This window comes from Tursiops truncatus, chromosome 10 (genome assembly GCF_011762595.2).
Source record: "Tursiops truncatus isolate mTurTru1 chromosome 10, mTurTru1.mat.Y, whole genome shotgun sequence".
NCBI lineage: Eukaryota > Metazoa > Chordata > Mammalia > Artiodactyla > Delphinidae > Tursiops > Tursiops truncatus.
The window spans coordinates 100131044-100271045 of NC_047043.1; the positions used below are offsets into that span (position 1 = coordinate 100131044).

Consider the following 140002-nt stretch of genomic DNA (forward strand, 5'->3'; position numbering starts at 1 on the left):
AAAATGTATGCTTTACACACAATGTACTGTACATGGATGTTAATTCTGAAAACTCTTAGTTACACAGTAGGCCCCATACATATGGATTCGTGTTTGTTTCCAGAGTAACTTTTGGAATCCTGTGAATGTGCCTCAGACACAGTTGTCTCCAGCCCCCACCACGGTACACATTTCTGTGCCTAAACAGTAGATCCGAAATGATCAATGATGGCACCGTGATTGTCAAGACAGAGAAAACGACTCGTGTTATTGTTATTCAGCCATCCTATGAGCCCACTTATGATTCTTACCTGGTTTAAATTTTAAGACAGTGAAACAGAGTGCAAACTGTAAGGGGTAATATTTTTGTTGCTTAAGTGCAAATCTTACCTTCTACTTGAACTATTTTACTGAATTTTCATATTAGATTAAGAATAAAGATTTCTTCTTCGTTGCTATTCTCATTTATTAAATGGACCAGTACACTCTGGTATGATTTATTATTGCAACAGGCCAATATGTCAGTATACGTTTTTAAAAAATGCATTAATGTCATTAAAAGTTATTAATCTATTACCTTTCCCTTTTTGGCTATTAAGTAATATTTATTTTATTTTTTTAATTAAAAACTTGCTTTTGCTGGCTTGCTTGTATATACAAAGCTCAATCAAACAAGTTTTAAAAAGTTATTTTTTCCCAGCCATTATTATGTTGCATTTAATGTTTTTTTGTTTTTGTTTTTGTTTTGCCACGCCACATGGCTTGTGGGATCTTAGTTCCCCCACCAGGGATTGAACATTGAACCCAGGCCCATGGCAGTGAAAGCACCCCAGTCCTGACCACTGGACCGCCAGGGAACTCCCTCATTTAATGTTTATTACAGAAAATAATTTTTTCTTATAAAGGAGTATTAAAAGAAATCTTCCTTCCTAAGAGGTTTGATGAGCTAGGTGCGACACTGGAGGTATGAAATAGCCATTTGGGGAGCCAGGGGTAGGACGTACCCTCCTCCAGTTCTGGTGGCCTAGTGATGTCTAAGGACTCCTGTGTGTCCCTCCAGGGCTGCTGGTGTCAGACTTAGCCGGCTGGGATAACACCCGTGCCAGAACTTCTAAGGGGGCCTGACGGTATGAAGCTGCAATCAGCTTATCCTGCAGCCACTGTCCCATAGCGATGCCTTTGGGGACGAAGGGAGTCGGTGGGCGAGGATGAGGTGTTCAGTGGTCCGGGGGCAGCTAACTGGCCGAAGCAGTCCCCGACTCCGGCAGAGAATGGATGTGGCAGGTGGAAGAAAGCCGTCCTGAGTGAGAGTAGAAGCACAGATAGAAACTGGATCCTGTGAGCAGGCAGCATGTCTGCGCATTGAAGAAAAGCAGCGATTTCTGTAATTAAATGGCGCCATTATCTTACACAGGATGAAGTTCGGGAAAGCATTCTGCCAAGGCTGAAACTGTTCCCGTGCTCCCAGACGTTTTCTTATTTTTTATTTCCCCAAACGTTGAGGTTTCCAGCCCAGAGACAGTGCTAAAGGCCTACAGTGGGACCCCCCTTTCCTCAGTCCCCAGGGACCGTGACCAGAAGGTAGCTGCGGCCTTGTGCGGCAGGGAAACCACTGCTGCTGGGCTGGGTCCTGCATATGGGGTGTGCTGGGTGTGAGTGAGGGTGCTCTAAAGAAAAACTTTTACTCCAGCAGAAAGGGGCAACACAGACAATGCCAGGAGGGAAAGAGTGCTGAAGGGGGAACCTGGACATTAAAAGCTCATTTCAAGCCATTGCCGTGTGAACCTTACGTGGATCCTGATTCTGAAAATACAACCTGTGAAAAAAAAGCTACGATGTTTATGAGACACTTGGAAGTTTGAACTCTGCATATTTTATGACTGAGGAATTATTGTTCATATTTTAGATGTGATAATAGTATTGTGGTTAGAGTGTACCTCTAAAACGGTCCTTATCTTTTAGAGGTAGGATGCCTCAGATTTGTTGCAAAATGATACGGGTGAGGGCTGGGGTTGGCTGCAGGCGCATGGTCACGGGACTGGACGGTCATGCCTGGGGCTTCAGTATACTATTCTCTCAACTCTTGTGAATGCTTGAGCTTCTCCACTGCACAATTTAAAAAATCTATTTGTTGCAAAAAGATGGTAGGGCTTCCCTGGTGGCGCAGTGGTTGAGAGTCCGCCTGCCGATGCAGGGGACGCGGGTTTGTGCCCCGGTCCGGGAGGATCCCACGTGCCGCGGAGCGGCTGGGCCCGTGAGCCATGGCTGCTGGGCCCGCGCGTCCGGAGCCTGTGCTCCGCAACGGGAGAGGCCGCAGCGGTGAGAGGCCCGCGTACCGCAAAAAAAAAAAAAAAAAAAAAAAAAAAAAAAAAAGATGGTAGATAGGTTCTAATATGACAACATACCACTAGGAGTAGTTCCTTGCCTTTGAAATTCCTTCTCAACCCTTATTCGCTCAAGAAGAAAGGCCCCTATCGTCCAGTGCTTGGTCCTCTCCCTCTGAATGGTGAGAACAGGCCTGGGGCTCTGAGCCTTTGACAGGAAACAGTGTCTCGTGTAACTTAACGGCATCCCTTTGTTTCGTTGTATTTATTTTGTGGCTACTTCTATTTTGGCAACAGATACTGTTTTTCTACTTACTGGAGTGACAAAGTTTCCTTTTTAAATATATGTAAACACTTTGATTTAAAGACAAATAGGAAATAACAGCACAGATGGTATTCAGATACTGTAAGGTTTCTCCAAGCGTGGAAGTCACCGATACAAGTCATTTTCCTATCTCATTTTATTTATCAGGTAGACAAATCTGGGGTCTCTTCATCCCTGAGGGTCTCTGTGCCTGGGGCAGCGTGGCCTGCTCAGGCCATGCCCACTGTCTCCCTGACTCTCAGATATAGCACTTGATACCCAGAGAAGGCGCCCAAAGGCAGAGAAGGAGGGTGCTGCATGGACCCCGGGGCCCCGACATGGTCCCTTACCAGGCTCACTGGCAAGTGAAAATGGGGGGGGGGGCAGAGTTAAGGACAATATAAAGAAAGGGAAACATCTCAAATGGGAAAATGTTCTATCCATCATTTTGTTGCTTCCCATTCGTAGTGTTTTGCTGGGGAAATTTCCTGACCGCCTTAAATTAAAGCATACAGGTGGCCAGCAAGCCGTGTCCACCCAGATTATTTTGTTAGGCCTGTTTGTATGTTTGCTTTTTTGTTTGTGTAAGTAAACTTTTTTCGTTTTAGATAACTGTAGATTCACATGCAGTTTTAAGACATAGAGAGAGGGCTTCCCTGGTGGTTAAGAATCGCCTGCCAATGCAGGGGACATGGGTTCGAGCCCTGGTCCGGGAAGACCCCACGCAACTAAGCCCGTGCACCACAACTACTGAGCCTGAGAAGCCCGCGCACCGCAACGAAGAGTAGCCCCCGCTCTCCGCAACTAGAGAAAGCCAGTGCGCTGCAACGAAGACCCGACGCAGCCAAATACAAATAAATAAATAAAATTGATTCTTTAAAAAAAAAAAGACATAGAGAGAGACATATTTAAGACGTACAGAGAGACTCATGCACCCTTTTCCCAGTTTCCCCCAATGGTGACTGCTTGCAAAACTATAGGACACACAGGGAACTATATTCAATATCTTGTAATAACCTACAATGGAATAGAACCTGAAAAAAAATATATATAAATGAACCACTTTGCCGTACACCTGAAATGAACACAACATTGTAAATCAACTATACTTCAATTAAACAACAATAAAAACCCATAGGACATTGCAACCAGGATTTACCATAGACACAGTCAAGACAGAACATTTCCAGCCGCACAAAGATTCCACATGTTGTCCTTTTATGGCCACATCACCCCCCACCCCTATCCCGTCTGGCCCTCACCCACTGTCAGTCACTCACCTGTTCTCCAGTTCTATAACGTTGCTTTTCAAGAACGTTATATGAATGGAATTATGCCGTACGTAACCTTTTGCGATTGGCTTTTTTTCCACTCAGCATAATTTCCTGCAGATTTGAGTTGTCCAGTGTGTCAACAGTTTGTTCCTTTATTGCCGAGAAGCATTCCATGGTGTGGATGCACCCAGTCTGTTTAACCACCACCTGTGGAAGGACCTCTATGCTGTTTTCAGTTTTGGGTTATTGTTTGTTTGTTTGTTTTGCGGTACGCGGGCCTCTCACCGCTGCGGCCTCTCCCGTCGCGGAGCACTGGCTCCGGACGCGCAGGCTCAGTGGCCATGGCCCACGGGCCCAGCCGCTCCGCGGCATGTGGGATCTTCCCGGACCAGGGCACGAACCCGTGTCCCCTGCATCGGCAGGTGGACTCCCAACCCCTGCGCCACCAGGGAAGCCCCAGTTTTGGGCTATTATGAATAAAGCTGCTTTGAACATTTTATGTATGGGCTTTTGTGTAAACATACGTTTTCATTTTCCTGGGATAAATGGCCAAGAGTGTGCATGTTTGTTTTTAATAAATCAATTGCATTCATTTACAGTTGAGCTGTTTCATCTACAAATCCACATTACTGATTTCTTCTCAATAATCAGAAGATCTGGAAAGATGGGGCCATAGGGACTCATGATCCTAACAGGCCAGATGGGCTTAAGATCCCTGATACTCCGCCTAGTCCTTTGTATTTATTTACCTGCTGGGCAAGGCTCTTGGTTTGCCAATTTAAGTGGGCATAATTGGAACATGATAAGTTATATCATGAATTTTTTTTTTTATATATCATGAATTTTAACTGTATACACACAGGTATTTGCTTGTATATGCATAAAATCTGTCTGGAAGTATACACAAGCAGAAAATACTGGTTGCCTCTGGGAGGGGTACTGGGTGAGGGGTAGTAAGGGGGAGTCACTTTTCCTATGAGCCCTTTTGAGTCTTTTTTAGCTTAAAGTCATCTGTTATTTACTAAAAAATGAATCAATAAAACATGCAAACAAGAACACTAAAAATTCCTCACAGATACCTGCTCTGAGGCTGCTTTGTCCATACAACTCTTGTTTCTTTAGACAAGAGAACCCATTGGAATTTCCCCACCCAGGGAAGAGCCCAGCTCCAAGAGATCTCTGGTCTGGGGCCTTTAGGCTTTGAGGGTGATCCCCAAACAGCCCTCCTCACCATCCAAAATCTGGATGACCCCTGAGGGGCACGCTCAGACCATCTGGGCCTCTCTGAAGGCTAGTGAGGTGTCTATGCCCAGCCCAGGGGCCACCTCCTCCAAGAAGCCTTTCCCAGCCTGATTGAAATTCAGCTTCTCCCTCCCTCATCAGGCAGGGGCATCCACGTGCGTATCCGGTTACAAGCCAGGGCACACTTCCTGGACCCTTCACACAGGCTGGGCCCCAGTGCACTTACCCCGCCTCTTCCTGACCTCCCACTAGGCTGGGCCCTCCCCGCAGCAGATTAACATCTTAAAGGCACTGGTGCACAGGGTACCTGCAGAGCTCACCCCCTCCTGTAATTCGTGACAAAGACAACTACAAACCTAGGGCACAACCTGTAAAGTGAATTTAAGATTTAGGGTTTCTGCACGCACAATTCAGTGATGCTGAACGTTCTCTCTTTCTCTCTCTCTTTCTCTCTCTCTCTATGGTGCGTGCGGGGGAGGGGTAGGATATGCTCTGGCAGCGTTGGCGCCTTAAATCTGCCTTTTGGGTAACCTCCTCACGGCTTCCGGAAGACAGTGGGTGCAGCGCAAAGAAGGGCTTTGGGATCTGAGAGCCTCAGTGTTGCCCTTCGTAGCTGCGTGGTCTTCAGGCCAACTCACCCTGTTTCCTCCTGGAGAACTGGGGATCATGATGCCTCCCTGGCAAGGCCTGGAGGAGGTTGAAGGGGGAAGGAGCACCCACAGGGCCCCCAGGGCTTCAGCAGTTCGTTTGCCGTTGCGGAACTGGGCCCCTCTACTGGATGCCTGGGCCAGGATGCGCTCCGCATTCCAGATTTTCTGGGGGCCTTTGTGTGTTGATGGTCTGAGCTCAAGGTCTCAGGGGCCTGGCGGACTTGTTTGTTGGGCCCTGGCCAGGGTCATTGGCCAGAGGCGCTGAACTGGGCCGAATGAATGGCTGCGGGACGGCTCAGAGGCTCCACATCCGCGTGCAGTGTCGCCCGAGAGTTTGAAACCAAGAGTTTGAAACCAGGGATACGAGTGTGGAGGCCAGAAAACCGTGCAGTGCTTCCCGCGTGGTCGAGGGGCGCCACCGCCGCAGGGCGCCTCATCCCTTCTCCCCCGCCCACGGTGACTCGGGCGCGCGCCCCATCCCACTCACCCAGGCCCGCGTGGCCTCGGTTGCGCTTCCCAGCCCCTCCCTCCGCCCCGTAGGGCCGGGGGCCGGGGGTGGGAGCCCGGGCCCCTCAGTTCCAGCGCTCAGGGCCCGCCGGGGCCCAGGAAGGGGCCCGAGGCCTCGGCCCTCGCCCCGCCCCCTCCCTCCTCCCTCCCGCGCTTATCACCTGCTGGCCGGGCGCGCGCGGCCGGGGACGGAGGGCACGAGGGGAGCGCGCGCGCGTGCGCGCGCGACCGGGCTCCGGGTCCCGGGAGGTGAAGAGCGGCGAGGATGGTGACGCGGGGCCGGCGGCTGTGGCCGCTTCTGCTCGCGCTCTCGGGGCTGCTGGCGCTGGGCCCCAGCGCGCCGGCGGCCAAGCTCAACATCCCCAAGGTGCTGCTGCCCTTCACACGGGCCACGCGCGTGAACTTCACGCTGGAGGCCTCGGAGGGCTGCTACCGCTGGTGAGGCGCGGTCAGGCGTGGGGCCGGCTCGGGAGGCAGACCTCGGGCGCGGGCGGCCGGGCGGGCGCGCTGCAGGTGCGCGGGCGCGGGGGGGAGGCCGCGGCCTCGGGCGGGTCTGACGGGGCCTGCGGCGCGCGGCCTTCGGGCCCGGCCGGCGCCAGGAGGCCGGGAGCCGCGCGCCCCCAGCAGGCCCGCGCAGCAGGTGCGCCGGCGCGCGCTCCCGGGCGCCGGCTTGGTGGCCGGGCGGCCACTGGCCTGGCGGCTGGTCGCGCGTGATTCGGCGGCGTGCGCGTGGGTCGCCCCTACTGCGCATGGCGGCGCCGAGGCCTCCGCGCTCTCTGGCGGGAGGGGGCCCGCCCGGGAGGTGGTGCGGGCGGGAGCCTTGCTGTCGGCGGGACTCGCGGAGGGCGTGCGACGGGCGCGGCGAAGGGCCAGCGAAGCCCTGCCCGCCCCGGGGCTTCCGGAGGGACCTCCTGCCGGAGGGAGAGGGTCGCACTGGCGCAGCTGGTCCCGGGATGCGCGTCCACGTGGTCGCACGCCTTTCTCGTCCAGGCTCCGGGAGAGGTGGTCAGGGCCCTGCAGAGAGACCTAGGCTGGGGACGCCGCTTTCGGGAGTTTGGTGACCGGGACTCATCCCTGGCGCCGGACTGGTGTGGGAATTGGGCTTGTGGAGAAGTGGGGAAGGTGTGTGTGGGAGTCGAATCAGTCGTTCAGCGTCTTTGGGAGGAACGGAAACCTTTGATGAAAGGTCTTTCGGAGGAAACCCTAGGTGTTTAACAGATGATGCACCTGTTTTACAGATGAGAGATGCAAGGGCATGGTTGGTGGTTCACCCCAGGTTGCCCACAGAGCAGGGTTGCCTTGATCCCTAGCTTCCTGGGGGGACGCAGGAGTTCTGCACCTTTTGTGGGGGATGTGATCTGGGAACCCCAGGAACTAATGAAACTAGAGGTCCGCCGCACCTCACGGTAGCTGGGTGATGTGGTCCAGCCCTTCCATCCTTCAGATGGAGGAGCAGCAGCCTGAAGCGGCCTCTGGGTTCCACTCAGAGCAGGTTCATTCCTAGCAGGGTGCAGGCGGTGCTGGGTGTGACCAAGGCCCTACCACACCTCCCCGCCACCTTGCTGGAGATGAAAAGGAGGGGGTGATCCCCACGCGCTATGCCCTTGCTCCTCCCTTTGGTTCCCTGTTTCAAGGCTAGACAGTGTAACAGGGTGTGATCACAGTACAGAGAGTCCAACACGTGTTAAGTCTGTTGGGATAGTCATCCGTGCACATCCGCGAGCCTGGTGCTGGAGCTCAGACTACCTTCTAGCTTATGTGCATTACTAGTACCTATTTGTGTTCTGAAGGTCACCTCCTGAAATAAGGACACGCCACATCAGACAAATGCATTTTGGGTTTAGAGCCCGCCTCCTCTGGAGGGTCGTATTTCTGGCTTGATATCACATCTTCTCTTTAACTTTTCTTCATCCCTGTCCAGGGCCCTGTGTGGTGTGGGGAGGTCACCTGTTAGTCCACACTTCGCAGGTGACCGTGCTCATTCTCTGGTTGAAGTTGTTCTCTTGATATGGGGGGCAAGAAAGAGGAAGCTGGCTATTAAAAGCAGCTGGCTTCAAATGAATCCGTTTCGGTGTATTTGTATGCTGCTTCCTCTGAGATTCTAGAGCTGTGTTTTTCGTTTCTGAAGTAACAACTTTTTTTTTTTTTTTTGACTGCATTTTCTTTTCTGAGAAGAGCTGGTGGATTTTAATTTACTTGTATAGTTTCTGAGGAGGAAGGGAAAAAACATTCCTAATCACTGATGCATCAGAGGGTTGCTAAGTATCTTATAACTTGTTTTGAATCTGACCCATAGCTTTTATTGCAAATGTGTAACTACTTACCTTAACTGTCTTGGAGCTGTTTGGTGGTTGTGATTTTCCCCTTAACTTCACAGGAAAAGCTTCTGTCAGTCAAGCGTTAGAAATGTTTCCCTTATTTTTAGTGTGTGCTTCCTAGTTCAGTCAGGTATTGCTTTAGGGTTTGAAGAGTCCCCTCTGGAGTTTTAAGAGTGGGCCTAAAGGCAAGCTTTCTATCTGCATTCATCTATACCTGGGAGGAAAATAGCCTCTCCACCTAAGGAGTTCATTGTGAAGTCTGTGAGGTGAAGAACAGAGAAAATGAAAACCTTCCTGGACCTTGGGGGAATTTTTGCTCATCCCTGGACTTTTCGGCCAAGCTCCCACTTTACTGGAATCACTGCGTGCCTGAGCCCCAGGGGCTTTAAGTCTGCTTTTCCTGTTTCTTGATTTTATAGCATCAAATCATCAGGCAATTTTAAGGTCAGGGGAACTGTAGAGAGCATCAGGTTAAAACTGTTCACGTTTCAGTCGGAACCTCAGAGAGGGCAGTGCTCTGGGGGACGCGTGTAAGTAGTGACGGTCTTGAGTTTGGGACCGTGCCCCCGTACCACCTCTTTCAGGGGTTTGCAGCCTCTGGCGAATTGGCCAGACCTGACTGAACCCCTCCAGTCACAACGAGGGATTGCTGGTTATGTGGCAAACTCCTGATTCTTTTTTGATATTTCATGTTATTGAAAGGGCTCCAAAGCATCTTTCATTAGCTTCTTTTTAAGGCATCCTTTATATAAATGACACGAGAGAGAAAGTTGGGAAAAGGGAGAAAAAGAGAAGTATCCCATAATCTTTTTTTTTTTTTTTTTTTTGGCCGAGTGGCATGTGGGATCTTAGTTCCCGACCAGGGATCACACCCACGCCCCCTGCATTGGAAGCGCAGAATCTTGACCACTGGACCACCACGGAAGTCTCCCATAATCCTTTGACTGTAACACAGTCAGTCACCATTTTGTTTTCCTTTTGATCACTTATTCCACCCCCCCACCACCACGAAGCTCAAACCTGGTATTCAGGTCGCTTGGGAACTTCCTTCTCTACCAACCACCAGCAAGTGTTAAAGCCCAGCTGTTTTTCTGTGTTGCTTCACGATCTTAAGTTTTCAGTGCCTGGGCACCATGCTGCTGGGTAGATGTTCCATCCTGCTTCCGTGGGTGGTTTTCTTCCTGTTTCCCTTGTGGGTCCCCCCCCAGCCCAAGCCTGCTCTGCCCCTTGACGTGGCTTCCGCCCTGCAGGCCCTGCCTCTGTCATGGGGGGCAGGGAAGGGTGGACCTGCAGGTGGGTGGAGGGAGGGCTGTGTCTTCCTCTGGCCCCACTCACTGCTTCTTTGTACAACCGTCACTTCTCCTTTTTCCACTGTAGCTTTCTGGCCTGACCCTCCCTGTCCCCGGGTTCCCCTGTCCCATTAGACACCCTCAAGATAAAAAATTCATTTCTGGTGCCAACATGTTGTTTCCATTTTTTCTTTTTAAAAAAAATTTGGTAAAATATACATATCATAAAATTAACCATTTTTAAGTGTCCAGTTCAGTGGCATCAAGACATTCACACTGTTATATAACCATTACCCATCATCTCCAGAACTTTTTCAGCTTCCCAAACTGAAACTCTGTCCCCATTAAATGCTAACCCCTCCCCGGCCCCCGGCCCCTACAACCACCTTCTGCTTTTCCTAATACCCTGTAATATCTGCCTGTTTCTTTTTTGGGGGTGACAGTGTCCCCCCCCCCAAATGCAGTAACATTGTTTCGATTCTTGTTTGTTTTTATCGGTACCTCGGATGGCAAATGGTATAGGCTTTCTGTTTACACTAGTGATATAAAGTTTCCTTTTAAAGTATTGTTTCAGGACTTCCCTGGCCGGTCAGTGGTTAAGGCGGGGCACTTCCACTGCACGGAACGCAGGTTCAATCCCGGGGAACCAAGATGCCACATGCCGTGGGGCACGGCCAATAAATAAATAAAGTACGTTTTCATTAAGGAAGAATCAATTTAAAAGAAAAATGTAAGGGACTTCCCTGGTGGTCCAGTGGTTAAGGCTTCACCTTCCAATGCAGGGGGTGCGGGTTTGATCCCTGGTCAGGGAGCTGGGATCCCACATGCCTCGCAGCCAAAAAACCCAAACGGAAAACAGAAAACAGCAGTATGGTAACAAATTCAGTAAAGACTTTAAAAAGGTCCACATAAAAAAAGTCTTAAAAAAACAAATAAAAGAAAAAAGTAAGAAAAAGATACGAAGGTTACTTGGATGTAACCGGATGGGGGGCCGGGAAGGGCGGAAGGTGCAGGTGTCCAGGCAGCTGCCCCGGTGGGTGGCCAGAGACCCAAGTCCAGAGGCAGGGACTTTGAATGTTGCAGGTGGGGATGGCAGAGGGAACCAAATAGCAGAACCAGTTTTTCCGCTAATTCCTTTGCATACTTTGCATGTTATTCCCCACTCACCTGGCAGAACCACATTCAAAACCAGGTCACAGCCTCAGCTCAGTCCTGGGATGCACGGGAAGTGTGCCAGACCTTCTCATCAATGGCGGTTTTACCCAGGTTCAGTAGCATTTAAGGGAAGTTGATGACACATTAAGAAGCAGTATTAAGGCTGCATGTGGGGTAGGGGGTGATTGAGGAGATGGAGCCATTTTTCACTGAGGTCTGGCAGCCTGGGCCCTCGCATGGGCAGCCCCAGGTAGGTGGAGGCCATTAGCTCTGTTTTGAACAATCTGGGTGCATTCACCACAAGGCGGGAGGTGGTGTCTGGACCAGGAGTCTAGAGCCAGGCCCGGCTGAGGTGTTTTCCAGGAATGTAACCCTGGGCAGGTTACTTCACATCCGTGCAGGGGTTTCCTTGTGTATCAAATGGGGGGTTTCAATAGGGCTGTTGGGAGGCAAATAAAACACTTGTGATATGTTTTATTTCGAGCCTGACACATAGTAAGCACATAATAAATGACAATTTTTTTTTTCTTTTTAAAAAAATATAGTACCAGTAGTTTGAATGAAATAAGGCCACAAGTCTTGAAGAATTCAGTCAGGGGATTTCATTTGTCTCAACTCTCCTGACTTTCCTGCATGTGACAGGAAGCTCAAACCAAAATAGTTTAAATAAAGCAGGGATGTTGTTTTGGCAGATTTTGTTTCAGGCCACACACAGGGCTCAGTGATGTCAGCAGGACCTGGTCTCGGGCCTCAGCCGGGTGCCCCCTGGGGTAGCAAGAGGACGGGTCCAGCCCTGCAGCCCTTGTCAAGCCTTTCACGCCGGGTCTGAACACCTCCATCCAGGGGGATGCACAGCCGATCGGCCAGGCCCCAGCCACCTGCCTCCCAGGGTCCAAGGAGCATGGGTGCCCTGGAGCCTCATGGTCTGAGGGTGGAGGGGAGCAGCACCCCCAGAAAAGCTGGGTGCTGTTACTGAGGAGGGGGAATGGAGTCTGGGCAGCCAAAACCCAACACGGGTCCCCTGCAGGAATGACACTCATGTGTGCACGTTTGCCTTGCTTCCTGTTTGCCCAGCGTGTGTGTGTGGGGGGGGGGGGGGCAGGGCAGTATATATACCCTGGGTTTGCTCACCTGGGGCCCTTGTCGGGAGCTGCTGTGATCTGGGAGGGGGTCTCGCTGGGATGTGGGTGAGCAATTCGAGAGGAGAGGAAGCAACATGCCCACCAGAACTGAACCGCAGGCTCCCCACCTCCTGTGCAGGACTTGGGGAAGGGTTCTCAGGCATAGAGAGCCCTTGGTGCCTCTCGGTCCACTTAGGACATTTGGTAAAATTAAGTTTATAATTACAGACCTTCTCATAAAGAAGACTCCAGGGCTTCCCTGGTGGCGCAGTGGTTGAGAGTCCGCCTGCCGATGCAGGGGACACGGGTTCGTGCCCCAGTCCGGGAGGATCCCACATGCCACGGAGCGGCTGGGCCCGTGAGCCATGGCCGCTGAGCCTGTGCGTCCAGAGCCTGTGCTCCGCGACGGGAGAGGCCACAACACTGAGAGGCCCGCGTACCGCAAAAAAAAAAAAGAAAACTCCAAGCCCAGGTGGCCTCACTTGTAATTTCTATGAAACGTTTAAGGAGGAAATAGTACAAATCCTTCATAAACTCTTTCAGGAAAGGCAGGAAGAACAATCATTTCCTAGCTCCTTTTTATGAGGCCAACATTACACTGATTGCAAACCAGCCTCAAACATTATAAGCAAAAGAAATTCACAGACGCAGAGTACAAAATTCCTTAACAAAATAGCAGCACATCAAATCCAGAAACATAAAAAGGGTGTTGTGTTATGACCAACTGGAGTGGATCTCAGGAATGCAGGGTTGGTTTAACACAAACCAATCAATGTAATTGCTTGAGCAACAATAAACAATTCTTGTATCAACAAAATGAAGAAGAAAAGCCATATAATGGTCTCAATAGGTGCAGAACATTCAACAGTCATTCATGATAGAAATTTGCAGCAAGTTCGGATTAGAAGAGAATCCATAACCTGATAAGGGGCATCTACAAAAACTTGCACCGGGGCTTCCCTGGTGGCGCAGTGGTTGAGAGTCCGCCTGCCGATGCAGGGGACGCGGGTTCGTGCCCCGGCCTGGGAGGATCCCACGTGCCATGGAGCAGCTGGGCCCGTGAGCCATGGCCGCTGAGCTTGCGCGTCCGGAGCCTGTGCTCCGCAGCGGGAGAGGCCGCAACAGTGAGAGGTCCGCGTACCGCAAAAAACAAACAAACAAACAAACTTGCACCAGAGTCTTATGCTGGGTGCAGTGAGGGCAAGAAATGAGCACGCACGGGCGCTGTCCTCAGGCTCAGTCTCCGAGGGGGTCAGACAAGGAGAAGGATCACACCAGCCATGGTCTCGGGGCCTTTGCCCTCGCCCATGCTTTTGCCCGAACGCCCTTCTCCCAGATATCCAGGGATCCTGTGTCTGCCCCTCCTCCTCACATGTCGCCTCTGAGGGAGGCTCCCTTCACCATCCGGTTGGAAACTACAGCCTTTCCCTCCCCTGCCTTCTATTTGTCCAAAGCACTGTTGTCTGAGATCCCACCTCCACTCAGTTATTTTGTCTATCCTTGTTCTCCTCCCACTAAAACGTAAACTCCGTGAAGGTGGGGATTAATGTGTATTTTGTACCTTGTTGTGTCCCCGGCACCTAGAACGGTACCTGGAATCCTGCACATCACCCAATGAATATGGATTCAGTGAATGAATGAACGAATGGGTGCATTAGGGACCCCAAGAAGGACCAGCTGTGAGAGCTGAGTGGAGGTTGAGGAGGGTCAGGGATGGGTCCGTGGAAGAGTTACCATTTCCCATGAGCCCTCAAGGCCGGGCCGCACAAGAGCTGGTGGGAGGGACGCGAGAAGTGGAGGGGTCAGCATCAGTGGAGGGATGGGGGGAAGCTGGGGGAGGGAGAACTTCAGAGCAGAGGTTAGACTTGAAGTCAGAAGCTTCAGGCTCTTGCCAGTGGTGAACCCTACTTCGGGCCTGAATCTTTGCCTGTGGCTCTGAGGATGTCTGTGGTTGGGGGTAGGGCCCCACCAGGTCACACATGAACGATCACAATCTAGAAGGGCCCATGTTTTCTTACTTTCTTTAAAAAGCAAAGGTCTGTGGTCAGAATCTCGCCAAACACCTCAGGGCCCGAAGCCCTTCATTTAGGCACCTCCTGCTGGTGGCTGAGTTGGAGAGCTTACTATGTGCGACGCCCTGCAGTAAGAGCTTTACATCTGTCATCCTATCTAATCCGCCCCAACCCTTTGCAGCAGGTACCACTTTTATTGCCATTGTACAGCTGAGGAAACAGGCACAGAGAATTGAGGTGGAATTGTTTGCTCAATGTCACACAGCTGGCGAGTGGCAGCACCCTGCTGCCCTAGGCGTTCACCTTCTCAACAGAGTGAGGCCATGTCACCATCACTGCCTGCGCCAGGGGCCGGGGAGGCCCCTGAAGCTCCTCCCGTGGGCCTTAAGGCGAGTCCATGAGTGGGGAGGGTGGGCAGGCGTGCTGACCACCAGCTGAGGTGCACAGAACGACCAGGTGGGCAAGCTGGAGCAGCTCTCATCCGTTTTGAGCAGCGGCCGTTCGTTTAAACTGGAGACAGAGGAAGGCTCTTCCGGCAGAAAAGCCATTGAGCCCGGACCTGCTTCCTTGGCAGAACGTGATGCTGTGTCCAAGTGACCTGGCCTTCGGAGCTGGTTTCTGGGTGGGCCTCTCAGCTGTCAGCTCTGTGCAGACCCCGCCTTCTCTGAGCCCTGCTCGCTGGACCCGTCCTGCCGCCTGGGCCATGAGCCCAGAGCCCGCGAGGGTTAGGCTGAGGGAGCTGGCGCGGCCCACGTGCCTTCTCCCCCCTTCCCTCCGTGCCTCATGTGGGTCCTCCCCAACCAGTGTGGGGACAGACTGGTTCTGAGAGCTCCAGCTATCAGTGTGAGAGGCCGCTCTGTCCTTGTTTTATAGAAACACTGGAAAATGGCGGCTGATGGGCAGCCCCGCCCCTCACAGCTGTCCTGGGAACGCCACTGTCAGAGTGCTGCCTTTTTCGTGTACCACGTATACGAAAACTTACTGTTTGCTTCAAAATGACTGCTTTTTTGAACATCAGACATCCTCTTCAGTATTAACATGTAGGAGCTCATAAGTTTGATACATCTGTTTTTCCTGAAACAATTAACACTGAATGTGTAGTAATTAAATGACATAAAGAGTCAATTTAAAGACAGTTCATCGGTGCCTCACTGCCCTCTGGTGTTGTGTGCTCCGTACCCTGGGGGAAGCACTCGTGTGGTGGGAGGATTGTCTGATCTGGAGTCACACAGACCTGCCTCTGATCACTGGCCCCGCCACGTACAGCTGTGTGGCTTTGCGGAATTACTCAACCTCTCTGAGCCTCGGTTTGGTTTTCCCATATAGGCCTCCTGGAGGGTTAAGTAATCTGATGGACAGAAGTATTTGGCTCTGGGCTTAACACATGGTAGATAGTTTCTTTCGTTATCTTATTTGCTCTCCCTGTATTGGTCAGGGTTCTCCAGAGAAACAATATATGTGTGTGTGTGTGTGTGTGTGTGTGTGTGTGTGTGTGTGTATACACGCCTCTGAAGGCTTTCAGGCAGGAGGAACTCCCTCTCATTTGCAGATGGATCAGCATTTTTGTTCTATTCAGGCCTCAACTGATTGGGTGAGGCCCACCGACACTGGGGAAGGCAATCTCCTTTACCCAGTCTGCTGGTTTAAATGTTAACCTCATCCCAAAACACCCTCAGACACACCCAGAATAATGTCTGACCAAGTAGCTGGGCACCTCATGGCCTGGCCAGGTTGACACGTAAAATTAACCACCACACTCCCCCAGCACACTTCTGTATTTTAATAACAGTCTCTGGGTGTCTCTGCGTTTGCCAGACAGGACCTGCTTCTGCCTGTCATCCCCTCTCATGTCCGGCGCTCTCTGCCTGCCTCGGGGTGCAGGGTGATTAACCATCGCTTCTGTGAAGAATGACCCATCCTCCCTCTGTGGTGAAGGTGTTTACCTGCCCTTCCGCCCACCTTCCCTGTAACCTCGGCCCCGTGCGCTGGGCCTTGTGCCTGTTGCCAAGGTTCCCGTCGGTGAGCTCTGGGTTTGTAGGGCCTGTTGGGGATGGAGGTGACCGTCTGGGAGGCTGCCGTGTGCCAGGTCCTGCCTAGAGGTCAGCAGGTACCTGGCCTCTCCTCCTCCCCAGGGACCGTAGGCGCTTTTCCCACCAATAGTTATTTCCAGTTCCTTGGAATAGTCCTGTCAGGTGACTGTTGAACATGGAGATGTTTTCCAGTGTCCCGAGCAGTGACTCTCTGCCTGTGTGATATGTTCAGGGCTGGGGTGGGGGTGAGGTGGGAGGGGAGGTCCTCGCCCTCAGGATGTCCTGCTCCTACTAGAGGGGCCTCGGCTGCCTGTCTCCTCTGGGTTTGAAGCTGGTGGAGCCTGGCCTCTCTGTCCTGCGAGTCTGGGACAGATGGGGGGTGCTGCGGCTCTGGCTTCCGGTCCCAGCCCTGCCTCTCCGGTGGCTCCAGAGGGTGACTTCTCTTCTTCTCGCCGCAGGTCATCGACCCGGCCGGAGGTGGCCAGCATCGAGCCGCTGGGCCTGGACGAGCAGCAGTGCTCCCGGAAGGCAGTGGTGCAGGCCCGCCTGTCCCAGCCTGCCCGCCTCACAAGCATCATCTTCGCGGAGGACATCAGTAAGGCCTCCCAGTGCGCCGCGTGGCCCCTGGTGGGGATGGGGGCTGAGCGGCTGGAAACACCCCGCTGAGGCCTCGGGCCACAGGGACGGAAGAGCCCATGGCCACGCTTCCCCTTCTCTTGTTGGGTCTGAGGACGCCCATGGAGCTGGGGCTACACTGAGCAGGCAACATGAACCCTGGTCCCTCCTGCCACAACCTTGTCCTGCTTGCCCTCCCGTGGAGGCTGGCTTTCATTTCTAAGTTATTAGTTGTTACCAAAATAACTCTTAATGGGCGTTGATTCAAAATGAAGAAAGTTGTGCAATGTTTCACTTCCCCATATTTAATTTGCCATATTATGGTCATAAGATGCTTAGAAAACAATGAATTTTCTGTCATGCTTTTCCCCCACCTAACATGGTATGAAAAGTTTCCCATTTTATTATAGAATTTTTTTTAACATCTTTATTGGAGTATAATTGCTTTACAATGGTGTGCTAGTTTCTGCTTTATAACAAAGTGAATCAGTTATATATATACATATGTTCCCATATCTCTTGCATCTCCCTCCCTCCCACCCTCCCTATCCCACCCCTCTAGGTGGTCACAAAGCACCGAGCTGATCTCCCTGTGCTATGCGGCTGCTTCCCACTAGCTATCTACCTTACGTTTGGTAGTGTATATATGTCCATGCCACTCTCTCACTTTGTCACAGCTTTCCCTTCCCCCTCCCCATATCCTCAAGTCCGTTCTCTAGTAGGTCTGTGTCTTTATTCCCGTCTTACCCCTAGGTTCTTCATGACATTTTTTTCCTTAAATTCCATATATATGTGTTAGCATACGGTATTTGTCTTTCTCTTTCTGACTTACTTCACTCTGTATTTTTAATGGCCGAAGAATATTCTTAACCAGAGGTTGTGCTGTAAGCATTCCCGTGTATGAGGCATTCAGATCGTTTTCAGATGTTTGTTTCAGTGTCAAATAGGAAAATAAATAGTTTCATTCGGGGAACAGTTTTGGGTTCTTTTAGGTTATTTCCTGCCAAGGATAGATTCGCAGCTTTACTGGGTCACAGCCTATGAAAGTTTTAAGGTTTTTGATAAATGGGGCTGAATGGCTTTCTCACAAAGTTAAGGGTGTACAAGTAGTTATATGGTGCCTGGAGAATGGTCGGAATGATTTCGTGTCACAAGCTGTTACTTTTTACATTAGAGGGTTCTCCAGGTAATGCCATTTATGTGTCTTATTGATGGAGCAAGTAAGAAATCCGTGTAGACATGCACACTCTTTTTTTACACTATAGTGTAGTTGATAGTCCTATGCAAAAACTGCAGTGTAAACACAGACACACACAAACGCACAAATTCCGGGTGTAATTGCTAATCTCAGGGTAGGGACAGGCGTTCAGAACAGCATCGTCCTTTTGGAGGCTAACTTATCATACCAGAACCCTTGTCGTTTAGCTCAGTGGTTACACTCTGAACAAAACTAGGAATTCTAGGAAGAGTGTTCTGCACACAGCTTTAAACGCTGGCGCTCGCGGTGGAAAAGTACAAGATGGGCAGTGAAAGTGTCTGGAAGGCCGTTACTTCCTGGACGTCCGTGCTGACTCTCGGGCCTCGTGGAGGTCCTGAGGGTCGACTCGGTTCTTCCAGCCCTGTTTCTTGGGGGGGATTGTTGGTTTCCCTTGTCTTTGCCAAAGAATAAGACCACCCAACCTATGAGGCGCTGGAGGTGGGGTGGCCGCCCTCCGGCTGACCCTGTGTTCCCTCCCCTGCAGCCACCGGCCAGGTCCTGCGCTGTGACGCCATCGTGGACCTCATCCACGGCATTCAGATCGTCTCCACCACCCGCGAGCTCTACCTGGAGGACTCCCCGCTGGAGCTTAAGATCCAGGCCCTGGACTCCGAAGGTGAGGCCACTGGCCCGGCGGGCTCTGTTTCTTCCTCTCCTCGTGTGCGGCCTGCTCTCCCCCAAGGCGGGCTGCTCTGGCCAGGGGGGCAACGTGGAAGAGGTCAGGACCACCTCTAAGTGGACGCCAGGCCCGTGGTGGCAGCGAGGCCACGGCCACTTCTCCACAGGGCCTGGAGGCCAGCTCTGTGCCTGTGAACAGCTGGGAGGGGCTCACGGGGTCACTGCTGTGAACAACAGAGGCTCTGGGGTCTGGGGCTGGCTTCCTGATCCAGACTGCAGCCTACGCATGCGCGCGCACGCGTGTGTATGTGTGTGTGTAAGAGAGCACGTCTATGCTGCCGGCCCCACGTACCATCCTTCACTTCATAGCAGAACATTGGCTTGTTCTGGGCTGGGATTCTTTGTGGAAGGTCTGTTCTACTGGTTGGCAGACTGTCTTGGCTGTAACCTGACCTCTTGGTCAAGGAGCAAAGGGAAAATTTGTAGGTTAAGGTTCTTGTTGAAGAAAGTAGGTCAGGCAAAAGGCATCTTCCAGATGAAGGATCTTCTAAAACTTCACATCCAAGCCAGGACTCACCTTGTCTTTGAAATCTCCCCTGACCACTCTAGCCCCCGCTGCCCCGGCTTTTTCAAAACATTGTTATAGATCACGGTTTCTCAGTCTAGGCAGGATTGGCACTTGGGGTAGATAATTCTTTGTGGTGGGGACTACCCAGTCCATTTTAGGGTGTTTGGCAGCATCCCTGGCCTCTGTGCACTGGATGCCAGTAGCACCCACTGAGTTGTGACAACCAGAAATCTCTCCAGCCATCGCCAAATGTCCCTTGGGGGCAGAATCAGTGTTTCGAAGCATCTGTCCGAGCCTTCCTTCCGCTCTGTATTCATTCATCGGATAAGCTGCCCAGCTTCTCTGAACTCCCCTCTGATCTGTGAAGCTGACATAATGATGCTTACCTGGTCACGAGGACCTGGTGAGTGAGTGTGAAGGGTCAGCCCCGCCTGGTGTGTGGTGGGTGCTCAGTGCGCTGGGTGGCCATGGAGTGTGTTCTGCCTTCTGGGTCTGCCAGGTCCTGGGGTACTGCTGTGGTGGGGCGGGCGCACTGGGCCTCTGCCCCTAGCGTCTCAGGCCAGGGGGTCCGCGGGTAGATCAGGCCCCACATGCATCCCGGCAGGTGCGGTTTGTAATCACGTTGGGTGCAAAGTGTGAAGGGACCACTGGGTGGGAGAGCAACTCCAGGGGGCTTGGAGGCGGGGCGTGGAGGTCAGGGGTCAGAACAATTTCTTAGAAGGCAGGATGTTTGACTGAGCCTCGAGGGATGTGGGGTCTGCCAGGCGGGGACCCCGTTTCATCCTTGAGACTGAAATTGGAGAGGCCAAGGGACACAGGATATAAAGGGACCTTGTGTCAGGTGTGGGATTTGTGCCTGGTCTTGAGGCAGAGGGCGCCGAGGAGGAGTTTGTGCAGCGAGCTGATGCGAGCTCACCTGCCCGACGCGGTGGCGGGGGTCATATGCCGCTCACTGGAGCCAGGCGTCTCTGGGCGCCTCACCTGTCCTGACTCGTTTCACTTCCAGGAGCGGAGACTGAGAGAGAACACACAGTGCACACACAGACACACACAGACCAGGCACACACACATCCTAGTCCTTCATTCGCAGCAGAGCCAGAATCTGAGCTCCGGCCTGGTTGGGTCCTGGGTTCACTCTCAGCCAGGAGTCAGCACGTGGTTTCCGTGATGGGCTGGGTAGGAATTGTTTTAGGCTTTGCCGGCCCGATCGTCTCTGCAGCAACCGCTCAGTTGTGTCAGCGTGGCTCTAAAACACTCACAGACAGTGTGGAATGAAGGGGCGCAGCTGTTCTAATAAAACTTTATTCACAAGAACTGGTGGGCGCTGGATCTGGCCCAAGGGCCATAGTGTGCCAACCCCTGCTCTTAACCTCTCTGGTCTATTTCCTGTCTTGTCACTTAAAAAATAAAGTTTCGTTTATTTAAAATTTTTTTATTTTGTATTGGAGTATAGTTGACTTACAATGCTGTGTTGGTTTCAGGTGTACAGCAAAGTGGTTCAGTTATACATGTATGTATTCTTTCTGAAATTCTTGCCCCATGTAGGTTATTAGAGAGTATTGAGCAGAATTCCCTGTGCTCTACAGTAGGTCCTTGTTGATTATCTATTTTATGTATAGTAGTGTGTACATGTCATTCCCAAACTCCCAATCTATCCCTCCCCACGACCCGAGTTTTGTTTATTTTTATCGAGATTTATATACCATGAAATTTACCCATCAAAAGTGTACAGTTCAGTGGTTTGTTTTAAAAGTATATTCACAAAGTTGTACAGCCGTCACCACTGTCTAATTTTAGAACCTTTTCATCACTGCAAACTGCAACCCCACACCCATTAGCAGTCGGTTCTTGTGCTTTTCTCTTTCCGGCCCCTGGCAGCCACTCATCTACTGTCTGTGTGTATAGATTTGCCTCTTCTGGAGCTTTCATATGAATGAATCATACAGTGTGTGGTCTTTGGTGTCTGCCATCTTTCACTGAGCCTGTTGTCAAGGTTCACCCACGTTGTGTCCTGTGGCGGTGCTTTGTTCCTTTTCATGGCTGAGCGATGTTCCATTGTATGGATGGACCACATTTGTTTATCCCTCCGACAGTTGGTGGACAGTTGGGTTGCTGCCCCCTTTGGGCTGTTGTGAGTAGTGCTGCTGTGAACATGGATTCGAGTCTTTGTGTGGACATAGGCCTTCATTTCCCCTGGGTCTACACCCAGGAGTGGAATTGCTGAGTCAAAGGGCAACTCTATATGTACCTTTCTGAGGAACAGCCGGAGAGTGTTTCCACCGTGGCTGTGCTGTTTCACATCCCCACCAGTGATGCATGAGTGTTCCGGTTTCTCCAAATCCTCACCATCACTTGTTATTCTCCATCTTTTTTTTTTTTTTTTTAATAGTTTATTCATTTTTAAGTCACTTTGGTTTTTCCCCTTGGGCAGCTGGTGGATGTATCAGGAATGGAAGGTGGCTGCCTGGCCTTCCTGTGTGGGACAGGTGCCCCGTGGTCCTAGGGGATCACGTTTCACAGTCCTCCCACTCCTAAGGTTTTGGTGGTGCATGTGGCCAGTTCCGGGGGGAACCCTGGCTCACCCAGGCCTGCATACACTGGCCTTTCAGGAAGAGCCCAGGTCAAGGCCCACCTTTGTGGCACCAGGTGGTTCACTCCCTGCCTCCCTGTTCACTGTGAGGGTGTCCCCACCCAGAAGCGCTTGGACTAGTTCCTTAGAAATCCCCTCTTCCTTTGTCCTGAGCCTGTATCCTCCCTACTGGTCAGTCTCCTTTGTAAAGACAAACTTGACCTTCATAACCTTGGAGGGCCCCCCAGTCTCAGAAGGGATGTACCTTGTCTAGGTTGGTGCCTGTTTGGTTTTTAACCTGCTTGTGGCTCAGCAAACATTGTTAGGTGCCCAGCCCTAAGTGTCGTCTTTTACCCCACAAGGGTGGATGGTAATTATACATTAGCCCATTGTACAGACAAGGAAGCTGAGGCCTAGAGAGCTTCAGTGACTCACCCAGGGTCATGCAGCTCGTGGGCGGCAGAGCAGGGGCTGGAACTCTTGTCCACTAGGCCACACTGCCTGTCTCCAACTGCTGCATTTTTCCTGGGCACCGTGGTCTGCACCAGGGACTGGGGTCTGCTTTATTGGCCTGAGGCCATCTGCAGGGTTCCTGCCTCGAGTTAATGTTTTCAGAGTTCTCTCCCAGCCCGCATGTACCTGGTGCCCGGGCAGTGCTGGGGGCTCCGGTCCCCCAAATGCCACGTCTCACCTCCCACTCAGAGCACCGTCCACTCCCACTTCCGGATCTCTGCTTTCTGAAGCCCAGGCCCTCTGGGCATCCCCTCCAATATTTTCTCCTCTAGGGCTCTCCCAAGGTGGAGTTTGTCCCTCCTTGAAATCCCTCAGTGATTCGCAAGCCCAGCCTTGGGGCACGGGGCACTTTTTACTCGTTGTCAGGCTCCGCACTTGGGCAGAATTGGGATCACTTCATTCTTTGTTTGACACTGGACTTTGGGCCCAGCGGGCATCCAGCAAATGTTTGTTAAGTTGAATTGCTTAGTGTTTTCCGGCTGCCCTCCTGGGACCAGGACAGGGGGTGCAGCCTCCGGAGACTGGGCCCTGGGATTTCCTTGTTAATGTGAGCACTTGGCACATAGTAGGTCTAATAGCTGCTTTTTTAAAAAAAATTATTTTATATTGGAGTATAGTTGATTAACAATGTTGTGTTAGTTTCAGGAGTACATAATAGCTGCTTTTCAAAGAGACACGGCAAAACTCTAGGCAGAAGCTTCTTGAACCGCCCCTACCTCCAAGCCTGCAAATTCCTGCTGAATGTGTGGGTCTTGGAGCCTGTTTTGCTGGAAGGTGCCCTTGCCCACTGTCCACTCTGGGAAGTTGTAGTCAGGTCACGTGCCATCTCCTGTGGTTTTATTTTGTCATCCAGACGTCAGGGCTAGCTTCACACAGGCTCTCGTGCTACAAAGGTCCCCAGGCTTGGTTTAATGCTCCACCGTTGCCGTCTTGAAATTTTAATAGATTTATTTTTGTACTCGTGTTTTGTGAGTGGGGTCTGATGGGACTTGGAGCCTCCGTGATTTTGAGATCCTGCTTCCCTGCCACCTCCCTGCCTCCTGGGCTGGGTTCCTGGCCACCTGTGCCCTGTCCCCCGGTGTCCTGGGTCCTGCCTGTCCGCTCCCTCCCCAGCCTTGTCCTGTGACTACGGCCACCTTCCATCCCCAGCGGCCACCTTCCATCCCCAGCGGGGGCCTGGGATAGGCGCGTGTCCCCAGGGTATGCAGGGTGGAGCGTGGCAGAGGCCATCCCTGTCCCGGGGCACGTCCGTTCTAGAGGCTGCATTTTGGCCGGAGTGAGCCTCTCACCCACCCTCATCTGGTTTCCTAACATATCCATACACAGGCTACCGAGGGTTAGTGTGGGGATCAGCAGAGCGGGAAGGAGAGATGCCTGACTCAGTTTCCACAGAGCCTGCTCAGCTAGGACACAGTGTGTTGGTCCAGTGGCTGGCAGGAGGGGACCCCTGTAACTGACACATCCATGTGTACCTCTAAGGGTCTGACTCACCCTAGAGTGTCCCTACCCGCCCAAGGGAGCACCCCCTCAGCCAGCCCCATGCCTGGGGCTTTCTCTGTCTCCTTCCAACTCTCCCAAGTCTGACTTGCGTCCTTCTGGTGCTTTCCCTGCCTTTGGAATGAGGAGCCCCAGGTTTTCATTTGCATACAGCCCTGCAAATTAGGCAGCTGGTCCTGCATGCGCCCCTGCCCATGTGGGTGAAACTTCTGGAAGCCCCAGGATGCTTTCTGCTCCAGGAATGATCCCACATTCATCCCTCCCCTCACATCCGAACATGACAGAGATGCGGGGATTCTGACTGAAAAACCGAGCTCCAAGCGTAACCACTGAAATGGACGAACACAGGGTTTCCTGTCTCCATTTTCCAGGTTACGAGACCCAAGGAGGCCTCCCCCAGCCTCGGTCTTCTCGTCCTCAGAAGGCCGTGCTGGACCGCACTTGCCCCTGAGCTGGCTGGCACCCCCCAGGCACCTCGCTGGCGGCACTCTCTCCTGTCGATCTCAACAGCCCTGAGACCTCAGAGGTGGGGTGGGGCCTGACTCTAAATGCTTTGCGCTTCGCAGTGAAGAAAGAGCTTTCCTGGGCCCCACAGATGCTCTGTTTTGGGGGCTGGCCAGGCAGGAATGTAGATGATGGAGGTGGAGTGGGTGTGGGCGATAGGGTGTGGTGTGGGGAGTGGGACAGACCAGCTGGAGAGGCTGAGCCAGCCTCTCGTCACCAGAGGGAGCAGGGCCCAGGCAGCGGGGTCTTCAGACTTTTGAACTTGCAAGCTGGATATACAGTATACTGCATTTCTTAATTTGAAATGATGGGAGCCAATTAAGGAATGTAAAATCAACATCGCCTGGGGAAAAAGCAAACCATAGTTCCCAGCAGATCAGGCCTTTGAGCCCCCAGTTTTCATCCCCCGCCCTGTTCCCGGGTGTCTGCGTAGAACCAGGTCTTGCAGTTACCCTGACAAGGTGTTTACGGAGGGATTCAGACCCTCCCTGAGTCCTCCTCCGGCAGCGGTCGCCCAGTCACGTGCCGGGCTCCGCGTGTTCTGGCCTCTGGTCCAAGGCACGCGGACGGCAGCCAGGGCTTCAGAGCCAAGGCCGGCTGTGCGAGCGTCCACCTCCTCCACCCGGGACTTGGGGTCTCAGCATCTCGGCCGAGGGGCAAGGATGGGCACATGAAAGCTCACGGCCTGGGTTCCTTTCCCAGCACAGGGAGGTGGTGAGGGGGGAGTGAGTGACAGTCTCAGGAACCACTGTCTAAACCGTAAAGCACTTCCCCACGTGAGGGGTGATGGGTGCGCACAGGCAGGAGGTACAGCGGGAAGGACACGGCTCCCCCGAGAGGCCAGGGCTCACTCCTCACAGTCACGTGACCCTGGTTCTTTCAGCCTCGTTTCCTCTCCCTCCCTCCCTCCCTGCTGAATGGAGGCTGGAGGCTGCAGGCAGTGCTGCCTGCTCTGCAGGGGCTGGTGCATGTCCCCTGCCCCTGGCCCCGGGGGATAACTCGGGTGCGCCCCTCTGCTCCTACAGGAAACACGTTCAGCACCCTGGCCGGGCTGGTCTTTGACTGGATGATCGTGAAGGACACAGAGGCCGACGGGTACTCGGACACCCACAACGCGCTCCGGTAAGAGGCGCCTGCCTTGGAAGGGAGGCGGGAAGGGGGTTGTCGCCGGCTCCACGTGGGCTGGGGGCTTCCATCATCATCATCCCCCTCGGCTCACACGGTTGTGCAGGAACCTTGCTGCTTGTGCAGCCCACGGGGGTGTGTTCTGTGGGACATCGTCGAGGAGGCTGGGCTGTCCAGCTGCCGAAGAGAAAGCTTGTGCCAGACAATGGGAGCTGTCCCGGGGTGCAGGCGAGGGGCGGGGTGCGGCCCCGCTGGGGGTGAGCTAACGGGGAGACAGTTCCGGCTGGGGTGACCTTCCTGCAGTGACCTCTTCTAGGCGCAGGAGGCTGCCTTCCCCAGCACGGGGGTGGGAAGTGGGCCTGCAGGCGGACTCCTTGTGAGACAGACTCATTACGCATCTTGACTCATCCAGTCCCCCCAACGGCTGTGTGGCTTCCGTCCCACTGTCCACGTGCCTTAGGTTGGTAAGGGGCGGAGCTACAATTTGAACTCAGACGTGTATAGCTTCTCACAGTGCAGTGTGGTAGCCATGAACCCTATCCTGGCTGTTTAAATTTAAACTAGGTACAGTGGAAAATTCAGATCCTTGATTGCACTGGCCACACGTCAAGGGCTCGTTAGCTGTGTGGCTGGTGTTACCACACACTGGACAGGGTAGACGTGGAGCATTTCCATCCCAGAAGGTTCTGCTGGCCGGTGCTGGTGCAGACCCAAGGTCTGGGCTAATGTCCTCTGCTATGCTGCATTGCCTCGTGCTGTATTATAAAAATGTTAGAGTATAGTCCCTTTTGGGGGAGGAAGACTTATTTTTTTTAAAGACTTTGCAGCAATTTTTAGCCTACAGAAAAGTTGCAAGTGTAGTACAGAAAGTGGATTCCCCGAACCATCTGAGAGCAAGCTGCCACCCTGGTGCCCGTAACCCCCAGTTATTTTAATGTGTATTTACTACCTCTGAGGACGTTTTCCTGCACGTTGAGAAGACGGTCATCACAATTAGGGAATTAACACTGACGCCCGCAGTCACAAGACCTTGTTCAAGTTTTGCCAGTTTATCCCAATTGTATCCTTTGTAGCAGAACATGACCCCCGGGGTCACCTGCCGCATGTCGTCCTGTCTCTCCTAGTCTCCATCAGCGTGGAAGAGTTTCTCGGTCCTTCTTCGACGTTTGGGACGTTGCAGTCATGAAAACTGTAGTCCAGTCATCTTACAGACCCTCCCCCATTTCGGGTTTATCTGACGTTCCTCCTGATTAGACCCAGAGTTCTGCATCTTTGCAGGAACATCACAGAGGCGAGATTCCGTATTCTCGTTGCGTCGTATCGTGATTTTGTTGGTCCGTCAATGATTTTGTTCGCTGTCATCACTTGGGTAGGGTGGGGTCTGCCAGGTGCCCTGCTCTGAAGTCACTTTCTTACTCCCTTGCAATTGATAAGTATTTTGTGGGGAGTTACAAGTCTGGCCTTTTGTTTACACCTTCAAAAGTCCAGCTCAGGGTTCCAGGGCACATCCAGGCTCAGCTCACGGCCATTTCCATGACGGGCACCCTCATGCCCTGACGCTGTGCAAGCCAGTTTGCCCTCTTGGGTCAGAGCTCTTTGGGGGCTGGGCTGTCAGCCTCTGTCTGTGGTTGAGCTCTGGAATTTCTGGGGTCTCAGTAAGCCAGGAATGTGGGCTTTAGGTCCAAAAGACCTGCATTCCGGTCCCGGCCTTGTGATGTCCTGCCTGTGGCCGTCATCAAGGACTGTGACCACCTGAGCACCAGCTTCCTCCTGCAGCAGATGGAGGTGTCACTGTGCCCACCTCTGAGGGCGGCAGGGTGGGCGAGCACGCTGACGGGGGTGAGAGCCCCTCTCTGGGCCCGGCACGTACTAGATGTTCAGGGGATGCTGGTTACCTGCCCCGCTCGCACCACCAAGCTTGTTTCCTGCCCTGATGGCCCCCGGAGCTTCCAAGCACCCGGCATGTAAGTCGAATGCCGACCGAAGTCCAAGGTGCTAAGGGGTCCTGGAACCAGAGTGTCCTGGATTTTCATTAAATTCAGTGTGTGACACGTCGTAAAACTGGGCAAGGAAATAAATCACTGCGTAGTATAGCGCCCGGCAGATCTTGGGGAGAATGAAAGCGTGTCCGACTGACTGCTCTCATTCGGGTGGAACTGGAGGGCTTATCTGTAAATCACGGGCTGCCAGGGAGAGACTCAGGCTGGCCCCGCTTACCAGCCTGTGCTCTGGGGGTTCCACCCCATCCTGAATTCTCCCTCCCTTCTCCCCACAGCCTAACTCCAGGGAAGGTAGGATTTGATGTGATTCCCTGTTTCTAACACTGGAGGGCGTGGTCGTTGAACCATTTCCCAGATGCAGGAGCTGGCCAAGAAAGGGGGCTGGGACTCCTGGGGAGCCCTGAAGGGCCCTGGCTGGACCTGTGGTCCTGGGCCTGTTCTCAGCTTCCGTGAGCCTCACGTTTCACGTCTGTGAGACCAAAACATTTCGACTAAGTGGGCGGTCTTCAAATTTCAGTGCCTGCCTTTTATCATAATCACATTGGGAGTTTTATAAAATGCAGATCCCCAGGCTTCGTGCAGACCAAGGGCCGGGCCGGGGCCGAGAATCTGCATGTTTCACAGGGACGCTGACAATTCTGAGGTAGGACATTCCAGGGACAGGTTTCCAGGCAGCACCGTCTAGGTCAGCACCACTTACATGGGGTCTGGCACCACGCACAGGAGCTTTGGACAGTGAGTGCGTGAGGTTCCTGGGTTCCAGGCGTCAGGTCTGACCGCACGTTCCTTTTCCAGCATCCTGACCTTTTTGGAGTCCACGTACATCCCTCCCTCCTACATCTCAGAGATGGAGAAGGCGGCCAAGCAGGGGGACACCATCCTGGTGTCCGGGATGAAGACGGGGAGCTCCAAGCTGAAAGCGCGCATCCAGGAGGCCGTGTACAAGGTGGGCGCAGGCGGGCACCTGCGCTCCGGGGCGGGATCTGGACGACTGGTTCCCTCACATATTTAGTAGCAGAGAGGAGATGCCCTACCGGGAACGGTGTCTGGTGTGAGCCACGGCTTAGGAACAGGTGGCCGGGGCACCAGAGCCACCACCTCTGCAGTCACAAGGCATCTTCTTTCCTCAATTTCCAGGGAGGTCCGGGAGCAGTGGGGTTGGCATCAACCAGCTTATCTTCAGTGAGCTCCCCTGTCCCGCTGTAGAGACACATCCGAGCCTTTGGAACACCCAGCCATTTCACCCTGTGCCCCACCTTCAGCCCTGACACTGGTTGCCTGGTCCCACGTGTGGAGGGCTCGGACTCCGGACCCCCCCTCCCCCCATCGTCTAGCCTCACCAGCACCTGCTTCTCCATCAAAGCCCCATTTTGGGAGTGGAGGTGGGGCAGGGGCAGAAAGGACAGCGAGAAGTGGGTTTAGCCAAGGCCTGGTTCCTTCCTGGTTCTTGTGGGCTCAGGCCTGCCCTGCCTGGGCCTCCTTTTGAGCTGCAGACCTGGGGTCTTCCTCTTGTTTGCCTGGTTCCTGCAGCCCAAGCAGGAAGCTTGCGGTACACCTGCTGATTAATTTCTAAAGTGACAGATGAGAATTCACTCTCTTTAGCCATTTGGCTGTAGTTTGGGAATCCTGGAGGGTTTTGGAAACGTGAGGCAGCCACGTTCGGCACAGTCCTGCAGCGTGCCTGGGATTGCAGTTAGTGCTTGGGGAGTTTGTCTTCTTGTGTCCTGGGCCCCATGGGGGCACAGGGCTGGGCTGGGCCCGGGCTCCCGCTGAGCTGCAAAGGCGGCCTTGTCCTGCCTGTGGAAAGCACCCACCTCAGAGCCCGGCCCAAGGTGGGTGCTCTGTGTGGTTGTTTTTTCTTTTTAATGTATCAAAGATATTATTTAACTTATTGGTTTTTTCTGTTGAGGTATAGCTGACATACAACATTATAGTAGTTTCAGGTGTACAACATAATGATTCGATATTTGTATGTACTGCAAAATGATCATAAGTCTAGTTAACATTTGTCACCATATGTAGTTACGGAGTATATTTTTCTTGTGATAGCAACTTTTAAGATCTATGCTGTGAGCAACTTTCAGATGTGCAGTACAGTATTGTTAATTATAGTCGGCATGCTATACAGGACATCCCAGGGCTTATTTATTTTATAACTGGAAGTTGGTACTTTTTGACCCTCTTCACCCATTTTGCCCACCCCCTTTTTGCCAACCACTACTCTGTTCTCTGTGTCTGTGAGCTTGGGTGTTTTGTTGTGTTTTAGATTCCACATGTAAGTGAGACCATATGTTATTTGTCTTTCTCTGTCCCGAAGGGGAGGATCTCAGTCAGCACCTAGATCCAGACCCAGACTGGTTAGAAGCCAGGCCCTCAGACAACAGCTTTTTTTTTTTTCTAATTAATTTTTTTTTTTAGATTTTAACTTATTATTTATTTATCTATTTTGGGGCCGCTGTCGGGTCTTAGTTGCAGCGCACAGGCTTGTCTCTCGTTGTGGCGTGCGGGTTTTCTCTTCTCTAGTTGTGGCGCGTGGGTTCCAGAGCACGTGGGCTCTGTACTTTGGGCACACAGGCTCTCTAGTTGAGGCTCACGGGCTTCGTTGCCCTGCGGCACGTGGGATGTTAGTTCCCTGACCGGGGATCGAACCCGCGTCCCCTGCGTTGGAAGGCGGATTCTTTACCACTGGACCACCAGGGAAGTCCCCAGACAACAGCTTTTAAAGGACGCACATATGTACAGTCCTCTGGGGTTGTGAGCAGAGCCTCCCTGGCCCCCAGAGCCAGGGGATCTGGAGGTGTCTCCTGGGCGGCAGTCACAAGAATCGGGGCTCCAGACAAGGGTGCAGGCTCCCGTCTGGGAGATGCCACGAGCTGTAGTGAGGCAATGGGGGTACAAAGATAATGTCCCCAGCCTACGTTCCCCGAGAGCCCCTCTGTAGACCCTACACGTGACAGCCCTGAAGCCTGCCCTCCAGGCCAAAGCCTCTTTCCAGCAGGTAGGCCTCTTCCACCTAATGGCTGGGGGGTGTCAGTCAGCTGTGTGTGCAGTGTTGGGGTTCGTAGCCCAAGCACTGTCTCTGATGGATGGTCCTGTGGGGCCCAGGGGCCCCCAGGGCCAGGTGATCCAGGGGCATCCCCTGGGCGGCAGCCGCAAAACCCAGGGCACCAGGTGTAAGAGCTGGGGTCCTAGACATGTATAAGAGCCCCCCTCCTAGAGATGCCGGTGCTCTGGAGTGGGGCAGAGGGAGGGCGTGAAGGTATGTCCCTCCAACCCCCAAGGCCTCAGGAAGGGTTTACTGTCAGCCCTTAGATGTGTGTTTAATTAGAAGCCGCCCCTCAGGTGCAGCTGTGATGATTAGCTAATGGGCCTCTTTCCAGAAAGATCGGGTTTCTCTGCTGTGCCCTGGGGCTGGTAGCTGATTAAGAACTCTTTCTCCGTTGGTTCCGGTCCTGCGGGACCCAAGAGCCCACGGCTGGGCACCAGAGACGGGCATGGAGACACGTTCTCTGGCAGCAGCTTCCAGAGTCAGGGCGCCAGAGGCGGGTATATACTCCTTCTGTAAGAAACAGGCGCGCTCAAGTGAGGAGAGGGGCTGTGACGGTGCCCTCCCCGCCCCCGCTTCCTGAGAGCCTTCTGTGGGCCCCTCTGCGCAGGCAGATAAGCCTCTTTCTCAGAAAGCCCGGCGTGTGTCGGTCTGCTATCTGTGCAGTGCCCTAGGGGTGGTGTCCCGCCAAGAATAGTCTCTCCAATCGTCAGGCTCCTGTGGGCCGCAGGAGTACGGCCCCCAGCACGGGCCTTTGGGGCTTTTGTGGGTGGAGCCCCTGGGCCCCTAGTGGCCTCTGTATCCGTAGCCATCACTCCTGACTCGGTGTACTTTGGCAATGACCTCTAAATGGCTGCCTGCTGTACCACAGGGCTCCCCTGGGCTTCTGGGGTGTCCAGAGGTGCTGCCTTGTATTCTCACCCTACCCTCCCTGTGCCCACATGAGCAGACTGGAAAGTTCTAAACACGCTTTCTCTTGCTCACACTGACCCCTACTCCGGGCTCACCTCACCTCTCCTCTCTTCCTCGTGCTAAGAACGTCCGCCCCGCGGAGGTCAGGCTCCTGATTTTGGAGAACATCCTTCTGAACCCAGCTTACGACGTCTACCTCATGGTGGGGACATCCATCCGCTACAAGGTGCAGAAGATCAGGCAAGGGAAGATTACAGGTGGGTCACCAGCTCAGCTCGGTACTCATGGCGACGCCCCCCCTTTTTTATCGCGGTGAAATAGGCCTAACCTAAAATTTACCATTTTAACTATTTTTAAGTGTTAATTTTAGTGACGTTGATTACATTCACATTTTGTGCAACCATCACCACCATCCATCGCCAGAATTTTCTCATGTTCCCAGACTGAAACCCTGTGCCCATCGAACACTGACTCCCCATCCCCCTTCCCCAGACCCTGACAACCACCCTTGTACTTTCTGTTCCATGAATCTGACTGTTCTCGGGACCTCGTATAAGTGGAATCATGTAGTATTTGTCCTTCTGTGTCTGGCTTATTTCACTGAGCTGAATGTCCTCAAGGTTCCTCCATGTTGTAGCAGGTGTCAGAATCTCCTTCCTTTTCGTGGCCAAATAACATCCCATTGTCTGTAGAGACCAGGTTTTAGACACTCAGCCATCGATGGGCGCTCGGTTTGCTTCCGCCTCTTGGCTGTTGTAAATAGTGCTACTATGAACACAGGTGTACAAATATCTCTTCGAGACCCTGCTTTCCATCTTTTTGGGTTTATATCCCTTTGTTTTAAGAATGTCCGAAGCCATGAGCTTCACGTTGGACTGGGTTTTGCCAGTGGGTCTGCCACTGACTGCTGGGCAGCCTTGGCAAGACACTCCTCCCTTTTGGGCCTCAGTTTCTCTCTTGGAGCCCTCAAAGCCTTTCTGCCTGTGCTGAGGGCAGAATGAATTAATGGACGTGGATTTTTTCTGGAAATTCTAAAGTGCCGTGTGCATGTGATGCATCTTCAGTGCTGAGTGTTCTTAAGGCAGCACCAAGCCTCCTGAGAATTACTGTCGTTATCATCCTTTCGTTTAGTTTACACACAGTTCTTGGTCAGAGCACAGGTCATCTAGTGTCTCGGGTATAAGCGTGTCCCATTCTAGGCCCGAGCGCTTGGACGCGTGTCTGGGCAGGTGCTCCCCGGTTGCTGGCTGCTCTGTCTGTGCTACAGGGCATCAGTTAGGAAGCGTGTCCATGCTTTAGCATCCGAGCAGCCTGGGTTTCCTCCATAGTTGGGTCTGAAAGTCTGAGGGCAGCGGGTCTGGTCAGTGATTACTGTGTGGCAGGGCGCTGCAGCCCTGGGGAGGCCTCAGAACCGAGGACAGGCCCCTCCTGCCCCGAGGCCTGGTTCTCTCCCACACGGGGTGCCCTGCTGAAGGGCAGTAGACTGAGGGTTCCACGTGTCTCCGTGTGCTGGGCGTGCAGCGTCCCGCTCTTTAGCCCCTGTCACCATGCAGGCGGGCTGTGTACGTAGCTGGGCTGGGGGTCCTGGCCAGAGCCTGGCGTGCACCGGAGACTTTAGGGCTGCAGAGTCTAAAAGCAAAGGGACGAACCTGGGTGTGGCTTTCTGAGACCCTTAAAGGGGAGATGGCTCAGCGGTGGAGCTCTCAGGACCCTGCCCCTGCGTCCTCAGGGGGAACGCAGTGGAGACAAGTTGAAAGACCAGAGGGCACCCACAGGGGCTTCTCAGAAATACCATCTCCGCCAGAGCACTGTCTCGAACACATTGTGGCCTGATGGAGACAGTCTGGAACATCTGACCGTCATGAGAGTTTCCTAGGTGTTGTGCTTTTCACATTATGACTCAGCGACTCTGTGAGGTGGGTTGCATTAATACCCTGTTTTACGGACGAAGAAACCAAGGCACAGAATGCCTGATAGTCACAAAGCTGTCGGGTCCTTGGCCTTAATCAGTCCTGCAGGGTCGTGTGGTGCTGGGCCCCAGAGGAGCACAGGAAGGGCTTTCTGTTCTCCCAGGGCAGGGCCGGTGGCCCCTTTGTGAGGGCAGATGAGGGCGGGGAGCTGTGCCCCCACCAGGGAGGTTAGAGGGGATTTAATAAAGAGGGATTCTGAGCTTACCCTTTGGTGCATGGCCCAGATGGACAGCACATGCCAAGACACCCAGAGAACTTTGGGGTTTGCTCACTGACCTACGGTAGAAGTCAAAGAATGGGGCACATGAAAGATACCCCCGGACAGGAAGTAGTTAAGCTGCCTCTCTTGCATCTGTGTGGTAATGAGATGGAAAACGCCTCCAGAAATAAACACACCTACGTGACTCATGGTAACGGGTGCCACAGGGCTGGAGTGGATTCCAGACAGATGCTCTAGGGGAGCAGATGGGGGAGGAGCCTGCAAAGGTCCACCGGGAACACGACATCGGGTGGAAGCTCACTGTCCATTTGTTTTGATGGGTTGTGTTGTTTTGTTTTGTTTTTTAATTGAGATACAGTTCCCATCACTGTCATTTTTAACTGGCTGCTAGACAGGAAAGTCAGGGCATGACATCATTACAGGGAACATGAATTTTGGCAAGCCCCTGTCTTGCACGGCATCCCGCAGAAGGTTCAGAGAGTTACAGGTGAGAGGGCAGTTACCCCAAATTAGTTCTTCACATTTTCTTTCAGTCTTTCTTCCTTAAACATGTAATGTTCCTTCTTGCCTTCCATATTTTTATTTCCCGACGTCTGCCTGCCTTCTGTTAAGTAGGGGCTTCCTTTCTCTCGGGCCCGTTTACGGAGCCCCTACTCTGTACTGCGGGCACTGCTGGGGGGCTGCAGTGGTCAGGGGGCTGCCCGGGTTCCTCCCGCCTGGAGCTCCAGTGGTGACCTGCAGACACCCCCGCCAGTGGGGCAGGCAAGGGAAGAGAGGGGCCTGGAGCAGGGGTGTCTGTGAGGCCATGGGCAGCGTTCCCAGCGCAGAGGGGGCACAGCCTTCTGCCCTTGCTGCTCGCTGCCTGGTGCTGGCGCTGTAGATGTGCCCGGCCCAGTAACCAGCCTATTAGACCGAACAAGACGTGGGGAGGACGAGCTGGCTGAGGGAGTCGATGTCTGAAAAGAACTCGGGTGACGGGAATGCTGGAAATTACTGGGATAAATTGTGCTGAGGTTGGAAAAGGGACGGGTGTGGGACAGGGGTTCCTGCGTCCAAGCCTCAGCTGGTAAAGGACCCATCGCACCCTGAGCCGTGGCCTCCCAGGGCGAGTGCATGCTGGGCTGCCTGATGGGCTGGGCTCGGAGGCAGGGCAGTGGGCTCCTTGTCATTCTGGGCTCGGAGCCTCCGCCCCCGGAGCTCCATGGTCCTCCCTGGACCCTGCATGGGGTGGAAGTGGGGGTTCTGACAATCAGAAGCACATCTGGGGGGTCAGCCAGGGTCAGGAGGGGTCAGAGACCGGGTCTCCTAGGAGAACTTGGGCCTCCTGGCCATGGAAGGGCAGCCTACAGGATGACCCGTTACCCTCAGCGGGTGATAGCAGGGCTGGATTGGGGCCCCAGGAGCAGCCTTCCTCTGCCTGTGGACAGACGGGGACCTTTCACATCCACAAAGCCTTCCTTGTTCAGTGCCTCTGAGAAGTAGTGAGGTCCTGCAATACAAGAGGTGTTGAAGGGCTTCCCTGGTGGCGCAGTGGTTGAGAGTCCGCCTGCCGATGCAGGGGACACGGGTTCGTGCCCCGGTCCAGGAAGATCCCACATGCCGCGGAGCGGCTGGGCCCGTGAGCCATGGCCGCTGAGCCTGCGCGTCTGGAGCCTGTGCTCCGCAACGGGAGAGGCCACAATGGTGAGAGGCCCGCGTACCGCAAAAAACAAAAAAGAGGTGTTGAAGGGGTCCGCCAGACAGGCCCTTCTCTTTATCGCCTTCGGGCTTTGTACATAGGGTTACATCACGTGGTGCAAGGTGCGTCCAGAGTCGGTCTGTTTATTTCCTGAAAGGGCCTTTTTCATTTGCAGAATGTTACACAAGGGAGGACGCTAGTGCTTCCTGAAGCAGCACCGAGTAATGCTGCTCTCTGAGCAGTGCCATTACCTTATTATTTTATTATGACGTGTGTCCTTGATGCACTGCTGCTGTGTTTTGATCCCTGGGTACATCGTCTACAAGTCTCAACCCAGCATGGCTGGGCTTCCCCATTAGAGACCAGGAAGTGGGTTGTGTGGACTGGAAGGGCTTCTCAGTTCCAGCAAGTGCCTGTGGAAATGCAGAGTGCTGGCTGCCCCCCCCGACACCCCTCCTCCCCCATCCCCCGAGTTTGGTTCAGCATGGGGCCAGTTATTTGCAGTTTCCCAGGTGATGCTGGTGGCCCAGGGAACACACTTTGAGAACCCTCTGTTCCAGGGCACATTCTTGGGGACTTATTGGAACACACAACAGATACCCTGGGACAAGAGGTGGGCAAGTTGCCCCCCTTTCAGAATTCCTGGGAGTTTGGAAGGATGTTCTAGCTGAAACTCCTCCAGGATCCTTGTCCTGGGCGCCTCCCATGGCAGTCCCTGCCTGGCACCCCAGTGGTGAGCAGGGAAGCTGTCTGTGGTCCTGCATCCTGTCCCTGTCTCATGCAAGAGGGCTGGAACGGGGCCACATACGCAGGCACAGCGAGTGGGTTATTTGGAAACCCCCAAAGGACGCCTAGGTCCAGTGAGCCCCACCCTGGGCCCCTCGATGCAGAAGCCGACTTCACTTGCTTCCGTGATGAACAGGAAAGGGTCTGATGTCGGTATCCGGCCAGCAGCTGGCAGTTTGAGTCACAGGCTGTGCTTAATTTTAAAAAAGAAAGGTGCTCGTGGCATCCACAAAAAAGTGATTGCCTCTGAAAATTCATGGAGAGTGTCAGCTTTGTCCACAGCCATGGAGAATACTATTAAAATTTAAAGCACTGAAAAAAAATGAAGCGAAAAAATCAAGCAGCTGTACTGACAGCAGGGTCCAGGGATTGGGGTGGGGGAAGGAGGCGACACTGACTTTTAACATTTCCTGTTTTTGCTCTCTCTCCCCTCTCTGTTCTGCTTTGTTTCTGGGTGACCAGAACTCTCAATGCCCTCCGATCAGTACGAGCTACAGCTTCAGAACAACGTCTGGGGCCCCGAGGGAGACCCGGGCCGGCCCGTGGCGGTCTTGGCCCAGGACACATCGTTGGTCACCGCAGTGCAGCTGGGACAGAGCAACCTGGTCCTCGGCCACAGGAGTATCCTTTTCCCGGGCAGCGCGCACGCATCTGCGTGTCTTGCACAGGAGATGTGCTGTTTGGAAGTCAAGTCACTTTTCTCCCTGAAAGCTTGGCGAGGCTAAAAATAGCCCCGTTTTCCCTCAAGGTCTGAAAATCAGAAAGGACCAAAATCTCACCCCAGCTGAGCGGAATCGCTCACCTCTGGGGAGACTTGCTTTAGAGGTTTTGAGGTGAGGGGTGGTGGCCGGAGAGGAGCCCCAACCCCGCCTCTGGAACCTTCTCTGGTCTCATCTGAGGGGCCTGGCCGAGGCTGTTTCCGTGTGGGTTGTCATGTGTCCCCAACTTGTTTGCATGCCCCGGGTGGTCGCCAGGGTCCTTGCAGAGGTCCCCCTTTTGGAGTGGAGGAAGTGCCCTGTGGCCGCTGAGTCTGGAAACGGCCTGTGCTGTGCGTGGCCTCAGGCCGGGACCTTCCCATCCCCTCTTCTCCTCACGTGATGTTGATGATAACGAAGCTGTGGGAGCCAAACCGACGCCTGCCAGCTGGTTTATTTGTTCCTTAATTCAGAATCCAGGTATCCGCATGCAGGGCGCTTCCCGGTTACCCAATAGCACCATCTACGTGGTGGAACCCGGGTACCTGGGTGAGTGGGCATCCTGGCTCGTTTGTGATCACAGGAGTTAAAAAGTCACATAAAAGTAACAGCCCCCCAGGAAATGCTTCACTCTGGCCAGCTCTGCCAGCGGGGAGGCTGGGGACATCAGTGCCACCCTGCCCTTTCTGGGGCTGCCCCCCCCAGCCCTTCCCCTGTCTGTGCACAGAAGAAGCAGAGGGTAGACCAAGGTCGGCTGGTGGCCAGCTCTGCAGGGAGAGAAACAGGATAGGGTAGAGTGGGGGAGGGCTGTGTCTTCTGGTTTTATACCAGGGCTCTGCCCAGACCTCACCATGGCTATGGACGTTTGGAAGATGCCTTGGTGGAAGAGAGGGCGAGGCTTGAGGCCGAGACAGGAAGGGAGGAGTCCACAGCCCTGGAGGACCTGGACGGGCACAGCCAGGGCCCAGGAGCTGCCGTAGAGACGACCCCTGGAAAGATGTCTGGACACACGTGTTACCTGGGCCTGAGCCGCCTCTCCTGTTGGTGGTTCGGGTGAGAGAGCTGTTGGCTGATACCCAGCAGCCCCCTGGTCCTCTTGTTGGCTGCTGAGTGAGGCTGCTGTTGGGTGAGACCCATGCTGACACGTAGTGACCTTGGGCAGGGTGGCCCTGTGTGTCTTGGGAGTGCCATCTGCTCAGAACCCTTGGTACCTTCCGTCTGTCTGGCACGTGCGGGGCACTGGAGTCTGGAGGAGGGAAGTGGGGACCTTGTGCTTGGTTTTGCAGGGAGAGACCACTGCAAACAGATGGTGACAGGACAGTGGTAAAGAGTTAGTAAACGTGAGTGCAGCGGAAGGGCTTCTGGGAGATGGTGCTCGAGGCAGGCGTTTTCTCAGAAGCTGCTCTTGTGCGGGTTCACTATCCTGGCAGAGGCACAGCTCAGGCGATGGTGTGGAGGTGGGCAGCACGTGGCGTTGCAGGGGTCAGCCAGCAGCTGGCGGCATCGTGTGTGGGAACAGAGCTGGAGGCCTGGGAGGGCAGGGCCGGCTCACAGGGAGAGCGCGCAGAGTGTAGACCTACGGTGGATTCAGGGTGTAGACTCTGTGGATTCAGCGTGTGTGCCTACTGTGGATTCAGAGTGTAGACTCGCTATGGATTCAGGGTGTAGACCTACTGTGCACTCAGAGCGTAGACCTACTGTGGGTTCAGAGTGCAGACTCACTGTGGATTCAGAGCATAGATCTACTATAGATTCAGAGCACAGACTCACAATGGACTCAGAGTGTAGACCTACTGTGGATTCAGAGTGTAGTCTCACTGTGGGTCAGAGCCACCGTGGATAGGGTCAAGTGTGAATGGGCCCTGGGGCAGCCGGTGGGGAATGTTTGGTCCTGGTGCATCTGAGGTCAGCTCAGGTTCTGAGGGCTCAGGCCTGATATGGGCATTAGATCTCACCGTCACGCACAGCTGGTTCCTCCCCGGAGGAGTGCAGAGGAGCGGCCTTGGGGCCTCGGTGCTGACCAGGCCTAGTGCCATCCTCTCCCTCAGCCACAGGCCCCTGTGGCTTCAGCGCTGAGGCTCTGTGCGTGCCTGTTTTGTAGGGTTCACAGTCCACCCTGGTGGCAGGTGGGTGCTCGAGACCGGCCGCCTGTACGAAATCACCGTCGAAGTGCTTGACAAGTCCGGCAACAAGGTCTACCTGTCGGATGTGAGTCCCCCTTCGGGCCTGATGGGGTTGGGGGGTGGGGTGCGTCTCCTGGAGCAGCTGCCCAACGAGCAGCCCCCAAACACAGGGGGCCCTGAGCAGGCAGGCTGAGTTGCAGTGCTTCCTAGCGGTGCGGCTGGGTCCATGGAAGACAGTGTTGTGGGACCCCTCGGGCGTCTCAAGAGCCTGTCAGCCTGTGCGTCTGCACCAGGGGCCCCGCTTCCTACAGGGCTGGAGCTGGGAGAGGAGGCCCCTGGCAGCAGGGTCACAAAGGCAGTGCCGTGGAGGTGGCGTCTGCCCGCTGCCCTCCTGCCCCTCCTCATTAGCCCGGGGACCTCACAGCACTGCAGAGCCTCAGGGCCAGGAATACCCGCAACCTGTCCGGAAGGCCCCTTGACTGAGGCCAAGCTCAGTAGCTTCCTGGCTCTGCAAAGAGCATCACAAATGGGCAGGTGGAAAGCAGTCTCGGCCGTGTTTGGTCCTTTGTGAGAAATTCCCAGGATCATGAGAATCTCCGGACCTTCCTTGTGGGGTCTGAGGTTTCGAGGAGGGGGCGAGGTTCCCCTTCAGCCTCTCTGCCGAAGCCACTGCCTTCCTTGTGTTACTAGACAAAGACGCGGTCGATCACCATTTTGGGTGAAATTAGCTCTGAGGGCTTTTGATGTCCTTTTCTGTATTTGGTGGTTTCCTTGTTGGGACCGCAGGGTCTGAGAGCCAACAGTAGCCTTTGGGCTCGGAGCGCCAGGTCCTCGGGCCACGAGGGGAGGGCAGCCTGGGAGGGGTCAGAGGTCAGAGGCCAGAGCACTCAGAGCTCAGATCCAGGGCCTGGCTGCTGTTTTGGGGCCACACGGCTTCTTTCCTGCGTCCCAACGTCCCTGAGTTGTCCTTGGAAGCTCATCTCACCTTCCCGCCTCACCTTCCAGAACATCCACATCGAAACCACGCTCCCTGCAGAGTTCTTTGAGGTTCTGGCTTCTTCCCAGAACGGGTCGTACCATCACGTCAGGGCGACAAAGAGAGGCCAGACGGCCATCGAGGCCGCCCTCACCTCCGTGGTGGACCAGGCAAGTTGGCGCCTCCCTCGGCCCCCCCAGCCCCCCCAGAACCTACGCAGATGGAAATGTCAAACCAGGCTGGACATGAGCCCGGGGGAGTCGGGACCCCAAGTGTGCACTGCTGTCGTGGGCACCACGGGGGTCCCTCCTGCTCTGGGCTCACAGTGGTGTCTGGGGGTGGGGGGTTTGGCCTTTGCCTGTCCCCTGTCCCTGTGCTGGGCCAGAGCCCCTCTCCCTCTGCCCTTTGCTGGCCCCTGTAAAAGTGAGCCTGCACCTCTGGGCCTGGGGGTGGAATCCCTCGCCAGGAGCAGTGTTGGGCCCGTGTGTCCAGCCATGCACTGACCAGGACCCACGAGCATCTCTTTGGCTGTTTTGGGTGCTTGGATTCTTCAAAGTTTTAAAATTTCCCCCTGTATTTAAAAGGCCAGTCGGTTTCGGTGGGAGCAGATTTTACTGATTGGAAGCTTGGTGTGGGTGTTCTTATCTTCCTACCCCACACAAACCTCTCCCGGACCTGGCAGCGGCAGAAACGGCCTGTGAACCAGGCAGAGATTCCTACCAAAGGGAGACTCCTACCGCTTCCGTTCTGGAGGATTTGGGCGAGTTGCTGTCACGCCCCATGACTAGATTTCCCCATCCGTAAACTGGGGATAACCACGTCCATCCCGTCAGGGGTGCTGTGAGGATGCAGTCAAGCAGCATTTATTGGAATGGCTGTTGCAGAGCCACCAAACGCCGTCTCCATGGAGATGGAGAAGGCCGCAGGGTACCTGGCATCTTCCTTCCCACTCCCCCACAACTGAAAAATCTACCTGGGGACCAGTCCCCAGGGAGGGGCGGGGCCCTGCTTGAGTGCTGACCTGGTTGTCATGGTGGCATACGGCACCCTCCCCCCCTGCAGGATGGAGGTGTCCACACGTTGCGGGTGCCTGTGTGGAACCAGCAGGAGGTGGAAATCCATGTCCCCATCACCCTCTATCCAAGCATCTTGACGTTTCCCTGGCAACCAAAGACGGGCGCCTATCAGTACACGATAAAGGTAACCGTGAGACCCCAACTGGGTGCATTCCTTTGGGTGTCTCCATGGGGTTGGGGTTTTACGTCCATTCTGTTTCTACTATAATTACCTTCTAGTGGTCGGGAGAGAATTCAAAATCAGAGTCTTTATGCTTTCTGTTTTGTCTGAGGTTTCTATCACAGCAGTGTATTTTGGTAATTAGGAAAAAACCTTGAAAAATAGTAAAGAAAGCATGATAAAGAACGTCCTGAACGTGGATTTAACTTCCACACATGTTTCTTTTTGTAAAAAAGTTTTGTTTTCTGGAAACAGTGTAAAGATCTTTAGAGAAAAATTTGGAATTCGAGGGGAAAGCGTCTCCAACTCTGTCACATCTAAGGTGTTCTTGGTCTTTGTTGTTCACGTGCGCACCTGGCGTTAGTGGCAGGGACCGATGCCCGTCGGGGCTAGAGCCCATGTGGCCTGCCCCGTCCCATCAGTTTTTGCTGTCTCACGGCAGTGAGGACAGGTGTCCTGTGTCGGTACTGGGACCCACTGCCTCTTCACTCAGGTGTGTCACCTTCTTGGCCCCTCTAGGGTCCTGGGATGGTGGCCCCTGGTCTGGAAGCCTCTGGACTGTCCTTGACTTCATGGCAGATGACTCGAAGCGGGCAGGGGTCTATGTCAGGAGTGGGCTGGGAAGCCGAGTCCCGCACGCGGCTCTGGGGCGCGGGTCTTCCCATTCCAGCCTGAGCTCGGGAGGTGCCCCTGGGTCCTGGGGCCACCGTCATGGGCATTTGCATACGCACGTGTAAGCCACAAGGTCCCCAGAATATGAGGACCAGAAAGAGACAGGGTGGGGAGAGCGAGGGGCAGAGGCAGCGCCAGCCAGACGTTGGCTGATGCCACATGTCACCAGGTGGTGGCGCGATGCCGACTGCGTGTGAGAGAGAGAGGGACCAAGGGACGGGCAGGTGGGCTGACCTGATGATGGTTTCCCTCCCCAGGCCCACGGTGGGAGTGGGAACTTCAGCTGGTCTTCCTCGAGCTCTGTGGTTGCCACGGTCACCGTCAAGGGCGTGATGACCACAGGCAGTGACACTGGACTCAGTGTGATCCAGGCACATGATGTGCAGAACCCGCTACATTTCGGTGAGATGAAGGTAAGACCTTGGGCCAGGTCGGCCGCGGGGAGGCTCGGGTGGTGGTCTGCAGCCACCGTCTTAACCAGCCTCAGGCTTAATTCAGAAACACCCTTTCGCCCTCGGTCTTGCACTTGGCTTTGGTGGTGATGGTGAGGGCATCGGGTGTCAGGTCCAGCCCTGCCCCTGAGCTCATGGCCAATTCAGGGACATGGTCGTCCCATCCCACACCAGGCAGGGATGGAACCAGCCGGGTTTCTGGAAGGGAGACCAGAGGACACAGAGACACGAGGTATTCAAAGGAGTCATTCTAGAAGATACCCCCAACCTGAAGCTATGAATCTCCAAGTTGGAAGGGCCACTGGGCGTTGGGTTGTAAATTCACAGTGAAGGGAAAGCTCCCAGACCCCAAGAGACTGGCCCCATTCCTTTCCTCTGACTCCTGTTCAGGTCCAAGTCGGGAGTCCCTGCACGGGGCCCCTACACCTGGTTTCGTCCCAAGTGACGTGGGACCAACTCAGCAAAGGCTGAAGGTGGGAGTGGCCACCTGCAGTCGAGCCTCTGCCAGCCCCACCTGGTGGCCTCCGGACCCCAGCTCTTTCCTGACCGACTGACCCTGATCTCAGCCTGTTTTATGACCTCATTTAGGGCTGACATGAAAGCTCCTTGTGCAGCGCATCATCCCCAACCTCCTCCTACACTGTTCGGGACATTGATGTACAGGTTTTTCTCCTCTTTTCATTTCGATCCACACGCACCTACCTAAAGGTCCATGTAACTCGTGTAAGGAGGGTTGTAACTGAGACCCCTTAACTGCAGCACAATTGTCAAGTATTTGGATAATCTGTGACCAGGTTGCCCCCTCCCTTGCCCCCCAGCTTCTTTATCGCAGTAAACGTGCCCCTCTCACCTGGCTGCTCAGCCCAGAGCCTGAGGACAGTTCCTGAGCATGTGTAGTGGTCAGAACCTGGCTTCCAGGGCCGCCGCCTGGTCCAGACACCACCGTGCTCCAGCCGGCCAGGCTCTTAACCTCCCGGGCCAGGTTCCTCATCAGGCAGACAGGTTGATAATAGAACCTTCTTAACAAGGAAGCTGAGAGGATGGGATGAATTCATTCTGTTCTTGGAACAGAGCCTGGCGTGTGAAAAGTTTGTGTGGTGTAAGTATTAGTGTTGTTGTTGGTGATGCCCCTCTCACCCTGCACACTCACCTTCCTCATGTTCATCCAATGTGCTGAGCCGTATGTGCCTCAGGACCTTTGCACGGACCGTCTCGTCTTCCCAGACCTTGTCATGGCTCCCAGGTCTGAGCTTCTACAGCACCCTCCCAGGGAGGCCTTCCCTGACGGCTCTGTCCTGAAGGTCTCCCTGCCCCCAGTACACACCATCGTGTTCCCCAAGCTCAGGCTTCTCACCGATGGGTCCTCAGTGCTCATACACAGGGTCTCAGGAAAGCTGAGCAGCGGCTCTTCCTCCTCCGAGGAGCCTGCCAACCATGCATGCCCCTGTCCTCCAGGTGTACGTGATTGAGCCCAGCGGCATGGAGTTCGCCCCGTGCCCCGTGGAGGCCAGCATGGGCCAGAGCCTGGAGCTGCCCCTGAGGATCCACGGCCTCATGCCCGGTGGGGCTGACGAGGTGGTCACGCTGAGCGACTGCTCCCACTTCGACTTGGCGGTGGAGATGGAGAACCAGGGCGTGTTCCAGCCGCTCCCAGGTAAAGCAGCGCTGTGAGCAGCTGCCGGACGGCGGGGTCGGGGCCGACGGCCTGGGTTCTCAGCGTGGGCTGCCCCAGATTCCTAATTCAGGGGCTGAACCAGCAGCAAGGTCATAGCCTGAGAAATGGCATTTGTCCCCTTGCCCACCATCAGCAGTGGTCTGGTCTGGATCTTACTGCCATGTGGTTGCATGTCACTCGGCTTCCTGAGCCTCAGTTTCCACATCTCTAAAACGGGTGTCATCCGAAGTAGAGGCGCATGTCACCATGCCCGTCGCGGTGCCTGGAATGTGACAGGCGCTCAGGATACACTGTCAATAGTGGTTCTGACGGGTTACAGAATTATGACACCTTAGTGACTGCACGGTCCATCCCTCCAGGGCCATCGAAGCCAAGCACCCCCTGCAGGGCTGGGCAGTGATATCGGTGGTGATGGTGGCAGCTATGCTCAGCCACCGTCTTATAGGGTGTCAACCCTTCCGGGCGTGGTGTGTGCACTTGGCGTGCGTGACCTCACCAGGCGTCACAGCCACCGTGGGAGGAGGGGCTGTGGTTGGGTCACGTGTCAGACGAAGAGACTGAGGCTGCGTCGCGCTGCCCAAGGTCCCGTGAGGTTCCCGGGCCACAAGGGATATGGAGCTGGGTGTGTCTGACGCTGACCCTGGATCCTTAGTCCCCCGGGAAGCAGGGCCTCCCAGGGGAGTCAACCCAGGGAGTGCCCTCCGATTGCAGATGACGAAAACCAAGGACTGATGGGGAGTACGCTCTGGGCAGGGTTAGAGTGGGCGGGGAGCAGCGTTCGCAGGCACACCCGTGGGGTGTGTGTGCACAGTGGCCTGGCGTGGCGGAACCTGTCGAATCCGGAATCACGGGGGGCTTGGGGGGGCGTGGACCTCAGGGGCCAGAAGTGGGGGCCACCGCTGGTTTTGGAGCAGAGGAGTGAGCACGTGATGCTGGCAGAGTTCAGGAGGCTTGACAGCAGAGGTGTTTGTAGGCTCGCCTGTGGGACCGAGCGGCTTTCCACGCCGCCACCGTGGTCGTCGGCACTCACAGAGCCGTTTGAGCGTGAAGCTGCTTGGACGTCACAGAACGTCCCTGGACATCATCGCATTCACATCCTTCCCTGGAGGTGCTGCTGCATCCTCTCTGACTGTCCAGGAGAAACTGGGCTTTATGGACTGTGTCCCCAGTGAGGCCACTGTTTAGGGTGGAAGCAAACATCAGTGTGGGAGAGAGAGGCCCACCAATGGCAGGAGAGGAGCCTGCTGCTTGCATCGGCCCCCACGCGCGTCCTGGAGGGGCGTCCACAGGCTGCAGCCAGGAGGTCCCCGGAATAAAGGATAGTGGACAGGGTTTGGGTTCCACAGTCCTAGGTCCCAGCTCTGCATTTGTCAGAATTCCTGGCGTGCTCTCCTCCAGCTCTGTGCGTTTCACCTGTGTAAATTTGACCTTAAGAGAAAAAGAACCCTAAAGAAATACTGACCTGCAGGTAATTATGTGTGTGCAAAAGCGTTTGGGATGAAGTGTACTGATGCCTGCGGCTCATTTTTTTGTTTTTTCTTTAAGATATTTTTGATGTGGACCATTTTTTAAAGTCTTTATTCAATTTGTTACAATATTGCTTCTGTTTTATGTTTTGTTTTTTTGCCCGTGAGGCATGTGGGATCTTAGCTCCCCGACCAAGGATCGAACCCGCACCCCCTGAATTGGAAGGCGAAGTCTCAACCACTGGACTGCCAGGGAAGCCCCACGGCTCACTTTTCGAGGCATAAGAAAGTGGAATGGACTGATGGATGGGGAGGTGGTGGATAGATATGCAGCAGAGAAACGAACAAATGGTAGCTGCAGAATCTAGGGGACAGGTCTGCGGAGCTTCACGGCATGATTTCTTTCTAAATGTTTGGAAAGAAAACTAAAATTCCACCAGAATGGCATTTTTTAAACGGGTAGAAAATACCAAGTATTGGCAGGGATGCAGCGCAGCTGTGAGTAGCAGTGTGACTCGACCCAGCCATTTGGGGAAGGATAGTTGGCAGAAGTGACGAAAGCTGAACATAGGTGCTGAGGACCGGAGGTGAGATCCTGCACTCCTTGGGACACACCCGACAGAAATGCGGAAATACGCCCCCCAGAGAAACACCACACGTGCTCAGAGCAGCACGATGCATCCCTCATGGCCCCACGTGGCCCCACGTGGCCCCACATGGCCCCGGGAGCGTCGCCAGGCTCCTGGCTCCGCGTCCTCTTGCTCTGCATTTAAATGCGGTCCGTCCTTCCTCCACCGTCCAAAAGGGGTCACACTGGGCTCACGTTGCTGTGACGCTTCTTGCCCGGCAGCCTGAAACGTAGATGCTTTCTGATAAAGTTCGAGAATCTCCCAGCCACCTGCTGCCGGTTCTGGCTGCCAGAGGGCGAGACGGGGGTCCCAGCGTCAGGGTGCCCAGGAGGGTCCCACCCTGGGGGCGTGCGGCTTTTTCTGAGGCTCCAGTGTGGCAGCTGGTGCTGTGAGAGCAGGGGAGGCCCCGGGCCCTGCCGCAGGGCTGGGCTGGAGGTGGTGGTCCTTGCCTCCAGGCTGGCTGGGGGACCGGCGGGCTCTCTGGCCTCTGCCCTGACTCCTGGCACTCCTCAGGCCGCCCACTTTGTCCCCGTCCAGCCGCGTGGGGATGCGAGGCTCCTCTGCCCGTGAACTCACAGTGGGGCCCAAGTCTGCAGCTGTCGTGTCCATCTCATCCTCAGAGAGGAGATATCCTGGCGCAGGTCCCAGGCTCGATCCCCTCCTGGTGGCCGTGCTGCAGGGCAGAGACCAGCTGCCCATGTGCCCCGGGCCTCCGTGTGTCCTGCGGCCTGTAAATGGTCCAACAGGTCTCCTCCGGTCAGTCACCTCAGATAACTTTATGATGTTGGGTGATTTCAAACCTTCATGCTGTGCACTTCATGGAAAAGTGCCTGGAGGCTGGAGGAGCTCTGCTGAGTTTCCTTAACGACCCTGATGGCCATCTGGGCCAATGTCACCTTGGCGAAGCTACCTCGGCCAGTGGTCCTGAGGAGCCTGGGACAGTCCACACGAGCCTCCTTGTCAGCAGGGAGGCCTCAGTGAGGCCCTGCACCATGGTGACCTGCTAACTACACTAAGTGACAATATTAACTAACAACGCTAACTATACTTACTGTGCTAATAATAATACTACCTACACTAACTATACCAACAATTCTAACTGTACTAAAAATACAAAAAAAAAATTCAGATAAAATGAGAAAAAGAACAAAGAAACTAAAGAAAAATAAAAGAGTAGAGAAAAAAGAACAAATAAACAAAACAGCGGTAAAAAGCAAAAAACAAGCCAACTGTGGGTCCAATGCCATCAGGTCACCAAAGGCAGCTTCCTGGGCTATAAAGACCCAAAACCTGGGCCCAGCAGGGACTTCTATAGGTTTTCTGTGAATACATCACAGTGGCACCTATGAGGTCAGAGCAAGAAACGGACCAGTCACAGCTGGGGATAAACCACAGTGGTTTTCTCACTAATCGGTCTCAAGACCCCTTTATTCTTTAACAAACAAACAAACAACCAAAAAAACAAAACAAAAACAAACAAAAAAAGGACCCAAAGAGCTTTCTGTTTATGTGGGTTATTCAAGATTGATATTTACTTTATTCGAAATGAAAACTGTAGGATAATCCAGTGGCCTTTTCATTTGTAGCTTGAAAATCTGTAATAATTTTTGGCTTCTAAAGACCTCATAACATAGACACTTGAAATATTAAATTCTGTTTCCTTAAACTCTGGTCTCAGAATAATACTACAACTCAACTGACATCACGACACTACAGGAAAATATTCTGTTGCATAAGACATGGTAATGTAAGTATCTTTATTAAATTTTTGTTATTATGTCGAGTACATAGTATTTGAAAACCTGGGATGTTGAGGGGCGATTCCAGACTTCCCCTTGTGGAGCTCACAATCCAACTAACCCACACAGAGGAACCAATGAGAATAGAATTTAAATGGGAATTCATTGGCCCCAAATTTTCCTCTGTGCTCTGTATTTTTTTGAAAAAGCCTTACTGGCACAAGGATAGAGGCAAGAAAATAACAGGAGGAATATTTAGTCTCTTTGGGAGTTAAAGGAAACTACTATTAAAGGGCTTTTAAAACAACCCAAAGACACCTACTTACCTACAAAGAATTGATGTTCTAATTACAAATGATTATTATCTGTTCCAGCGGCTCACCGAGCAGTCCAATAAGACAAAGTGAACAATTTTGCTGGTCTGGAACATACTGGAGTCTGGAAACAATTGATCTAGGGATTAAAAGAGGAAAACACAAATGCCTTCTGTTTGCCTAGCTCTCTGCGATGATTCCTATAACAAGTAACTCAGCAAGAACTGCTTGACTTGAGCAAAGCTAGACCTGGAATCCAGGTGTTCTCTGTGTGGTCCTTCCTACTACACCTGTGGGCCGTCCCTGCGCAATTAAAGAGCGCTTCTTCACAAAAAAAAAAAAAAAAAAAAAGGAATTCATTTACTATCAATTCTAAGAACTGTCGGCTCCAGGAAGTTATGCATATGAAGAAACTGCATGGAAGACGAGTAGAGACCTGGCCTGGGTGTGAAGGTACATTGTTAGCATCTGTAGAGCTGAGAGGAAGTTAGGTTTTTTTTTGTTTTGTTTTGTTTTTTTGTGGTATGCAGGCCTCTCACTGTTGTGGCCTCTCCCGTTGCAAAGCACAGGCTCCGGACGCGCAGGCTCAGCGGCCGTGGCTCACGGGCCCAGCCGCTCTGCGGCATGTGGGATCTTCCCGGACTGGGGCACGAAACCATGTCTCCTGCATCGGCAGGCGGACTCTCAACCACCGTGCCACCAGGGAAGCCCGAGAAAGTTAGTTTTCATCTGATTTTCTCCAGTAAGATCAGGAGATTTCTCATCAGAAACCTTGGAGGCCGGATGGCGTGGGCTTGATGTATTCAAAGTGTTGAAGGAAAAAAGCTGTCAACCAAGAATCCTATATCTGGCAAAACTGTCCTTCAAAACTGAGGGAGAGATTTAGACCTTCCCAGATCAACCAAAGCTGAGCGACCTTTACCACCAGACCTGGCTGCAACGAGGGGCATCCTTCAGGTTTAAATGAAGGACAAAGCCCTGTGAAGAAATTAAGTAAATACACAGATGATTAGAAAAGCTGGTGCTATTGTAACTTCAGCTGGTAGCTCCACTTTTTGTTTTTTGATTTAAGAGACTAATGTATTTTTAAAAAACACAGTCTGTTTTTGGACACACGATGCATAAAGGTATAATTCTGTGACATCAGTAACTGAAAGGAGGTGGGGTCAGAGCTGTACAGGAGCAGAGTTTTTATATGTTATTGAAGTTAAGCTGGTGTAAATTGGCATTAGACCATTATAACTTTAGGATGTTAAATGTAATCCTGCGGTGACCAGAAAGAAAATAGCCATAGAATATACACAATAGGAAATGAGAAGGGCAGTAAAATGATTCACTACAAAAAATCAGCTAAGAGCAAAAGAAGATGGCCAAGCAGGAAATGAGGGACAAAAGAGCCAGAAGGCATGTAGAAAACAAACAGCAGAGTAAAAGAAATGTCTTTAGTAATTATTTTAACTGTAAATGGATTAAATTCTCCAAACAAAAGGCAGATTAGTAGAATGGATAAAAATGTATGATCCCGCCACGCCATCTATAAGAGACTCATTTTAGTTCCAAAGACACAAAAAAGTTGGGACTTCCCTGGTGGCGCAGTGGTTAAGAATCCGCCTGCCAATGCAGGGGACACAGGTTCCAGCCCTGGTCCGGGAAGATCCCATATGCCACAGAGCAACTAAGCCTGTATGCCACAACTAGTGAGCCTGTGCTCTACAGCTCGCGAGCCACAACTACTGAAGCCTGTGCGCCTAGAGCCTGTGCTCCTCAACAAGGGAAGCCACCGCAATGAGAAGCCCATGCACCACAACGAAGAGTAGCCCCGCTCGCCACAGCTAGAGAAAGCCCGCACACAGCAACGAACACCCAATGCAGCCAAAAATAAAAAATAAATTTAAAAAAAGACAGAAAATTTGAACATGAAAGGATTGAAAAAGACAGTCCATGCCATGCAAACAGTAACCATAAGAGAGCATGGTGGTTATACTAACATCAGACAAATAGACTTTAAATCAGAAATTGTTACAAGAGACAAAGAAAACACCGTATATTCAGTACAGCTGGAAAATAAAACTGTAAACATTTTCACCCCTAATGACAGATCATCAAGATATATGAAGCAAAAATGGGCATAACTGAGGGAGAAATAGTCGGTTCTAAATAATAGTTGGAGCTTTCAATACCCCACTCTCAGGATTGGATAGAACAACCAGACGGAAGATGAGCGAGGAAGTAGAGGACTTGAACAACACAGTGTAGCAATCAGATCTAAGACACATGCGACCCTACCCACCAACACAACACACAAGTGCACGTGGGGCCTTCTCCAGGACAGACCACGTGTTAGAGTACAACTTATGTCTTAGTAGATTTTAAAAGGTAAATATCATACAAGGTATCTTCTCCAACCACAATGGGAGGACGTTAGAAATCAGTAACAGAAGAAAAGTGGGAAATTCACAAATTTGTGGAAATTACATAACATACTCATAAAGAACAATTTTGTCAAAGAAATCACAAGGGGAATTAGAAATTACTTAGAGATGAAGGAAAACGAAACAGGACGTACCAAACTTAGGGACACAGCAAAACAGTGCTAAGAGGGTAATTTATAGCTATAAGTGCTTACACTGCAAAACAAGATCTCAAATCAATAACCTCACTTTGTGCAGCTTAGAAAACTAGAAAAAGAAGAATGAATTAAACCCAAAGCTAGCAGAAGGAAGCTGACAATAAAGATTAGAGCAGAGATAAAACAGAGAATAGGAAAGCAATAGAGAAAATCAACAAAACCCGAAGTTGGTGCTTTGGAAAGATTAGCAAAGTTGGCAGACTGTTAGCTAGACTGACTAAGAAAAAAAGAGGAGACAAACTATTAAAATAGAAGTGAACGTGGAGACATTATCAGTGACTGTGGAGAAATAAAAGGGATTATGAACAATTGTACCCTAACGAATTGGATAACCTGGATAATATGACAAATTCCTAGAAATACAAAACCTGCCTAGACCGAGTCACAAAGAAATAGAAAATCTGGATAGACTCATTACTAGCAAGGTGACTGGATCAGTAATCAAAAGCTTCCTGACAAAGAAAGTCCTTGGACCTGATGGCTTCACAGGTGAATTAAAGAACTAACACTTATCCTTCTTCTAAAAAATTAGAGGGAACACTTCCTAACTCATTCTGTGAAGCTAGCATGATCCTGATACCAAAGCCAGACAAAGATACTACAAGAGAAGTACAGACCAGTATCCCTTATGCACGTGGATGGACAAATCCTCAACAAAATACTAGCAAACTGCATTCAGCAGCATATTAAAAGGATTAAACACCATGAACAGGTGGGATTTATGCCTGGAATGCATTGTTTCAGTAGTCTAAAACTGATGTGATACATCACGTTAACAGAATGTAGGAGGAAAACCGCATGATTATCTCAATTGATGCAGAAGAATCAGCTGACAAGTCTCAAAACATTTTTATGGTAAAATCAGCCTACAAACTGGGAGTAGAAGGAAATTACATGAACATAATAAAAGCCATATAAGAAAAACCCACAGCTAACATCATGCTCCATGGTGGATGGCTGAAAGCTTTTATTTACCCTAAGATCAGGAACAAGACAAGGTTGCCTGCTAGCACCACTTCAATATAATACTGGAAGTCTAGCCAGAGCTATTAAGCAAGAAAAGGAAATGAAAGACCCAAAATTGGAAAGGAAGATGTAAACTTATCTGTTTGCAAATAACATGATCTTATATGTGAAAACCCTCAAGATTCCACCAAAAGAACTCTTAGGTGTAAAATGAATTTAGAAAAATAGCATTCATGTGGAATCTCAAAGGATCCGGAATAGCAAAAACAATGCTGAGAAAAGAACAGACTTGGAGATCTCATTCTTCCCATTTTCAGGACTTATTACAAGTTACAGTAATCAAAACAGAGTGGCATTTGCACAGACTTACAGTCCGATGGAATAGAATAGAGAGCCCAGAAAATACTCTGTGTGATACTATAATGACGGATGCATGTCGTTACACATTTGTGAAAACCCATAGTGTGCACAACACCAAAAGGGAGCCCTAATGTGAACTGTGGACTCCCGGTGATTGTGGTGTGTCAGTGTAGGAGCATCAGTTGTAACAAGTGTACCACTTTGGGAGAGGATGCTGATAATGGGGGAGGCTGTGTATATATGACGGTAGGGAGTACGTAGGACATCTCTGTGCCTTTCTCTTAATTTTTCTGTGAACCTAAAACTGCTCTAAAAAAGTCTTAAAAGGCAACCTATGGAATGGAGAAAATATTTGCAAATCATATGTCTGATATGGGGTTCATACCTAGAATACATGGGACTTCCCTGGTGGCTCAGTGGTTAACAATCCGCCTGCCAATGCCGGGAACATGGGTTCGATCCCTGGTCCAGGAAGATCCCACATGCTGCGGAGCAGCTAAGCCCATGCATCACAACTACTGAGTCTGCCCTCTAGAGCCCACGAGCCACAACTACTGAGCCCGTGCGCCACAACTACTGAAGCCCAGGCGTCTAGAGCCGGTGCTTCGCAACAAGAGAAGCCACTGCAAGGAGAAGCCCGCACACCACAACGAAGAATAGCCCCCACTCGCCGCAACTAGAGAAAGCCTGTGCGCAGCAACGAAGACCCAATGCCGCCATAAATAAATAAATAAATTTATAGAATATATAAAGAACTCCTACAAGTTGACAATAATAAATAACCTAATGAAAAAAACGGATGAAGGATTTGAATAGACATTGCTCTAAAGATGATATACAAATGGCCAACCAGTATATGAAAAGATCATCTCTAATCATGATATAAATTCAAATTAAGACCACAGTGAGATACCACCTAAACCCCTTTAGGATGGCTCCTAGCAAAAAGACAGAAAAAAAACAAGTGTTGCTGAGGATGTGTAGATATTAAAACCCTTGTGCTCTGTTGGTGGGAATGTAAAATGGTGCAGCCACTGTGGAAAACAGTATGGAGGCTCTTGAAAAAATTAAACGTGGGGGACTTCCCTGGTGGTCCAGTGGTAAAGAATCCACCTTCCAACGCAGGCGACGCGAGTTCGATCCCTGGTCGGGGAACTAAGATCCCACATGCCCTGGGGCAACTAAGCCCGCAGGCCATGACTACTGAGCTCGCGGGCCTCAGTGAGAGAGCCCGCATGCCACAAACTACAGAGCCCATGTGCCCTGGAGCCCGGTGCCACAGCTAGAGAGAGAAAACCCACGTGCCACAACTAGAGAGAGAAGCCCGCACGCCACAACTAGAGAGAAGCCTGCATGCCGAAATGAAAGATCCCATGTGCCAAAACTAAGACCCGATGCGGCCAAAAAAATAAAGAAAAAGACAGTAAACATGGAACTGCTATATGATCCAGCAATCCCATCTCTGGGTGTATACCCAAAATAATTGCAAGCAGAATCTTGATGAAATACTTGTATGTTCATGTTTATAGCAGCATTAATTCATATAGACAGAGAGTAGAATGGTGGTTGCCAGGGGCTGGAGGGGGTGAGAGTTGGGAAGTTATATTTAACGGGTTCAGAGTTTCAGTTTTGCGAGATGAGAAGTGGTCTGGAGATGAGTGGTGGTTCACAACAGTGTGAATGTGCCTAACGCCACTAAACTGGAAACGTTATTACCGTGGTAAAAGTTTATGTTAATGTGTATTGTTTTTAATTAATAAAAGATGGAAAATATTTACCAAGGATTGGCAGGGATGTTTCACAGCCACTAGAGGCAGTGTAAGTCCATCAGCCATTTTGGAAAGGTAATTGGCGATAATGAGGGAAGCTGAGCACACACTCCCACTATCTGCACTCCCACTCCTCGGGGTGCACCCCTCCGAAGAGGTGAATACGTCCCCAAAGAAACACGCACACACGCGCACAGCAGCGTGACTCGTCGCAGCCCCGCGTGGTCCCTGTAGCGTGGAGAAACCGCCGTCTGTTCACACGGCAGCAGAACGCACAAATGTGAGTGGAAGATCTACAGCGTGCGAAACGTAAGGTGGAATCCCACCGCCAGTGTTGAGCTGAAGGGGGCAGGTACCAAGGAGGTCCCCTTCGTCTGGAGTCCAGAGCCAGCAGAATTCAGCTGTGCTCTTAGAAGTCAGTGAACAGTGGTTTTCCTCGGGGGCGGGGCTCCTGACCAGAAGGGTCCACAGGAGATCCCAGGGGTAGTGTGCAGGTCGTACTGCTTCTTGATCCTGGTCCTGGAAACAGAGCGTGTTCAGCTTGTGGAGGAAAAATTGTGAGCTGTGTGCTTACAATGTGTCATGTGCTCTTTGGTATGGGAATTATACTTTAAAATGGTAAGTTAAAAAGATTCGTTTCAAGCCCAGAATGGAAGAGGGCGGTCAGCCTGTCCTGTCTTTCCCGGCAGAGGCAAGGTCTCAGTGACCTTGTGGTTCTCTTCTTGCAGGGAGGCTGCGGCCGGGGCCTGAGCACTGCAGCGGTGTCACGGTGAGGGCAGAGGCCCAGGGCTACACCGCGCTCCTCGTGAGCTACAAGCACGGCCACATCCACCTGAGTGCCCGCATCACCATTGCCGCCTACCTGCCCCTCAAGGTGAGCCCCAGGCCCTGCCCTCCCCCCGTTCCCTGGTGCAAATTATCCATCTGCTCTGGTGAATGTGTGTTAAAACACTGATTGTTCAGAATAGCTTTTGGGACAGCTACAGAGGTGATTGTCAAGCTGAAATTAGGAGTATGGAGCAGGGGCAGGGCCTCCCTGGTGGCAGACGGTGAGCGCCGACATCCTTGTGGATGAAATGATTCCCACACGGATCGGGACAGAGGGGCTCCTGGTCCAGTAGAGACTCACCCTGCAGGATCTCCACAGAACCCTGGCGTGGGGACAATGGCCCTGGCACGTGGTGCAGATTCTGGGGCCTCGGGGCCTGGGTCAGGTCTGGATGTGCCCCTCGCCTGATGCCAGGTAACCGTCAGCGTCTGGGTCCCCCGTGCGTCTTCGTGCAGAAGGCATTTAGAGTGTTCCTACTCAGAGCATGCTGCCTTTGTTTGACACCAACTCCCGAGTTTCAATCCAGGTCCAGCACCAACTCTGTGACTTTGGCTGATGTAATTTCCCTGGGCCTCAGTTTCCCTGCCTGTAAATGGGGCTGATACAGCACCTGCCTCCCAGGGTTGTGGTGACGATGAGCTGAGCTCACGAACCAGGTGGGCTGAGAACCATCCCTAGGAGGTACTGAGCGCTCAGTAAGGGTTAGCTGTTACTGTGTGAACAAGGAAGACCTGGCCCTTCCTCCAGGGTGCGGCCAGGCAGCCTCGCTCGGGAGGCCCGGGGATCGTGGGGCGGGCCTCCCAGGCTGGGCCAGTCAGCACTTGCATTTCCCGGGCACCAGTCCCAGCCGCTAGGATAGCTCTGGTCCCCTTGATTTGGGATGCATTTTCTTCTCCCCCTCAGCCATTAGAAGCTAGCTCAGTGACATAAGAATTCTTCATCGCTGCACCCCTAGCCCTGGGCACACTGCCTGATACAGAGCAGACGACAACCAAGGGTTGTTGTGGATTTCTTATTGAGATACAATTGACGTATAACCTTGTGTTAGTTTCCTTAGGACAACAGAGTGATTCAATATTTGTATCTATTGGGAAATGGTCACCACGATAAGTCTGGTTAACCTCCATCACCACGCATTGTTACACGTTTTGTGTGTGTGTGATGAGAACTTTTAAGATCTACCCTCTTAGCAGCTTTCACATATGCAGCACAGTGTTATTAGCTAGAGTCACCATGCTGTACCTCACATCCCCAGGACTCACTTATTTTGTACTTGGAAGTTTGTACTTTTTGACCACTTTCACCCATTTTGCCCCCAATTCCTGCCTCTGGCAGCCACCAGTCTGTTCTCTGCTTCTATGAGTTTGTGGTTTTTGTTTTTTTGTTTCTAGATTCCATTTATAAGTGAGATCATAAGGTATTTGTCTTTGTCTGTCTTGGTTTATTTCACTTGGTGTGATACCCTCAAGGTCCATCCATGTTGTTGCAAATGGCAGAATTTCCTTCTTTTTATGGGTGAATAATATTCTATTATATCTGTATCTATATGCCTGTATCTATATCTATATCTCTATGTATGTCACATCTTCTTTATTCATTCATCCATTAATGGGCATTTAAGTTGTTTCCATATCTTGGCTATTGTAAATCACGCTGCTATGAACATGGGGTACAGATTTCCTTTAAAGTAAGTGTTTTTCTTTCCTTTGGATAAATGCCCATAAGTATTTATGGGAATTGCTGGGTCATGTGGTAGTTCTGTTTTTAATTTTTTGAGAAGAGTTGTTTAATTTAGAAGGAGTGAGTGGGGAAATGTGTCCAGGGTTACCTAGCTAGGGCTGAATCCAAGGTCTCCTGATCCCCCAAACCAAAATATATATGAATACCTACTTATAGGTGCCGGTCCCTGCTCTAAACGTTAGGGGTACAGCAGTGCAAAAAACCACACAGAAATCCTTTTCCTCATGAGCTGACATTGTAGCAGAGACAGAGGTAGAGACAGACAGTAAATAAACTAGTAAGTAATGTATTTTGTATAGGCATGCCATGGAAAAAGTAAAAGCGTTGAAAGGGTGATAGGGAGGGCAGAGGAAGGAAAGATGGCAGCGTAAAATTGAAAGGTCAAGATCCTCTCACTGATCAGGACCCTGGAGGTGAGAGGGCTCGGGGAGCAGGGCTGAGAGAAAACTAAAATCCCTAAGATGGCAGCGGTCATCCTGGGGAGGCCCTGCCACAGCCAGCCGTGTGATGGAGCCTGGGGAGGAGGTTCTTCAGGACCCCTCCTGGGTGCTTGTCCAGGTGACCGCATGGTCTGATTGTCTGGGTGTTTGGTGGAGCATCAGGGGCCAACCCCTGAGCTCACTGTCCCAAGCTGGGATGTAAGGATGAAGATAAGGTGGACATGTCCCCAATAAAGGTGGCTTCCTGACTGGAGAAATTATAGGGAAAAGAACAGGATATGTGTCTCTTCTCTCATCTTCCTTGTGCCTTGATATCTGTTAAGATTAGGTGTATTTGCAAGTAACAAAACGCAAAATAACAGTGGCTTAGTGAATAGAGAGTTTATTCCTCTTTCACATGAGAGGTTTCACACAGGTCTAGTGTGGCAGCTCTGTAGTCATCAGGGACCCAGGTTTCTGTCTTACCACTTCATCGTCCTAATATGTGGATTTCATCCTCAAAGTTGCCTCATGCTCTAAGGTGGCTGCTGGAGCTGCAGCTATCACATCTGCATTCCATATAGCCAGAAGGGGAAAGAGCTCATCTCTGAGCCGAGTTAGTTTCCTGTAGTAGCCTTGTCAGAAGTTTAAAAGAGCAGCTTCCCCCTGCACCTCATTGGCCGGAACTTCATCTGCTGGCCACAGCTAGCTGTAAGAGACTAGGGAGTCATTTCAGCTGGGCAATTTACCACCCTAGTAAAATGGAAGTTCTTTCTCTGAGGAAGAGAGGAGTGTGGAAACTGGAAGGGCAGCTACCAGTTCTTGTCCAGCCTGTGCTTGCCAGCTCACTCTGCAGACAGTCCCTGGTGTTTTGTTGGTACAAGGCTCAGGGTGGGGAGACAGATCTAGGGAAATATCTCACCCTCTGTGCCCTGGGAGGCTGCCCATCTGTGAGGAATGCAGACGTGCAGACAGACGCAGTAAGCATAGTAGAGGTAACGAAGAGTCCCGTGGGCACGGGTCACCTGTGAACGTAGAAGCAGAACGAGAGTGTGAAGGCAGGAAGCTCGGCTGGTGGGGCACCAGAAGGAGTGTGTGTATCTCGGGGTGAGGCATGAGACTGGAGGCTCCCTGGGTCAGGTCGAGCGAGGGTTAGAGCTGGATGTTCTCATGCAGCAGTGGGCAGCAGGTGAGGTCAGGGAGGGACAGTCACACCCATGAGACCCCTGCTGCTGGCGGGGAGGGTGAGTGGCCGTGTCTTGGAAGCACATTGTAAGGATGCCCCCCACGGCAGAAGAAAGACCCTCCCCAGATCTAACAGATGCCACTCGCCAGCCCCCCACTCCACCCCCCCGGCCCGACTTACCTGTAACCTCTTCTGTCTAATTGGCCCACAGACAGAGGGGGGCTGTCTTGCCAGTTCCCTAACTCCCTTCACAGCCAACACACTACTTCCTCTTCAGCCTGGTTGGCTGCGGCAGTTTGGGGTACATTGTCACCCCACCTGCGGGTTACCCTTTGGGGGCCTGGAGTGCCAGGGTCTGGGGTCCCCGCCTGCCTCCTTCATCCCGGTGATAATCAGCGTGGGCTGTGCACCCTGGAGCCTCTGGGTCAGCCAGGTGCCGGGGCGGCGGGGGCGGGGGGACTGTCACCTCTGACTGCCTCTCCCCTCCCCTCCCCTCTCCTTTTCTCTGGATCCTGGACTGAGGCGGGTAGTCCATCTCCTGGAAACGCAGAGTGCTGATGCTAAGGGCCTCTTGATGACCAGACGCCCTCCTGTTTTGCAAACCAGGAAATTGAGTCCCTGAGGGAGAAGGTCTCGACTGCGATACGGGGCCCCTCCTCTCCTGCTTGGCCTGTCCTGGTATCTGCGTGTTGACGCCCCCAGTACGATTTACCAGTGTCCTTCATTAGCCATGCTGATTATTAACCTATCTCCCTGGCACACGGTTCGGTGACGCTTTTATGCCTGGATGGGAAGAGGATTGCACAGCAAGGTGATAATTGATCATTCTCCAGCTTTAATTATAGGACATGTGGTACTTTTGCACAGTCTTTCTATTGGGCTGGTCAGGAAGAAATCCTCCTGCAAGGTTTACAGTGACCTACTTTGTCCATAGCAGAGCTGTTCTGGTTGTGGTGATGAGACGGGTGAGAGCAGGGCATCTGGAGTCGGAACAGACCCGGCCTCGCCAGCTGGGTGAACTTGGACGAGTTGTTTCTGCTTGCTGGGCTTCACTCTTTCCATCTGCAAAATGGGGGTGACAGTTGACAGTAGTGGGGGCCATTTACTGAGCATATGCTACATGTGTGTTCAGGGCTCCCATCCATGCCCCCTTGAATCTGAGATAACCCATGAGGCAGGGTTCTCATTGTACCCATTTTATAGGACGGGAGACTGAGCCTTATAGACATTAACCTGCTTAAGGTCACACAGCTGAGTGACAGCTTCATTCTAGCTTTGGGGACAGAGAAGCAAATGCACTTAAGAACACACAGGAAGTGATGACAGGTGGTGAGAAGGGCGGTCCAGCTGGGAAGGGAGGTAACAGGTGACAGGAGGTCCTGCCTTGGACGGGGGATCTCAACCACTCAACGGACTCTCAACCACTGCGCCACCAGGGAAGACCCAGGGTTTGCTTTTTTTAACCTTATTTTTTGTCTAAGTTGTTTATGTGGTTCCCAAGTTAAACCCGTATTGAAAGTACACCCAGAAGCCTCACTTCCATCCCTTCCCTGCCTCTTGTCAAAAACTATTTTGATTAGTTTCCATTTTACAGTTTCAGTGTCTCTTTTTGCAAAAGTCAGCAAGAACGATTGTATGTTCTTATGCCCTGCCCGTTCCTCTCTTACTCAAGGGTAATATGCTAGATATCCTGTTCTGCACTTTGCTTCTTTGCTTGGAAAATAACCTGCAAATCTCTCGACATCCACACGGGAAGATCTTTGTTTGACATTCCATCGTATGGATAGACCACAGTTTACCTAACTAGGCCCCTGCTGGTGGGTGTTTGTGCTGTTTCCAAGCTTTTACTCTTAAAAGTAATACTGTAATGCGTAGCTCTGTGTGTATGTTTTATATATTCATGGAGGCGTATCTTCGGAGTCCATTCCTAGAAGGAATGTTGCTTGGACAAGGGATAAATGTGACTGTCATTTTAGTAGATATTGCCAAATTTCTCTCTGTTGGGGTGGTGCCATTTTCCTGTCTCCCCAGCGGGATAGAACACGTTTCTCGATAATACTGTTTTTGAAAATTCCTGAGAGAATAGATCTTAAAAGTTCTCATCTGGGGTTCCCTGGTGGCGCAGTGGTTGAGAGTCCGCCTGCCGATGCAGGGGACACGGGTTCGTTTCCCGGTCCGAGAAGATCCCACATGCCGCGGAGCGGCTGGGCCCATGAGCCATGGCCGCTGGGCCTGCGCGTCCGGAGCCTGTGCTCCGCAATGGGAGAGACCAAAACAGTGAGAGGCCCACGTACCGCCAAAAAAAAAAAAAAAAAAAAAAAAAAAGTTCTCATCACAAGAAAAAGAAATTGTAACTTTGTGTGGTGATAGATGTTAACTAGACTTATTGTCGTGACCATTTTGCAACATATACCAATATCAAAACACTATGTTGTACTAATGAAATGAATATAATGTTACATGTCAATTATATTTCAAAAAACAAGTTAATTAATTTTATAAAAGAGTACGTGTTTCCCCACGGACTCACCAGCAGTGTGTGTGCTCAGACTTTTGGATTTTTGCTAATCAGATGGCAGAGAAATAGTATCACAGTGTAGTTGTAATTTACTCTTTTAAAAATATTTCAGTTTGTCTGTAAGGTCTTTCATTTCTCATGTGGTTGAGATCGCGCTGCAGATACAAGAGGAAACAGACATGCCTTTCCTTTAATGAGCCTATAGGCCAGCTGGGGAGACAGACGCCCAAACAGATCATTTCCTGGCAGGACAACCAGCACCAAGTAAAGCAAGGACCAGAGAGTGAGCCACCCCAGCCCTGGCAGGCTCGCCTCTCCCAGGGAGACGTTGACGCTTCCCCTCTTTTCTCCCACAGGCTGTGGACCCCTCCTCTGTCGCCTTGGTGACCCTCGGCTCCTCAAAAGAGATGCTTTTCGAGGGGGGTCCCAGACCCTGGGTCCTGGAGCCTTCCAAGTTCTTCCGCAACGTCACCTCTGAGGACATGGACAGCGTCAGTCTGGCTCTCTTTGGGCCCCCTGCCGCCCGGAATCACCAGCAACACTGGATCCTCGTGACCTGCCAGGTCTTGGGCGAGCAGGTGAGCGGGGGGCCACCCCCAGGCCAGCCTTGCCCAGAGCGAGGGATGGAAGGTCGCGTCCCCAAGCAGCCTGCTGAGCCTCGCAGCATTATTTTATGTAACTCGAGGCGGCCCTGAGACACAGCCGTGGCTGTTGTACCCATCTCACAGACAGGCAGACTGAGGATCAGGGGGTGGAGTAAGCACCGTCTGGGCCTAGCGGGGTGTGGCAGTTGGGACCGCGCTACACGCTGGCCAGTCCTGCTTCTCTTTCCACACCCGGGGCAATCTCTTGGTCCAGGGCGTCAGCACTCCCCACTGTCAAGTCCGGGTGGGTTGAGATCGGGCTCGCAAAGTCAGAGGCCTCCAGGGTCAGGCAAGTATCAGTATTATAAATGAGTGGGACTGCAGACCCAGGGTGGGCAGATCCTTTCGGTGTTGCAGGATGAGCCGAGAATCCCAATATTTTTTTCTCCGGAATCTTTTTTTTAGATGGAAATATAATTGATTTACAATATTATATTAGCTTCAGGTGTATGGAGTGTCTGGATTTTTTTTTTTTAATGCTGAAAACCAAAAAAATTAGCCTGGGTGGACGGAGCACAGTGCACCTGTGATCCCTGCAGGGCCGGCATCGGCTGGATAGAGCAGCAGCTCGCCCCTCCGTTCCCCTGTGCCTGGCAGTCCCAGGCTCAGGGCTGCACACTCGTCTGGTTATAGTAGGGGTGTAACCCTCCATTCCCAGGGTGCCCGGAAACAGAACGCAAGGGGTGAGGAGGCCAGCGTGAATCAAGAGACATAGGAGAGAGCCCCTTTCTTGGGGGAAGTGAAGAACACCTGTGTTTATTTACTAGTACAGAGCATGTCAGTTGATGTTAAAACACACACACACACACACACACACACACACACACACACACACACACACACACACACACACACACACACACACACACACACACACACACACACACACACACACACACACACACACACACACACACACACACACACACACACACACACACACACACACACACACACACACACACACACACACACACACACACACACACGGCCCCCAGGCACCCTTATGAAGACGGCCACACCGAGACTGGCTTGGTGTGAGCGGAAAAGAGGCACAGTGAGAGGCCCACTTCCACTGGCTTCGTTGTTTTTTTTACAAAATCAATTGAAGAATAAGAAAAATAATAAATACCACAACAAGAATAAACTTAGTCAAAAATGAACGTAGAGAACTTTCTTAGCCCTGGCTTGGCTCAGTCATCTGTGTCCCCCTCGGACGGTAGGGGTTGGACCCTCAGCAGGGCCGCCCTGAGGGCCCCCTACCCTGGTGCTCTGGGGTGTTGGGGGTCACCCAGGACACTGCCCTCTGTCCTGCCTCGTGGTCAGGAAGGTTGAGGGACTTCTGGACCGGACTGTTCTGGCGTGTGAAAGTGAGTGTCACTGAGGGGCCGGGGGCCGCTCCCTCAGGACTGGCCGTGAGCCGTGTTGCTCGTAAAATGGGGGCCAGGCTTGATTTCTGAGGTCCCAGCTCTGAAAGCAAACATAAATCTCCGTGTCTTTTCTTGCACCTTTAATTTCCGTCTTTGCAGCCTCCAGCTGAGCTTGTCTAAGAGGCGAAAGGAGGGCAGGGCTGTGGCTCCAGCACCTGCTCAGCGGCCCCGCCCTCCGTAGCCCTCAGCTGGTCCCCCCCCAGGGGCTCAGTCCATCAGACACGCTCTGCGGCGCCTGCACCTCGTTGTGATGGGTGTCTCCAAGTCACTCTGGATTCCTCATTCTAAATGCACAAGCTTGTCGATTTGCTCATCAGCCATGGGGTCTTCATAGGGTCCCGGGAAGCTGCATGGTGTTCCCCCGACCCACCTCTTCCTCGGGCCCAGGAGCCGGCAGTGGTTCTGTTCTGTTAGTAGAGGGCGCCAGGGCCCCTGTCGGAAGGTCTCTTGCACGTTGAGGGAGCTCTCTCCTGGGCGTGTGGCGCTGGACCGCTGTAACCCGCTTGGGATGCGGGCATCACCACCATCCCAGTTCTGCAGAAGAGCACGCTGAGTCCCGGGGGCTCCCAGCGGAGCAGGGACTCGGGCGTGGGGTGTCTGACGGCTGCTTCTGCTCTGCCAGGTCGTCGCCCTCACGGTGGGGAACAGGCCCAGCATCACGAACCCCTTCCCGGCACTGGAGCCTGCTGTGGTGAAGTTCGTGTGTGCGCCGCCCTCCAGGCTCACCCTGGCGCCCGTCTACGCCAGCCCCCAGCTGGACCTGTCCTGCCCGCTGCTGCAGCAGAACAAGCAGGTGGTGAGTGGCCTTCTGGGGAGGCGGCGTGGGTAGGCCAGGCGACACCCGGTGCTGCCCCCTCAGCCCTACACTCGCCTTGTCCGGTGGGCACTTGTCTGCGTGTGACACGTGAGGCCCGGGATCTGGAGGGGTGGGGCATCCCCCGCGTCACAGCTGCTGGTGGCAGCGCCCGGACTCTGCCGCCTCTCTGCGTGGGCACTTGGCGGTCTGTACAGATCTCGCGCTTTCCTGTGTGGCTCGAGGCTGTTAAGGTGGGGTTCTTGTCTCAAGGCAGGAGTTGCAGAGGGAGTGGCTGGCGGTAGCCTTCTCCACGGTATGGGGGATGGTGCTGTGTTTCCAAGGTCACTGCGAGCAGAGGGAAGAAAGTCACTGGGGTCCCTGACAGCAGGGATGTGAGGTGACAGCAGTCCAGCCTCCACCCCTGAGACCCTCGAGACCGGACGGCTGGACGTGGAAGATTTGGAAGCCCCCTGGTCCGGGTCAGGCATGCACACGCCCTGCTGGCCGGCGGCGGCCCATCTCGGAAGGGAACCAGGCTTCTTTCTTCTCATCCCTCAGCGTACGTTCGTTGGATCTCACCCCCTGTGCTGGGCACACGTCAGGTTCTGGAACGCAGAGTACCCAGGGCAGGCGAGGCTCGGGCCTCGGAGCCGACAGGAGGCCCACAGCAGACGTGGTGGATGGGCGGGTGCGAAGCCCTGTGGAGACAGGGGACCTCAGACTATAGGGAAAGGCCCCTGTGAGGAGGGCACACAGGCTCACGCCTGTGCTCGGGGCGCCAGCCAAGAGGGGCCAAGCTCAGGGTGCCCCAGGCAGGTGGAACAGCAAGTGCAAAGGCCCCGGGGCCAGCCCAGGGTCTCTGCAACCCTGCTGCCCACACAGTGATCAGAACCGCTGTGTGTGTCTTGCTCCTCGTCCCTGAGGGCTGGACCCGCAGGCAGAACCTACGTCTGTCCAGCTCCAAGTCTGGTGCCTCCTTGGCAGCCCTGCAGGTGCTTCTCTCCCAGCCCCAGCCTGCAGTCAGCCCCGGGGCGTGTCCAGCTGCCTGCCTGGGGCAGCGAGATTGGGAGTCGGCTCCTGCTGCTGTTTGGTCAAGTTGCGTCCCTTTGAAGCTCTAGGGGAGGCGCCAGACTCCAGGGCCTGGGACTTGGGAACAAGCCCACCCTCTGGCCGGTGCCTCTGGGCCTCCTGTCCTCGTGAGCTTGGTTCAGCTTTTTCTCCCGCTGCTCTGGCGATTGTGGGGGGCTTCCCTGACCCCTCAGCTCTGACGCATGTGAGCCCCTCCGCTGGTCCCGTGAGCACTGGGGCCTCGCCGGCACTGGTTAAAGTGAGGAGTCTGTGTGCGCGGCTCAGGGCCCTCTCCCCTGCCCCGCGGGCCTGCAGGGAGCATCCTGCTGCGGGAGGAGACCCGGGCTCAGAGCCCAGGGCCCCTCCGCAGGCTCGTTGCCATGGTGCCACATCCTCCCCGTCCCAGGCCTGGGTGTGCATGTCATGGAGCGGCTGACCATCTTCCCTAAGGTGAAAATCTGTGTGTGTTCAGGAAAAGACTTTGGGGGCTATTGAGATGAATGTCCTAAAAGTTTTACATTTTAAATCACTTTTATGTACTCAGCAAATTATCCCTTGTGGAAAGAAAGACAACATATAAGTCTGGATGCTTGGAAGACCCGGCTTGCTGGGTCCACCGTGTGTGTGCCGGGGAGCCGGATTCAGGCCCGGCCTGAATCCCACCCGCTGTGCAGCTGCCTCCTTTGAGTGATGACAGTGACATCCAGAGTTCCCGCGGGGGATAAGCGGGACCGGACATGGGGAGTCAGAGTGGGACCTGCAGGCCCTGAGACCGCCCGTCACCCTCCCCCCGTGATCAGTGCCCGGATGCTGGGACAGTCCCATGCTCTGGCTTGCTGTCCCCTGGCTGGAGTTGTTTCCCTCCTGAACCCGCCGCTCTTTATTCACACGTTACTTTCGCGGGGTGTGGGGGGGCCTTCCTCAGCCTTAGACCTTATCTGAAGGTCCCCACTCAGCATTTCCTACGCGGTTCCCTTCTCCCCCTCCCCGCCCCCAAGCACCTAACATCAACTAATGCTGTAGAATTTACGCACAGGCAGGCCTCAGAGACGGCGTGGGTTCGGTTCCAGACCCGGCAGTACAGTGCGAATATCGCGATAAAACAAGTCTCAGGAACTTTTTGGTTTCCCGGGACATATAAAAGCTACATTTATATTATCCTATAGTCTATTAAGTGTGCAATAGTGTTATGGCTAAAGAAACAATGTACAGACCTTAATTGAAAAGGACTTTATAGCTAAAATATGCTAACCGACCTCTGAGCCTTCAGTGAGTCATGGCAGTAACTTCAAAGGTCCCTGATCACAGACACCCTAACAAGTACATATAATAATGACGAAAAAGTCTGAACTATTGCGAGAATTACCAGAACATGACCCAGAGACATGAAGTGAACAAACGCTGTTAGGAAAATGGCAGTGACAGAATCTCTCGACACACGGTTGCCACGAACCTTCAGGCTGTAAAAACGAGGGATCTGCGAAGCGCAACATCTCCGAGCTGTGCCTGTACTCATTTTCATCTTTGTGAGTCTCTCTCTCAGGGCCCAGCTCGTGGTGGGAGCTCAGTGAATGGTGGGTGGATGAGTGATCCAGGGACCCCTCCCCAGCCCCCCCGCCCGCTGCCCTTATTCTGTACGCTCACATGCCTGGTGCCGAGGACAGGGCCGGGGTTATGGTCAGGCCTGAACAGCGGGTGCTCCTCCAAAGCCCCCTCAGCTCTAGCCTGTTCAACCCCAGGCTGGCCAAACCTTCTCAGTTTCAAAGGAAAAAACAGATCCAAGTGCCTCTTTCCTGTACTTAAACGTTGGCTACTCGCTGAAGGAGCCGAGTCTGGCCGTCTGTCGGCTGTGACCTCGGGGTCAGCCCAGGGTTGTCTCTTGGCTGGAAGATGCGGGTCAGGCAGCGAGTGCGGCTCTGAATTGGCTCTCGTGTGTTGTAGATCTTTGCTCAGACACAGAATTGCCTTGTGATCCATCCGTGCTGGGATTCCAGAGCCGCAGGCCAGTCAGGTGTGGCCCCTGAGATCTGTGGTGTCACCAGGGGACCCTGAGGAAGATATATCCTTGCCACACATCCTGGTGCAAATCGGTTTCACTTTATACGTCTCCAAAGCCAGAGGCTGCCCAGGACGTGTTTGCAGAGTCGGTCACTGGCGAGGCCAGGCACTAAAACGGGGCTGACCTGTCGGAGTGACAAAGTGGGACTGCACTCTGGCCTGACCCCAGTCCTCTGAGCTGGGCATCAGCCGTGCAGCTCACTGCCAGAAGGTGACAGGCTGGGGCTGGAATGGGGCTGCCTCCTGACTCGTGTGCTGGGGAGAGGCTGCACAGCGTCTGGCGAGGCCGGTGGGCTTTAAAATCAGACCAGAGAGTCCCACCCCTAAACCTGTGTGACCTTGGGCAAGCAACATAACATCTCTGAGCCTCAGCCTCCCCGTTTGGGGATGATGCTCTTGCCATTGGCAGGACCAGTGAACCTGCGAGCATGATTGATGCTTTGTTCATTCCCCCCCCACCCCGCCCCTGCCCCGCCCCGGGGGGGAAGAGGAAGGGAAGCACGTTAGTTTTCCACCCTGGGTCGCATCTGGGGGACAGAGTGGGGCCTCTAGAATACGCACTTTGTTCTCCCCGCCCACAGTCACAGCTCCCGACTCGCGTCCACAATGGTTGTAAAACTCCTTTGCATCCCCAGGTGATTATGCTGACCTGCATTTAGAATTTGGGACCTGCTTTGGTCCAGAGTTCTCCGGGGGCGAGGGAGGTGGGAGTTTGCTGACTGCATCAGGCGGGCCAGGTGGGCTCGGCGGCAGTACCGACACCCCTGCACAGTAAGGGCTCACTTCTCGCTCACGCAGTGTGTGCATCGCAGTGGGCTGGGCGCCCCACTTCGTCGTTATCTTCCTTCCAAGACTTGGGCGGTGGAGCGGCCCCCAAGTTGAACGTGGGCAGAGAAGCAGAGCTGGCAGATCACGTTCTAACCATTCAAGCTTCTGCCCCTGGAACTGTCACGAGTCACTTGTCACATTTCACTGGCCAAAGCAAGTGATGCCCTTACTCCTGACTGCAAGGGCCAGAGAAGCTCAGTCCTTCCTCCTGGACCCGTGCCTGGTGAAGTGTGGGTACTGCTGAGCTCAGGTTCCTGCCTGAGTGACACGAGCCGGGCCCCTTAAAATGCTCTCATGCGACCCTTATTTAGAACAGAGCCCTGGAAGGAGGATCTCGTGCAATTCCCACTTCACGTGGAGAAACTCCAGAAAGTGGGTGACTTGCCTGGGCGGAGGTGGGTTGGAGTCCGGGCTGTGGGAGCCGGGCGTCCATTCGGGCCGGGAGGGCGGGGTGAACCTCGGTCTGGGGGAATGAGGCCGCTCCCCCGCGGGCCCTGGGGAGCAGAGCTGCTCAGGTGCGTGCAGCAGGAGGTGGGCTTTTGGAGTGGAATCCTAGGGGCCTGCCGCTGAGCCGCCGAGGACCTCTGTCCCTTCCCTCCCCCGGGACCCGTCCTCGCCCCCATCACCGGGGTGGTCAAGGCCGGCTGAGAGCTTTGCCATCCCAGTGGCTCTGGGACACTTTGAGGTGTAATTGGCGTTCCTGTTGAACCACGAGGCGGGGCATCCTGGAGGGGCTGAGGTGGGCATGGGGCGGGGGGAGGTGGCAGGATTTGGAGAGGGGAGGGCTGAGTGGAGGAGAGCAGCCTGGCTCGGGTGGGGAGGCCGAGGGCAGGGCCCCCCAGCCTCGGCACTGCTGACATTTGGGGCCAGATCGCCCCTTCTTGGGGGGCTGCCCAGTGCACCCTGGGGTGTTCGGCAGCACCCCAAGCGCTACATACTAGGCGCCAGTTGCGCCCCCCGCAGTGTGACAACCAAAAATGCTTCCAGACCCCGCCAAGGCCCCCGTTGAGGACCACGAACTGGAGCGGGAGGCCAGGTTGCATAGGGCTGGGGGCACCTTGCTGGCTGGCAGTAGTGACCATCCGTTCGCGACTTGCCCCCCACTGGCTCGCCGGGACCCCTACGAGCTTACAAGGCAGCCGGCAGGTCCGCTGCACCGTGTGGTCAGGGGCGACCCCGCCCAGTCCGGGGTGCAGCCATTCGGGTAACCTCGGCTTCTTGCAGGTTCCGGTCTCCAGCCATCGCAACCCCCTGCTGGACCTGGCCGCCTATGACCAGCAGGGCCGCAGGTTCGACAACTTCAGCTCGCTGAGCGTCCAGTGGGAGTCCACCAGGCCGTCGCTGGCCAGCATCGAGCTGGACCCGCCCTTACAGCTGGTGTCCCGGGACGATGGGAGCGGCCAAAAGAAGTTGCACGGTGAGCCGGGTGGTGAGCGGTGGCCCCAGACAGACGAGCGCGTGCCGAGGGGGCCGGCAGCTGTGGGTGGAGGGCTGGGGCCCCCTCTGTCCAGGACCAAAGCTCAGGGAGCTTCAGGACTCTCCTTTAATCCTCCCACGTCTGTGACGTAGGAATGGCCTCTCTGTGTGGGAGATGGGGAGACAGCTCGGGGCACACGGCGGCTGAATCTCAAACCCAGGTTGTACACAGACCGGCCTGGCGCCGACGCCCTGCGACGCTGCCATCACAGACCCCTCGGCAGCCGGGAGCTGAGCTGTCTCCTCCAGCTCCTCTAAGCTGCCCCGGGAACCTTGCTCAGGGCCCGTTAACTCTTAGGGTGCACACGGTGTAAACGAAGCCCATCACCTATTTTTAGGGCTATGGGAGATTTAACGCTACAAATTAGACAGAGGGAAGGAGGGGCCGCCTCACAGATACAGCAGCGGGGCCCAAACCCGACGCCGCTTTCTCTCCCGCACTCAGGTTTGCAGGCCATTTCAGTTCACCAGGCCTCGGGCACCACGGCCATCTCTGCCACTGCCACTGGCTACCAGCAGTCCCACCTGGACATGGCCAGAGTGAAGCAGCCGGTACTGACCAGAGCCCTGGGGGGCCGGGGAGCCCTGCTGCTTCTGCTTCTCCTGTGCTGTGCCCGGCGTCCCAGGGTCCTGAGCCCCTCGCTGGGCTGCACCCCGGTCACCCCCCGCTCCATGATCAGGGGTGCCTCCTCACCAGGCTCCCTGCCTCAGTCTCCCCCGCTGCACACCCTGCACGCAGGCAACGGGGGGATACAGCTGAAAGGCAGAGGGACCTCGCCACACACCGTCTCTGGCGCACGCCTCGGGGGCCCTCAGGCCTTTGGGCCGCAGCCTCTTCCCCGCCGCGGCCCCAGCTGAGTGTGCAGAGCTGGTTCAGCCCCATCCCCTAAGCCCGCAGCTCCCACTGCCTGCAACGCCGTCCCACTTTCCTGGGGTGCGTGTCAGTCGTCCATCCCGGGAGCCTGGCAGGTGGGATGAGGCGCCCACCTGGGCAGGACTTCAGGAGGCCTCGCAGGGCTGTGGTCTCAAAGCACGATGGGTGTTACTGGGCTCGTGTCCCCGACATAATGAGGTCCCGCGGGGCGGGGGGGCGCCAGCCCCTGGGGCCACTCGTCCTGCTCTTCTGGGGGAGGCCGTGGGCTGGCCTGAGGTGGCCCCCAGCCCCCCTGGATCTGACAGTGCTGGCTTTGCCCCTTCAGCACCATCCCCTCATGCCCGTGTCGGCCTCCATCGAACTCTTGCTGGTGGAAGACGTGAGGGTCAGTCCAGAAGAGGTGGCCATCTACAACCACCCGGGCGTGCAGGTACAGCCTCCCCCCTGCTCCAGTGCCTGGGTGTGACCCCTGGGGGACCCCAGGCCTCTGACACCAGCTGGCCCCTCCTAACAGGCAGAGCTGCACGTCCGAGAAGGCTCTGGCTACTTCTTCCTCAACACCAGCAGCGCGGATGTGGTCAGGGTGGCCTATCAGGAAGCCCGGGGCATCGCCACGGTGAGTGGGGCCCTGCCCCCGCCTTCCTCTTCGTACTAGTGAGCAGATTGCTGCCGAAGCTGGCCCTTAGTCTCGGCTGGTGTGTTGAACAGTCTTCAGATTCCCTGATTCGCTGTTTGTGAAACTCACGAGCTACCTTTGTGGTTTGTATTCCATCTCCACAAACTACCCGCACTGTAGTTACCTAGTAATAATAATTAGTATTAAATTTAATAATTAATTGAACTTAATAAATAATTGTATAATAATTATTATTACATGAGTGCTAGTATAAGAACCGTAAGGAAATTGCCTTAAAGACGTATCGGCTTTCTCTGTTTCTCCATGTTCCTTCCCTGACCCTCTCCCTAGCTGTGCCCATGGTGTGGAGGAACTGAGCATTCTGCTCTTTTCAGTGCTTTTATTCTAAGGGTTTTTTCTCCGTGTTGCTATGTAGGCTGGCTGATTATTTTCTCACAGTCATGTGTACTCAGCCATTCTCTCCTTGTAGAGCATTTAGGTGGTTTAATTTTTTTTATTTTTAAAGAATCGCCCTATGATCATGACAAAGAGTAAAGGCAAACAGACATCAACGTCCTAAGTGTCTGCATATTGGCACAGTGAGTTATTATGCTGTCGTGAAAACTGAACGTTCTTTAAAAGGAAACTCTGACCGCTGAGTGTGTCAAACCACTGCTGTGAGTCGCAATTGCAGGCAGCCAAGAACCAAGAGACCGTGACACCCATGCGGTGTCCTGAAATTGCAGCTCTGCTGCGGCCTTTGGGTTGCTCAGAGCCTAAGACCTGCTTTCCCCTGGTGAAGGCTGGTTGCCAGGTGTTGGGGGAGTTTTCCAGTCATCCCAGCACCGAGCGAGACTTGTCCTGGACTCGAGAGAGGCGGGGGCGCTCCGTGCCTGACACATGGTGCGGGTTCCTGTGGTGCAGCCAGGGAAGCCAGGAGAAAGCCATCCTGCCATCCTGCTGCCCGCGCTTGCTTTCAGCATTGCCTGTCCTTGCGGGGGAGCCCTCACCACTGGCGAGAGCACAAAACACGCATTCCAGGGACTTAGCCTTCACAGAGACCTGGTCCCACAATCTCCTTTCAGAAATACAGCCCGGCTGCCTTGCCCATGGTTGTGCAGTAAATAAATGTGTGTCCTAGCCGGGAATTAGGAGTATGTCACCTCACTCTCTGCAGGGTTTCCAGCCATAACTCCCCACTGGTCCCTTTCTCTGACTTTCTTTTTGCATCTGTTGACTGTCTTGATACAGTGGCCACAACATGAGTTGTCTCTGAAGTGGGACAGGTGTAGAGTAAGTGAGGCAAATGAGCAGGGTGTGAGGAACATACTGGGAGGAGCTGGGCTAACCGTCACCAGATGCTTAGCTTCAGCGTTGGAGGTAATAGGGCGTGGTGGGGACTGCGGTAAACTAGACGGCAGAGACTGTAGCTAAGGGACAGCTGGCCCGCACCCTCGCCAACTTTTATTATTTTTAATATCAGTTTTATTGAGGTATCTTTCACATACCATACAATTCACCCACTTAATGTCACAATTCAGTGGTTTTTAGTGTACTCATAGATGCAGGCAACCATCACCACAGTTAGTTTTAGGTTTTTTATCGCCTCAAAAAACCCCCAAATACCTTAGTAATCACCTCCCTATTCTTACACACACACACATAGGAAAGGGTGTTGGATTTTGTCAAATGCTTTATCTGTGTCTCTTAAAATAATCTTCTTTTTGTTTGTTTTTTATTCCATTGATATCATGTGTTACGTTAATTGGCTTTCAGATATTAAACCAACCTTGCATTCTGGGATAAACCCTACTTGCTCATGGTATATAATTCTTCTTATGTGTAACTGGTTAAAGTTTGCTGGTATTTTGTTGAGTTTATGTTCATATTCGTGAGAGATTTTGGTTTGTGATTTTCTTTTTTGTGATGTCTTTGCCTGGTTTGGGTATCAGGGTGATATCACCCTCATAGAATGACTTAGAAATGTTCCCTCTTCTAATTTTTGGAAGAGTCTGGGTAGAATTGGTAACAGTAACTCTTGAATGTTTGGTAGAGTTAACCAGTGGAGCCTTCTGGTCACGGGCTTTCCTCATGGGTAGTTTTTGATATGAATTCAAACTCTTCACTTCTTACATGTCTATCCAGATTGTTTGTTTCTTTTTGAGTCAGTTTTGGTAGCATGTGTCTTTCTAGGATGATCTAGTTTTTTTGTTGTTTTGTTTTCCTAACATTTTCTTACCTTCCTCCAGTGGGCGACTTTGGTCTTTAGCTGTCTTGTTGGAAGGATGCTTTCTCACAGGGCAGCCCCTCGGTGAAGGGCGAGGAAGCACGTCATAACATTCCTGTTTTTCTCAGAGGCAGAATTACAGATGTTGGGACCTTTTGGGTTTATCACCATAGATCAGAGCAAGAAAAAGCCATCTCTCGGCACCTCTCGATGACAGCTCCTTGCAGCTTCTCGTTAGAGGGAGCTTGGGGGCAGCTGGATGCCTGAGATGGTAGGAAGCTCTCCCCCATGCACTTATATTCCCTCTATAAAAGAAAGAATAATTCCCTGGCCATTCCTCTTCCACGTAAGTAAGTGTTCACTGTCAAATCCTTAACATTAAAGGGAAAACCTCAAATTGTAAATGATTCCAACTGCTTGAAATATGCCTTTTTTTGCTTTATCTCTGGAGATTAAAAATAACTCCCCTGTTATATAAAAGAGGGAAATTTCAAGTTCAGAAAAATGTGTGCAGTGCTAACAAAACTTGGGCACCTTTTTACTCACATTTACCTTGCACCACACGTTTTGAGTGAGCCCTGAGGGCAGCCCTGTGGCCGGAAAGAGACCCTTCTTCCAAGAACAAGAGGTTCTGACAGTCTGTGATGGACTAGGCTGCTGCTTCAGGTAGTGAGCTCCCCGTCTCTGGAGGCATTCAAACAGAGGCTAGCATGCTTGTCCGACTCAAGATGGGATTCCAGCGTCAGAGTCAGGTTTCCCAAAACCTACGAACCCCTGCTTAGCCTAGCAATGTCCTACAATGTGCAGTCCCTGTCAGCAACAGACTCTAGGCTTCTCCCGGCCAAGACAAGCCTGACATCCCCAGTTTACAGATGGTCCCAAAGAGTTATAGCAGTTCCCTCTCCAGGTTGTAGGACTGGCCTTCGCCCACATGTGTCATCCTCCGTGGCTCTTGTTGAGTGGGGCTAAGTGCCCCACTGCAGACACGACCCCAGGACACGTCTGGCACCGAGTTCAGGACGTGCCAGCTGTGCCTGACGTTCAGTGCCCGATCCACCAGGATCGTGTTTGCCCAGAAGGTATCCTGGAGGCGCCTTGGCCGCCAGGCTCTCTGCTTCCCCCCACCTCAGGCCTGTGCAGAGACCACTGCGGCTCCAGGTGGAATCGGGTTCTGGTTCCCTTTGCCTCTTCTGTAAAGTGTGGGAGGGATTTTTCATGGAGTGTTGACAGCCGATGACAGCTCCTTGCAGCTTCTCGGAGGGCTGTTTCTGAAGGACGTTTACACGTTTCTATGGCATTTTCCATCTGCTAATTAGCAGCATTCTCATTTCCTTTAATCACAGAGGGGAGGAAGCCCACAACATTTCTTCAATTAGCTCAGAGAGAATTGTTTCTTTCTTTCCTATTGATACCCATTTGGAGGCAAGAATGGCTGGTGGTGTGTGTTGGCTTCCAAGCGTCTCTGGAAGGGAGTCTGGCGCTCACGCACCGCACGGGGACTGTGGTGGGGTGGTTATGCCCCCACCGTGCACCCAGGGCTGTGCAGGCTCACACAGACCCAAACCCTCTGCAATGCACCTCTCTTTCCTTCTTGGCTAGTTTACACATAGGAGCGTTTACCTGATTCAAACTCAGGGTTTCTTTCTTCTCACCAGTTCTTTACATTTCAAAATAAGCCCTCCACGCAGAAGCTGTGTGATTATAAGATCGGCAGCTGGGAAGCAACCTAGCGTGTGCTGAGCCCTCACGCCTTTCATTAACGCATTCACCCTGCAAAGGTGGGTGCCCGTCACTTGCCAGGCCTGGTCCGGGCTCCAGGGCTCCAGCGGGGAGCAGACAGGGCCTCTCTGGGTCCTGGGATATGCGGCTGGTCACGGTGACGTTGTACCTCTGAGGAGGTGCATCAGAAGGGGGTTCTTCCTTGGGTTGGGGCAGGTGGTAAGTGGTAGCCGTGGGGCGTGAACTCGGGTGTGTCCCGCCTGCGGTGTGTTCGCCTGCGGGAAGCCTCCGGGCTGGCTGGGGCCCTTGGATGAAGTTTCTTATCTCAGTGTGACCCTGGTCATCCCCCACCAGCCTCAAGGGCGTCCATGTCTGCCGGGGGCATGGATCCCCACCCTCTCGCATGGCACGGCCTGGCCAGCACGAGACATCGACGGGCACGCATGGGAAATGGAAGCGGATGGTGCCAGCGATGTTCGGAAGTATCTTCAGGGTCCTTGCTCCTCTGTAGTGAACAAGTGTGAAGTGTGATGGGCCCTGGGAAGCGAGGGGCCGTGATGCGCAGCGGCCCCTCGGGGCCTGGCGGGTGCAGGTGGAGGGCGCGAGCAGAGCGGCCCCTGGCTCCACACATGGCATCTTAATGCACAGTAACGCGTTCCCGTCTCCAAAGAGATGACAGGACTTCTCCTGGGCTCTCAGTGAGCACCTTTACCCCTTGGGAACGAGAATTCATGCTGGGCGTGGGTTTACCCACCTCCCCTCCTGCACGTGCGTCCCTCACACGTCCGTCAGGGAGCAGGTGGGTCTGGAGCCTGGAGAAGAGGGTGGTGACACATACACGGTCGGGGTGGGGACAGGATCCCTCCCCCGCCACCCCCACCCCTGTGCCATCTGCTGGCCGGCACGTCCCCTCGTTTCCTCCAGTGGTTTGTCTCTGGAGTGATGGATGGGCACGCCCGTAAAGCACTGTTCATTGTCCAGTGGGCTGGCAGGAGCTGATGTGCGGACGGGCCACGCGGCCCTTTGGTGGGTGGCAGCCTGACGCCGTCTCCCGCTCCATCATGCGGAAGGCGCCTGGACGTCCAGCTGCTGGGAAATCAAGCGTAAAAGGAATCGATTTCCCCACCGCCATTTATGTCTTTGTTTAAAATGCGCAAAGTGGCTCTTTCGAAGGAGAGAAGAAGAAGAGGGAACGCCTCCATGCGTCCCCTGCGCGGGTCTGGCCCCGTAGGTACAGCAAGCGCGTCATTTCTCTGCGTTATGAAGGACGTGTCGCTCCTGACAGCGGCGACTTTTGCAGGAGGATCAGATTAGAGCTCTCGCTTCTCCCTGTGATTTTTAAACGGGTTCTCTCTGGGGGATGCGTAATAAGCCAAGTGAATCGTCCTCCGCAGAACTGGAGCCCTGTGGCCTCCAGTCCTCGGCGTATTTGATAGCAGGCTGGCGTGGCCCTGGGTCAGACTACACAGCCGTTGTTCGGAGCGCCAGCGTGATTTCCACTCTGGAATCTTTATTAAGCGACTTGAGTCCTTGTGTGAAATACCCTGGGCCCCCTTCATCTGTGGATGTACCTGTGAGCCCAGTGCTGCTGGCAGAGTTCTCAAGCCCCTGCCGCCTCCCCTGCCCGACGGTTCCTTTCTGGCTGCTGGTGGCATCCAGCTCTGGGAAGCGGCTGAGTGTGGGAGAAGAAGCCCTAAACTGGGGGCTCGGGCACCGTGTTCCCTCCCCAGTGCCGCCCCTTCAAGGCTGGGTTCCCACCCTGGGTGGGCCTGTCTCCCCATGTGTTCACTGAAGGATGTGGGCCAGAATCAGCACTTCCCAAATAGATGACGGTACCTGGGGTTTGCAGACCCCTTTTTTCAAAAATTCCCAAGTGCTGACAAAGCCAGGGCTGAAGCTGAGCTGGTGCAGGTGCAGGTCTCCTTACATTAACCAGCGGCTTGGAGCTGTGACCCTGGATCTCAGTGTACTCAACACGCTGGGCGGGGGCCGAGTCTCGGCCAGGTGTGAGGCTCGGTCCTGAGGCTGCATTAGGGGAGAAGACAGCCTGGGGGAGGTTGCACAGGGAGGTCTACATCGAGTTGGAGTGAAGAGTGGTACAGCTGCAGCAGGAGAAGAGAGCAGAGGGGCGAAGGTCCCGACCTTCCAGATCAGGGGAGATTTTACCGAGGAGGGACACTTGAATGGGACTGAGGGTGAGTGGGAGCCAGCAGGTGGGCACAGGGGGAGGACAAGCCCCCAGATCTCAAAGGTGGACTATGCAGCCCTGAGGTGGGTAGACAGGCGCCAGATGGCTGGAGTGCGATGGCCATGGGGGAGGGTGTTTTGCGGTGAAACCAGAGTCCTGGGCAAGGTCCAGATCGTGCCAGGTTCTTATAGGATGTGTTAAGGATGTGGGCTCACTCTGGGCAGCCTTTGAAGGCTTCTAACCTGGGTGCAATAGGATAGTATTTGGTTGTCTCCTGACGTCTTTCCCCCACAGGTTGTTGACATTGAAATTGTAGCTTTGCCAACACTGAGCAGTTCACAGTACCCACCGCCCATCTCCCACCCCCAGTGAATATAAGACCACAAATCTCAGGCAGCAAAGCCAGGGCCAGGTAGAGATGGGAGGCAGCCGCGGGGCCCACCCACTAGCTCCATGACACGCCTCCACCTGCCCAGCCCCCAAGACCACTCAGTTGAGATGCACGCCTAAGCAATGTGACAAGTTACTGCGAGTCCATCCCCAACACGAGAGAGTGGTGATGATGCAGTTTGTCTGGGGAGAGACTTTTCTGAAGGTGGGATCCCTGGAAGGAGGTAGAGAGAGAAGAAGACTTAAAGGGGGCCTTTGGCATGAAAGCGTGGAAGACAGGAGCTTAGATGAATTCCTGCACTCCAAACATTTTATGAGGGCTCTACTGCAAACACAGCAGAGGTTGAGGTGAATGTGGGGATGGGCAAGGTTCAGAGAGCTCGCACTGAAGACTTGGTGGCCTCCTCGGCCCGTTCCCAGGTTCTGAGAGTCTGTGGGTTCAGATTAGGATTTCTCAGTGAGAGCTTCATTTAGAAAGCAGTGGTCTCACCCTCTACCAGCCCCTGACTTGCAGTTTCACAGGAGACCCCATGGGATGCTCTTCTCTTATGGGAGCTGCAGGGGCAGGTGGCCTGGACAGGAGATATGGAACCCTGGGTGTGAGTCCTCACTCTGCCAGGCTCTGACCACCCCCACCTTGAAGCAGCTTCCCTTTTCTTCTCTGTAAATTGTGCAAAGTTGAAATAAATGCTCTCTGAAATCTATCCTGGCTCTAACATTTTACATCCCACGCCCCTCCCCTGGCTGGCAGTGGGTACTCGTGATGAGGGGTGGGCAGGGCCACATGAGGGTTTTCCAAGCCCTGGTCTGCGGTCTCTGGGAGACAGTGTCCCACGGGCGATAGGCTGCTGCCGTGAGCAGCTGTGTAACCGCACCCACCTCTGACCTTGCAGGTGCACCCTTTGCTCCCGGGCACCTCAACCGTCATGATCCACGACTTGTGCTTAGCCTTCCCGGCCCCGGCAAAGGCTGACGTTTATGTCTCGGACATTCAGGAGCTGTACATCCGCGTGGTGGACAAGGTCAGTGTCAACTTCCCGGTACGGCTCCCTCCCTGCGGAGGCCTGGAGAACGATGGGGGTTCAGGGGGTGTTTTCCTCGTGTCCACCTGCAGCTCGCAGTGCTGTTTCACCCAGCATTCTGGGCTCAGTGCAGAGCGGCCTCCGAGGGTATCCGTCTTCATCTCAGTTGACACCTGTAAAACCTGGCTGTAAATCCCGCCGGAAGTTGTCCCCACGTTAGCTGCAGCGTGGGAATTCCTGTCCTCTGACTGGCGCGAGTTACTAACCAGCCCGGTGCATGCATTGCTGAATGCGAATTTTCTCCCCAGTATGTACATTTTGGATTCTTAGAAATTTCAGCGGCAGATGAGTAAGATGTACTAACGCCGAGTGCTTTTGCAAAATGAATACATAATAGATCTGGGCTTTTCTTTAATGTAAAGAGGGATTTTATATTACTCCAAATACCTGAAGTAACTGCAGTGAGGCTTACAGAGGGATGCTGTCAGAGTCCTGTCTTCCTGGGGGGAGAGAATAGTTGGTAATTAGAGGGGGACATTCAAGCAACTTGGACTCCTTAAAAGTCAATATTCTCTGAGCCTCAGGTAGTCCTCCTCTGATCTCATTTCCTCTGGTGATTTGCCTCCAGACTTGAGTTCTTTCACTAAGCATTTCTGACTCATGTTTCCCAGAGTTCTCGCTGTATATATTACGTGCCAGGTGTGAACTCTTGGTCACTGAGCCCTTTTTAACCCCCACTGTATGCCTGTTGCTATTCTAAGCTATGGATTGTCTCTCTAAGGAGATGTTAGTTCTCTCTTTTTATTGGAGTGTAGTTGATTTACAGTGTTGTGTTAGTTTCTGATGTACAGCAAAGGGATTCAGTTATACATATATATATGCCTTTTCAGATTCTTTTCCGTTATGGATTATTATAAGATATTGAATATAGCCCCTGTACCATACAGTAAATCCAGTTGTTTATCTACTTTATACATAGTAATGTGTATCTGTTAATCCCATACTTCTAATTTATCCCCCCCGCCAAGATTGTTAGTTCTCTCAGAGTGGGATGTGTCATTTATGCGTCGACGTATCCCCGAGGCCTCTTGAATACAGAAAGCACGTAACCGATTTTCATTTGTTGATGGGCTGATGGTCTGAAGGTCAGCTTGGGTCTGTGGGTTTGAGGTTGTTGATGCTTTTGCAGAGAGCCATAGGGTACCACAGGTGGTGGCATTGGTCATTCGAAGGCCACCCCTGAGTCTCTGTCCCCCTTGATGTAGGTGGAGATTGGGAAGACGGTCAAGGCATATGTTCGCGTGCTGGACTTCCACAAGAAGCCCTTCCTGGCCAAGTACTTGGCCTTCATGGACCTGAAGCTCCGGGCAGCCTCCCAGATCGTCACGTTGGTGTGAGTCCTTGCAGGATCAGGGGTCAGAGGAGGGCATCTCAGGGCATTGCCGACAGGTCTGTCGGGGGAAGAAGTCCCAGCCCCTCCCTCTGTTCCAGGGCCCTCGACGAGGCCCCAGACGACTACACCGCCGTGTTCCGCGTCCGCGGCGTGGCCATTGGCCAGACCAGTCTCACCGCGACCGTGACCGATAAGGCTGGACAGAGAATCAACTCGGCCCCACAGCAGATTGAGGTAAAGCTGTCCCTCTTCATGCTTCATGGCCTCGGCCCAGCCCCTGTTGCATGTTGGGGCTTTTCTGTGATAGGCTGGGCGTTTTAGGGGCAGCCCAGGAAGCCACGTGGAGGGGCCATATTAAACTGCCCTACTGTGTCCTCTGATGAAAAGGGGGCCTTCACTGGTCCCGGGGACCTGGGGCCACAGGAGGGAGGGGCCTGGGTTACTTCAGTCTCTCCGGGACGGAGGGGGTGTGGCGTGGCTCAGGGGAGGGGAGCTACTGCCGCACAGCAAGGGGGTGGCTGGGGAGGAGTGCGGACCGGTCTGGGCTCGTGTGCAGTGGTGCCCATTGACAGTCGGGGCCTTAGAGGCGGTGCGCTCCTCGAGGGAACTCCGGGAGCAGCCGTTCTGGGTGAGGGAGCTCCAGGGCCCCGACACCATCTCAACTGTGACGGGAGCCCCACAGCCGCCAGGGCCAGGAAGTCGTGTCCAAGTTTATTCTTCCGCAGCACTAAACTGGTCCTGCCCCTCCTCCACCATCTCGGCCACATAGGGCCGGTGGGCTTGGTGTTGGCGGGTGTGGTTGGTGCTTCTAGATGGCAGTACACCTTTCTTCTGCTGTTGAGAAGAAAGTCCTGTCTGCCTATAAATGACGCAGCCATACGGAGACGACTCCTCACGCACAAAGCAGCCCCGGGCCGACTGGCACACCTTGCGACAAGGCAGGGGTTGTAGGGGTACAGGAGGAGGACTGGGGGCTTTGCACTGCTGCAGAGATGGGGACGTCGTCGTCCCTGCCCCTCGAGTCCTGCTTTCCTCCTCTGGAAAATGTTGAGGCCGTTGAACTTGAGGGCTCTTCTAAGGCAATTAGTCAGTAGGAATCTGGAGACATTTAGTGGAGAGACAACCCCTTCCAAAGAGGAGTTGGGGAAATCTCGAAAGCAGTGGGTTGGAAGCTTGGACGCGTGTCAGATCTCGTGGTGACTTGTTGAAACACATTGCAGGACCCCACCTCCGACTGGCGGGGCCGGGGCAGGCCGGGGAGCGGGCATTTCTACAGTTCCCAGGTGGCTTCCACAGGAGCAGAACACGGCCCTGAGAACTGCAGATCCTCGGGCCCAGGGGTGGAATGAGGTCTCGTGGGGACTGCTCGGGCTCCCCCAGGCTTGGCCGCAGCGCCCCCTTCAGAGGAGTGATGTCTGCGCACCGTGCTTCTCTGGAATTGAATGTGACTGTGTCCGGCTACAGGAGCTTGGAACACAACGGGCCCCTTTCTCCCTTGTGTCTCCACACCCAGGTCTTTCCCCCGTTTAGGTTGATACCCAGGAAGGTGACGCTGATTATCGGGGCCACGATGCAGGTAGGAACCACAGGCCACGCCCCCGCCCCACCCCCACCCGCGGCCGTGTCCCCTGCCTGGGGCTTCAGAACGGGCTGTGCAGAGTGCTGGGGTGTTGGCACCCTTGCCCCCGAGGGTGAGGCGTGGGCCGGCCGGGGGACGGGCTGACGGGCGCTGCTCTTCTCCCTCCAGATCACCTCCGAGGGCGGCCCCCAGCCTCAGTCCAACATCCTCTTCTCCATCAGCAATGAGAGCGTGGCGCTGGTGGGCAGCACCGGGCTTGTGCGAGGCCTCTCCGTGGGCCACGGCGCCGTGTCGGGGGTCGTGCAGGCCGTGGATGCCGAGAGCGGCAGGCTCGTCGTCGTGTCACAGGTAAGGGCGTGGGCTGCTCCACAGTGGGCATCTTCCGAATCCGCCCTGGACGCAGCCTCATGGGTAAGGCTCATCGCTCCCCAGGCAGCTGGCGGGGTTGGTGACCCGGGCTGGGAGGAAGCCCTGCCTGCTGGGCGGGGGCTCTTGCCAAGGGCCGCCCTCTCCCAGGGTCTTGCTTCTGCCCTCTGAGCCCAAGCCCCTGCCTGTCACCTACCCCCACCAGGGCCAGCCCTGCACTCGTACCCCCGAGGTTGCCCTCCTCCAGACTGAGGCTCCCCGGCTGCTCCTTAAGGGGAAGGGTCCCCAAGCCCCACGCCCGGGACCATTCCAGTGCAGGCTGACAGTAGCCGTTGGGACAGCAGACTCTGCTTTACGTGCCTCCCCGAGTCCTCTCCGGACCCTCTGCTCTGCTCGTGTGCAGGTGATGGGCCCGAGGGACGGGCTAGTGACCCTCGGCCACCACACGGCTGCTCTAGGACCCGACCTAGTATTGCCAGCATCAGAGCCCTCCCGCCTTCGGGTCTTCTTTTCCAGCTGGGCTTGGAGATGTTCTCCTAGCAGAGTTGGGCTGCTCTAGGCTCTGACACACTTGCTGGGTTATGGTGTATGTTTTTGGAGGCATGTGCTGACTTGGCTGCTGTACACGAGGGTAACTGGACACCAGTAGTGTTTCAGACCTGGATTTATATTTCCAGGAGAAAAAGAAAGCCTGAGTCATCCGCCAGTATCTTTGCTCAGCTAGAAGTAAAGTCATCTCCCCCGCCTTCTCGCTGGAGTGGGGGACATTTCCTGACCATTTTCCTGGGTCAGCAGAGATGCTGGAGGCCGACTCAGGGGAAGCCTCACCCAGGAGGGTCCCCCTGTCCCATATCGGTGGCACTGACTCCAAGCAGGTGAAAGCAGGTGTCTCTAAGTCTGATCGTTTCTGCCTTTCCCAGGGGCAGGCACTTCCGTGGGCCTCTGGGAAGGACAGGGCAGAGCATGTCTGCCTCTCGAGAAGAGCTCAGGGTGCTTGGATTCTTCCCCATGTCCTTGGCCTGCTGCGACCTGCAGGAGCGTTGGCTTGGTGGTCAGGCCATGGTGGAACCCCAGCTCGAAGAGGGCGTTTTGTCCTGGGTGGTGTGGCTGTGGACAGAAACTGGGCTCCTGACAGCGCTCTGGGAGCACCGCCGAGTTAGGAGCACCTGAACACACAGCTCTGGGGCGCTGGGACCCTCTGGAGGGGGTGGGGCTGACTTTGACCCGACACTGAGTGCATCGATTTACTCCTTTCCCAGCAGTTCCACTCTCTCTCCAAGTATCCCGCTTACGCCACAAAGTCCTTTTGAATCACTGGGTGGATACTCCAAGTTTACCTATCTATTTTATAAAGACGAGAAACCACTGGGCATGTGAGAGTAAAATTAAGGACCAAGGAGGCCCTGCTTTGTTTCCCTCTAAAGAAGGGGTTGCAGCCTCAGGAACGGGCTTGTTTTCTCCTCCTGGGGGCCCGTGTGGCTGACACAGCAACTGGCTGGGGATTGGTCTAGAGGACACAAGGCCATGCAGTCCCTCCTGGCCACCCTCCTCTCTAGGCTGACCTCACTGGGCCACCTCTCTGCATCTCCCATCTGGCAGGCTGGAGGAGTGGCCGGGGGAAGGCCCCGGTGCCCCTTGGTAGATGGAAAGGCTGCACCGCCAGCTCCATCTGAAAGGCGTCTCCTTGAGCCCAGGCAGGTGGGGGCTCAGCCTGAGGCCCTGAGGTCCGCGTGTCCCAGAAGGGTATGCGACTCTGGTCAGAAGCTCACGGTTCCATCTGTGCGATTCGGGTCACCCTAAGAATCAGCTCCCAAAGCCGAGGAGTAGTCCAGGACTAGCAAGGGAAGACAGCAGTGAGAAGGATGAAGGGAAGGAAGGGAAGGGATGCTAGCTGGGCACCTACTACGTGCCAGGAGTTAGCCCACATCACAAGGCACAGGAGCTGGGCTCACATGAGTGTATGTGCAAAGGGCTTAAGGGTTTTAGCAGCCTGGGTTCAGCATGTGTCAGCAGCACTACAAAGAAGCCAGTAAAGTTAGTCTTTGGCCAAATTAACAGGAGTATAGAATTCAGAATGAAGGAGGATATAGTCTATTCTAATCACACTCTACCTGGCTCCTGCATTTGTCCCGGTACTCTGCTCAGAGACAGACAGGCTGGATTTGGGGTTGGGAGGTCTGGCTGCCTGGCCTAGAGAGGAACAGTCCCTGGTCAGTGTCCCCAAGTCTCCGCAGTGCTGACCTGGAGCATCTGGAGCAGACAGGTCTGTAGGCTCAGAGGACCAGGCCGGCACCCCCAGGGGCAGGGAAGAGGCAGCAGCCAGGTCCACGTGGGGCGAGCCACCCGCAAAGCCAGGCCTCCTAGGGAGGAGGAGCATCATGGGTGCCTTCTGACCACGTGACTCTGAGCTGGCCTTGGCAGGAGCCTCCTTCCTGGGGGAGGGGTGTCCCTTCCCCAAACTCCTGTCACTAGCACATAGCGCCTGCCCACAGTCAGCCTGAGCCCCAAAGCCCTCTTCCTAGGACCTCGTGGAGGTGGAGGTGTTGCTGCTCCAGGCCGTGAGGATCCGTGCCCCCATCACCCGGATGAGGACGGAGACGCAGGTGAGGCGGGAACCTCTCCAGGCCCTCCTGTCTGAGCTCTCGGAGAAGCCTCTCGGCAGGGGTCAGGCCCTGAGTTCTGCTTCAGAATGAGCTGTGCCCTCTGCTGGGACAGTTCTCCATGCCCTTCACCTGCTGAACCCTGTTTACCTGGGGGTCCAGCTTCACTCCCCTGCCTTTCCTGCGGCAGCCCAAAGGCTCCCTGCCATTCTCCCCAACGGCGCCATCCCCTCTTACGCACTGCGCTGACGCCTGTCGCCCCGTGTGGGTGCCGTCGGCAGGTGATGCCTGTGTCTCCACCAGTCTGTCGCCCTCCCACACCTAGACTGGCACCTGGCACCTCTCGGGAGCCGGTGTTTGGACGGTGCGTAGCTTTCTCAGTGCTTTCTGTGTGTTAGTCCACATGGGGCACATAACAGCCCCGAGAGGTAGCTCCGGGGTCACGTCCACGTCACAGAAGAGGAGGTGCGCACGGGGCAGGCTTAGGGCGTCTGCACAGCTGGCAAGCGGCGGGACGGGGCGCCGACCCACAGCCTGGCTCAGGTCCGTCCCCGCCTTTCGCCGCGTCACCTCCACGTGCTCCCTCTGGTCGGCGCTCGGTCAGTTCAGATTGTCGGAGACCGAGTCCACCCCTCGTGAGCAGGGACCCCCGCTAGACTGAGAAAGAGGGGAGCAGGGTAAGCTGTGTGGCGGGGGCTGGGGGCGCTGCAGGTGTCCCAGAGCTAGCGGCAGTCGTTTAGGAATGGGGTCTCCCGGCCGAGCTGCGACAGCCCGCAGCCCAAGAAGGACGGGAGGTGCGGGGCTGGTGCTGTGTTCCGCTCGGTCCTTTGCTGTTTTGTCAGGCCTCCTGGGACCTATGCTGCACCTGCCGCTGCTTAGGGAGGAATTGGGTGCGCTTCCCGTTGCCCCGCGGAGACGGGGAAGCACCCAGCAGCAGGCGGCAGCTCAGGCAGTGCCCCGGAGCATCCGGGGGGGTGGGGCTTTGGCCGCTGGACCCCGGCGGTCACGGGCCTGGCTTCTCCCCGCAGATGCCTGTCTACGTCACCGGGATCACCAACAACCAGAACCCTTTCTCCTTCGGCAATGCCGTGCCGGGCCTGACCTTCCACTGGTCTGTCACCAAGCGAGACATCTTGGACGTCCGGGGGCGGCACCACGAGGTACCCACCCTCCCAGAGTCCCCTGACTCCATCCCAGACAGTGTTGGGGTGGGAGGGTTCTCACCACGTGTCTTGTGCTTCACGCCCTCCTGTGGCTCCCTGACTCCTTCTCCCAAGGCTGCGGCCACACTGTCCCTCCCCGGTATCCCTCCCGGCCTCTCAGTCTTGCTCGTGTCCAGGAACCAGGTCGCCCAGCTCCCCCCTCACGGTTCCCAGGACAGTCCTCAGCCTTTTCATTTCAAGCACATTCTTGCCGACCAGCCGCGCTGCACAGGGGCTTAGTGACCTGCTAGCGGAAGGCAGCAAAAACGACAGCCTGGTGGGGACGTCACAGAAGTTCCAGAACGTCTCGGGGTCCTGGTCGGGGTCCCCAGTCTGTAGCTTCCGACCCCCTTTCCGAGATGACGCCTGGCAGCCCTGGGGTTTTCTCCAGGTTTATCCCAGGACCCCACCCCTGTCCCCTTAGGCCTCCCTAGGGGGTCCCCGGCCCCTCCCTAAGCCTCAGCTGGAGAGAACGTGCTGCCCCCGTTTGTATGAGCTGGAGCCCATGCGTGAGGAGGGGGGACGCGCCCGGGGTCGCCCAGCCAGTGGGCTATGGGCCGGGTGCCGGCCCTGGTGACTACAGGCTGCCACCCTGTGTGGGCCTTGGTCACCCAGGACCCGAGTGGGGTTGGTACTGGGGGTTTCTTCTTGTCCTGTCCATGGATGGGCGGGGGGGGCGGGCATGAGATGGCGGTCTCCTGGAGGCTTCCTGAAGCTCATCTAGTAGTGCAGGACGAGAGCCTCCCCCCAACCCTATGGGACCAGAGTCCTGTCCCCAGACTGTCCCCGTGGTACCTGGACGTGTGACTTTTTCACAGATAGCCCACGACGGGGGCTCTTGGGGGGGAACACCCCAAGTCTAACATCTTCGTGGTGATTCGCCTGACCCCCCGCACAGTCGAGGCTCTGAGAAGTCCTGTGTGAGAACGCTGGTTGGCCTAGCCTCTTTCACAGGCTACTGTGAACATGAATCGCAGCGTGGGGCGCCCTGCGCTCGTGCTGAGGTGGCCACGGGCTGCAGCCCCCAGGTAGCAGGCCCTGACGGGGCGGGAAGGCAGCAGGATGAGAGAATGCAGGCAGTGCAGGGGGTCTGGGGCTCCCGTCCGGCTCTGCCCTTTGGGGACACTTTCGACATCTGTCGCAGGCATCGCTCCGGCTGCCGTCGCAGTACAACTTTGCCATGAACGTGCACGGTCGGGTGAAGGGCCGCACCGGGCTGAGGGTGGTGGTCAAGGCCCAGGACCCCACAGCCGGGCAGCTGCTGGGCCTCGCCAAAGAGCTCTCTGACGAGATCCAAATCCAGGTAAAGGACGGGTGGGCAGAAGCCACCGTTAGCGGGAGAGCAAAGGCCAAGCCGTCAGCCCTGCTCCTCCCAGGGGCCTTGTGGGCACATGTCAGGGGGCTGGGGGTATGAGGTACTGTGGGAGCCCAGAGATGGGGTGACCCAGGGCTTCACGGAGGGGTTATGTTTCAGGATTGGGGGGCCTGGCATGTGCACAGGGCTGAAAGTCTGAAGTAGCTTAATGTGGTCCCAGAATAGCAGATAATTCTGAGCTCAGAGTCTGGGGTGCCTTCTTGGGGGAAAAGGCTGGAAAATTGTCTGAGCCGGGCATTCATTCAGTTGTCTGTATGTTTCACAAACATGTGACGCACTTAGCAGAAGCAGACACACTCCCCCACTCCCCAGGCCGGCTCCCACAAAGCCTGCGGGGCAGGAGCTGCAGGTGCGGCTGCCCTAGATGAGCCCGCAGCCCTGGGGGTGAAGTGCCCCTGCGGGTCCCGGGGAGTGGGCAGCAGAGGGTCCTGAAAGGCCTCGAGGGATGTGCCTGGAAGACAGAGGGTGCGACCCATCCTTCACTGATGGAAACCGAGCCTTAGGACGGGAGGTGGCCGGCTCAGAGCCCCTTGAGGGGGCACCCAGCAGGACTCGGACCAGGCAGGACCAGAGCCCAGCCACCCCTGTCCAGCCCAGGGCTCGACCCACGTCTCTCTCTACCACCCCTGCCCCCTCTGGGCCCCTCTGTAAAAACAACGAAGAGCATTTTTAGCTTCAGGGACCCCATTCTGCTAATCTGGGGCTCAGTAATGTCTGGGTTCCCCTAAATTGCAAAGAAAAACTGATAGCAGCCCCTAAGTATCATGAGAAAAGAAATGGGTTCAAGCCCCCTCTTCAGGAAGGAGCAAACCATTTCTAAACCAGGCACATACCTCATTAGGGGCAAAGAAGCAGATTTCAAAGAGAAACGCCTGTCTGCCAACCCCCCTCACCCCTGCCTGCACAGGCACACACACATACACACAAACACACAAACACACAGAGACACGCACACAGACACACACACAAACCACACACACACACATACAAACACAGACACACAGACAAATACACACATAGAAACACACAGATACATGCTCTTCCTAGCTGAAAACAAAAGGAAGCAAGTTCTGACACCTATCCTGAAATTAAAGACAGGGCTTTGCAGCTGCCAGGTTCTGTGACCTCAGTCAGGTCGTCTAACCTCTCTGCGCCGCGGCGTCCCTGGCTGACAGCAGATGGGTTTTGAGCACATCGGAAACTTAGAGGCGCTGGATCCAGCCCACAGAGGTGTTTTATTTGGCTCACTCAGGGCTTTGAAACAATTTTTATTTGTTGCCAACATTTAAAAATAGGAAGATTTTGTCTAAAAGCCCAGTATGAATGCATGGCATGATGCCACACGGTAAAACCAGCAAGAGATAAGGGCACAGCCTCCCACTGATAGAGAGGTGCCCCCCAGTATCACAGGCCCCCCAGCCCCCGTCGTCTCCCTGGCACCGAGGCCGTTCACCATGGTGCTGGCAGTGGTGCTTTTCTGCCGGTCACATAACAGGAGAGGAAGGTCCCCCTTGTACCTTCATGTCCATCTCAAGAGGGACCACAGAGGTCCACGCCTAAGGAAAGTGGGAGGGGACCTGCCTGTGCATGTATTTCCCACGAGATGCGTAATCGGTGAGGCAGCTTCACTCTGGATGCCGCCTGCCTGGCAGAAGTGCTCACGCGACTCCAGAGCCCGGTCTGGCTCCCAAGGCCGTGCTCCGTGCCCTGTGAGGAAGCACTGCCACTCCGTCGTGTCGCACGAATCCCCCAGCTCTGTGAGACAAGCGTGGCGAGGATGATTACTTCTAGACCCTTTTTACAGATGAGGAAATCGAGGTTGAGTGTACGGTCAGAACATGGCGGTGCGCGGAGGGAGGGGAGTCGGGCCAGTTTCCTCTTGGGAAATCATCCATCAGCTCAGATGATTTTAGACACAGGCCCTTAGGAGCGTCCAGCTGGTCTGATCGGAGCAGAAGCCAGCGGGGAGCCAAAGCTGTGCTTGGCACCTAGACTCGGATGCCAAGCACGCCAGCAGCCCTGAGGGTCCCTGGAGACAGGTACCTGAAGGGTGCTGGGCGCGTCAGGCTGCGTGCGGAGAGGGGTCTGGAGCCCCAGGGGAGGGCTGCCTCCGTGGCAGGATTAGAGTCCATCCGACATCATCGGGTTTATCAGCTGCTGGCCTGAGGTCACCAGGCACCCCGTACCAGTTCTGTGCGGATCCTGCCGGAGCCTGGCAGGCTAGAGGGTGAGAGGCAGGGCTGAGGGGGTGGATCTGCGAGGGGCATGTAAGGAGCAGCATGTCTCTCTGAGAGGCGAATTGAGAGCTTTCTCCGGGCTCCGTCCTGGCAGCATCACCGAGCAGGACCCTGGGCCCCGTCACTCTGCCGCTTTCCACACACATATGTCCCGAGGGCTCAGGGGAGGCCCGTGCTTCTGTGAAGCAGCCCCAGGGGCTTCACCAGCGCACCTGCTGTCCCTCCTCATCGTGCCTTCGGCCTCTTAAAGCTCAGCCCTCGCCACCACATCACCAGCTGCATAACAGGTGCTGGCACCGGCCCCTCTCATCCCTGGGAGACAAGCAGACCCTGGACGTGGTTCCAGGGATCACAGGAAACAAAACTCCCCCTCTCTTCCAGGTGTTTGAAAAGCTGCGGCTGCTGAACCCTGAGATAGAAGCAGAACACGTGTTAATGTCGCCCAACTCATTTGTCAAGCTCCAGACAAACAGGTAGGTGACTCGACGCGGCTTCGTCCAGGTTGCGAAGCTGTGCTCACATCCGACGGCTCATTTGTCGAAGTCGTCAGGAGCCGTGGGTGCCTCGGGCGAGCTGCACCTCCCTCCTGGCGTCGCGCTGGAAGCGGGTGCGGCCTCTGCCCTCCTCCCGTCACTGTGGACGTCCCTGCTCGTCTGCGGCGTCTCCCCGTGGGTCCCTCTTCTCCCTGTGGCCCAGAACCTCTCATGCTTTCTGCGGACATCCACTGCTTCAGAGGGGGAAAAGTGCCAGCCTGGAGGTGCTCAATTTCTCGAATGCCCCTGTGTCTTCAAGACTTGCTGTTCCGTGTAATCTAGGAGCCGGGGCGTCACCTGGGGGTTCGTGAAAATGTGGATCTCGGCCCCTGCTGGGTGGTGGGGACATGCATGAACGCAGAGGAGCGGGGTTTTGAAGCCTGCCTGCAAACCTGCCTCCTGCCCGGCATTCTAAGACGATGCTTTGGGTAGTGGTGCCTTGTGTGTGAACTGCGGGTGCAAAGTTGGGCATTGTAAGGACCACTGGAGAGACACACACACGTGGGGGACGCACAGCCAAAAGTGTCCCTTCCTGGCTCCGTGCAGGGCTCTAGGTCAGAGGTGGGTGACAGCCGTGCCCTTGAGGAGTCCGGTGGGGAAGAGGGCAGTGTAGAGAGAGAAGGGCTGTAATGAAACAAGGTACAGTGTTGAAGCCACAGCGCAAAGGACGGCCTTCCACGTGAGGATCCGGGGAGGCACACCCCCAGTGGAGATGCTGGAGCTGGGACTTAAAGGATGCATAGGAGGTTAAGAGGCTGGGGTTGATGAGGGAGGAGAAACTTGAGGCAGAAGCAATGACATTTGCTTCAAGTCGTCCGCAGAGCGTTTGTGGGGCTGCGGCACAGAGAGAGGGTGAGCGGGGCCAGGCCTGGGAGGCTTTTCCTTCCTTCCTCTCCTTATAACATCAATGAATATGTAAAAGAGCATAAAATACTGCATAATTTGTCTTCTCCCCAGTGCATATTATCAGTAGTTTTCCAAACCACATTCTTAGCAAGTGGCCCGTTTTTATCCAGTTACTGGCCCTGGAAATAGGACAGGGCAGGGCCGTAACTCCCATTTCACAGTTGAGGAAGCCGAGCCGAGAGAGGGGACACATGTGCCTAAAGATGCAGTTGTCAGCGGGCTGTTGGGTCTGCCTTTGGGCTCCGTCCAGCTCAGAGCCCCATCCTCTTCCCGCTGCACCAGGCTGCCTTACTTCAGCAAACTGAAGACAGCTTACCGCGGAGGGGTCTTTGACAGCAAGTGCCTGTGCTGCTGAGGGGACCCGCAGCTCCCGCAGCCTTCCCTCCCATCCCTCCCACTGAGCGGCTCGTGGAAGGTGCCGCTCTCCTTGGAACCCTTGGTTTTACAAGTTAGGTGTCCTGTTGGCAACTGAGGAGCTGCAGCGGGCTGTGCACAGCGTCCTGGTGCACGGCGGGGCTGAGATCGGGCCTCTTCTCCCAGGAGCAGCGGGACTCCCAAACCCCGGGCCCCTTGCCGTGACACTCCTGCTGTCTGTGAACACGGGTCTGGTTTGTTTTCCGAAGGGATGGCGCCGCCTCTCTGAGCTATCATGTCCTGGACGGGCCTGAGAAGGTTCCCATCGTGCACGTTGATGAGAAAGGCTTCCTGGTGTCGGGGTCCATGATCGGGACATCCACGGTCGAAGTGACTGCCCAAGAGGCTTTTGGGGCCAACCAGACCATCATCGTGGCTGTCAAGGTAGGATCACGTCCGCCTCCTTTTTGGAGTAATAAAATCAGCAGGACTGCTTTCCCCTCGCAGGTGTGTAAGTGAATCTACTCGCCTTCCAGCCAATAGATTGTCTGCAAGAGTTTATTAAAGGTCCTAGGTGAGAAGCTGCAGCATCTTCTGGATGTCGGAGCCGAAGATCCTTGGAGATGATTGATGGCAATGACCTCGTCTCATAGATGGGGAAACTGAGGCCCAGAGAGGTCCATGGTTTTCTGGGACTGGCACTCCAGTGTCCTGACCAGTCAGCATTGAACGTGTGTGCTGGCTCTTGACCCAGAAACCATTACATTACAGACGGCACCTCGTAGGATGAGGTGACCCGTCTTCCAGGCAAGGAGACCAAGACTCAGAGCGTCACACAGTAATTGAGAGTCAGGCTCTGGGTTCTAGCCCACATCGGCCTGGCCCGGGTTGGCGTCCTCCAGTCCCAGCCGGCACTCCCGTGTCCCCTTGCCATTCTGTGCTCCTCAGAGACAGGACTTTCCCCTTGGGCGTCCCTGGGTCGGATCCTGGGGTTTATCCTGAACAGAGTTTTCTTTGCACAACTGATTCTCAATGACAGAGAAAATACACGACCACTGTAATATTTAGATTTTGCTTGGGTCGTGGGCCTCTTTCCTTCCTAACATCTTTTTGTTTCAAGATGGGTGTCTAGCAGGGAACTGTCCACCCTAGTTTTCGAGTAAGTGAAAGTGACTGACCCCCCATCCTGTGTCAACAAATAGTATTGAGCACCAGCTGTGTGCCGGTCACTGCACCACTGATCTTCGTCAAAGAAACTGGGCTTTTTGGGGGCTGGCTTTTCGGCCGGGATGGATTTTACCTGGAGTCAGAGCACCAAGTCTGCTCTCTAAAGAGCTTGCTGTCTAGGGCTCCCGAAACCCATCATCCCCTCCTTTTCCCGTCTCCCCTTTAACTGGGGCGTCTGTTCCTGGCAGCTCTGTAACGTATGGAGGCCCCCAGGCAACGCTGCCCCTGCAGTCCAGCGGGCATTGTTTCTAGTTTAAATGCCTGGAGCCAGGTCCTCCAAAGAAGCTGAGCAGTCAAAGCCCAGAGGATATTTTTGCAACATGAATAATGATGTAATTTGTCACAGTCATGGCTTTTGACTCTTGTGGGTTGGGTTTCCTGAGAGCGAGGCCGGCCATCATGCAAGGAGGGGGCCACCGTCGCAGGCTGAGCCGCTCTTTCCATGACCCCAAGTCGGTCCAGCCCCCACGCCTCCTGAGATGGGGACTGGCTAGGGGCAGGCGTCCGTTCTCGGGAAGGGGATCTTCAGAGAGGTGTTCCTGGCGCAGTTGTCACTGCATTTGCTCACTGTCCCCAGGTGTCCCCTGTTTCCTACCTGAGGATCTCCATGAGCCCCGCCCTGCACACCCAGAACAAGGAGGCTCTGGCGGCCCTGCCCCTGGGAGTGACCGTGACTTTCACCGTCCACTTCCACGACAACTCCGGAGACATCTTCCACGCTCACAACTCTGTCCTCAACTTTGCAACTAACAGGTAGGGGTGGGCCCCCCTCGTTCCCCACATGAAGTCACGTCTCCATCAGACCCAGATCTGATTCACTCAGGTGACTGATGGCCACGCAGAGAGGCCAGCGCCCCTGAGAGGAGAGTTTGTTACTCACGGTTCCCAAGAGCAGGGGGTGCGCCTTGCTCGCAGGGGCCACGGGGGAAGCACCGGGCTCGGCCAGGCATCAGGAGCGAGGGGAGGCGTGGCCGAGAGTCTGTATTACCGGAAGGCACGCAGTCATTCAGCAGAGGTGCCGCAGTGGGCAGGAAGCAAAACCCAGATGCTGGGGTTTGTGGTTGGAAGGTCTGTAGTAAGATTTTGTGCAGCCGTGAAGGCTGGGCTGCAGGGGAGATGCATACAGCCCTGGTCGCTGGCCTGGCCCTGTGGTCAGTGGATGCAGAGCGCCAGTTATACCTGCTACGAAAGCTGGTCAGAGGAGACACACACCTTCCAACGCTCAGGGCCTTCTGCGTGCCGTCTCGCCGACTCCTCGCTGTCGCCCATTTGTAGAGGCCCAGAGAGGTCAAGCCACTTGTCCAGGGCCACACAGCCAGGAAGTGGGGTTTGGCTACCAGGTCCCATTGGGCTCCAAGGGCAGTTCTTTTTGGCTGGTGCTTCTGAAATACAAATGCAGCCTCAGGCCTAATGTGAGGAGGGAGGGGGTGGTCTCCAGGAAAGAGAGCTGTGGCCTCGGGCTAGACCTGCCCCCATGTCTGAGTCTACTGGAGCAGCGGTTCTCAAAGTGTGGTCCCCAGACCAGCATCATTACCACCGCCTGGGACACTCAGAAATGCACATTCTCAGGGCCCAGCAATCTGGGCTGTAACGAGGCCTTCAGGTGATTCTAAAGGTTAGGAACCGTTGTCCTGGAGGACGCAGACCAAGCTAAGAGCAGGAGGGAGGAGCCCCAGACCTAGGAGGAAGGAGTAGCGCTCCAGAGAGTCCTCTCTGGGCGCAGAAGCTCATGTCCTGGTGTTGGTGACCATTGCAGCGTGGGCTTCCCATGGGCCCTGGAGCAGATGTGTCCCCTGTGGCTGAACACACCCAGGGCTGGGCCCTGGGAGAGCAGGTTTGGAGTTGGGCCCTGTTCAAGCTGGGCTCGGCCCTTTATGGGGCCCATGAGTTTGGGCGGGTCACCCTTCCAGGCCGCTGTGTTCACACCTGTCACGTGGAGAACGTGGCCTAGTCCCCGGGGCCACCAACTGAGGCTGTGGTCGCCAGGGCCTGTGGCATGCCGTGGCGCTCTGCACAGAGCAGGGCATCTGCTGGTCTGGCGTGAAGGCTGCCCTGGAGGGAACGGAGCCCCCTGTCCAGCTCCCCTGCAGAAGTCACACGGGCCTTCTGTGGCGGGGAGCGTCCATCTCCGAGAGAGCGGTCAGGGCTTGGGGGTGTGGGCAGGGAGGCAACGGAGCAGAGACCCTGGCCCTCTCCCTGCCCAGCCCAGCCGTCCCTGCGGCCCCGCGGGGGCTGCCGTCACTGAGTGCCCCCCGTGTGCCCATGTGCCGGCTGCTGGCCTAAGCCCTTTCCAGCTGCTGACCGGGTCTGTGGCTCACGTCAAGCCTGTGATGTGGGTACATTGTCAGCCCCACTTGGCAGATGAGGAAGCGGGCAGGGGCAATACCACTGGTCCCAGTAACACGGCAGAAGGCAGCCTGTGCCTCCCCGAGTGTCCTGGTTCCCTACTGGGAAGGGATGGGAGCACAGGGTACATCACTTTCCTCTGGGGGGATGGTGACGCTGGCCATCCTGTCTGGGCTTTGGGTCCCCCTGCCCCACCTGGGTGGTGGGTGAATCAGGTCGGTATGGCCTGCGGGTCCCTCACCCGGGTGACATCAGGGCGCAGTGGGCGGGTGCGGGGGCCCTTCGCTGGCTCCTCCCTCAGAGCTGGGGCCTCTCCCGAGACTGAGAGCCACGTCTCCTGTGCCCAGGGACGAGTTTGTGCAGATCGGGAAGGGCGCCACGAACAACACCTGCGTGGTCCGCGCGGTCAGCGTGGGCCTGACACTGCTCAGAGCGTGGGACGCGGCGCACGGCGGCCTCTCTGACTTCGTCCCGCTGCCTGTCCTGCAGGCCATCTCCCCCGAGCTGTCCGGAGCAGTGGTGGTGGGGGACGTCCTCTGTCTGGCCACGGTTCTGGTCAGCCTGGAAGGTACGAGAGATTCTGGCCGAGGGAACCATCTCTGGTTGGGAGGTGGGACGGGGCTCTCAGCCCGCTGTGACAGGTGTGCACGTGGAGCTTGGTGATGGTCTAGAGCGGGCGTCGGAAAACTGCGCCGGCTAGAGCCAGCCTGCCGTCTCTTTCTGCAGCAGGCTGTTACTGGTGCTCGGCCACACCCCTGCATCTCCGTGTCATCAGTGGCCGTTTTCACGCTGCATCTGCTGGGCCGAGTGGTGGCATCAGAGACCCTCGGGCCCACACAGCCCCAAAGACTTACAATCTGGCCCTCTACAGAGGAGCTTGCCCCTCCCCCCCGCTCTAGGGGTTTTCCACCCTTGTGGAAACCGTCTACCCCCATAGCCACGAGCCACAGGACCCTGGAAACGTGGCTGGTGCAGCTGAGGAGCTGACTGTTCGCTGTTTCGTTTGGTTGTGGTTTTGGCTGCGCCGCACAGCACGTGGGATCATCGTTGCCCTGGTCCCTCGCCCCCTGCACTGGAAGTGCGGTGTCTTAACTGCTAGACCACTAGGGAAGTCCCTGACTGTTCGGTGTTGATGAGCTTCTTGGCGGGGCTGCTGCACGGGCAGGTGCCTCTAGGAGGGAACCTCAGCCGAGGAAGCCGCTAAGCGGCGGGGCAACTGTCCGTACCACCCGTGCATTCACGAGCCACACGTGCAATCATTTACTTAATTTTTTTCCTAATCGGCTCCCTTGTTTTAAAGCTAATTAAACTCATTGTAAAAGGAAGTTACACGCTGCCTTTAAAGAAAAGCACGTATTATTTGCCACAAATAGAATGTGGTTGTTGAATCCTTTCATTGCGTTTATCATGTGACGAGATTGGCTCTTCACTGAGGACCGCCGTCTAGTGACAGCTCAGAGTCTGCCACCGCCTTGTTTGTTCAAAGGGGATTGCTGAGCAGGGTGGGCGGGCAGGGGCGGTGCAGTGGGGAGGCATGCAGTGGGCCGTCCCTGGGGGCCAGCGCCCGGGTCACCCCAGGGTGGGAAATGACCAAGAGATTCCCGGCAGGGAGGCACTGTGGTCGCAGACAGGAGCCGAGCGGTGGGACAGTGGAGCGTGGGGCTGGGGGCGGCGAGCACACTGCCCAGGTGACCCAGGTGAGACGCAGTGGCTGGAGTGTCAGTCATGGGAAAGAGGGGTCACGTGCAGCTTCCCCTCCCAGGCATCCCCGGGACCTGGAGCTCATCAGCCCGCAGCATCCTCCACGTCGACCCCAAGACGGGCGTGGCCGTGGCCCGGGAAGCGGGATCTGTGACCGTTTACTACGAGCTCGCCGGGCACCTGAAGACCTACAAGGAGGTGGGGCTTTGGGGCCCATGTGGCCGAGCCTTTCGGGGTGGAACTCTCAGATTCCGTACTGACTGATTCCCGTTTGTCAGGAAGAAGGAAGGTCCAGCATCTCAGGAGGCAGGCGGATAGGGATTCGTGAGCCTGGTGGGGGCAGGTTCCCCCTCCCAGGCTGCCGGCTCCCTAGTGCACAGTGGTGGGAGGACGGAGGCGGCCTCCTGGGGGGTGATCCCCGCGCCCACGTGCTGCGGCTGAGCCCTGGGGGCAGGATTGCCTGCGTGGGCGTCCCCTGGGAGTCGCGGCCGTAGGTGGTCCCGCTTAGCGATTTGGCATCACTGGGAAAGTTAAACTCCCCCAGCAAGTCACCTTTTGAGTCTTTCTGGAGGTGAACAGAACCGCTCTCTCTTCTGTTTATCTCCAGCCAAGAATGAATCGATGAGCAGTCTGGCTGCGTTCCACGCGTCTCATTTTTAGAGCAGCGTGTGCCCTGTGGAATCTAGCAGTTTAACTTAATAGCGGGTGTGTTTAGTGCTGCGACCCTGCAGTGCGGGCGAGCCCAGTGCAGATAGAGGCAGCTTGAGACGAATAAAGCAGTCCCCCCCCCACCCCCAAGAAGCCCTGGAGGGTGGTCGGGCAGGGCTGGGGGAGCTGGCAGAGGAGGGCACCGCACGGGAAAGGTGGGCAGGGTTCGAGAGCCAGCCCTGGGGCTGGAACCCGGGGTGTGTGGGAGCGGAGGCTAGCTTTGCGATCAGATCACAACAGTGGTTAAGCTCTGGGGCCAGGCTGCCTGGGTGCAAATCCCAGCTGGACCACTGAGAGGCTGTGTGACTTTGGGTAAGTTACTTGACCTCTCTGTGCCTCAGTTTTCTTACTGGTAAAATGGGGCTAACATTGTTGTGTGGATTAAATGAATCATTAATGTGTGCGAAGGCCTTAGAATGGTACTCAGCACAGAGCACGTGCTCCGTGGGTATGAGCTGCTGCTGCTGCTGTTGGGGGTAAAGATGTTGAAACCGATGCCAGACACAGTAGGGATTCATCAGAGATTTTTTAAAGGCAAGAGTGATAGAGATCAGAAGTATGTTTGGAAAGATTGCCTGGTGCCTGGCTGAGTCTAAGAGCCTGAGGGAGGGGGCATAGCTGCAGGGTGGCAGCTGAGAGACAGAGGATGGGCCCTCACTGGCACCCCTGCGGAGGCCGAAACTAAGGGTGGGTTTGGAGAGACTCCGGAGGGAGGGTCATCAGAGCTTGGTGACCGTTTGGAAGCGGGGCTTGGGAGAGGGAGGCCTTGGGGATGAGTCTCCAGGTCTGGCTGGGGCGACGAGGGGGAGGATGGCCCTTTGCAGAGAGGGGAGCACAGAAGGAGGCGCCAGTGTTGGGGGAGGACGATGGGGAGTTTGAGGTGTTTGTAGCTCCTCCAGGTGGGGCTGGTGGTGACGCAGCTGGGCCGGCGCGTCTGGAGCTCCGAGGCCCAAAGCTGGAGACAGCGGAGGGTGGGGTGCCTGCAGCACAGACGTGGGTCTGAAGCTCTGGGGGTGGCGGGAACACGCAGGGCCTACCGGAGCAGGAGGGAGCGGGACCAGGCCTGGGGCCCTCTGCCAGGTGTGGAGGAGGACGGGGCAGGAGACTGCAGAGCGGAAGTCAGGAGCAGAGAAGGCGGGGGCAGCGGGAAGGACCCAGGCAGGGGCGCAGGTGACTGCGGTCAGTCTGGAGGGTGAGGGGCCGGCCTTCCAGCTCAGCATCGGCCACGGCTGCACTGCGGGGTCTGCAGGAGCTTGGGGAGGAGTGAGACCCCGTCCCTGCTCTCGAGGGACTCACGTGCTGGTGGAAGCAGGCCCGTGGAGGGCAGGAAGTGCTCGGCGCCTGCCCAGAGCCGGAGACGGCCTTCCACCGGGAGGCGGTGGCCCACAGCTGGGAGTGTTGGCCCTGCAGGAGGTTGGAAGGGGTACCCGGCCTAGGGAGGCTCGTCCTGTCTCAGTAAGGTGTTCAGTGGTTAGATGGGAGGGGTGAGCCAGGAGATAACTTGGGGAGATGAGCCTCGGCCGCCACCACTGGGCCGTGTGGGTCTGCGTTTTGGTCAGGCTGATTTATTCTGAATAAATGGCAGTGAAGTAAAATGGATCCTTCTCTCTTTGCTGAAAGATTAAGTAACCCATCTGATGTGCAGAGACGCGATCATAACTGACAGGGGAGCCAAAGTCTGCAGCCCGCCCCGACTGCTGCTTGCATTCAGGCCTGATGTCGCCCTGCCCCGCTGCTGGGGCAGCCGGCTCCAGGGAGAGTCAGGCCAGCCTGGGGTCTAGTCCAGCTCTGCCCCGTCTGAGCAGGTCACGTAGCCCCGGAGCCTCAGTCCTGTCCCCTGTACCGCGGGAAGGGCAGTACCTGCGTCCCAGGCACTCGGCCTGCACGGTCAGCTCTCGAGGGCCTGCCTTGGCTTCCCCCCCCAGATAGTGGTCAGCGTCCCTCAGAAGATCGTGGCCCGGTACACCCGCCCCGTCCAGACCAGCTTCCAGGAGGTTGCGGCCTCCAAAGTGATGGTCACCGTGGGAGACCGGAGCTCTAACCTGAGAGGTAAGGAGTGAGGGGTCGTGTGTCCCGCGTGGGCCCTGCCAGGCCAGGGGCCTCGGGCCCTTCTGATGGGGTTTTGCTGCTTTTCCTACTCAAACTCGCTGACTCCGAGGCGGGCATTTAACCCCCGCTGGCCCACCCCTTCCAGCTCTTTAGAAATTCGAGTCCTCCATGGGCAGAAGCAGTGAAGGGATCTTCCTGAAAGCCCAGTGCCGCGAAACTGCCTGTTTCTGGGCTGGAGGTGCAGCGTCAGCCCGAGGGCACCCAAGTGGAGAAAGCCACTGTTCATCCCAGAAACTGTGGCTTAGCAGGCCTCGCCGCCGATTCTGATTTTCATAATTACCTCTCCCAAGTCATGCATAGAACGTTCGACCTCATCCCCTGCCTGTGACAGCCCTGGACAGCAGCTGCCGGAAATAAATGCATCAATACAGGCTGTTTTTAAAAAACCACTTAACTGGTAGAATTCAATACCACTGTCGTGGTTCTGATGCACCTCTGCTGCCTCGTGGTCACCTCTCGCCCTGCTCCAGTGCAAGTGGACAGCACTGTGCCATTGCCCAAACGATGCTCAGGGTGTTAGTGGGGAACTAGTGCCCTCCTGATGTCCAGGGATAAATCGCCCGTTTTCCCTGCTGACAGGAGCAGACAACATGCACTAGCCGCTCGACCCGCTGCCGTGCCCCTGGATGTGGGCTCTGAAAAAATGCTGCAATTGCCCATGGTACAGGCCCCCCATTCCCACATCATGAGTCATTTGTCCTCCGCTTTTATAAACTGCGGCATCCTCAGGAGGAATGTGGGCACAGGTCCGGTTCTTGGGTCGGCCAGCCTCCACGTGGCCTGCTCTCATGCCTCGTGCTGGGGCTCTGCAGGTGGGGGCCTCGGGGGCCTGGGTGCGCGGCCTTCTCACCCCCTCCCGTCCCCAGGTGAGTGCTCCCCCGGCCAGGTGGAAAGCATCTCAGCCCTGCACCCAGAATCCCTCCTCGGCTGCCAGCTACAGTTCAAGCAAGACATCTTTGACTTCCCAGCCCGTGAGGTTTTCACCGTAGAACCGGAGTTTGACGCTGCCCTGGGTGAGTCCGCGGGGTTTGGAAGTGAACACTGACCTGCATGGCAGGTTCGCCTGTGGTTCATTTGGCCCGCGATGGCCGTCTGTCCAGGGGGCGGTATCCGTCAGGAGCCCAGCCTGGGGACTGATGCCGTCACCCCGGCCTCTGGTTCCCTGCAGCCGCCGGGAGGGGTTGGCATTCCCAGCTGCTCTCAGCAGCCACCTACACCTGGCGGAAAGGACTCGGTTCAGAGCTGGGGACCTGGTTCCAGGCCTTTCCTGCTCTTCTTGCCTCAGAGCCTGCAGGCGAGGAGGCTGCTTCCCTCGTGAAATGGGAAGGGTGGTGCCCTGCTCTGCTGGCATGACGGGGCTCTGAGAGGGATGGAAGGGACTTTATTCAACCGGTAGTTGAGGGCATGGGCGTCTGTGGAGTGTAACTGCTCCACGGAACTGGTAACCAGAGCCGTGGAACTGGCAGCCGGCACCACGGGCTGGAGCGGCGTGCTGGCCGAGTGGAGTGATCTGAGTGTCACCAGGTCACTCTAAGAGGAGGGCCACCCCTCACCGGATGCCGTGAGTGCTCAGGACAGGCCCTGGGATGAGCGTGCACAGTGCCCAGCTCGTGCACATGCCGAGACGCTGAGTCCTGTGCTCGTGCAACGAGACTGTCAGTGTTGTCGTGAGAGGGGCTGGGGATGACCATTTGACATGTTGCTGAGTTCTTTCTAAGAACCTGCTGCCACCGGCCTGCAGCTCCCAGGGGCCAGGCGAGGCCCTCCTCTCCCTGGTTCGCTCTGCGTCTCTGTCCCTCTGGCAGCAGCGCAAAAGCATCCTCAGCAGCCCGGCTGCCGTGTGGGATACAGGCGGTGTATCCTGAGGGCACACTGTGTGCAAGACCTGAGCTTGGGGCTTAGCACAGAGTAGGCACTTGGTGGTCCCGGGCCCCGTGGATTCACCAGCACAGCCCCGCAAGGGGTGCGATGTTACCCCCACTTGACAAGGGGAACAGAGTCAGCAAGGAAGCGACTCACCTGGGGGCTCCTGGCTGGTGGTGGGGAGAGAGGAGGAATGGAAGGGACTCACCTAGAGGCCTGGCTGGTGGGAGCACAGGAGGGACCCCAGCCCAGGTGTTCTGATTCCTGGATCTGGAGCTTTCCAAGGCACCACTCAACAGTGTTCATTCAGCTCTTCTACCCACTGTGGGTCAGGCATGGACCCTGAATAGTCCCAACCGGGCCTCCACAGAACTTCCTGCCGCACCTGGGGCGTCAGCAGTACTGGGGCTCAGCCCCACTCACGTACGGCCAGGGTTGGGTCGTGGTATCCGTTCACCATTCCCTCACCCCTGTTCTGAGCCAGACTGGCTGGGCCCTGAAATGCAGAGCTGGAGCAGGCATTCCTGCCCCGGGGGGATCCATGAACAGAGGATTCTGAGACACAGAGGGGGAGAGCTGGTCACACAATGGGTGTCCAAAGGGAGGGGGGCACTGAAGAGGGACTTCCCAGGAGGCCCCTGGAGGAGGGCATGCCTCACCCGGGCTTTGCAGGGTGGGTAGGAGTCCTCCAGGGAGCAGGGTTAGCATCAGGGCCTAGGTGGAGAGGAGATGAGGTGGAATAACGCCCTCGTCTCCACAGGCCGGTACCTCTGCTCGGTGACTATGCTCAGGCTTACGGACAAGCAGCTGAAGCACCTGAGCCTGAAGAGGACAGCACTGCTGGTCACTCCCTCTCTCCCAGGCAGCCACTTCTCCGGAGAGCAGGTTGGGGCCGAGGTGCCCTTCAGCCCAGGGCTTTACACTGACCAGGCTGAAATCCTTTTGAGCAACCACTACACCAGCTCCGAGGTCAAGGTCTTTGGTGCCATGGAAGTTCTGGAGAACCTGGAGGTGAGTGGTGACCAGGCAGGAGCCAAGGCCTCAGAGGGACCAAGAGGCACGGAGGACCAGCTGGAGTGTGGCAATCCTGGACCACCTCTCTTTAAAATTAAAAGTTGTAAGGGAGTTCCCCGGTGGTCCGGTGGTCAGGACTCCGCACTTTCACTGCTGAGGGCACGCGTTCAGTCCCTGGTCAGGGAACTGAGGTCCTGCAAGCTGCATGGCGCAAAATTAAAAAACTAAAAGGTTTTAAAAATTAAGTCCCTTGACCCTTTTCCCCACAGCACTGCTGCTGCCTGTCGGCCCGTAGAATCGTGTGAATGGTCGTGATTGCCCCCGGTCTTCCCCGGCTGGAAGTGACCTATGGGGGGAAGCACTGAGTGCAGGGCCCGCCTGACACATGGCATCTGCTCAGCGAACGTGTCACGTGTCCATGAATGAATTCAGGGCAGGAGGGCCCGCTGACGAGGGGCAGGAAGAAAAGCTCTAACCTCTGACCTATCACTGATCCACTGATGCCGCACACCTGGGGACGATGGTGTCCCCATCTCTGGGCCTGGGTTTCCCCCTCCGTTGAGTGGCGGTGCAGGACACCGGTCCTGCGGCCCGGCAGGCCGGGAGGAGGTCGGGGTGATGTGCGAAGGGCTCGCTGGTGTCTCCGCCGGCTCCTTCTCTGGTCTCGCTGCGGCAAACGTAGCTGAATGTCCTCACGGTGACACAGGCATGAAGTCGCTATTGGTGGTGGAGCTCCTGCTGGGCCCCAGGCTGGGCTGCTGGCCACGGGCCATGGACAGAGCTCCTGGCTGCTCCCTTGGGAAGCTGGAGTTTGGTGATCGCTCACGCAGTGCAGCATTTTTTTTAAGGAGCTCTTGATTAGAATTCCATGACATTGATTTGTCCTTTCCCTAAAAATGCCCCAGCATAGACAGCGTGCTCCCCTGAGTTTGCGGATTGCATGCCTGTCAGAAGTGCCCAGGCCTCCTCACCTGCCTGGGAAGCGGGAACTGGTAGGGTCCCCGCCATCGGCCCAGGGGCCCAGGAGGGCAGCTCACGTGTGTCAGGCAGACGTGGGGTGTGCCCCTCAGCCCTGACGTCTCTCCCAGGTGAAGTCAGGGTCCCCGGCCGTGCTGGCCTTCGTGAAGGAGAAGTCTCTGGGGCTGCCCAGCTTCGTCACCTACACAGTCGGCATCTCGGACCCCACGGCCGGCAGCCAGGGGCCTCTGTCCACCACCCTGACCTTCTCCAGCCCCACCACTAACCAGGCCATCACCATCCCCGTCACCGTGGCCTTCGTGATGGATCGCCGGGGACCTGGTGCTCGTGAGTTACGGGACGGGACGCCTGCTGGGAGGGACCTGGCAGAAGGGACGGGCAGAGTGGTCCAGGTGGGAGTGGAACCGGGAGTCTGAAGGCTGCAGGAGCAGAAATGCAGAATATGTCTCTCACCCGGGGCCCCTCACCCTCTGAGCACGCACACGACGTGAGGGCCTCCGCACACGGTTCGGTAACTCTCTTTCCTTGGACCACAGACGGCGCCGGCCTCTTCCAGCACATCCTAGACTCCTACCAGGTCATGTTCTTCACGCTGTTTGCCCTGCTGGCCGCGACTGCGGTCACGATCATAGGTGAGGCGGGCGTGCCGTGTCCCCACCCCCCGATTGCTCCCCCATCCTCACCCCCACTCTAACCACCCGTGCGTCTCGCAGCCTACCACGCGGTCTGCACACCCCGGGAGCCCAGCACACCACCGGCCCTCTCCCCGCGAGCCAGCCCTCGGCACAGCCCGCACTGTGAGTAGCCACCCCGAGGAGCGGGCGGCGGGGGAGGATCCCCAGGTCTCAGAAGGCCTGGCCCTGGGCATGAGCTGCAGCTGGGCTGTGAGGCCCAGAGGGCAGGCCTGCGAGCTGGTGGGGGAACGGGAGCTGGCGGATGCGGGTCCCGGAGGGGCTGGGGCCAGGGAGCCCTGTCTCTGCGGGTGGGCGTGTGGGGCCGGAGTCCCACCCGCTGGGGCTACCGCGAAGGGCTCTCAGCTGGGGCTGGACGGGCTGACTCAGAGGTGAGGGTTCTGGAGGGTCCCGACGAAGTGTTTCTCGGATGGAGAAGAATCACTGGACTCATTCCTGTTAGTGGTGCCCCTGCCTCTGGTGGTCCTGAAGCCCTGGTGACCCTGCACAACCCCAGGGTCTCCTCTCTCTGTGAGTGGTGTCCCCTGAGGCTGTGCAGTACCCCACCTGCACAGCTGTCCGTGGCATCCCTGTGTCTCCGGATTCCCATTCAAGGGTTCTCTCCCCTCCACAAGGAATCCTTGAGGGGCTGTCTACTGACCTATGGGGCCATGGCCTGGCTTCAAGGGCTCCGTGAGTTTTTTGAAAGAGGACACCACTGTGTATATAGGTTGGTGTTCCTGGGGTAACAAGATCCTACATGCATCCTGGACCCCTAGAATCACAGCCTTCTCTCAGGCCTGCGACCCCAGGGAAAACCGTGGACTGCTCAGTAGCTCGCTTCCCCACGTCAACTCCGATTCATCTTCCAGCTGTGCTTGCAGTGGGCGCTCGCCTTGCTAACTGCGTCCCCCAGCACACCCCTCCCCGGTTTGTTGGAGCCACGCCGGGGGCTTCGCGTTGCCTCCTGGGCACTCCAGACCCTTCGCACACGTGGGAGTCTGTTTGTGCAGCTTTCTCTGCCCAGATGGACGGGCCCGCTCCCCGTGTGTCCTGTGCATGGGACGTGGCCGTGGGATCCTGGGACCTGGCAGGCCGTGCGCGCCAGGAGGTCAGGGTCACGGTCCAGGCCGCTGCGTGCGCAGCTCAGCAGGCCCCTGTGGGCCTCGTGCGCTGGCCCGGGAGCCGGGGGCGTAGCTAGGCCGCAGCCCCTCGGAGCCGTTGTCTGGCGTAGGCCCTGCGGGGTGTGAGGAACGTAGAGGTCTCCCTTTGGCTCCTTGCTCACCGGGGCTCTCTTCCCACCCTAGATGTTCCTGCCTCATCGCCAACGCCTTTCAACGCGCTGCCTCCTGCTCGCAGAGCCAGCCCTCCCTCGGGGCTGTGGAGCCGGGTGTACCCCTCCCACTAGTCAGGAGGGCCAGGACCCCCGTGCCTCCACCCCCCCAGGGCCGGGCCTGCTGGGTCCAGCCTGGAGCAAGCCCGGCCGCCGCCGCCGCCCCTCTTCCTGTAACTGTAGTTTAGGCCATGCGCACGAGCTTGTTCTTATAAGTAGGAGTTTAAGTTTGTTGTCTGGGGGTTTTTGTGTTGTTGTCTTGTTCTACTGAGAGTCTTGCAAAGGCAAAGACCTTGGCTCATTCCTCAGCCTGGTTGTCTGGGGTTTCGGGACGATGGACACTTCGGCTTTTAGTTTCTTGGTCTCTAAAATCGCTCCCTTCTCAGGACCTGGAGCCAGTGGGAGTCTGTGGAGAAGGGGTCTGTAGATGCTGCGATAGCAGTGGTCTCAGGGAAAGGACTTTTTTTTTTTTTTTTTTTTTTTTTTCTGAAAGGACTTTTTATTGGATTTTTTACTTGTGTGGGTTCTTCTCTCTCTGGAAACTGGACTTTTCCCCTCGTCGGGCTGCTGCTGGGAAATGATTGCAGTGAACAGACACGAGTGACAGGGGCCGCCCCGTCCCTGCACAAGGAGCCTCAGGACCGGGGCCAGGGCGCCCGGCTCAGCCTCGGGGGCGCCCGAGACTCCGGGGAGCTGGGAGCTGGGCCTCCTGCCCGCCTCGGGCCACTATGAGTGGATGGCCATCCTTTGTGGTGCTTTGCTTCCCGAGCGGTGTACTTGGACTCGGCCCCAGGGGGCCCGGCTCATCCTCCCTGTCCTGGCTTCGCTATCAGCACAGGGACTTCGGAATCGGAACTGGGAAATGTCCTTGGCCTGGAGACAGGGACTCTCCTTGTGTTCCACTGTTCCACCCACGCACAGACCCATGTTCTCTGTCCCTCCCTCTGTACAAAGCACCTCGCGGATCTGAGCCTCTGCCGCCCCTCGGGACGGCCTCCCTCCGGGCAGCTCCCAGGACGGGCCGGGGAGGGGGCGACTCGGAAAACGCCCTCCTTCCCAGCCCTCGTCCACACAGCAGCTGAGACCTCCAGGACGCGGCCCCTCCTGAGGCCGGGGTGCCGTGCCGCCCCCAGGAAGGCCCGGAGCCTGGCAGGCGTGGACCCCGAGCTGCACACGTGAATCCGCCTCAGCCCTTTGGGACTGGGCCATGCGATTTATTTTTTTAAAGCTGGAGACAGGAAGAATTGTGCCTTGCATATTACTTGAGCTCAAACTGGCAACTTGGATGTAAATAGGTGCGTTTCTACTTGGTTTATTTAATAAAGCTCTATAATTTCTTAAGATGAGCGTGATTATTGCCGGAATCACATGCGTCCTGCCCAGAAGTGACCCAGGCCTGGTGACATTGCTTGCCGTTGTGTGCATTTGGGGAGCAGGTCTGTGTCCTGCCAGCCTCTCTTCTCTAGCTGGGCAGCCCAGCCTCCCTCCCACCCCTGAGGGACCGGCAGGCACCAGGGCGGGGTGCCGTAGTGTCTGCCCGCAGCTGCCTGCTCAAGGCCCCCGGACAGGCCTTCCCTGTCGGAGGACGTGGCAGCCCTGCCCACACATCACTGGGGTCACCTAGACGGCCTCTCGGCTCCCCTCCCTCTCCAGCCGTCCCCTTCTCTCTGCAGCTCTGGCTCCACCACCCCACCCCTGAGACCATCTCCCCTGGTCACAGCCGGACACCGGCCCCGTTAGTTAACTGGCCCTGCCTTGCTGGCAGCCCCTCCTCTGTGTCCCCCGGCCCCTCACCCTGTGCCCCTCAGGGTTGGCCCTCCCAGCCCCAGGCCCTGGCTGCGGCCTTCACGGGGCACTTGTGTGGGGTCATCCTGAGTGCCCCGTGGGGCAGGGCCTGGCATCACGTGTCACAGGGGTGGGAACGGAGGCTTAGAGACAGGTAGCCACCCAAGGTCGCAGGCCACCCAGAGGTGCTGCTGGTGGAGACCAGCTGTCCCGGACATCACTTGCCGGCCTCCTCGGAGTCTGAGCCCCTGACGCGGAGCTGGGCAAAGAGCAGCTGGAATTTCAATGCAAAATTTGCATTTCGCAGCCCCTCGTGCTGCTAGAAGACAACATGTGACTACGTTTGGGGCCAGAACAGAGCGGCTGTGTCCCAGGCAGCTGGTGAAACGGTGCCCTGAAGGGACGGGTGCCCTGTTCACCTCCCGTCCCATCAATGCCGGCTCAGCAGACCCGGTGGGGCTCTGCCTGGCAAGGACGGTCGGGCCACCAGAGTCGCTGGGCTGTCGTCGTGTCCAGCCTGCACCCCAACACGAGACGGCGTCCCCTGACGCCCAGGCATGCGAGCAAGAGTTTTGGGCTCTCTTCTCCACAGACGTCACCGTCATCTTAAAGCATGTGTTGCTAGAAACAACCAGACCCGGCCAGAGGCGAGGGCGTTCACAAAACCCAGGGACGTGCTTCAGCTTTCTGTTCCCAAACTAACCCAGCAACTTTCACTCTCCAAAGGCTGCCAAACGATGCCTTTAGCACCATTTAGCGCTAAAATTATAGTATTGCGTATAGATTTTTTTTCCTCCAGAATTCCTAAGTTTGGCCAGAAAATAACTCTGTGTGTCTCTCTCTGTCTCCCCTTGTTTTTCTGTGTGTGTGTTGGTGTGGGGGGCATACTGGAAATGTTACATCTCGAGGTCTGAAATACCACCTATGAGACAGCCCGGAACCTGGGCATCCAGGTGGGTGGGAAAGGCATGGAGTTTAGAGATGAGGTGGCCAGGGGTGCAGGCCCCCTGTCTGGGGCTAGAGCGGAATTGTGTGCCCTCCCTGCGCTGCAGTGTTCCCCTGTCTGCATCTGGCCTGCCTGCCACCCCAAGTGGCTCCGGGGGAAGAGGTGGTAGGTGGGCTGCATGCTCATCCCAGCCCTCAGCCTCCCAGTGCCTCCCCCAGAGGCTGATTGCATTCCCCCCATGGAGGGGGTGCCATGGTCGCGTGACTTGCTTTGGCCAATGGAAAGTGGGTGGAAGTGACCGCATGTCAGTTCAGAGCCTGTGCTTAAAGAGGCCTCACCAGTTTCTGCTCACCCTCCTTGTCCTTCTGCAGTCGACAGAATAACAAGGAAACCCAGGTAGCTGCTGGCCCCAGAGGAGGAGAGACATCTAAGAGGGACCCGAGACAAATCTGCCCATCCCAGACCAACTGACCTGCAGACTCGTGACCTTGAGAGTAAATGATGAGAGTTACAAACCACTGACTTTGGGGACAGTTTGTTAGGCAGTGTTGTTGCAGCAGTAGGTGACTGATACAAAGCGTGGCATGGATTCCCTTCTGGCTGAGCCCTTCAGGGTAGGTTTCTGCCACTTGTCACAGAGTCTGATTGACATGGTTGCAGCCTCGTGGCCCCTTACCTTCAGTCTGTTTTCTCCTGGTCCCTGCCCAGGGCTGCCCCTTTGGCCCGTCCCACTGGACAGGGCTTTCCAGTGGCCCTGGCAGAGGCTGGAAGGGCACCTGGTGCTCAGAGCCTGGGCCAAGCACTCAGGCAGGCACCTCAGAGGCCCCGTTTTCCTCCCTCTTGGGAGGGGCCCAGTCAACCTCACCCTTGGGCTGCTGCTCTCATCCTGTTGTCACCCCAGTGGGCTGGGTGAGACACGTCCTGCTCATGGTGACAACCCGGAGCAAGAGGGCAGGAGGGAACACACAGCCCCCCAGGGGCTGGGCCGGGACGGGCCTGCTAGCCTGTGCTCTCCAGTCCCTTGAACAAAACCAGTCACGAGTCTGAATCTAGAATCAAGGCTCAGGAATAGTCTACCTTGGCTGGGAGGAGCTGCAAAGCCACAGATGTGAACGGAGGGGTCAAGAGTCAAGGTCATTAAATAAATAAATAAATAAATTTAACAAGAGAGTCAAGGTCATTAAATAAATAAATTTATTTAGCAAAAGAGTCAAGGTCATTAACACAAAGCAGTCATGGGTTGTCTTTTTTCTTATTGTTCAACTCTCTCATCATACATCATACAGACGGGAAAATTGAGGCCCAGAGACAGGAAGGAACTAGCAGGGGCCACCCCTGAGTAGCACATCAGGCCCCGGCCCTGAAGGTCAAGGTCGTCCCCCACCACCACCCCCGCCTCCCCAGAGCAGTGACACAGGTCATGAGGACGCATTAGTCAATGGCGTGGGCCTTTCACCCTATGATTAATTCTCAAGGATCCTGTCTAGATCCACAATTTCAACATCACATAAAGTGAGCAATCTCAGAGAGAGAGAGAAAGGAAGAAAACAAAGCCGGGAACCGTGCGTTTGGTGATTGTCTATTATTTTGTTTTATGTTGTATGTAATTAGCACATTAACTTCCGTGGAAGATTTCATTAGCAGACTCATCAGGTGACCACTTTTTCACGTGGGGAGTATTTACTGACGGCAAATAAAGACAATTTATAAGAACCAGGAAAGTGGAATCCCATTTTCCCATTGCTCCACAGCTGCAAGGTGTAATGGCTCCAGGGCAGTGGCGGCTCCCTCTCTGGGTCCTTCTCCACAGAGGGGTACATCAGGAGGCCAAGGGCAGCAGCCCAGAGCCTGGTGGACAAGACCCAGGCACCGGGTAGATCTCCTGCCTGTGCCACTAACCAGCCAGGGGGACCTTGGCCTTGAGTACTTCCTGTCACCTCTCTGAGCCTCAGTTTCCCCGTCTGCAGAGTGGTAATTATCACACTACCTCCTCCGTAGGTGTGCCATGTGGACTGAATGAGCTCCTGTACTGAAATCCCCAGCATGGTGGTGAGCAAACGTTTGGTGCTCAGTCAATAGGAACTTTTCTGCCTTCTTCTCCCTGGTGATTAGGCACAGTTGTCCTCACTCTCTTGGGGGCCATGACACATTCCCCAGGAGTCCCTGTCACTGCTCACCCGGCCAACTGAAGCAAATCAACCATCAGGTCCAGGCTCACAAACGTGGATGATGGGCCAGGCAGGCGGCCCCCGAATGCAAGGGGCTGGGGGTGGACGCTGGCGACCTGAGCACATGGCCTCACCCACTGACCTCCAGCTGCCAGGTGGGGACAAAGCCCAGTGGGGCCCATTCTTCTAGTTTTCTAGAGACTCCAAAAATCCTTTGGGGGGCAGTAAAACCTTCCACCTTATAAATAATGGTAATAAAATTAAAGTTTAAAAAATATTTAAAAAAAAAAAGCTTGTGTGGGCCGAAGAAACCTACCCTCAGGCCACCAGTTTTCAATCTCTGAATTTCTTCATAACTGGTAAAATTCTGGTTCGTGTGTTTCCCCAATCCCTTCCTGTGGCCCTGGCAGACATTACTAATCGCTCCCAGCACTCTTTCCTGCTCAAGCAGGACTCTGCCTCAGATTCCCTACAATCCAGCATCCCGGCAGCCACAGCCAGTCAGCTGGTGTTGACAGAGGAGAGGAGTCCCATCGTCCTCCTTAATCTACTCCAAGCCCCTCATTTTAGAGGCAGGAAGGGACTAGTTTTAGCTCACCTCTAACCAAAGATGTGAAGGCATCATCCTTTCTCTGGCAACCGGACACAGAGGGAGTGGCTAAAAGATGCTGTGTATGTTAGAATATATCTTTTTTTTTTTCCTTCAGAAGAATTGATTTGGGACTGAAGCATCTTAAAGTGCAGAAGAAGTAGGCAAATGTTGCAGCCCCAGCTACCTGCCCCTACTGCCCACAGGGTCCAGGGGTCCAGGGTGAGGAGATTGATGGGCAGAGGTAGGAAGTTTAAGTGTATAACTAATCAGTTTGTTAAGTTTTCAGGAACCATTGAAATGACATTCACCATCCATGTGGGGAGGGGAATGGGCGCTCATGGTCTAAATCAAAGGAAAATGATCAAGGGCTGTTTCTTGGGCACCCCAGTTGGAGACAGATTCGTGTCGGCTGTCAAGTCGGTAATTTTGTTCCCTACGCCAGGAAGGTTGAGATGCTGTTACCACCTCCAGGGGCTGTTGGCAGCCTTTATCAACGCCCTGCTTCCCAAGGAGCTGGCAGGGCAGAAGGCAGTGATGAGTCAGATGGGCCTTCTCTGTGGAGGGGCAGAGAGACAGACAAGGCTCAGAGCACCTTCTACAGGTGGGGAAAGGGACCTTGGTGGTTTGGAGGGTTGGAAGAGGCTCCAGGGAGGAGGTGAGTCAGAACCAGGGTGGGAACAATGTGTGTCTAGGCGGAGGGGCCAGTTTGAGGCTAAGGTCAGACACTTCTAGTCTCCTGTGGGGAGGAACAGATAGTGGCCTGGGTTCCAATCCTCACCATCTGGGATAGAGTTATGGCATGTTGTTCTGGGTATAAAAAGCTCTTGGCTCCCAAGCTAGGGGATGTGGGGAAATACTGATTTGGGGTGACTGGGGTCAGTATATTCAAACCAGGTTTCCTGTCCACCCCCACCCCCCACCCCACCCCTGGTCCTGTAACATTCCCCAGGGGCACATGTGACTGGGTTGAGATGTTCTGAGTTCAGGACATCCAGAGAGGAGACGTCAGCAAAGTTAATTCTTCCCAGTCTAACTGGACTTTCTTTTAGGTTTCTCACTTTTCGACCTACATTAAAACCCATTTTCAGTAAAATTTCACATAATTTCAGATTCGGAGTAGGTTATTTAATTTGATAATTAAAACCTATTTTATCAAGTCCTGTCATAAAATATTCTGATTATGGTTAATCCTCATTGTATTTCATCCTGTAAATTGTTTCATATGTTCTACTTCCTACTGATAAAAGTATACAACAGGTGTCAACTTAGAAAGGGTGGTGGGGGATAGAGTTTTTCCCAAATTCTATGAGGGAGCACACGAAAAGCTGTGAAACTTCCCCCGTAGCCAATGGGGAGCCATGGAGGGTGCCAGAGCAGGAGTGTGCCATGGCCAGAGACCGGCTCAGAGGGTCACTCTAGCAGTAGGTGTCTGTGTGAGTGGAATCCCTTCAGGGCAGCCAATGGGATGACTGCTCATCCAAGGCCTGCTGACGGGCTCTATTTGGGGAAAACACGTGCACTCACCTCACCTCTGCCCCTTGGTCCTTTCACCAGGCTCCCCCAGGCTTCTGCTTCCGGCCCTGACTGTCCAGCCGGTCCCCTCCCCTCTCTGGGTCTCAGCTTCCCCTCGGTTCTGATCAGGTGCCCCAGCTCCAAAAGACTGCGGGTCCAGGAAGGGAGCAGACCCAACACCCGGCCCCACCTACCCGCCTACCCGCCCGCTGGATCCACAGCCTCAGGGAGCACAGCTGCCGCCACCGGGGGCTGCCCTGCTCTTGGCAGGAGAGAGGCTAAACCTCAGAGGCCACAGCTGAGTGGGGCAGGGCGGCCCGATTTAACCAGCATGCCGCTGTGAGGCTCTGAAGGGCAGGACACTCAGGCCCCACTTTCCTGACTGATTCGGAACATCTGAGCCTCATGGGCTCCTCCCACCCCAGGTCCGCTGGGGCCTTGGGTATGCTCCCATCAGCCCCTGGGCCGGTCTGCCCTTCTGTTTGTCTCTTCTCCCTTCTCCCCCTGCCTGGCTCCCCCCTCAGGGCAGAAGTCTCACCTCTTCTGCAATTTCTCTTCTTCCTCTTCGCGTCCTGCACCCCTCCCCTCCCCCTCCTCCTTTCACTCCCCCCTCCGACTCCCTCTTCTAACACCCTACAGCCACGCTACTCAAACTCTGGTCCTCCTCGGATCAACAGTGTGGGCGCCACCCGGGAGCCTGTTAGAAATGCAGACTCTCAGGCCCCGCCCCAGACCTGCTGGATCAGGACCTGCATTTCAGCAAGACCCCCAGGTGACTTGTGTGCACTTTTCTAATTACAGAGTAATCTGAGTTAATTGAAGTAGAAAATATAGACAAGAAAAGAAACATCACCTGTAGCCCCTCTGCTGATTGCCAGCTCCGTTTTCAAGTTGCTGTTCTTTCTTCCCAAGATTTTTTTCTTAATTTTTATTTTATATTGGAATATAGTTGATTTACAATGTTGTATAAGTTTCAGGTGTACAGCAAAGTGATTCAGTTATACATATCTATTCTTTTTCAGATTCTTTTCCCATATAGGTTATTGCAGAATGTTGAGAAGAGTTCCCTGTGCTATACAGCAGGTCCTTGTTGGTATTCTATTTTATATATAGTAGTGTGTGTATGTTGATCCCAACCTCCTAATTTATCCCTCCCTCCCCATACTCCCCCTTTGGTAACCACAAGTTTGCTTTCTAACCCTGTGAGTCTGTTTCTGTTTTGTAAGTAAGTTCATTTGTCTCATTTTTTTTAGATTCCACAGAAGTGATATCATATGATATCTGTCTTTCTCTATCTGACTTACTTCACTTAGTATGGTGATTTCTAGATCCACCCATGTTGCTGCACATGGCATTATGTGCTTTTCTCTGGGTGGGTTGTAAGAGTTGTTGAGCCAAAATCCCAACTGGGATTTAATTTCTGGAAGCCCCTCCCTGAACCAGCCGCCCTGACTGTGGCCATCTCTGTCCCAGTGGAGTCCACTCCAGTCGGCCTGGCATAGCCAGGGATGGGGACCAAAGTCCTGCTGAGGACAGAAATGACAAAAGCAGTTGAGGTTCCCTGCTGATGGGAGGGATGGTCCTCGCAATCGTGAACTTCACTCACCCTCTAAGCCCAGCCTGCACTGGCTGCAGGGCCCCAGGAGGCTTCCGACCCCTCCCTGCACTCCCGGACCTCATGTCCCATGCGGAGACAGCCCAGGCTTAGACCAGGGCCAGAGCAGGAGCAGTCCTGAGGGAGCTCGGAGGAGGCCTAGCCAAGTGTAGGGGAGGGGATGGTCAGGGAGGGCTGCCTGGAAGAGGGGACACTTGCTCAGGCACCTTGGTGGAATAGTAACAGCTTTTTCTGGTGGACAAGAGAAAGAGGGAAGGGTTCCCAAGAAAGGGGAACAGCACTTGCAAAGATGACCAGGGAGAGGACAAGGAGGTGTGTGTGTGTGTGTGTGTGTGTGTGTGTGTGTGTGCTGGGCGGGCAGTGGCAGTAGCAGGGAAGTGTGTAGCAGAGGTCAGGAGAATGTTGAGGTTATGTGTCTGGGGCAGGGTTTCTGCAGGCCTGTTGTAAACACTTAAGCAAGTGAAGTTAAGGGCTGGACCAGGCCACTGTTTTCTATGTGCAGGCTCTGGAGCCAGGAGGCCTGGGTTCAAATTCTGACTCTGCTTCTCATGTGCTGTGTGACAGTGAGTTAGTTGATGAACCTCTCTGTGCCTCAGTTTCCTTACCTGGGAAATGGAGGCAATGATGGTGCTTCCATCATTTGGGCTGATGTGAGATTAAATGAGTTAATTAATGGAAAGTACTGGGAAGAGCTCTCGGCATATAAAGGGCCAGCCAGAGACCAAGGATGGGTAGTCCATTGCTCCGATCCTCAACTTCCTCAGATGCACTGTGGGCAGTGTGAAACCTCTCCTGCAGGGGCGTTCGTAAATATTCAGCCACATCCAATAGACATGCATGTGCCTGGCCTTCTGCCTGGCAGGCTTGGCTTCTCTCATGGAGTTGGCACTGTAGTGGGGGACACGGAAAAAGTATAAATAGATAACCCGGTTGCGGAGATAGTGCTAAGTGCCATGAGAAGCAAGATGGTAGGAGAGAGGATGATGGCATGGTGGAGGGGACCCTGAATCAGTTTGGTGGTCGGGGAAGACTTTTCTGCGGTGATATTTGAGTTGAGATCTCAGAGCCAAGGAATCAAGAAAGATGGGGCAGGAGGAGCATGCCAGGCCAAAGGAACAGCGTATGCAAAGGCCCTGAGGTGGGAGTGCTTTGGGTCTGACTGTGGAACAGCACGGGGGCAATGTGGCTGGAGAAGGGTGGCCAGGTTTTAGCAAATAAAAATAATAGGGCACCCAATTAAATGTCTGCAATTAGAATTTCAGGTAAACAGCAGAGGATTTTTTAGTTTATGTATGTCCCAAATGATGCATGGGACATACTTATGCTAAAAAAAATCATGTGTTGTTTATCTGAAATTCCAGTTTAGCTGGGAACCTCTATTGTATCTGGCAATCCTAGGCTGGAGGGGGGATGTTGGGGGAGATGAGTCAGCAAGCAGGCGGGGCTTGGCCGACCTGGGGAGGTGGCTGGATGTCATTCTCAGGGTCATGGTTAACAGGGCCGTGGCCTCCAGCTTCCATCCTGCTCCAGGTGCTAAATGGGTCGGCGTTTTAGCTTAATGGGGGAAGTGTCTGTCAGGGACCCCCGAACAAGTGGTTCAAGCCACCCACGTCATGGAGAATTCTCCAAAAGATGACTCATCCCAAGTAACAGACAAGAGAGCTGGGGCTGCATCGCGCTCCAGGGAGGTGAAAACCTCCCTCACAGGAATGACAGGGAGGGGAGGCGGTCGAGGTAGTAGGGAGTGATGTTAAAATTAGAACAATCCTGTTCTCCTAATCAGAGATGCAGCCAGTGCCCCACGAATCTGTAATGGGCTTCCTTGCAGACTTCTGGAAGGGGGAGGCCAGGGTCAGCTGTGTAAATATTCATGGGGAGCCGGGAGAGGGTCCAGGGGGATGCAGGCCTGCCCCCTCCCCGCAGAGGCCCAGCGGGAGGTCTGGGTGCCTATCCTGCCCTGTGGCTAACTGGGTGAATTGTGACGTCAGGCCTGCCCTGCTCCCTCTGAGCCTGGGGGGACGGATGGAGAATCAAGTTCAGGACAGGATCCCAGAGGGAGAATCAGGGCCCCTCACTTGGCCTTTGCTGGCCCCGCAGACTCAGTGCTTGCTGAAAGAAAGAAAGAATGAATGAATGAACGAATGAGGGCTCTTTGGCAGCCCCCTCCTTTTCCTGGCAGGGCTATTTTAAGCCTTCTGCTAGGACCTTTGTGGGCACATCCACACCGTGTCACGGCAGACAGATTAAAAAGCACCCACATGCCTCATTAAATAGAATTTATATATAACTATATGGCGCTGAGTCAAGATGCAATTGACTAGTTGACTGATGTTCTGTTCTGTGGACATTTAATTAAACATTTATTCATTTTGACGTGTCAGTGTGTCTTTTTCCTCCCTCCTCTACCCCATCTCAAACATATTCCTGGGCCCCTGACAGGCTCCTGGCTGCCGAAGCTCTGCCCCAGCGGCTAAAGGGGCGGCCTTGTCTCAGGGCCGCAGGCGCCCCGTCTGTAAAAGGGCAAGGTTGGATGAGGTGACCCCCACTAGGCATGCTCCTCCCATGAGGAGGACTGTTAGAGCCCCCCATCCCCGTTCCTACAGAGACCGCGGAGTGATAATAACTGCAGCCTCTCAGAGGGACGTTGAATTCCACAGCCTCCAACATCAGCAGATGTTCTTATCCCCATTTTACAGATGAAAAGGCAGAGGCTGGGACGTTAGGACAACACATCTGGGGCCCTGGTACACCTGAGACAAAGTCCCCAAGGCTGTTTGAGGAGATGTGGGCCAAAGAGCATTAAACATCATGGGGTGACAGGGCAGAGAGGGCATTTCCCTTCAATCCTGATTGTAGGAGGGAGAAGCACTTGGCCACCTGCTGATGGGTCTTCAACACCCCTCCAGCACTTGCTAATCGAGAAAGAACAGGCCTCACACTCACAGTGTAAAATGACAGCAATTTCCAGCTAGAAATTAACAGGAGCACTGAGGCGAGAGGCAGGCAAGGCTTCCCCGGCAGTTACGTGGAGGCCCCAGCCGGTCAGGAGCTCCTGGGTGGGCTGCATGCTTAGCCTGAAGAAGCTGGTTACCCAGCTCCTCGCCTCCTACCCGCTTCAGATGAGCCCCAATGGAGACATGGGAAGAATGGTCAGACTCCTTAACTGAAGCCATTCTAGCAGATATGGTGTGTGTATTTTCTTTCTTTGAATAGCTTCAGTGAGATATAATTAACATACTACACAATTCTCCCTTTAAAAGTGTACGATTCAATGATTTTCAGTACATTCACAGTGTTTTACAGTCAATTTCAGAACATTTTCATTACCCCATAAAGAAATCTTCACCTACCTACTACTCACCCACCCCCGGCCCTAGGCTACCACCAATCTACTTTCTGTCTCTATAGACTTGCCTATTCTGTACATTTCATGTAAATGGAATCCTACAATATGTGGTCTTTTGTGACTGATTTATTCCGCTTAGCACGTTTTCAAGTTTCATCCATATTGTGGCAGGTGTCAGCATTTTATTCTTTTTTATTACCAAAGAATATTCATTGCGTGCATAGACCACATTGTATCTATCTATTGATCAACTGATGGACATTGGGTTGTTTCCTCTTGTTAGCTCTTATAAATAATGCTCTTACGACATTTGTGTACAAGTTTTTGTGAGGCTGTATGTTTTCAATTCTCTTGGCTATATACCTAGGGCTGGAATTTCTGGGTCATATGGTATAAATGCTTAAATGTTTGAGGTACTGCCAGACTATTTTCCAAAGCAGCTGCACCACTTTAGGTTCCCACCAGCAATGTATGAGTGTCCCATTTGTCTACATCCTTGCCAACACTTATTATTTTCTGTATTTTTAGCTAACCTAGTGGGTGTAAAGTGGTATCTCATTTTGGTTTTGATTTGTATTTCCCTGATCACTAATGGTGTCAAGCATCTTTTCATGTACTTATTATATTTTTTTGAGAAATGTCTATACAGATCCTTTGCCCATTTTACATTGGGTTGTCATTTTTAATTATTGAGTTGTAAAAGTTCTTTATGTATTCTAGAAACAAGGATCTCATCAAATGTATGATTCAGAAAAATTTTCTCCTGTTCTGAGGGTTGTCATTTCAGTTTCTTGATTGATGTCCTTTGAAGCACAAAAATTTTTCGTTTCAACAGTGTCCTGTTTATCTCGTTTTTCTTTTGTTCCTTACGATTTTGGTTTCATGTGTAAATCATTGTGATTTTGACTTGCATTTCCCTAATGACTAATGATGTTGAGCATCTTTTTGTGTGCTTATTTGCCATTTATATATCTTCTTTGGTAAAATGTCTGTTCAAATCTTTTGCCCATTTTTAATTGGGTTGTTTGTCTTGTTATTATTAAGTCATAAGAGTTCTTTATATAGTCTATACACAAGTTCTTTGTTGAATGTACATATTGCAAATATTTGCTCCCATACTGTGGCTTGTCTTTTCTTTTTCTTTCCTTTTTTTTTTTTGCGGTACGCGGGCCTCTCACTGTTGTGGCCTCTCCCGTTGCAGAGCACAGGCTCCGGACGCGCAGGCTCAGCGGCCATGGCTCACGGGCCCAGCCGCTCCGCGGCATGTGGGATCTTCCTGGACTGGGGCACGAAACTGTGTCCCCCGCATCGGCAGGCGACTCTCAACCACTGCGCCACCAGGGAAGCCCATCTTTTTCTTAACAGTGACATTTGAAAAGCAAGGTTTTTTTTATTGTTGTGATGAAGTCCAGTTTATTGATGTTTTTTTCTTTCAGAGTTCGTGCTTTTGGTGTCATACTTAAGAAATCTTTGCCAAACTCAAGGCCATTAAGATTTTCTCCTGTGGTTTTTTTCCCTAGAAGTTTTATGTATTTAGCTCTCACATTTAGGTATACACTGTATTCCAAGTTAATTTTTGTACATGCCGACAGGTATGAGTTTTCATTCTTTCACATTGTGCCAGCAACATTTGTTGAAAGACTATGCTTTCCCCCATTAGGCTGCCTTGGCATCTTTGTTAAAATCAATGGACCACGTACGTGTGGGTCTATTTCTGCACTCTATTCTATTGACCTTTTTGTGTAGCTTTACACCAGGACCACTTGCTTTGATTACTCCTGCTTTATAATAAGTCTTGAAATCATGTAGTGTGAGCCCTCCAACTTTGTTCTTCTTTTGGCAATTTGAGCGGGGCAGCTTTTGTTAGATGGGACTTCCCGGCATTAAATACCAGGCCCCTGCCCATTGAATACCACACTGTCCCCAGTCATTGTGATGATCAAATATGGCCCCCACCATATTTCCAAAAGTCCTGACTGGATGCAGTACCCCCCCTCACACACAAGAGAATCTCTTCCTCAAAGGAACGAGAATCAGATTAGTATCAGCAGCACTAGATGATAGAGGAAAATGGTGCAAACCCTTCCAGGTTCTGAGGAAATTGATTTTTAACCTGGAATTCTATACCCAGCAAAACTGTCAGTTGAGTGTAAGGGCAAAATAAATCATTTCAGACACACAAGGACTCAAAGACCTTCCTCCGGGCCGTCTCTGGGAGAATTGCTAGAGGGTGTACACAGCAAAATAGAAAATGAATCCAAGAAAGAGAATACATAAGATCCAAGAGAGCATGGACCCATTCCAGAAGAGTAATGCCAGGAAATTGCCGATGACAGCTGCATAGCAGGCCAAGGAAGCGCCAAACCAAATTACAACAGTGAGTCAGAGAGCTCTCAGAGGAAGGTTTTTAAGGAGAAAAATGAATATTCTTCAACAAATGGTGATATTAAAAAGATAGATGGTCTTACTGAGCAGCTGAATGTGGATAATAATAGTAAAAATTAATAGATGATCATAATATGCCTCCCCTTCCCCTCTCTCCTCCTCCAAATTTTTGTTACCTTTATTTTCTTTAGAGTACGTAGTTACATCTTTTTTCCTGCAGTGCAATGTAAACTCCTTGGCCTTGTATTCATGTAATGATAATACTGGAAAAGCCTATTACTGTTTTTTCAGGTTTAAAATCTCTCTCCATACAAAGCACGGAGATTTTCACTAGAGTTGCTGGACAGCATAGAAATCCCATAAATCATCACAAGGTCCAAGTAGTGGGTGACACAGTCAGGAGAGGAGGGGAAAGGAGGTTCGGTGCAGGAGGCTTGCTGGCGGAGCTCTCAGGACCAGCACAGCGTGGGCGTGAAGGAGCACTGCTGGGCAGGGGGAGGGCTGGCCTGGGTCTGATCCCAGCAGAGGCCTCAGAGGGTCCTATCAGGGGCTCTGGAGCTGGGATGACCCTGAATGGTTGCCCAAGTTTGGACAGGGCACCAAGCTCTTGTACCCGTGCATGCACCAGTCACTGTCTGGCCTCAGGGAAGTGGGGACATAACCTTGGGTGAGGCAGATTCCATGGGCACAGGGCAATTTCCCAAGAGGGACGTGGCTGTGAGCCGTTAGATGCCAACATGTCTGGCTGGTGGGGGATGAGAGCCTCGTCCTGAAATGGGGGTCCGGTTGGCCACCACAATGTCCATTGCACAGTTCTCCTTTGTTGTACCCTGTGGGAATTAAGATGAGAGGCAGTGTCTAGACTGGACAGCCTGCATGTGTTTTCACTGCTTCGTGTTGCAGGTGTGTTAAAGCACCCTGGATTACCCCTCCTTGTCCACTTCTGCCACCTTGCCCATCAATGCTCTTATGTCATGGGCTTACGTGGGGAGACTGTAAGGGACATCTGGGTGGCTGAGAGTCCAGAGTCTAGTCTTTCATTCGGGGGGTGGTGTCAATCAGCTCACTGCATCTGGGGGCTTGGGGGAGAGGCAGCGTGGAGATGGAAATGTGAGGTCAGCTTCAACCCGGAACTGCTGGAAGCGGGTTGCAGGGTGAGGGTGGGGGACAGGCAAATGGGGTTGGGGTGGGGGGAGGGGGAAGCTACTCCTCCCCCCAATCATCTTCTCCCCCCACAATCTTCACTCACATGCCCCAGGATTTAGATCTGAATTTCCTTCATTCCTAAACTGGCAGAGACCCCATGTGTGACCCCAGGGTCAGGTCTCCCAAATAAGTCAAGAGAAGCCGAGGCCATATCCCTTTTGGGAAGTCTCCTGTTGTCTTTATAAAATGAGGAAATATTAAAACAGGATTGCAAAGATTTTGGTATATTTTCAATGTATAAACTGAAATGATAAACACAGTTGACACACACAAGCAGGATGTAATATAATTGTGCCCTTCACAAAATAATAACAGGATTTATAAAAATAATATTAATTTCTAGAACATCACAAGTAGCCTAGTGAAAGTGCTTGGTGAATTTGAGGACCTCTGAATAGCCCCACTGCCATTCTCTCCCTCTCCATAGGCCATGCCCAGGGGCCACCCAAGGAGGCCTTAGGGCCCTGGAGGGTCCAGAGTCTCTCCATGCAGGGCTTATCCTCTCCTGGAGATAAAGGGGTATCAACAAACATAGGTATAGGATACTAAGTTTCATCAAAGCCAGTGTGATGCCAGCCTTAACAAAGAGACACTGTATCATCAAAATGTACATTATTATAAAGTTTTAGAAACTTATGAGATGTAGCTAAAGCTTTACCCAGAGGTAAATTTATAGCCTTAAATGCATTTGCTATAAAATAAGAAACTATGGAAATAACCGAACTCTTCAAGAAGATAGAAAAATAATGTTTAGCCCTAAGGAAATTTAGACTATGAAAATGATAAAGGTTTTAAAAAGTCAAGAAATAGAAAATACTATTGCTGGGGAACCTGAGGCTCAGGGGCTAAATAAACTGCTTAAAGTCTCCGTGCCATTTTTGAAGTGGGTCTTTGGCCTGCAGGCCCATCACACCAGACCCTGGGTGTGAGTGAAAGGTGCCTGCCTGGGCCTTGGTGGCTGGTCCACATCCACATCGTGGAGGCCTCAGTGCCGCCAACCGCCTAGAACAGTCTAGGAGAGGAACAGTCTAGGAAACTTGTCTTGCTTGTACAACAAAATGAACCGCGCGTTTTATCAGACTTAGAAAAAATGTCAAAGTGCTTATGAGTTCCTTATTTTCCTATTCACAGCTCAGTCGTCGGCTGACAATACGTAGTAGGAAGGTCTGTTTTGCCGAATTCCTACTTTGTGAAATTTGTACATCAGAGCGGCCCAGGCGGCTATGCAGAGGCGCGAGTCGCACCCCGGCGGCGGAAGCGGGCGCGGGGCGTGGGGCGCGGGGCCGGCAGGCGGCGCCCTCCCTCCGCCGCCGCCCGCCCCTCCCGCCCGCTCTTCCCGCGCCGGCCGCCAGGTTCCGGCTCCCGCTCCCCTAGCGCCGCAGCCGGCACTTTGTAAACTCCTCGCCCGCCCGCGGCGGCCGCAGCTCCACGCACTGTCCGGCCCGGCGCGTCCGCGGGGCCGCGGGCGGCGTGGAGGCGCCGGGGGCGGGCGCGGGCGGAGGCGGGAGCAGGGCGCCAAGGCGGGGCCGCGTCGGCCCCGCGCGCCGCGCCCCCCGGGCCGAGCCCCGCGCCGCGCCGCGCGGAGCCGCCGTCACCGCCGCGCAGCCATGGCCGCGCCGCCGCCGCCCCGCCGCCCGCGCGCCTGAGGCGGGTACCATGGCTAGCGCCGCCGAGCCCCCCGGCCAGGCGGCCGAGTACCTGCAGGAGCTGACCCGGATCGTCGCGGCGCAGCAGGAGCTGCTGGCGCGGCGGCGGCGGCGCATCGAGGAGCTGGAGCGCCAAGTGGCGCGGCTGAGCCGCGAGAACGCCGGCCTGCTGGAGCGGCACCGGCGGCACCTGGCCGCGTGCGCCCGCCGCCCCGACCCCGGCCCCGGCCCGCAGCCGCTCGGCGCCATCCCGGAGTTCGGAGGCCGCCGCGACAAGTAAGTGGGGATCGGGGGCGGCGAGCGTGTCGGGGGCGCGCGAACTTCTTGGGGGGCCCCGCTCCCCTCGGGGCCGGGCGTGGAGGGTGTCGACTGGGGGGGGCCGGGGTACCCCCGGCGGGGTCGCGGCCCGACCTGGGGCTCGGGCTCGGCGGGACCGAGCTCCCAGGGAAAGGGGCTCCGGGGCGCTGCCCGGCGCTCCCGCCCGCCCGGCTCTCCGTGGCCGGCCGGCTTGGGACTCGGGCTCCAGCGACCCAGGAGCTCGGGAGCTTGGATGTGGGGTCGGCCTCGCCACAGGGGGCCGTCCCGGCGCAGCCCTGGGGCTTTGGGTGGCCGGACCAGAACTCCTGACTCGGAGACTCTAGACCCGGAGTGCAGGGGCCGCGTCAGGCGCAGATCCCGCCCTCGAGCGGGCCTGGGTCACTTGCGGGTCGCACCCCTCCTGAAGGGACTCTGTGCTGCCTCCAGCCCGGGACGCGCTGAGCCCTCCTCCCTCTGGACTCCTCGGTCTCTTCCTTCGCGGCTCTGGGTTAATACCCCACCCGCCTCGCCCCGGGATTACCGGGGTTATGTCGGAGCGAGGATTAAGCAGGGGACGGGATGGGGCGGGACTGCCCGGCCGCGCTGGACAGAGCGTCCTGGCCGCGCGTTTGCCTCCCGTGGGGTCCGAAGTCGCGTACGCGGCCCGGCTCCGCAGAAGTCCTGGCGCCCATCTCGGCGAGGCAGAAGAGAGAGAGAGTGTGTGTGTGTGTGAGTGTGTGTGTTGGGGGGGTGGAGTGGTGAGGAGAAACCGTGTGTGTGTTTGTGTGTGTGTGTGTGTGTGTGTTGCGAGGGTGGAGTGGTGGTGGTCCGCAGCTTCAGGTCACGTTTCCGGGGAGGCTGGGGGTGGGCAGAAGTGATGGGGGAGGAGTTAACCCTGACTCTAAAATCCTGCGGGGGAGGGGCTCCTGATTCCCAGGACTCCAGGTATGGTTATCTGGCCCTCTGGTCACCGGAGACCCCGTGTCCCCCCTGCCCCAGGCCGGGCTGTGCAGGCTGTGTGTGCAGGGCTACCGCCCTGCTTCTTGCATGGTTCTGGGCGGTGCTTCTGGGCTCTGGGGGGCCCTGGAAGAGGAGCGTTGTAGGGTGGGGTCAGGGCGTGGGTGAGCCTGGTGGCTCCGTGGTGGCAGGGCATTGGCACACTTCAGCACTCTGTTTATGCTGGAAGGGAGGCATGGAATCGCTCCTAGCTGGCGGCACTGAGAGAAAGAACAGCCCCCCCCCCCCCGCCGCCTCCATAGCTCTGCCCCCGGCCCCCGGCTCTCTGGTGTCTCCAAGACCCCTTTGTCACTTGGTCTCTTCAGCGGTCATCTGGTGCTAGTTGCAGAGCCTGAGCCCTCACCCCCCAGCAAGGACTTAAGGAAGAGCCAGGGGCCCAGTGAAGTCGTCAGTCGCTCGGGGAGGCAATGCACCAGGGCTGGGACACACGCCCCGCTTTCCTAGGGGACAGGGAAACGCACTGTTGGCAGGTGCCTCACAGCACCGTCCTGGGGATGGATTCCTTCTTTCCCTTCACAGTCGCCTCTGGTGACCAGGTATCGGTGGGAAGATGCTGAGAGGTCTGTGTGGGGACTCCCCCAGTGCTGGTCTGGGTGGCAGCCTTGGAGGGAGCTTGGGGTGCTGAGACAGGACTTGTTTCCTGAGTCCCCAGCTCTGTCAGCCTGGCTTCAGAGCCTATGATAGTATCCCTTTCCAGAGAAACGGTGGCAACACAGGCCTTGGCCCACATTCTAGGTGGACGGGAGCTTCTCAAACTTGCACGTGCACACAGGTGCCTGGGGATCGTGCTGAAACGCAGGTTCTGATCAGTGGGTCTGGAGCGGGTTGTGTTTCTAACAAGCTCCTGGAAGTGGAGGTGCTGCGGCTTTGGGGCCACACGAGAGGAGTGAGGAGTGGGGTTGGGAGGCTCCAGTGTATTGAACAGAACTGGGGGTCCCCCTCAAGACAGCGCTCCAGTCCCAATGGCCCTGCTCCGCGTCTCTGCCCCGTCTTTGGGCAGGGAGGTTGCTAGAACCACCCGCCTTCCACAGGGCCCCTGCATGGGGCCGGTGGGTCACATCCGTGGGTTTCCGGCCCCTGCAGTGTGAGGGGAGTGAGCTGGATTTGGGGGGCCCCTGCCCATCCATGGAGAAAATGATTTATGCCTAAGGAGCATGGGGTAACTAACCCCCTGAGAGCAACCAGCTTTTATTAAGCACCTACTGTATGTGCAACCATTAGTGATGTGCTGGAGACCCAAAAGGGAGAGTGGGGAAGCCAGGCAGGGAATACACAGCCCCGCATGGGGAAGGGGACGTGGGCAGGTGGATGGGCCCCAGGGCTGGCTCTGCGCTGGCCCCGGAGGCTGTGGGACAAGTCACCTCTCTTAGCCTCGGGGCGTCTAATGCACGGAAATGGGGATGAGCATAGCTGTCTCCCATGCTCTTTCTGAGGATTAAGTGAAGATAACGGGAGTGGAGGAAACAGTACACAGTAGGTGCTTAATGCACATTCTTCCCTTGTCGGGCAGGTTCTCATTTGGGGGCGGGGGCCAACTGAGCACAGGTAGGAGGCGAGTGCACTTCCTGAGAAGCTGGGTGAGACCTCCGGGGGCCCCAGCGTCCACGCAGAGGATGTGGAGTTGGGGGCGTGACAGCCTGGAGGAGATGGCCCAGAAGCTGGGCTGGGGCAGGGGTTGGCCCCCTGCAGTCGAGACTAGAACCTCTGTGTGTGGGCGTCCCAAGGCGACAGGCAGTTCGAGCCGGAGCCGGCACCATTGGGATTACTTCCTGCTGGGGCGCTCCGCTCCACTTTCCCCAGTGCTGATGCGCCCACCATCTCCCAGGCACCCCCGCCTGCAGACAGGGGCCCCTGTGGGTGAGGGTCTGGCGAGCATGCAGGCTAGGCCAGGCCTGGCTTCCCCTTTCCTAAACAGCCTCCTGCTGCTCCAGCCTGAGTCAGGAGCCCCTGGCCCCCTGGCCACTGGACAGGGTGCCCCTGCATGCCCGGCAGGCACAGTGTCCTGCTGGGGGATGTACAGATAGATGCCATGGGACAGGCTCACATTGGGGCTGCAGCAGTCTCTGTACCACCTCCTCCAGGCAGTCCTCAGGAGGGTTCCTGGGCGTGGGGGAAACCCTTAAGCCCGGAGACCTTTAAACCCTTTCTCAGGAAGTCCTCTTTTGACCACAGCTGAAGGATGTCATCATGAGTTTCTCAGCTCTGGGGAAAACAGGGTTATAACAAGGAAAGAAATAGGATGCCTTTGGTTACACTGGGTATTGAACTGTTTCATTTCTGACATCAGAATTCACATCCAGTGTTCAGTTAGCTACGCTCTAATGATGTTTCTCGAACTGCCCCCCCCATCCCTCTAGGGATTCGGGCACATGCTAGGTGCTCAGCAGGTGTTGTTGAGTGGCTGAAGGCGCGGGGGATTGATTAGGACCCCTGTGTTTTCCATTAGAAAGGCAGCCTGGGCTGTAGCAGATACAGCTGGTACCAGGGAGCACCCAGAGCCGGATGCACAGGAGGCAGGTGCGTGCGTCCCGGCTCCATGCGTGAGGGCGCCCTGTGTGCCCGGCGCTGCTCCAGGTCTTTGCATTTACCAGCTCATTTCATGGTTCCAGCTCTCCCACGCGGCAGGAACGGTTGCCTCTCCCATTTTACGGATGTGGAGACTGAATCTCAGAGAGGTCCTGCGACCGGCTCCAGCCCTCTCACCTGGCCAGTGGTGGAGCCGGGACTGGGGCTCGGGTGTCTGGTTCCAGGCCCTCTGCTCTCACCCGTCTCCCACCTGCCCTACGTGCTGCCCAGTGATCAGACCTCCCGGGATCCTGCGGGACTCCCAGCCTCCAGTGCTGGAGGAAGCCCAGCACGTGTGGTCCTTGTCCTGCCTTGTGGGCCCTTGTCACCGAGGCCGGGTCCTCGGCATCACCTGAGGTCGCTGTGCGGAGGGGACCAGGATGGAAAGAGGCGCTCCCTCCCAGCCTCTGCTCCTCCAGGGTTTCCCGGCAGAAGTAAACATTGGCCCGAAGAGGTTAGAGAGGCCTGTGGAGCTGCCTCTCTCGTGCTCTCGTCCCCTCCAGCCCTTGAATGCTGTCACATCACTGGAGAGGACGTCTTTCTGAAGCTCCAAGCTGGTGACTCACTCTGGGGGAGGTTTCCAGTGGCATTCAGTCTCTGTTGACTTTCCAAACAAGCGCTCCTCTGGTCTGTGCTGACATTAACCATGACGGGGGTGCATCAGCTGGGGGGGAAGCTCGAGGGTGGCCAGTGATGAGGGTGTGGCCGGACCAGGGACACGAGCTGCTGTCCTGGGGCGGGTCCTGGCCAGGAGCCTCTGAAAGCGCGTTCACCTTCAGAACCGCCGCGGAGCCCCAGGCCCGGGCCACGGGGTCTGAGGTCCTGGCCGCTTCTGTTCCATTTCCTCTTCCCCTCGGAGCAGAGAGCGGGGGCCAAGAGAGGCTGAGCGGGCTTTTGTGATCTGCGAGTGGCAGAGGGAGATACCGTGTGCACGTTCTCGTTCAGTGATTCTCTTGTTCTCCCAGTTGAGATAGAGCTGAGTGGCCAGCGCTGGGGAGGACGTCCCCCAGCGGGCAACAGGCTGCAGCGTGTTGGCGGGGCCTGGTCCCTGCTGGATGAAGTGTGTTCAAGTCCGAGGGAGCGGGGCAAGCCGTTCTTTCTCCGGCAGATGGTAGAGTCCGCAGAAGGCCAAGGAGCTGCTTCCCTGAAGCTCTCTCCCAGCCATCTGACAACCTAGGCAGCTGATTCTTTTACAACCTGGAGGCTAGATCGTGGGATGCATCTTTATTTAGCTCAGGTTGAGACAGATGGGGCAACGCGGTGTGTGAAGTGGAGACCTGCTCTGCTTTCGCCTCCGCTGTCCGGGTTCGGGCCTCTGTGCCTGCAGAGACCTCGGGGCTGTGCCCTGGGAGCGTTTGGGCTCCGGGACGAAGAGGCCCGGATTTGGGAGTTTGGGGCCATCAGCAGTTTTGGTCAGCTGGGTGGCTGTTCGTCAGCTCCTCTGTCGATGACAGTATTTTGACAGCTGATCTCCTTTTTGTTCTTGGCTTTCTGTTTCTGTAAGAAAGAGCCATGCTTTGCCCAACTTGGGGAGGGCACTGTTCTGAGCTTGTCAAGGTGTCATCCGTGTAATTGCCACAGAGCAGCAGAAAAAACAAGCCGACCGGCCAGGTGCTGGCCAGGAACTGGAAGGAGGGGCATGAATGGACCTCACTGAAATGGAGCGGCAGCTACAGATGAGGCCACGAGGCAGCCCGGGGCCGTGCCCGGGGCCTGGAAATTCAGGGGGCCTCCAATTTACCACCCGCTACCCCGTGTAGACGCAGGCCAGGCTGCAGTAGAAATTGCCCCGACTGCGAACCAAGCTTCACAGGGTGACGGCCTGGCTAGGAATCCCGAGACAGCGAGGCCTTTGGCATCTGAATCCTGCCCCTCCAGGGGCCTGACCTGTTGGCGGGAGATGCCAGACCAGTTATGACAAATGCTAAGCGCTTATCTTTTATTGAGTAGGGAGCTGCAGCCTGGAGTTTTTCAAATGCCTCCCCCAGCCTCGTGGGGACCCTCCGTGATGACACCTGAGCAGCTAAGCCCTGCTTGGGTCTGCAGGACCCCGTCAGCCTCAGCCCCCTCCCAGCAGGAGGACCGTCCAAGTAAGGCAGGCTTTGCCCCGGGTGCCCAGAGGCCAGTGCCCATGTAAGATGGGGAGGTGGCCCTGTTCCAGGAGGTCCAGGTGGAGGGATTGCGGGGTGCCTGGCACTGCAGGACGCGGTGAACACTGGCTCGGGGGAGGAATAGGGTATTGACAGCACCCTTAAGGATTGTTTTTCCCTAGCATTTTCTTATGAACATTTTCAAACCTATGGAAGAGTTGCAAGAACTGTACCAGGCAGAACACCCCCCAGATGCCATAGTGAAGGTTGTGCAGCATTTGTTTATTACGTGCCTGGCCATCCGGGAGGGCGTCTGGAACCGCACACGTGGGAGCACCAAGGCGGGGAGGGGGGCGCATGGCGTGTTTCAGGTAGGGAGGTGCTGTCGGTGGTTTTGCCAGGCCTGGGAGCGGGGACGGTGGGCCACACGAGGCCCAGACGGGCATGGACAGCCCAGGGCGCTTGCTCAGAACCCAGCCTTCAGCCTTGTGGGGTTGGGGGGGTGAGGTGGTGAACAAGCCTGGCTCACCCCCAAACCAAGCTGTGCTCTGTTTGAGCCTCGATGTGAAATGCTTAGCTTTCCCTGGAGGAGACAAGATTCACAAAGGAACAGGACAGAAATCCTGTGTTCTGGGCGCCTAGACTTAGAGCGCTTCAATTATAGTTAAACCACGGAAATAACCAAGCCGTTCCTGGTGCCGCGTGCCGACCGCCTTCTCCTTGGGATCTCTGCGGATGCCCCAACCCTGTGACATGTGTGCACTGCCGCCATCCCATTTTGCAGATGTGAACACTGAGGCTCAGAGAGGGTAAGCAGTTGCCCACGGTTACCCAGCGACAGAGCCGGATTTGCACCCAGGTCTGTCTGCTTCCAGAGCCCGTGCAACTTGCCACTGCACTGTGGCTCCACAGCTGTTCGCTGCGTGATGTCCGTGTTTGGAGAGACGTTTGGGGCCGTTTCAGGATGTGCGTGGTCAGCTCACCCAGGCTTTTGGTTCCAGGAACCAAAACTGCCCCCAGCACCACTGCCTACCCAGGGGCAGCCCTGGCTTTTCCCTTTGTGTGTTGGGTTTGGCCTCTCCCTCACTGTGGTCACCTTGGGGAAGTTATTTTACCACCAGGAGCCTGAGTCCCCTTTTGGCAAAAATGATGGCGGTGGGCCCCGCCAGCGGGGTGGTGGTGGTGGGCAGGAGGTGACACGTGCAGCTGTCAGGCACCAGCCAGTCGGGCAGTTCTCTTTGAATTGGCCCATTTCCCCACCCCAGGCACGTGTGCGTCTGCTGGCCTGCTGGTGAGGCAACCCCAGGCCTTGCTGTGCGTGTGAGTCCCTCAGGGCACACTGGGCGCTTGGTGGAATGGGAGGACTGGTGTTTGTGCCCCTCTCCCGGCTCTGCCCCCCCATCTTTTTGGCTTCAATGGCCTGTTTTCTCAGCACGTAGAGTGTCAGACATTGTGGAGCCTCAAGGCTCCTGGGCCTGGCCCTTGCCTCTGAACCTCAGGGACTAGGGCTCACTGTAGCCAGAAGGCGGGGCTTCCACGGAGGATGTCCTGGGTGGCGGCTCTGGCGGGGCTGTCCAGGTAGGTCGTGCCTGTGAAGTGTCCAGCGGGGCAAGGCTGGCATGAGGTGCCCATGAAACCCCACTGTCCTCCCGGATGGCCTCGGTGCTTGAGTGACAAGTCCTCAGCCCTTGTCCAGTGGTACTAGGGCAGCCTCCAGGGACCCTTACAGGGCTGAGCACATGTGTGGATGAGATCTGGGGACAGACTGAGGGGGTCCCTGACAGCCTGAAGTTGAACATCAACGGGCAGGTGGCCCGTGTGGTCAGCCAGGGGTAAGACCCCGCCCGGGGCCCTGGTCTGGAGGCCCAGCTCTTCCTGCTTCCCTTGGCACATGGAAGGAACCTCTTGGGGCTCTGGCGTCAGTGTCTCTGGTGGGGACTGTAGCGAATGGGTCTCCCTTTGGGGTTGCCTGAGAGGGGAGTATGCCTGGCGTGGTCCATTCACAGCGAGGAGGCTGGCATGTCTGCAGCAGAGTGACCGAGGGGACAGCAAAGGAGAGGAGGGAGAGGGGACCCACAGGTGGGGCTGGGCAGGGCCAGCAGGCTGGGGAGGCCCCGAGGGACATTGGGAGGAGACAGGAGTCCCTGGAGGGTGCTGCTCAGGAGAGGCACTTAGGTGTGGGCGGGACACCTGGCTCTGGGGGGAGGCGGGGACCAGCGGGCAGGGGCTGCAGGAGACGCTGCAGGACTCGGGGGTGCTGGGGGCAAGCAGGAGCACGTGGGTTTTGGATGGAAGGAATGAGCCCCGTCCTGTCTTACCCCCAACAACTGCCTGTCCAGATGGGAGGGAGAGATCGTTGCTTTAGCAGAAGGAAAGGATCCAGGTGTTGGCCTTTGTCTCTGCAGTGTTTCTTGGACTGGTGAGTGAGTGGGGCGTGGCTTGGGGTTATAGACAGCTCCTGGTCGGGGTACCCATGTAGTATGTGGACAGAGCAATAGTCAGGACACGCACTTGGGGTCAGGCCACTCCCTCTGCCATGTCCTGGCTGTGCCTCCCCTATAAAATGGGGTTATAAAGCATCACCTTCCTCCGAGCGGGGTTGTGAGCATTAAATCCTTAATATGTGTCCGTGCAGAGTACTCCTCATTCTTGCTAACTTTAATCACTGTTGTTCCCTCTTCCTAAGACGAGAAGAAATTTGATGTTAGAGAAAAGTCACGGGATTTAGAATCAGATGACTTGGGTTTTGGCATTTGTTTCTCTACTATCCACCCAGCTTCTGCACATCTAATGTAGCCGATTTTGAATCCAGCCCTTTGTAAGGTGTGCCGTCACAATCCCTGTGGCCTCAGTCACAGCCTCTTCACGTGTATTAAAGTCGTGGGGACTTAATGCTATTAAACTAGAACGAGGGCTCCCTACAGCAAAGCAAGGCTTCTGGAGCGTCCCCCACCCTACCCTGGCAACCCACTGCCTACGCACAGCTCTGGCGAGACTTCTTAGACGCTTTACTGTCCCCCGGCTCAGCAGTCCTCAAACTTCCAGGTGGGTAAAAATCCTCCACCTGAAAGGGATGTTGGGGGTCCCCCTGACCACCCCATTCAGTTCCCACCCAGAGGCTGACCTGCATCCTCCCCGGCACCTGTTGTGAGCCAGGTAAGGAGGTAAGGAGGGGGGAAAGTCATGGTTTGGGCAATGATGAGCCAAGCACATCCCCATGAGAGCTGTCATCTAGACATTTTAGGGGACCCTTTAAATTCCAGTCCACTGTTTTCAGAGAACACACTCTCTGTGATATGTTCCTTTGTAATGTATTGAGCCTCGCTGTAAGGTCTAAGATATGGTGTGTCCTGGAGAATGTTGCATGCACCTGCGAAGAATGCGTGTTCTGCTGCTGTTGGGTGGAGTGTTCTGCAGGTGTCTGTTAGATCTAGTTGGTTCCAGTGTTGTTCGTATCTTCTGTTGCCTCGTTGATCTTCTGCCTAGTTGTTCTACCATTCTTGAAAGTGGGGTATTGACGTCTCCAACTGTTATTGTTGAATTGTCTGTTTCTCCATTTCTGTCAGTTTTTGCTTTGTGTACTTTGGGGTTCTGTTGTTTGGTACACATATGTTTACAATTATGTCTTCTTGATGGGTTGACCCTTTTATTGTAATAAGGTATCCTTCCTTGTCTTTAGTAGCTTTTTGTCATAAAGTCTACTTTGTCTGGTAGGAGTATAGCCACTCTAGTTCTCTTTTGGTTACTGTTTGCATGGAATATCTCTTTCCATCCTTTTAGTTTCAACCTATTTGTGTCTTAAATCAAAAGTGAGTCTCTTGTAGACACCATATGGTTGGATTACATGTTTTTTTAAAATCCATTTTGCTAGTCTCTGCCTTTTGATTAGTGTTTAACCTACATACATTTAATATAATTGTTGATAAGGTAGGATTTACACCTGCAACTTTATTATTTTCTTTTTCCTATTTTTTAAAATAAATTTATTCTTACTTATTTATTTTTGACTGCGTTGGGTCTTCGTTGCTGCGCGTGGGCTTTCTCTAGTTGTGGTGAGCGGGGGCTACTCTTTGTTGCGGTGTGCAGGCTTCCCATTGCGGTGGCTTCTCTTGTTGTGGAGCACGGGCTCTAGGTGTATGGGCTTCAGTAGTTGTGGCGCACGGGCTTAGTTGCTCCGTGGCATGTGGGATATTCCCGGACCAGGGCTTGAACCTGTGTCCCCTGCACTGGCAGGCGGATTCTTAACCACTGCACCACTAGGAAAGTCCCAACTTTATTGTTTTCTGTATGTTTTCTGCCTTTTTTTCCTCCTCTACTTCTCCCTTACTACCTTCCTTTGTGATAGATATTTAGTGCACTATTTTCATTCTCTTGTTTCTTTTAGTGTCTAGGGGACCTTTTAGAGTAAAATAAAACCTGTTGGAGAGGCAGACCATCCTGTGTATCTCTCCTCACCCAGAGAGAATGAAGGCAGGGGCCGTCACTGGACAGGGGAGTGTTGGCAGTGAGCCCAGAAGTGACGGGCCTGGGAGAGAAAGCTGCCAAACTGGGAGATGGGTACGTGGGTGTGGACCCAGACAAACTGGGTGGGCTCTGAGGAAGCAGCCCAGAAGCTCCCCTGGGGACAGGGAGAATGAATTATTTGTCTCTGCTGTTTTTGCAGGGGGCCCTGTCTCAGGGTAGGTTTTAATGAATATGTGTTGCATGAATGAATGAGTGAGTGAGTGAATGAATGAATGTTCTAGTTATCCGTGGCCAAGTAACAAATTATTCTAAAATCTAGAGGCTTAAAACAAGCCCCCTGTTATCATAGCTCAGATTCTGTAGGGCAGGGCTTGGCAGGGCTTGGCTGGTTGGGTCTTCTGTTCCCTGTGTTATTAGTGGAAGTTACTCAGTGGTATTCACATAGTGGATGGGCTAGTCTGGAGGGTCCAAAACACCTTAACTCACGTATCAGGGGACTTGTGGAGACACCTGGAAGGCTGGCCCTGTGGACCAGAGTATCTGCACGTGGCATCTCAGGGATCCCAGAACCAGTGTTCCAAGGCCTGGTGGGAGATGTGAGGCTTCTCGTGGCTTGACCTTGGGAGTACCACAAGGTCACTCCTGCCACATGCTGTTGGTCAAGCAGATCCGAAGGCCAGGTTCCAGGGGAGGGGCTTGGACTGCACCCTCAGTGGGAGGAGAAGCGAGGATTTGCAGCTGTCTTCACGCCCCACCTTTGGGGTGCCCAGGCCTTGTGCTGTCACTTCCACCTCTTAAGGCTGCTGAAGGGTTGCTCCCCTCTCTGCGTGGCGGGTGACAGCCTGTCCTGCCCCTGGTGGGTCTCCCTCTGCAGTGCTGTGTGTCTGAAGGGCGCTGTCCTGCCACAGGCCACCAGGAGCTGGGCACCTCGGCTCAGCGTGCTTCCCGGGCCCCGCCGGACCCGATCCGCACCCCACTGCTCAGGTAGCCGGCCCACTCCGCCTGCAGCCCCCTCACTCTGAGCTGTATTTTTAACTCCTGCCATATGGCGAAGCAGTCAAAACATCCAGGGAAGGGAACGGGGTCTGGAGGAAATCATCGCCGCTAATGCGTTTTTGATAACTGCAGTAATTAAGAACGCGGCGCCCTCCTTCCCGCCCCCTCCCCCGGCATCTTGGGTGCTCGGAGCGGCGTCACTCCTGCGTGGGGGGAAGCTGTTCCGAGGGGTTGGGGGATCCCACAGACTAGCTCCTGCCTGCGGGGGCAGAGCCATCACATGGCTAGTGGCTCGTGCACGGTGGGGGGGATGGGGTTGGAGCGCGCGGAGCCCCTGCTTGCCAGAGATGCGTGTCCCTCCTCCCTTCTCTCTGTTTCTCCCCTTCCCGGGGCATCTTGGCACAGACGCGGCGTTTCCCTGAAGGCTCCTTCTTGCTCAGAAACCTGCCCCGGGTGGGGCGGCCGGTGGCACTGTGCAGTTTTCACACTCCGTGCCTTTGGTCGTGCTGGTCGCTCTGCCTTAGACACCCTTCCCACGCCTCCATTCCTCCTCTAGAAACCCCACGTGTCCGGTAGGGGCCGGCTCCCGTCTTGGAACTTTCTGTGGTTTTGAGCCTTTTCTTTTATCTGTGCTGTAGCCCTGGGCCCCCTGGGGCCTCCCATCCGACTTACTTTGACTGTGCTCTGCTGGGGTGCTTGCCTCTAGGCTCCATCCGGCAGGCAGCGCCAGATCACGCTTCCGTTAGGATGCAAACTGCTTATATTAAAGACGAGATGTTTAAGATCAGCCCACTGTTGTCACGTGCGCAAGTCCAGGGTCTGCGAAATGGAGTGTGTGCACCCCTGGGGGCAAATGATACCATCCTTTGAGGTGCAGGGAAAAATGTGGGGACTTCTGTTTCCATTGATCCTTAAATTCACCCTTCACTGTCTTTTCTTGGATTCTTTTGCGACACGAATGACATTAGTGCAGTTGTGCCTGCACGTGATTAATAAATACACACAGATACGGTTATTGCGCGGATGTGCGCCCACGCTCTCTTCGGGCGGGGAAGGCTCATCAGAAGCCTAGTGGCCGGTGTCTTTCCCTGCAGCCGGCTTTTCACTGCTTTTCTTCTTGAGGCAGTTGCTTTCCTGGTACGGGGGTCTCCACTGTGAGATGGGCTGAAGTAGGCGTTTATTGAGCACCTGCTGTGTGCTCGCTATGTGGCCCCACTTTACAGATGAGGAAAGTGAGGCTCAGAGTGGTGATGTGCCTTGCTGGGGGTTGCACAGCTGGTAAGTGGCAGGGCCGGACATGACCGGGCCTGGGTGACTCCCAAACCTGTGTTCTTTACGTTCTGCTCTGTGTCTGTGGTCCTGAGACATGGCTGGCTGAGCTCTGCGGCTCTGCCCATGGCTGGGCCGTGGTGGTGATGGGAGCTGGCCTCCCCCATGTTTCCGTGGCCTCTGGCAGGGGTGGTCCTGCTAGCAGTGGTCTGGACAAGGCATGCAAAGGCCCCTTCCCTATGGGTAGGACTCAGTCAGCCCCTTCTCTCTCGTCCCCCAGAAACCTGAAAGCCCCAGGCCAGGAGGAGAGGACAGTGGCCGAGTAGGACCGGCATCCATGGGGCATGGGCTTCTTATTAAGAAACCTGCTGACTCTGGTCCCTGAGGGTGACGGTGGCTTGTGGAGTGGGGCGGAGCTGATTCATCACCATTTTCCCAGATTTTCATTCACCAGATGCCAAAAGTCCTGTCCCCCTCAGCGGGAGGAGACCAGGGGGTGGGAAAGGCGGCTTCTGTTTTGTCCACACATCGGCTGCCGCCTCTGCGTGGGCCGTTTACGCTGCAGAGGTGGGTCTTTTATCTCTCCGCTGAGCTTCACTCCAGGTCCCGTTCAGCAAACATTTACGCGCCTCCTTACGTGCGGACGTGTATGGGGTTGGGAGGGTAGGGGTGCAGGGAAGCAGATGGGTGCAGGGGGCGAGGGCGGTTGTCGGGGGGGGGTACAGCGAGCCCCGGGTGAGTGCGCACCCCCCTCGCGCTGCCCTCAGGGGCTCCACATCCTGGCTCTGCCATGTCCCTCTAGGGAGGGGTTGGCTTTTGATGCCACTCAAGGTGACAGCTTCAGCCAGAGCTCACAGTTTTTCTCCCTGAACGGCTCTCCTTTGCTTTCATTTGATTGAAGCAGACCGCGCCCTCCCCCGCCTGCAAGCTGGTGGGGGCCTCTCTGTGCACCCAGTTGGGGCGCCCTGAGCCCCTGGTTTAATGAGAAGGACCCCGGCCAGGGTCTGGGCCTCCAGGGCCTGCGGGCTCAGCCCAGTCTGGCCATACCACAGGCAGAGCTTGGCTTTCTGTCTGTGAAAGGCCAGCTTTGGTGTAGTCAGTCCTGCACGACGTACTGGGGCACTTTCCACAGTTGAGACATCTCCAGGGCAGGTGTTTCTCAGGCAGCTAGGTCCATCCCACGGGGAGGTCAAGGGCTGTGGACCTCTCGTGCCCCAACTTGCCAAGGGCAGTTTGATTAATAAAAATTGCTGAGCTGGGAGCACCCGGGTCTGGGTTTGGGTTCTGGCCCCATCCTAGCAGGCTGGGCGGGTTTCCTTACCTGCAAGTGGGCATAAGAATGGAGACACAGCCCTCCTCATGGGACAGAGCGGGTCAGCACAGCACGGGTGAGGGGGAGGAGAGCTCACTCTGCAGGAGTTCTCAGTCATAATTACTTAGCAGGTTATGGGGAAGATAGTAAAAGGGGTCTTGGAGGTGGAAAGGGGGTGATCCCTGACCTAGGTGGGGAGGATGTATGGTCCAAATAGCTGCCTCCCAATATCTACTTTCCCTTTTTCTTTAGCATTAAAGCGTTTTAGCATTTAGCGTTTTTGGTGTGTTTTTGTGTTTTAGTCTGGCCACGATGCCAACCAGAATAAAGATTGCCTTCCCCAGCCTCCCTGCTTGTTAGATATGGCCATGTGACTGCTCTGGCCAATAAGAGGTAAGCAGAAGTGTGGTGTGCAGCTTCCAGGAAGTGTCTTTAAAAGGAAGAGGTGGGTCCTTTGCCTGTTGCTCCTCCTTCCTGTTGGCTGGAATGAGAATGTGATGGCTGGGGCTCAGGCAGCCATTTTGGATTGTGAGGACAATGGCTGCACTGTAGGGATGGCAGGGCAGTGAGCTGGAAGAAGGCTGGGCCCCAGACAACCTGGGGGGAACTGCCCAATACAGCCTGGACTACCCACCTCTAGACTCTTACACGAGAGAATAAAACCACGTGCTTAAGTCCGTGTTAATGTACAGCTGACCCTTGCACAATGTGGGGGTTAGGGATGCCGACCCTCCGTGCAGTTGAGAATCTGTCTAAGTTAAGTCAGCCCTCCGTATGTGCAGTTGTACATCCATGGATTCAACCAACCTTGGATTGTGTGGTGCTGTAGTATTTACTATAGGGAAAAATCCCCCTATAAGTGGACTTGCACAGTTCTAACTTGTGTTGTTCAAAGGCCAACTGTATTTACTTTTGATCCCTCTTAGTCAGTCCTAAGGTTACAAAGAGCATGGTTTTACAGCTGTGATTTGAAGATGTTTGACCACATCTCTGGGAGCCCGAGGCCTCAGCGTTGGAGCCAGTGGGGGTGGAGGTGGGTCCCCCCAGGACCCTAGTGTTGGGATAGTTGCTGACTTTATAATCACTCAGCAGATGAGGGCCAGTTACTTCACACAGTGTGAGATACAGAGGTGGAGAGATGGCCAAGTCCCCTGGACACTGACCCTCAGGGGATGGTGGGTGTCTGATGACAGGGCACTGCCTGGGGTGGTGGGAGAAGAGGCAGAGACAGAGGGGGAGACAGAGAGACAGACTGAGAGATTGCAGGCAGCTGCTTGTATCTGACCCGCTCCTCTCCCCCGTGTGTTGAATTAGCCATAGATTCGTCATTTATCCGTCGGTAACTAGCACTTCCCAAGCCATCCTGGAGCAGAGCGGCCACGGTCGGCGCCCTCCAGGGGGATGCAGATCTGTTGGGCGGGAGATGGGGAAGAGAAGGGTGTGCTGTGTACCCGTCGGAAAATGCCTCTGCCACGTGTTTTGAAGGTGCTGTACCTGCAGGTTGATTTTGAGACTGATGAGATTTCATCATGGGGATCGTGTGAAAGCAAGACTGGGCCCCAGACTGGGGTCACAGACCAGGGGGCGTGTTCTTACAGTTTGCTTCCAGCTCTGCCCCTCCCCCACACCCCAGGTGTCCACATCCAGGTGTGCCCCCCCCAGGTGTGCCCCCCTGTCCCTTGGTTCCTTGAGTCCTTACCCAGCAAACCAGGGGAGGGGCCTGCTGATGATTCTGCTTTGGTTTAAAAACCAGTTTGAGTTTGGAAAGAGAAACTGTGACAGGCAACAAGATGGGGGTGGAGCACAGGGCCTGAACTTGAGGCCTGGAGAGCCGGCGAGGATGTGGCTCTGCTGCAGGGCCTGCGGGGCGGCCGCTCCCTGAAGGTGAGTTTGGAGCCAGGCTTGCTGGGTCCCCTTGGCCGTCAGGCCCGCGATGCTGGCTCAGCAGCCGAGACTGGGAGCTTTGGGCTATTTATATCCACTCCAGCAGATCTTCTGATCTCAGGGATCCTGTTCAAAGGCTGCGTTGCGCTGGCCTCTTGCACGCGGCCTCCCTGGCTGGCAGTTCAGGGGTGAGGACCGAGTGCAGGGAAGGGCTGGGCTGCAGGCCTCCTCGTCCAGCCCTGGCTCTCAGGCTGAGAACTCGGCCCCAGGCCCTGTGCCCCTGCTCTGGGCAGTTGTTTCTCTGTCCTTAGGGTGAGGAGGAGGCTGGCAGGAAACAGGTATTACTTGAGCACCTACTGTGTATGGAAGTACTTTTTTTTTCCCAAGGAGGTTTGTTTATCTTATTTTCAAAAATTGTGGTAAAGGTACATAACATAAAATATACCATTTTAACCATGTTTAAGTGTATAATTCAGTGGCAGTAAGTACATCCACACTCTTGTGAAACCATCACCCTCATCTCCAGAACCTTTTCTTCTTCCCAAACTGAAACTCTGTGCCCGTTAAGCACTAACTCCCATCCCCTTCCCCCAGCCCCTGGCACCTACCATTCTACTTTCTGTCAGTACGAATCTGACTCTAGGGCCCTCATATAAGTGGGGTCATACAGTAGACGTCGTTTGTGACGGGCTTGTTTCACTGAGCCTAATGTCCTCAAGGTTCATTCACGTTGCAGCAGGTGTCATAATTGCCTTTGATTTTAAGGCTGAATGATATTCCATTGTATGGATGGACCACGCTTTGCCTACCCATCCATCCGTCGGGGACACTGGGGTTGCTTCCTCCTCTCGGCTACTGTGAATAATGCTGTCGTGAACGTGGGTGTGCAAATGTCTCTGAGACCCTGCTTCCCATCCTTTTGGGTGTCTCCCCGGAAGCGGCAGTGCTTCAGGGGATCGTATACTGATGTGCCAGAGACTTTAGACACAGGAGCGCTGCCTCCACATGACCGGCCAGGGTAGGTGTTGGTGTCTGTGTTGTGCAGAGGACGCGGGGGAAGAGAGGGCTGATTGCAGGGCAGCCGCACGACCCCCTCATCCCCGTGTGCCGGCTCTGAGCCCGAGAGGCATGTGGCCGGCCTCCTCTCATCCTCTCGGGGGCCCCTGAGATGCCAGCGCCCCCCACCAAGCCCTTTCCTCCGCCCTGCTGTCCTCAGCGCACCCCTGTGCAGCACGTCCTGGGCGTTTGCTCGTCATCTGCTGCCCCCAGCGCGTGGGCTGCACGAGGGCCGGTTCCTTCTGTCAGCTCTGTCTTGAAACCCCCATGGCCAGCACACAGTGGGCCCTCGGGAAGTACTCATGGCGTGTGGCTGGGTGTTCTCTCCCTTCCCTGCTGGTTCTGGGCAGCCCGATCTCACCTGCACCGCCCCGGGCCTGGCCTGCCCCCCGCAGAGGGTGTCCCATCTCTTCATGTGGAGTGGGTGCCCTCGGCCGCCTGGCCCTGCGCCCGGGCTGACGGTGATGAACGGCCCTCCGCCGCTCCGGTTATTAACTCCGCTTCTGAGAGCTCTCGCAGCTCCAGACTCGGGGCTGCTGTTTGGTTTGGGAGCTTCTCGGGGTCCGTGACCCCGCTGCCGGGGGCAGGTGTCCCCCCCTGCTGCACGGTGCACAGCGCACAGCCTCCCTCTCCTTTTCTGGCCTCCGTGCAGGGCTGGGGAGGTGAGTTCGTGACACCCGGGCTGGCCTGGTGCCTTTATCACCGCTACCAGCAAGGCCTCTCTCCGGCTCTGCCCGTCCATTTCCCCGGCCCCGAGTCCCTCCTGGTCCCCCCCGAGAATCATGGCCACCCTCCTCTGCCTTTCGGGGCCCCTGTCTCTCTGTGTCCTTCCTCTGTGTGCACAGCACACAGGGTTCCTGTGGATACATCCCTTTGCCACCAGCCACTGCCATGGGGGTGCGGCTGGCCTTCTCTGGAGAGATGCCTTGGGTGATGGGGTCCTCACCCGGGGAGCCCCCCAGACCTCACAGCCCCCTCTGGGCTCCAGTGACCCACGATGGGGCCACAAAAGCTGTTGGTCCCGCCCCAAGGCAGGACACCTCTGGTGCATCCACTATCTAGACCCCGTGGATCAGGCCGCGCAGACCCCCGTGAGCCCCTGCTCTCCCCCCGCTTCGCAGGTTCCCCTGAGAGCAGCCCTCTGCTGCCGGAAACCGGCCCTGAGGCACTTCAGTGTCCTTGCTTGTGCACCCAGCTGGTCGCTTCTCCCTGATCAGAATCCCTGGGGCTGGGGAGTGGGCGTCCGCTGCACCCCACCACCCACTCCTGCGGGACGGACACCCAGGCTGCCTCTGCTGCAGGGGATGCTTGGTGAGCGGCATCCTCCTGCGTGGCACCCAGGGGCCCATGTGAGCATTTCCCTCGGGTGGATGCACACCTAGGAGTGGAGCCACTGCTCACAGGGCGCATCTACCCCAGCAGCGAGGGATTGTTCTCTGAAAGGCAGCACCAGCTGCGTGCTTGCAGTGGGGCCGAGTCTGCACGCCCACGCCCGTGGAGGGCATTCTCACCTTCTCATGGCGCTCCTCCTGCCCCTCCTGGC

The 140002-nt window shown here is 55.1% G+C and overlaps 1 protein-coding gene across 3 annotated transcripts; it reads left to right on the forward strand.

The window, feature by feature from the left end:
• The first annotated feature begins 6467 nt into the window (after window positions 1-6467).
• NUP210 (nucleoporin 210) lies at window positions 6468-105649 on the forward strand. Of its 3 annotated transcripts, XM_033865512.2 has the most exons (40): window positions 6477-6718; window positions 16664-16800; window positions 18563-18694; window positions 25373-25469; window positions 28268-28418; window positions 31555-31687; window positions 36547-36705; window positions 37260-37328; window positions 38881-38987; window positions 39908-40048; window positions 40941-41078; window positions 42044-42199; window positions 43694-43892; window positions 54514-54659; window positions 60834-61055; window positions 63174-63347; window positions 68526-68718; window positions 69223-69329; window positions 69977-70081; window positions 70166-70267; window positions 77685-77813; window positions 79079-79206; window positions 79305-79440; window positions 80720-80782; window positions 80954-81133; window positions 83674-83754; window positions 84780-84911; window positions 86098-86256; window positions 88947-89038; window positions 90628-90802; window positions 92163-92338; window positions 94279-94499; window positions 95694-95830; window positions 98266-98389; window positions 99316-99462; window positions 101073-101323; window positions 102415-102631; window positions 102841-102936; window positions 103018-103101; window positions 104283-105649. In XM_033865512.2, exons 1-40 carry the CDS (start codon window positions 6546-6548, stop codon window positions 104381-104383), a joined length of 5670 nt encoding a protein of 1889 aa, XP_033721403.1. In that variant the 5' UTR covers window positions 6477-6545; the 3' UTR covers window positions 104384-105649. The 3 variants fall into 3 exon arrangements, with proteins under 3 accessions (XP_033721404.1, XP_073643868.1, XP_033721403.1); XM_073787767.1 differs by lacking the exons at window positions 99316-99462; window positions 101073-101323; window positions 102415-102631; ... (1 more) ...; window positions 103018-103101; window positions 104283-105649 and adding an exon at window positions 99029-99309 and having other exon boundaries at window positions 6469-6718; XM_033865513.2 differs by lacking the exons at window positions 99316-99462; window positions 101073-101323; window positions 102415-102631; ... (1 more) ...; window positions 103018-103101; window positions 104283-105649 and having other exon boundaries at window positions 6468-6718; window positions 94421-94499; window positions 98266-98388.
• Window positions 105650-140002: the final 34353 nt, after the last annotated feature.

Bases quoted from the DNA above. Each gene is read 5' to 3' on its own strand.
- NUP210 (XM_033865512.2), top strand. From the start codon at position 6,546: ATGGTGACGCGGGGCCGGCGGCTGTGGCCGCTTCTGCTCGCGCTCTCG. The intron at 79,441-80,719 runs GTAAAGCTGTCC...CTCCACACCCAG, and splicing joins CGGCCCCACAGCAGATTGAG to GTCTTTCCCCCGTTTAGGTT. The intron at 101,324-102,414 runs GTGAGTGGTGAC...CGTCTCTCCCAG, and splicing joins AAGTTCTGGAGAACCTGGAG to GTGAAGTCAGGGTCCCCGGC.